At 36.1% G+C, this 144,179-nt stretch overlaps 1 protein-coding gene across 1 annotated transcript; it reads right to left on the bottom strand.

The window, feature by feature from the left end:
* Positions 1-24,546: 24,546 nt before the first annotated feature.
* On the bottom strand, positions 24,547-119,205 carry LOC309806013 (chromatin assembly factor 1 subunit B-like; the record flags this gene model as incomplete). The annotated part of the gene is made up of 5 exons (XM_082624368.1): positions 24,547-25,789; positions 110,009-110,080; positions 114,820-114,846; positions 116,167-116,291; positions 119,199-119,205. 5 exons carry the CDS (start codon positions 119,203-119,205, stop codon positions 24,746-24,748), a joined length of 1,275 nt encoding a protein of 424 aa, XP_082480494.1. The 3' UTR covers positions 24,547-24,745.
* Between the last annotated feature and the right edge of the window lie 24,974 nt (positions 119,206-144,179).

Here is a 144,179-nt window from a genome sequence, read left to right as displayed (position 1 = left end):
TCTATTTGCTAAGAAAAACAGAGGGGATTTCTATGAAGCAAAAGAAGCCGAAGCTTCAGTGTTTCTCACTTGCAAGGCCTCCTTTCAAGGCTTTGTATCTCAATTTACATTTGTACATATATTACTTTTATTCTTAAAGAGCCATTCCCTGATTATGTACACTTGAAGATATACAAATTCTGGATCCACTCCTCAAAGGGGAAATATAAGTGATTAATTTGATTACATATTATTGCTATTGTATCACTTTTCATGACATTCAGATTTCTAATCTTGTAGTTCTGTTTTGAATACTCATGTCTGATTTTACCTTTTTTCATCTTGTTTTAGGGGATACTATAGATCTTTAAGTAATCTCAAGCTTTCACATGTTTAAAAAGTAATAACAAAAATGTGGTTTGTATGCATCACTGTACTTTAATTTTTTTAATTTTATTGAAGTATAGCTGATTTACAGTGTTGTATTAATTTTTGCTGTACAGCAAAGTGATTCAGTTATACATACATATATATATATATATATATATATATATATATATATATATATATATATATATATTCTTTTTCATATTATTTTCCATTATGGTTTAATCACAGGATATTGGATATAGTTCCCTGTGCTATTCAGTAAGACCTTGCTGTTTATCCATTCTATATATTACTTTGCATCTGCTAACCCCAAACTCCCACCCCATCCCCTCCACCATCCTCCTCCCCCTTGACAACCACTAGTAAATCCTCTATATCTGTGAGTCTATGTCTGTTTCATAGATAAGTTCATTTGTGTCATATTTTAGATTACACATATAAGTTGCATCATTGTACTTTCAAAACCATTTAATAAAATTATGAGTAGAAAATGAAATGGTCAATAGTAGAAAAGAAATAGAACAGATCGAGTTATTTAAAAATAGTTAATTTATCCACTAACCATGTTATTTGGAGTGTATTCTATGTAATTCCGGTGGGAAACAGATTTCTGACTGGAAGAAGTTGTTGTATAATCTTAACAATAGATGTAATTAAATAAGTGCTTAATGCAGGTTTTTTTAGGATTCCTTTTCGATTTGAATGAATAGTTTCACCACATGTATGCCAATAATATTTGAAGGGTATGTCCCACAATACCTTAGGAGTTTAGTTAAATAAACAGTATTTTATAAATAATACACTAGAAACTTTTAGTAATCATTTAAACCCGATACTTCATGGTAACTCTGGAAGAATTTTGAAAGGTATAGTGAAAAGTTTTTGTACTCCTACTAATCACATTTATCACCATTTACCTTTTACGGAAATATCCAGTTCCTCCACTGAGGTGTATTCTCTTGAAGGTTTATATTTTAATTTTATATCCCAATATCACAGCACCTTAAATCTAATAGATTCTACTGTGTATTATTTTAGTTGATCTGACATAATACTTTTTTTAAATTGGAGTATAATTTCTTTACAATGTTGTGTTAGTTTCTGCTGTACAGTGAAGTGAATCAGCTATATGTATACCTATATGCCCTCCCTCTTGGACCTCCCTCCCACCACATCCTACCCATCTAGGTCATCACAGAGCACCAAGCTGAGCTCCCTGTGCTATACAGCAGGTTCCCACTAGCTATCTATTTTACACATAGTAGTGCATTTATGTCAAACCTAAGGGATGAATTGGGAGATCAAGTTTGACATAATACATTTTTCACGAACTTTACTCTTGGACTCTATATTTTATAGAGCTAATAATATGAATCCCACAGTAGACACTACTGGGAATTTTTATTTTTATAACAATATTTAAATATTTTAAAACATGATATATTCAAATAATTCAAAATTTTAAAGGTACAAAAGGAAATATGTACATTGAAAAAAACTCTCCCTCTCCACTCTCAGAGCTATTTTAGGCATATACAAACAAAAACATACACATTCTTTTTAACATAGTATGCAAACTGTATACACTTAATTATTTTTATTTAACACTTTTATAGTTGGCCCATATCTGCAGATAAACAAAAAACTGTGTTCTCATTCTGTTTTATGGCTACATTGCATCTAATATATATATATATATATATATATATATATATATATATATATATATATGTAGTATAATTTATGAAACTGGTATTTTGCTGATGGATGTTTAGATATTTTCCAGTCTTGCTTACTAAGAACACATTACAATAAATAACTTTGTATATGACACAATTTTGCATAAATGAGAAAATATGTATAGGCCATATTGCTATTTCTGAAATAAGGCTCAAAAGTTATGTGTTTTTATATTGACAGATATTACCAGATTACTTTTCATACAACATGAATTGATTTACAGTAATGATCAAAATACCCTTTTGTTTTTCATTCTTACTTATAGAATGTGCTATCAAACTTTTCAATCTTTGTCAATAAGGAAGGTAAAAAAACGCTGTCACTGTAGTTTTAGTTTATATTTATTTTCTTATTTTTGAGTTTAGACTTTTTTCGTATGTTTAAGAACCTTTGAGCTTCCTTTCACTTTATCATACGTTGTTTTTATCTCCTTCCTTGCATTCAATACAATGTGTCATTATTTTATTCATGTATTTGTGTCCTTGGTCACCATTTGTCTCTTCGATTATTTTATAGGGTCCTTGAAAGTCAGTATTTGGCTTTCTTGTTCATCACTGACTCATTAGCTCCCAGCACAACACCTTCTTTAGCAAACATTTAAATATTTGTTGAACAAGGGAGTTAATGAAGTAATGTGAGTCCACCAGGAGGTCTCAAGGATGTTGCCACAGAACTCTGTACTTGGTTCTGTGCCCAGTTACCTCTGAGTGTCCTAAAACAATTGGTATTCTTTACTATTTTTGAAAGTTTGATGAGCTATTTGAAATGGAATTGAAAAGCACAACACAAATTAAAGAGACTCATAAGTAATACTTTAGAATATGACTTCCCTATGGATTCTCCAAAATATCTAATTACAATCAGGGTTTAGTTTTCCATAAGGGAGAGAGTTCTCTAGTGAGAATTCTAGGTTAACTTAATTTTTCAATGCTATCATGGAAAGGGAAACAAAGGTGAATCTAGGAAACAGAGAAAGATTAAATATTTTTATTTACAGACCCCAATGTTATATATTGGGAGCTGCAAAACTTTTCAGTTAAATGGTCCACAAAATTTGCTACACTGAACTTTGTCATTGCATAAGAATGTAGAGTTTTCAGGAATGTTATTATTTTAAAAATTAACTGTGTATTAAAATGCTGGGTTCCAATCATAACATGGATCATGATTTAAAACTCTTTCTTTCCACAGGAAGTACCATACTCTGTGCTGTGTGAATTCTTTCAGCAATTACAGATACATAGCATTTGTTGAAATGTAAGGTGGATTTGTAGTGTATTTGAGTGACTGATACCAAAAAATGGATAAACAGTACTGCATTTTTAAGCAGAATTCAACAAATAGTATCTAGGTTTTTTCCTCATTTGAATATTAATGACTAGTGTAAAGAACAGGTAGTTTCAGGGTCTATCTAGTCTTGACAATCAAATTACTAGAAGCCTAGAAATAAGTCTTTGTTTTCCTCTGCAGTGCATGAGACTTACTAATCTTAACATGACCCGAAGCTTACTCTGTAACACATGTTTGAGATGAGAGGGTTTAAAAGGCCTTACCAATTATATAAAAATCTGGCTTTATTTAGCACAGGCCACACCACTGAGGTATTGTCATGTTAACTGATTTTGAGATTTGCAGTAAGGAAACCAGAGGAAGAAGGGTGGAGATCTAGGTAGTTGGATAGGTAATACCTCCAGGAGACGAGTTGCTTTGTAACCAATTTAAGTTTATTTATCTGCGTTGTAAATCCTTGATGCAGTCCTTAAGACTTCTGTTCAATTTGTTAAACCAACACAATCACAGGTAAACTGTTGTAGGGAAGCCAAAGTATGTATCCATGAGCATAACATCCATGTGTTTGGATGAAATTGAACAGACAGAACGAGCTCAACAAAGAGATCCAAAAACGGGATGGACATAAGCAATAGCTGAAGAATCCCAGCTGAGCAGTCCAAATTGAGAGGTGACAGGTGAGAGTCTAGGTATATAAGTGCAGTCCACATTGCGGGAACCTCAGAAACAGTTGAAATGGTCTGGGCTTCCTGTATTCATGAGGGTGGGGCTTGGATTATAGTCAAATGGTAACAAGCAAGCTCAGAAGACTGTAAAAGTTCGGGATATACCAATGACTTAGAGAAATTGCCTATGGATATTTGTTACAAGGCCTCAGACTAGTTCAAGAGTGGTTCTTGTCTCACATTTCAGTGCTTATATTATGCACTTTCAAAGATTCATGGCTACACAGTGGTGTACATTAGTGTCTTCTCCCTAACAAGATTGTAAACTCCTTGAAAGTATAGGGATTCATTCGTACACATCATGCTTATCTCTCATAATATCTAACATGGTACTGAGCCATTATTGTGGTGCTCAGCATATATTTATTAAATGAAAACTTTATTAGACAATTCTTTTGAGGATTATATAGCCTATAGTCTCAAATGATTGTAATCCCATAAGATATAATCTTAAATATGTTGTATATATCCTTTCTTTTTGGAATGTGGACTTTTTTACTTATGATGCATTTGCTTTTTTTCCCTTTCATTACCATCTTCACTTAACTTTGAATGTCTTATGCTCCCTCAGTCGCACCTTATTTTTAAGGTTCCTTGTAAAGAACAAGACAACTGAACCAGATTCTTCTCTTATGCTAAAATAAAATCAACAGTTAATTCACATCTCAAATCCCTACTCAAATTTTAGGCATAATTCATGAATGCTTACGTCCATATGTCATGTGGCTGTCCAGCTATTTATACAAACAAGAGGTACAAACAAGTTTAGAAGCTCTGAGCAGACCTGTGACCAGCTGATATTTCTAAAAAAAAAACACCCCTTTTTTCCATCAAAGGTTCTTGCTTCCAAAGTTGTATAAATTTAACTTATTCTCAGTTATATAAGTTGAACTTGTTTCTTATGACTGTGAAAGCTTATAGATTAACAAGTGTCAGGACAGCAGTGAATAAATAACACACATCTCACCCCTTTCTCGGGTGGGAAGGATTGAGGAGGGGAGGAGAGGAAAAGAAAGCAATTAGTGCCTCAATCCCATGTGCACACAGTCTTCTCACTGATGGCAGTGCCAGGTTTGATCAGCCATCCTACCTGCTCCAGACCATGAGTTAAGAATACACACCACCCCTAAGATGGATGTGTTACTTGCGTTTCCATTAATTTTCAGGAATAAGATAACTAGTACTTCCAGTCAGGTTGGGTATTTCAAGTGGCTACATCATGGTTTTGAATAGTGCGTTCCCAGGATCGGTAGCTGAGAAAAGTTCTTGTCAATAAAAAATTTGACATGGGGGGCGGGGTGGTGGATTCGTTGTTTCCTCTGTTGCTGCTACTGCTTATGCATGGCACGTTCCCAGAAACTGTGCAGCTGACACACAGAAGACTTAGTTTTTGTTCAGGTCTGGTTTTGATCTGCAGTGTTCAGGGATGAGCAATTCCTTTCAAGTTATTTGCAAACCTTGTCAAAGCTTGATTGCAGCATGACATTGATGACAGACTGATTATTACTTGTCTCAAAAAACAGTGTAAGAACATATTGGCTTTCATGCAAACATCCAGCTTGTCATTAGCGTACAGTGCAAATGGCAGCGGTTTTACATCGGAATCCTGGAAGCATAGGCAAAAAGAGGCATCTCTTTCTATTGGTCCTGGAAGGATTTCAATAAAATTTTAGGGACAATTTTTGTTAAGTGAAATTCCTACAGCAAGACAAATGGCCTAGCTTTGAAATTTCATTGGTTATCTTGAGAGTCATTTATTCCAGTAGGCTAGATAGAAAAAATAAATACGTATAAAATGGTATTGAAATATAAACAACTTAATTGTTTTCAGTAAAGCAAAGCTACTAAAGTTTAGACGTGAATCCAGTTGCAAAGTTCTGCTTACTTGGAAACCCTAGGTACTAAGTTTTGATGATTTCTCAATAACTTAAGCCAGATCCACTCAGATGAATAAATTAGCTACTTGGGATGTGAAGTAGACCTTGCAGTAGGTACTTTTCCATTTAAATCACAAGAACTCAATTGCATTAAAAAAGCATATGTATTCTGAAATCCTTTTCAGGTATTAAAACCTCTATGATTTCATTTTTATTCAAGAGTCATGAAACTTACCTACATGTCTACTTGATACTTAAGAAAAGTTACTGGTTAGAAACAAATGGTATGAACAATCAGGGTCTTGTATTTCCTACTATATGTTCCTTTTGCTATTTCTTGCTTCTCTGGGTAGAAAGTTTAGGGGCTTATCTCATTTGGCCACAGCTATATTCACAGAAGGAATAACCACCTTAATTTATTTAAAAAAATATTAACTCTATAAGAAGATGACTGGTTTAATTGGAACTTTTAATTAAAAATATATGTACATGGCAAAATTTAAATCAAATGTGTAAAAGGGAATTTAATAAAAGATAAACCTTTCTCCCATTGTAGGTTCCCAATATTTTATCCCAAGGGACAGTCACTGATATATGTTTATTGCCTCCCACTTTTCACATAAGTTGAAGCAAAATTTAACATAGTATTATTATCTGTGTTTTATTCTCTTATCCATATTGGAAGCTGTGAAGATAGGACTTTAGGCAGTCCTGAATTTCTATCTTACTTGGGATGGTCAGATCCCAGAGATGACTGGAACTGACATTTGATTCATGTAAGTCTGATGTATTTGCAGATGAATGTCCATGTTAGATCACAGATTGCTAAAAGAGATAGAATTATTCAAGAAAAAGAAACACTAAAACTCTGACACATTTGAATTTTAGTTTGTGGCAGTCAATTCTGGGCCACAAGGAATAAAGAATATTTCCCTCTCACCCTGAGCAGGACCTCAGTTGGCCTTTCTATGATCCAAAATGATCGTCACCATTCTCATCTATCTCAGTCACCATCATCCACAGAAGAGAAACTTATGGGCAGGGGAGCTTGTATTTCCAATATGAAGAATGTAGCCAAACCTCTAGCTATATGTGCAACTGCTTTAATATAATTAAAATCTCACTTCCGTTACCTAAATAAAAAGACACAATTACTCTGTCCCCTGGAGTCTATCAGTCACCCTCAAATTATAATAATAATTCAGATGCTATACTTCTAAACCATTTTCTTCCCTAACCAAGATTATAAAATAGAAGCTTCCAATTCAGGATGGTATACTCAGTATACATATCTAACTCCCCTATATTTCTAAATCCCATTAAAATAAGAAATAAATATTCAAAACCCCTAAATATATTTTATAGCCTGGAAATCAGGAACTAGAATCCAGAACCAGATTCTTTCTGAAATCAGAATTGCATGGTTTTATGTTGATAGATGTGATGGTTAATTTTAGGTGTCAAACTGGCTGGGCCATGGGGTGCCCAGATATTTGGTCAAACATTATTCTAGGTATTTTTATGTTTTTGGATGAGTTTAACATTTAAATTGGTGTACTTTGAATAAAGTAAATTATTCTCTCTAATGTGGGTGAGCCTCATCCATCCTTTGGGGGCTTAAATAAAACAAAAAGACCTTCCTCCCCCAAGCAAGAGAAAATCCTGCAGCAAGAGGCTTTGGACTTGAACTGAGACATCACCTTTCCTTGACTTCTACCTGCTGTGCCTCCAGTAGATTTTGGACTGGCCAGGATTCATAATTTTAGGAGTCAGTTCCTTATAATAAATATATTTATACACACACACACACACACACACACACACACCCTATTGGTTCTTTCTCTGAAGAACCTTGGCTAAAACAATGGACAGATCAAAGCAAAGTTAGTAGCCATCTTAAACATGCACAGTGTAAGTTACATTTAAAGTGAGAGTTCTTTTTTCCACTAAACTTAAGAAAAGGTTTTAAATATTGCGTTGGCAGATAATAAAAATAGTTCATGATACCAAAGTTCAGATTTGGTAATCAAAATTACAGATTAAACGTATACTTACAGTCCAACTGACACAGTCAGCTGTATGTGTGTGTGTATGTGCATGTGTTACCTCTTATCTATCTGTCTATCTATCTACTATCTATTTATCATCTATATAAAAGCTAACATTTGAGGGTTTACTGTGCCAGGTGCTGTATTGAATACAATACATAGATCATTCCATTTAATTCTCACAACTACCCTATAAAGTAAGTATTATTATTATGTTTATTTAACATATGAAGGTAAATTTTAATACAGTCAATTAAAAATTTAATATAGTCAATAATTTTTTTTACACAGCCAGTAAATAAGGGAGCTGAAATTAGAACCCAGGCCATCAGAGACCGTGCTGTTAAATCACCATGTTCCATGAAGAATGCTTCAAAAATTACATGGAGCCAGCATATCTTTAATAACAAACCCTGATTAGGACATTATAATAAAAGAAAATTGTCAGTAAAAGCCTGTACAATTTTGCAAAAGGTCCTAGGCAAAATATTAGCAAACTGAATCTGTCTATCTATCTATCTATCTATCTATCTGGTAAATAGTAACATAGTGTGATTTATCAGAGGATTGCAAAGTTCATTTTTAATATTAAAAAAATCAGTCAGTATAATTCACCACACTAACACAATAAAGGAGAAAAACAATATGATCATCTAAATACATTTAGAAAAAACATTCAATAAAATTCAATATACATTCATGACAAAAACTCCTGAGCAAATTAGAAGTGGAATGGAATTTCATTAATCTAATAAAATATATCCAAAAAAGAACTTACAGTGAACATATTACTTAATAGTGAGTACTGTTACCTTTTCTCTAGAGGTGGAAAACAATTATCACCATTTTAAATTTTATTCAGCATTGTACTGGAAGGCCTACCAAATGCAATAAGGCAAGAAAATAAGGAGATAGAGATTGGAAAGAAAGCTTTAAACTGTCATTATTTGAAGAAAGCATGACTATGTACTTAGAAAACCCAAAAGAATCTGCAAAAAGTATTAGAATTAATGTCTTAAATCACAATGCTCCTGATTTGGGAGTTTTTGTAATTTTTCATTAATTTTACCTTTATATATGGGAGTGCTAAGAGGCACACCAAGGAAACCTCAGCTTCTCACCAAAGTCTTTCTTACCCTAATTAGATAACAAAAAATCAATCCCTCCTTGGTAAACAAAGTCAATCATTCCCAGCCAGTACTTGATCTACTGGTTTGGTGACATCTGGAGTTTAAAATGGTCAGGGGACAGTCTCAGCTTCCAACCTAGTCCCTTGTTGGAAGCATTTTCTGAAGAGTTCAAAGCTGTAAGAAGAGGTATCAAAAAATATAGCAAACAGTGAAAGTGGCCACTTCCCCTTCTCCCATTTCATTCCTAGGTCCATGTTTCTGGCTCTTGGAGAAGTAGAGCCATATACTGATGGCTGATTCAAACTATATCCTGCATCCTCTGGAACCATGTCTCACGATTACCACTGGAACGGGGCCTTTAGGGCCCATGCCATGTGTGTCAAGCCAGGTGATTTTGCAGTGATAGGATATATGGAAAGGGCAGAGAATTTTATAAGTGTGAGCCCATTTCTAGATCTTTCTTTCTTTTTTTGAGGGGTGAATTTTTTTTTGATTGACTTATCTTTGAGAACAGTTTCAGGTGCACAGCAAAACTGAGTGGAAGGTACAGAGTGTTAGTTCCCCTATACCTTCTGCATCCCCAGCCTCTCACACCTCAGCCTTCCCCACTATAAATGTTCATTTCTTTAGCCCATCTATAGTAATGTAATTATTGATTGGATTTAAATCTACTGTCATATATTCTATTTGTCTCATCTGTTCTTTGTTCTTTTTTCCTACTTTCTTTTGGATCAGATTAGTTTTTATAATGATTCTCTTTTATCTCTACTATTGGCTTCTTGTTATATCTTATTTTTTTACCAGTCTTCTAAGGTATATAATATGCATTTTTTTAGTTGTTGCTTTAATTTTTTTATTATTTTTTGCAGTATAGTTGATTTACAATGTCATGTTTGTTTCAGATATCTAGCACGGTTATTCAGTTGTATACATATATATTATATATGTTCTTTTTCAGAATCTTTTCCCTTATAGATTATCACGAAATACTGAGCATAGTTCCCTATGCTATACAGTAGGCCCTTGCTGTTTATCTACTTTATTTCCAATAGTAGTGTGTATATGTTAATTCTGACCTCCTAATTTATCCCACCCTCCCCTCTGTTTGCCAAAAGTTTGTTTTCTATGTCTGTGGGTCTGTTGAGGACCAAATGATTTAAGGTCCTTCAGGTAACCAGGTGAAGAGTGAGGTGAGGACAAAGGGTACATGGAATTGAGAGTGAAATAAAGAAATTACATATAGCAACTAAGATTTCATGACCAGTTATGATAAAGAGAACTCTAGCAGCTTTGCCTGCTAGAGTCAATCAATCACTTTTCTATCTCTTCCTTTTCTTTTATTGTATGTTATTAAGATTTTTGATGATGGTTTACTTCACAATTTAGTGTTTAGATTACAGGATGTTCCAGTTGGACTGTGAGGAGTAGACAACATTTCCCAGATGTGGATATTCTGACTGTTGCTCAGATTGGAAATCAATGGTTATTAGTATTTTCTGTCTCCCCTTTATGGGAAGAGGGTGAGAGTGTATTTGTTCCTTTGAAGCATAGTTTTATATGAAAAAATATAAAATTTTTATAGATATTACACGGAAATTCAAGTATGTATTTAAAGGTATATATGGAAAGAAAGAATGTCAATTTAGTAATTCACTGGACATAGAATCAATATACAAAAAGTAATTTCCTTTCTATAAATTAGCAGCAAATATTAAGAAAGAAATGAATAAATACCATTTACAATTGGACAAATAAACCCCCAGATATTCATAAATAATTCCTATGAAATATATCCACGTTTTCTACATTGTAAACAGCCGAACAGTACTGAGAAAAAAATATTTAATCCAATAAATGGAGAGATAGAACATATTCTTGCATTGGAGGACTGAGTATTAAGGTGTAAGTTCTTCTGATATTGATCTATATATTCAATATTATCTCAAACAAAATAACAGAGGGATATTTTCTTTATTTTAATGGGGGAGGGGTGATTGGCCTACTAATTCTAAAATGTATGGAAATGCAGAGGACCTAGAATAGCAAAGCAATCTGTAAAACAGAACAAACTGGCTGAATTATACTAACAGAGATCAAGTCTTATTATAAAGTTGCAATAATTAAAACAGTGTGGTGTTGATATAAAAACAAACAAATAGATCAATAGACCAAAATAGGGTATCCAGAAACTGACCCACACATATGGTCACTTGATTTATCACAAAAATGACAAAGCAATTCAGTGCGTTCAAGATGTTTTGATAAAGAACTGAATCAACTGTATATCTATATGAACAAAATAATTACTCTGTACCCTCCCTCATACCATTCACAAAATTGAATTTGCAGTAGATTTTATACATAAATGTGAAAAGCCAAATAAAATCACTTCTAGAAGAAATCATAGGAGACCACCTTTATGATGTTGTGGTAGAAGGATTTCTTAAATTGGACAAAATTATTAGCAATATGAGAAAAGATTAATAAGTTGGACTTCCTTTAAATTAGTTAATTCTTTTCATTAAAATATAATATTAATAGTGTCAAAAGTCAAACTAACAAATAGGAGAAAATAATTTATATATATATATATATATATATATATATATATACACACACACAAAATCAAAGGACTCATATGCAAGACATATAAAGAATGCCAACAAATCATTGAGAAAAACAACTTTTAATGAACAAAATACTTGAACAGTTACTTAAACAGGAGAGGATAAGAGAGGATATCCAAATGACCAGTAAGCATATGAAAAAGTAGTCAGAATCATTAGTCATCAGCTAAACACAAATTTTAGTGACAATGAAATAACATTATCTCAAACAGACTGACTAAATTTTAAAAGATTGAAAATATTGTGTTAGTGAGGATATGAATCAAATAGAACTCTAAAAATTAATTAAGAATATTATTAAGACTTAATTAAGAATTAATTAATAACTAATATTCCAACTGGTAATCACTTTGTCAGAAAATTGTTCGGTAGTATTTACCAGAGCTAAATATACACATAACCAATTCTACCAAGTGACATATACAATAGAAATAAATGCTTATGGTAACACAAAGCAGGTACAGTAATATTTTTTAACTTTATTCATAGTAGCCCCAAACAGGAAACAACCCAATTATCCATAAGAAGGAAAATAAATAAATACATTATGGTTTATTTATGTAATGGAATATTTAGCATCCATGAATGACACATAGTAACACTGATAATATAGAAGGAAAGAAATTGCTTGATAGAAGTGAGAGGGTCAGCAGGAAGAATTAGAAGGAATTCTGGAACTCTAATTTTTCATTTACATAGTAGAGAGCAAATAGATATTTTCTAATATTGATGGATCAATTTTAAAATGTTTAGATGTAAGAATATTATTTAAAGTAATTACTAGCAAAGATTAAAAGCAATGGATTAAGTGGGAATTTTATTCCTTTATTTCTTATTTTTAAACAATATGTATGTATTGTTTCATGATGAACATTGTAAATTTGTAAAACATATTTCATATTTGAGCTTACTGAATATGAATTAAAAGTTGCAGGACTTCCATTGAGTTAATGTTGATGTAGATACAACAGGACAGCCATTAAAAATATAGCAGAAGCCAAAACCCGTCCAAGTCAAGACTTCAAATAGGCTGCAGCTGAAATTCTTCTCACCTACCAGCCTCAATAAAGACCATTTCCTGGAACCTTACACAAACAAGCATATGCATTAGTCAGGGCGTGAGATTCAGTGGGGAGGACTTGGCAGAAAGACAAAAGAGTCTCCAAACTTCTTTGGAAAGTGTTTTGCCACTTATCCTACAGCTATAACTCTGCCAACTGGAGTTAGTGGGCTATTATAAATTTATATATGCATTTAATCTGCCTGGAGGATTTTTTTACTTATATGGTACATCAACATTTCAAAACAACCTTTTAAGATACAGAATCTTCCAAGAGGAAGGCTCTTTATATGTGAGACGCAGCTTTCCTTCTGAGGGACAGCAATGACTAGTTTGTTTGAGTACAAAACTGACAGTTGGGAAAGTCTGAAATATAATTCTGGCTTTTCTACTCCCTTAGGTTGGCCATACAGAATAAACACGAACCTGTTAAGCAAGCAGAATTTTGGAGGAAGTACATATACATATTAACAAAGAGCTAGAAACTCTACTGTAATAAGGGTTAGAGAAATACCTTGACCATTATCTGAGTGACCTTGTCTGATTGGGTCTGGATGGAAACCATTGACAAAATTAGCACACAGACTTCATGAGGCTTTGCAAAATGAAATGGGGTAAAAGGATTCTGTAGAAAAATCACACAGTTCTGTGAAACTGTTTTGCCTTTACAATCTGAAAAGAAAGGAGTTTAAAATCTTGCAAATGAGTGATTTGTTGAAATTAATGAAAATTAAAGAAAAAAATCAATGAGATGTTGAAATAATGCTGTAGCCTAAAAGAAAAGTTCTTATAAAAATTCATTTTGTTGCATTCTGGAGGAGGAATCTTATTCTTTGGTAAGTCTCCTATATGGAAACTGTCCTCTATCAAGATATAACCTTTAGCCTTAGGCATCTGAGAGAGATCGTGATTACTAACTGCTGGTTGAGGTACACTCTGCAAATAGTATGACTAGTTATTTATAGGGAATATTTGCAGTCTTTTTAGGTTGATTTGCTGGAAGAGAACAAAATTCACCATAGAGTCTGAGAAAAGTTACCTCAATCTATATGATGGAAAATGGAAATAAAAGACCCAATATCTCAATAGAAAGCAACTGGGGAATTGCAGGGTTAAATAAAGGATATAGTAAGTGGATAGAGGTGTCGGTAGAACAATTCCAATATTAAGAAGACCTCTTTTCAAATGGGTCGTCTAAATCCTGGCTTGGGAATTGGTGGAATTATGAAATTGATTAATCAGTTAATTAGATTAGTTGTCAGGGATTCGGACTTCCCCAAAACGGAAGCTTAGTCTCTTAAGGGATGATTAGCAAATTCAATCCTGAGCCAAATTTTTGAAGTGGGCTGAGATACTGGAACAGGAAATGAAAAAAATTGATATAATCATATATAATTTTAGTGGTTCTGAGTCCATAACTTAAACGAGTATACTTATTGCCATTTCACAAATTCTGAAGTTAAATATCATAACTTTATTGAGGAAATGTAACAACTCAGAGAATCTTTATAACTTGTAGGAAAGTTAATTATGATGATTAATCATGTTGTAGACTTGTTCATATAAGCATGATTCCAAGCTTTTTATTGTTGCCCCTTTACTGTGTCCATTGCAAGAGGATTTAGTAGAACACTGTTACCAGGTTTGAAATCTTATATATATCTGTGGAGTGTTACATGATCTAAAATTTCTTGGGCTATGTAGGGCTATGTTTATGTTTGTTTATTTTTGGCTGCATTGGGTCTTCGTTGCTGCACATGGGCTTTCTCTAGTTGCGGCGAGCGGGACTACTCTTTGTTGCAGTGTGCAGGCTTCCCATTGTGGTGGCTTATCTTGTTGTGGAGAATGGGCTCTAGGCATGCAGGCTTCAGAAGTTGTGGCACACGGGCTCAGTAGTTGTGGCTCAGGGGCTCTAGAGCACAGGCTTAGTAGTTGTGGCTCACGGGCTTAGTTGCTCCACGACATGTGGGATCTTCCTGGACCAGTGCTCCAGCCGGTGTCCCCTGCATTGGCAGGCAGATTCTTAACCACTGTGCCACCAGGGAATCACTGATTCATTTTTTAAAACTAATCTGCATAGTAGGATTACCCTAGCCCAAGATTTTCAATTTCCATCTTTTTGATGATTTCCGATCTTTGGGATCTGACTAATGAGGCTCAGACCATACATCAAACTATTAACCTCTGCATTTAGATATCTCAGAGGAGTGGCTCCAGATGCATGATGTCCAAATTGAACTCACATTTTATCTAAACCTTGTCCTACTCCTAAAATCCGTATCTTAGGGACTTCGATGGCCATCTTCCCATTACTTGCAGAACGTCTTTCTCTCCTTTGCCATATTCCCACCTTATCCTGCCTGAACCCACATTCCTTTCTGTGACATGGAGGGATTATCCTTCCTTGTAATGATTAAACAGAAAATTAAGGTTAAACACTTCATTCACTTTAAAGCATTGTGACAAACTCTTTTATATAAATACACACACATGAATATACCAATATACAGACACACATAGTATATTTAGCAGAAGAAAAGTAACCAGAATACTGTTCATTAGTACAGGCAGATTTAAAAATTGTTGGGCATGAGGAGGCTTTCAAGGAAAAATTAGCTTGAGAAGGAGGATGGAAGGCTTTATAAGGTTTACCAAGAGAGGATTAGGTGAAGTTCAGCTAACTTCAGAAGAAAGTTACTCAAGTATGATTCTCAGAAAAGGCAAGGATTTTTCTTGGGGAGGAAGAGTTAGAGATCAACATTGTGTGTGAAAGGGAGTGGGCAAGGACATCTGCAGGGATGAGGGCATACAAACGCCACCATGGAGAAGTCCCTGAGTCCTTCAGGGTTTCTCAGTTTCAAAAAAAAAAAAAAAAGAATAATAAAAATAAAGGATGGCTTCCCTGCTGGCGCAGTGGTTGAGAGTCCACCTGCCGATGCAGGGGACACGGGTTCGCGCCCTGGTCCGGGAAGATCCCACATGCCGCAAAGCGGCTGGGCCCGTGAGCCATGGCCGCTGAGCCTGCCCGTCCGGAGCCTGTGCTCCGCAGCGGGAGAGGCCACAACAGTGAGAGGCCTGCATACCGCAAAAAAAAAAAAAAAAAAAAAAAAAAAAAAAAGGAATCCTGAATAACCTCTATATTAGAATACAATTAACAAGCTCAAGATGTCTGCTTCTGTTACTGTATTTCCAATTTTTTTGATTTGAAATCTTCCTTGATTGTAGTCTTTACTAAACAAGTGTATGCTTGTATTTATGTAAATATATTTAACTTACTTAAATATATCTATTTTACATCAAAGAATCATGTTTAAAAAACATCTCATAACCTCACTTTAAGCATAAGCATCAAGTAGTATTTCAAAAACTGTATGTACCATTATATTTTTATAAATGTTTCAGTATTTGTTACGAAAGCCCTCTAATATATGACTGTACCTCTTATTCTAAGTCCAAAGGTGGAAATAAAGCAATGTCTTATATGATTTCATTATTTTTTAAAAAGACATCTGAATGATCCTACTCCCTCTAGTTTTATTTAAAATGTATTTCTGGTTTGTGTGGGATTAAGTTAAAGAATTCCAGAATTTGTAGTAGCCAAGTTGGTGTCCATACTCAAAAATAGACATTCAAACTAAAGGAATAATATACAACACGTTCAAACTATTGCAGTGAGAAAATAATGCAGAAACCTCTTGACAATATCAATACTGATGTAATAAGGAATTTCACCAAAAACTAGGATTTAGAACTGAATGAGACATTACCGTTCAACTAATAATAAAGAAATCAAGAGTAAGTTAAAAATGTGGATACATTGAATATCTGATAGAATAAATGGGGTCCTGGAATGTACCTGACAGATAGAGGGGTTAAAAGAAGAAAAATAGGAAAAAAAAATGCTTAGTGGACTTGCCATAGATTTTAAATGAAATCAAATATTATATCTAAGCATAAGATCTCGAACATTAATAGTGAAAGCAAGTAGAAAAAAGATTTGAGTAGAACTCTGGTCTTCTGTCAGTCCACCCTGCCTTCTACTTCTGTTCTCTTTCTTAACTGTCATATCTCAAGCCCTCTCTTCTACTTACATTCTTCTTGAAGTCTTAAGTGTTGTGGCTGTGACCTCAGGCACAGCCTCTTGGACTTCCAACAGTCTTTGAAGAGTCCTCTCTCACTGCTTCATCTCATAACATTTCAGCAGATATGTATTTTCTAAAACATGAGATTGAAATTCCTATGAGATGAGCAATATAAAAGTGAGGATGATTTCTTTACATGAAGGTCACTGAGTTAATAGAGGAATCATTCATTCAGCCTTGGCAAGAATATCACAAAAATGATGTTATATTCTTCTTAACACATCATATCAGGAGGCACGTGATGGTGTTCTGTCCTATATTGAAGATGTTAACTTTGATCCTTTGACTAAGGTAGTATTTGCTAGGTTTTTCCAATGTGAAATTGCTTTTTTTTCCCCTTAGCAATCAAGAAGTAATTTATGGTGAGTTTCTTTGAGCCTCTGAAATGTCCTCTTTTTAAATCCATTTTCACACACTATTTTAGCATCCATAATTAATAAAGATTGATTATTAACTTCATTATTATATGTTTATTAATTGGTATTCTACTAAAAGGAAGAGTTGTCTTCTTTCCTTCCTTCTTTCTTTCTTTATTTCCTTCCTTCCCCACCTCTGACCCCTTTATTATTTCAATATTGTATTCAATGAGTTAATTATCATTATGTATTTTGAGCTCAAAATGGCCAGATTTGGCCAGTGGGAGCTCCTCTAAGTCCTTTATCACTCTGATATGTTCAGATCATTTTTGAGCACTTCCTTATTTTCTGGGCACAAAGATGTCCTTGGAAAATTTACTTTCTCTTTTGCTAAGATGCTCTGCAGTCCAGTTTGTCATTGCCATTTTGAGTTACAGAGGGTTACGTTCTGTTGGGTCTTCTCTATCCTCTTCCTCCTTGAGTTGATGCTGTGTCCCAGCCAGGAGATTCACAAATCAGCCCCTTATGCATCCACTGATATGAAATAATTTCTACTCAATCTACCAGTTTCCTTAGAGAACCTGGGAAGATTTTGACAGCTCTTTTATTTCCTTAGAGGATGCAGACTTCAGTCACTTCATGTTTTCCCAGTCTTTGCTGGATGTTAAAGGTGAAGGCAGTTGGAAAACCTTGCTCACAAATACCCTCCTACTGGAAGCCCATTAATCACTCCATGGCTATCCAGTGGGTTATTTCATTCAAGTGACCACTAACTTAAAAAATGTAGCTGTCTTTATTATTTAGGATCCTAGCAAGACATTGGATTTGTCTTAGTCGGTTCACATGAAAAGTTTTTTTTTTAATTGAAGTATAGTTGATTTACAATATTTTGTTAGTTTCAGGTATACAGCAAAGTGATTCATATATATATATATATATATATATATATATATGTTTTTTTAGATTTTTCAGATTCTTTTCCATTATAGGTTATTACAAGATATTTAATGTAGTTCCCTCTGCTATATAGTAAATCACTGTTGTTTATCTATTTTATATATAGTGGTGTGTATATGTTAATCCCATACTCTTAATTTATCACCCCCTCCCTTTCCCTTTTGGTAACCATAAATTTGTTTTCTATGTCTGTGAGTCTGTTTCTGTTTTGTAAATAAGTTCATTTGTATTATTTTTTTAGATTCCACATGTAAGTAATATCATATGATATTTGTCTTTTTCTGTCTGACTTACTTCACTTAGTATGATAATCTCTAGGTCCATCCATGTTGCTGCAAATGACAATATTTAATTCTTTTTTATGGTTGGGTAATAATTCCATTGTATGTATATACCACATCTTCTTTATCCATTCATCTGTTGATGGACATTCAGGTTGCTTCCATGTCTTGGCTGTTGTAAATATTGGTGAAATGAACTTTGGGGTGCATATATCTTTTCAAATTAGAGTTTTCTTTGGATATATGCCCAGGAGTGGGATTGCTGGATCATATGGTAACTATATGTTCAGTTTTTTAAGGAACTGCTATATTGTTCTCCATAGTGGCTGTACCAATTTACATCCCCACCAACAGTCTAGGAGGGTTCCCTTTTCTCCACACCCTCTCCAGCAATTGTTACTTGTAGACTTTTTGATGATGGCCATTCTGACTGGTATGAGGTGATACCTCATTGTAGTTTTGATTTGCATTTCTCTGATAATTAGTGATTTTGAGGATTTTTTCATGTGCCTGTTGGCCATATGCATGTCTTCTTTGGAGAAATGTCTATTTAGGTCTTCTGCCCATTTTTTGATTAGTTTGTTTGTGTTTTTTTTTGATATTGAGTTATATGAGCTGTTTGTATGTTTTGGAAATTAATCCCTTGTCAGTCGCATCGTTCGTGAGTATTTTCTCCCAGTCCATGGATTGTTTTTTCATTTTGTTTGTGGTTTCCTTTTCTATGCAAAAGCTTATAAGTTTGATTAGGTTCCATTTGTTTACTTTTGCTTTCATTTCTTTTGCCTTGAGAGACTGATCTAAGAAAATATCACTACTATTTTTGTCAGAGAATATTTTGCTTCTGTTCTCTTCTAGGAGTTTTATGGTTTCATGTCTTATATTCAAGTCTTTAAGCCATTTTGAGTTTATTTTTGTGTATGATGTGAGGGAGTGTTCTAACTTCATTGATTTACATGTTGCTGTCCAGACACAGAAGAGTTTTTAATAAAAGTACAATATATAGAGTTGTGAGCAGGGATAAGAGAGCAAACACAAGTTGGTGAGGCACCCAAATTCTAGTAATATTAGGGAGGCTTAGTCACTCCAAGTACCAATGAATACAAGAAGGACACAGAATTATGGTGGACCACTGGAGTGAGGACCATGGAGGAAGACTCTCTGATGAAAAAATTAGTTGTAGAGGGGAACAGCCACAGCCACACTTGTGACACCAAAGCAGGAAGGAAAAAAGAAAGTATATACAGATTTTCTCTCTTCCCACCTTCTTCTCCTCTGATGCTCTTTTTGGCCAAACCTAACTAAAGATATGCCTGTAGGAAAGCCAAGGACACACAGAGGCTGCCATGTCCTTGCAGCCGAGGAGAGCTGCAAGGACATGGCAGTCATAGCAATCACCTATAGGGGCACTGTTTTAGGGGTCTCCAGTCAAACAGGGCCAATAAAATATATAGCTATATAAAGAGAATTATTATAGAAATTGGCTGACATGGTTATGGAGGACCAAAAGTCTCATAGTCTGCCATCTGCAAGCTGGAGACCCAGGAAAGCTGGTGGTATAATTCCATTGGAGTCTAAAGAGGCCTGAAATTGGAAGGAGCTGGAAGGCCTGATGGTATACGTCCCAGTCTAAGTCTGAAAGCCCTCAAAACCAGGAGTGCCAGTGTCTCAGGGCAGGAGGAGACACATGTCTCAGCTCAAGCAGAGGAGTGAAATCACCCTTCCTCCACCTTTTTGTTTTCTTTGGGTTCTCAGTGGAGTAGATAATGTCCACCTGCATTGGGGAGGGCCGTCTATCTGCTTTACTCAGTCTACTGATTCAGATGCTAATCTCTTCCTAAAATACCCTCACAGACACACCTAGAAATAATGTAACCAGCTACCTAGACATCCCTTCACCCTTTCAAGTGGACACATAAAATTAACTATTACAAGCACAGAGAGGTCTGAGGGGAGAGGTAAATGGGTTCTATGGGAAAAGAAAAAAGAACCAGGGCACATGCTCAGACATAGTTTTCTTTACCATTACTGGGGAGCTTTGTGCAGTTTATTTTTTAGCAAGGTTGTAGATGCTGAATTTCCTATGCTTAATGCCTCAAAAATGTACTTTTAATTTAGTTCAAAAGATTCTTCTATACACAAGTGGTATCATATTTACTTTATTAGAAGAAGCTTGTGCCTTCTCCTGCTCTTGAAAAATCCAATTTGTTGATCCACTGAGAGAAAATATGTCAGGTGCATGTGTGGATAAGGCAGTCATAAACAAGTCTACATTCAGCTCACACAATCTAACCCTGTTAGAAGCTATCAGTTAGGGTATTTTCAGGGGGATTGAAGTTTGTTATGGGAGAACAAAGAAGCAAAAGTCATACTACATAATAAAAATGGAAATCAGTTTAAATTCTCAGCTACATTTCCTGAGCCAATGAACATAAAGTTCATGTTCTGCACATCTGTTTGCTGAGATGGATCTATAGTTATGTTAGGGTAAACTAAAATAAATCCCAAGTAGGTTTCTAAGGTCATCCTCAAAGAAGAAAACATATATCTCGGTCTCTCTGTGGGCAGATTTAGGGACATACTACTTGGGGTTTTTGTGCAGGCTGTGATTTCCTCATTTTTACAAGAACTATAAAATTACAGTATTTTCCCATTATATTTTCCCTTTTAAGCTTGGCAAGCAAGCTGTACTGATCTGGTGCCAATATTACATCCATGAGATACTTAAGGCCAAATGTCTGCATTTTAGAAAATTTAATTATAAGGAAAAGAGTTTATAAAAAGCCTACTACTGATAGAAATGTTTTCATTAAATATACTTTCATCCAATTGTGAACCAAAGCAGCTTTTTTTTTTTCTTTTTCTTTTCCTGAACCATTTTGCTGCTGTGTTTACAGCCTGGTACTGTGGCGCTGGGCTAGCAAGGGAGACTAGGAAGCAGACGTGACCAGACACAAAGGTGATAAAGGCTTGTCTCGTTTCAATGTTCAACCAGAGTGGAATGCAAATAGCAAGCAGTGCATGACAAAAAGTAAATTAGATCTTTAAAATCCTTCTTTTAATAATCTTAGATGATATTGGCAGCTCAGGTAAGGCTTTTCTACAGAAAATAGGATTTTTAACTCAGCTAAATCGCCTTAAAAGCCAGATACAGGGTAATATAATTCTGTCTCTTCAATATAAATGGCATTTCTTCTTTTTCCATGCTGATCTACACCTATATTTTTCTGATGGTTTTTCATTTTTATATTGTTTAATTATACACTCTCATAGCCAATGATTTTAATATCTGCTGCTGTAACACACTGACCTGAGTACTGGAAGCTCAAAGGTCAACATGATAAAAAAAGAAAAAAAAAGTCTTTTCTGAAAGATCACAGGTTGCCTGGAGGAGCCCTACACAGAGACAAACAATTCAGTACAACACAGCAAAATACTATAATACAGGTTCGATACAGTGTTTGTTGGAGCACCTGCAAGGGAGCAACTAGTTCTGCCTTTCTGAATTAAAGAGTGTGTTCAAAAAAAACATACATCAGAACTAAACTGTGAAGGAATTTGTCAGATATAATAGAGATAAGTACTTTCCTGGCAGAGCACACAAAATATTCAAAACCACAACGTCCTATGATGATAACATCCATTCAAATTTGCATCCATTTTGTTAATTTCAAAATGGCATAATACCTTCAAGAAGAGTGGAACTAGCTCTTTAAACTCACTTGAGTTCAGGTCAACAGAACTTTCCAGCTAGGAATGAAATATACATTGAGTTTGACCCATGTTTGAATTTGACCTGGCCTTGGGTCACCGGAAAGTGTGACCTTGGGTCACTAGAGCTGAGAGTTTTAGCGTTCTAATGTCAGAAATAGAACAATACTACGTTAGAGCCCTCATTTTGTGTTGATTAAATGATACAACTTGTAGAAGTATAGGGCACCTGAGAGACCCTTGCAAACTGACTTATTTGTGAATGAAGGTGATTTGCATGGTTTTGAAGTCATATAACCTTGGTTTCTAAATCTCTCTCACACTGATTAGCTGAGTGAGCCTAGGCAAGTTAACCAACTTCTCTGAATGTCAGTGTTTTTATCTGTAAGATGAACACAGTGGGGCTTAGTGACACTGTTGGGAAGACTAGAAATACTGAAGGTCAGTGTTCTGGCACACTGTCTATCCCATAGCAGCTGCTCAATAAATGAGCGAAGGGAAAATGATGCAGAAGAGAAAACATTTTATTTATCCTAAAGCATAATGCAGGGAATAAGGGCAATACTGTATTTATATGATAAATTATTCATTCTACTTTGTAGGGAACTCATTCCATCCTACTTCCTTTCCAAAATAATATTTTGGAACACTCCTGAGATGGCATGTAGCACCTGCCCCCTGTATTCTGAACTTTGTGGGGAAGATGGTGGTGAGAAGTAAATGCCAACGCAAATGCCAAATAAAGGGTAGAGATAAAGAGGAAAGAGATAAACAGGAAGTTCTTATTTTTGCCATTCTAGAACTTTTTTCCCCCATCCTCACCTTCAACAGAAAAGGTTTGTGATATAAGAATACAGTGGCTAGGCACACACTGAGCAAAGACCACATGAGGACACAGCGAGAAGGTGGCTGTCTGCAAGCCAGGAAGAGAGCCCTCACCAGAAACTGAAGGGACCTCCACCCTGATCTCAGGCTTCCAGTGTCCAGAACTGTGAGAAATAAATGTTGTTGTTTGAAAAAAAAAATACAGTGGATATAATATAAGAGGCTCCTAAAACATGCATCTGGGGTAGATTAAAATCGGTGTGAGGATCTCCGTTCCTGTTTTCTTCTTGGAGCAGGTTTCTTTGTCTCCTGCAGCCATGCTCAAGCTGAGCTTGTCAGCAGCAGAGGAAGATTTGTGATCTGAATCTCAGGCTTGGAGTTGTTTACTGTTGAGTATAGTCAGGCATCATTGCATTTTCTTCTCTCTTTAATATATTACCAGCAGTTGGGTGGCTTAAAGCATCTCTGTCCAATAAGCTTTTTTTGCTTTGTTCTCCCTTCCCTCTGCCTCAGACACATGGCCACCTGGCATATGCTGTGTATTCTCTGTGCAGAGACTGTCAGCTTACAAACAAAGCCTGGGTGGACATGCACGACCAGAGCAGCCATGATGGCTGTCAGCTCAGTCAAACCGCTGCCCATTTGGTCAAACATTCAGATCAAATGGTTTCTTTGATTGAATTAACTGTAGAAACAATAGATCCTGTCACATATAGACACTGTGAACAGTAGTTCACAAGTTTCTTTTCAATGACCCACATAGCTGAAAGACAATTCCCTAAAAACTACTATGATATTTAAAAAATTTTAGGGACTTCCCTGGTGGCCTGGGAAGAATCCGCCTCCCAATGCAGGGGACACGGGTTCAATCCCTGGTCCGGGAAGATCCCACATGCCGTGGAGCAAATAAGCCCGTACGCCACAACTACTGAGCCCGTTCACAACAACTGCTGAAGCTGGTGCACCTAGATACCCTGCACCGCAACAAGAGAAGCCACCTCAGTGAAAAGCCTGCACACTGCAATGAAGAGTAGCCCCTGCTCGCCACAGCTAGAGAAAGCCCGCACGCAGCAATGAAGAACCAATGCAGCCAAAAATAAAAATAAATTAATTGACTAAAAAAAAATTCAAATGGCCAAATGTACTCCAACTACTTTAGAATTTGCCAAGGAAAGAAAGGAAGAAAAGCCAAAATCATCAGCTTTAAAAGACAGTCCCCATATCTCCCTAGAAGTTATAAGGATTTTTAGAAAGCTTTGGGAGTCCACCCATAAAGTGTCTGTACTTTCACACAAGTATTCCAAGGGGGGGATTTACTGATTTTCACACTAGGTAACATTGAACTGTTCCAGTCTCAGAAACTCATCAAAAAGAGAATTTAGTCTATTAAAATGTTCACATCTCTGAGGTAAAAATGTGTGCTAAATACAACAGCCAACATATTTCTGGAGAAAATCGGTCCACGTATATCTTCTGTTACAAAAATCCATTTTCTAGTGTCCGTCAGGCTCCGTCTGATTCCACTGGTCTCAGGTGTGTTTGGTGTCGCCCCTCTCTGGGCACACGGGGGTCCCCAGACCTAGCAGCCTTCAGGCACATGACAGGTCTCATCAGGGGTCCAGACCTTGGGGACCTTCTTTGTGCTCACTGAGTCTGGGCCGCTTAAGCTCCGGGGGACTGACCTGAGGGTCTCCAGGCATCTCTGATTGAATTTCTTCTGTGGAAGGGCTGGAAATTACGCTGGTTGGTATAGAATTCAGTGGAGTATCTGTCTTTAAGTGTATCAAGTTTATTCTCCGGAGTGTTGACTTGCTCCAGGACTGCAGTGTGTTCAGAGTGACCCTCCGGGATGGGTGGGCTTTCGCATTCTGACTGCCGAGCTGCAGGGTCTTCTCCTCTGAGGGCCCTGCCAGGAAGCCTCTGGCACCAGGAGCGGTCACAGGGATGTCCTTGGCCGCCGTGGGGGCCAGAGACTGTTTCGCCTGAGGGGGCGTTGCAGAGGGGCTGCTGGGGTCCCGGACTCTGCTGCTGGGGGCTCCCTCTCCCAGCCTGGGTCCTGGCGAAGACCCTGTCTGACTCTTGGTTTTCTTCGCTGTATCGGGAGTTCTCACGCACAGAACTGGCTTCTCTTTCAAGCGAATTCCAAGCTCATCCTTCTCAAACGTCACGAAGGAACAGTAACCATCCGTGGAACAGATGGCCAGGAAGGCCCCGTCGCTGGACCAGGAAATATCACTCAGGGTGTGGTAATGTATGTTAGACACGTAACCAAACGGGAACAGCTGCTGGGTGTCGTACAAAAGCACAGAGTCTTCAGAAGCCACAGCAAACACCAAGCGGTAGGGCAGGCTCACCAGCTCCACACCTGGCTCTGCTTCCACCACTGGCCTCAGCTCAAAGTAGACGGGGCAGCAGCGAACAGCGAGCATCGCCTTCCCCGGACACGGAAGATGGGCGATAGGCCTTTTAAGATTTTTCCTGGAGAAAACATAAGTTGTATTTGTTACGTTTTCACCGGATTCCACACATCCAGCTGGTGTGAGAAGCAAAGATCCATCAGGAGTGAAACTAAGTCTATAGAAAGCTTTAATAGCTATTCTAAACAACAGGCAGTATTCAAGATTGGTATATATCAGGAGGTAATTTATTAGTGTCTAAATTGTAATAAAAACCATTTATAAAGAAAAGGGAACACGCTTATAAATAAAAATAGCTAATAGAAGTTTTTAAAGTGGTAGCCACACATATTTTTGGAATTCCTTTTTTCTCGAGGTGATACTTTACACAGCACAGCTTGCTTTTCACAAAGAAAACTTAATAAAGAGTGCATAAAAGATTGTGTCTTAATTCCCTTGGTTTTCTAAATTTGCATTTCACTATTGAAAGATAAATACAGTATATTTTTGAGCTTTAGATGGATACACAATTGTTGCTATATTTCCTAAGAGTAATTTGTTGGCAAACATGGTATATCTCACTAAGTTTAGCATAAAACAGTGTATTTACTGTTATAATAAAACAGTGCTTCCTCAAGCTAGCAGGTTTTTTTTCCCATGTGTAGTAAGATTAAACAGCAAGGGTCATTGAACTATATAAGAACAGGTCTTCGAAAGACAGTATATGGATTTGATATGTGACCAGAATTTGTAGGATAAACCACTGAAAGGTAAATCTAATATAGATATGCCCTTGCCATGGCCCAGGGAATCCGAATTTCAAAAAAAAAAAAAATAGTCAAATGCCATAGATGACAGCAGCTGTAAACAGGAGGTTGCATTAATTATTCAGCTGTGGTAAGATCAATTCAATTTTGTTGAGTACCCCAAATTGACCACACCCTAGGTTGAGCGGTAGGGTTTCAAAAAAGATAATGAAGGGCCCTACCTTCAGTAAACTTGTCTGGCTTTATGCAAATAAAACAAATTAATAGTACAATTTAATAGATAAAAGATGCCAAATCACTGGGTTCTTTGATTCATTTCTCTCTGCCCTCTCTCCTCCCTTTCCCCCACTACCATTTCAGCCAACAGATACTGAATTATGTAGATTGTCTCTCCTAGAATCTTATATACTTTGAATTGCAATTATCCAAGTTCTATATGATGTCAAACCCTACTATTTCATGTCTTGAATTTGCTGGAATATCTAGGTCAATGTCTATGTCAGGATCTATATCTATATCTTTCTATATTTGTATCTGTATCTATGGCTATGGCTTTAGCAGTATCATCTATTCATCTTGAAATACATCCATATTTTCTAGAGAAAAACACTGTATGTGAACTTCTATAATATCTTTCCTAAGCTAACTTTACTACTTAAGTTATCATTCCTTTTCCTGACAGAATATATGTGTTTGTTTTTTGTGCATAAAACAGCACTCCTTCAATATATCCATATTTTATTTCCTAGAGAAAAAAATATGAACTAATATTTTTAGCCAGATATTCATAATCTCTAACAATCTATTCTCCAAGCAGACTTTCCCACCTTATTTATAATAGTTCTTTATCCTGCACCCATTCTCTGTAGAGTCCAGTTCCTTGTTGACAGGAAATATTTTTCCATTTTCTGCTTATTGATCATGCAATTCCCCAAGCTAAGCATGTTCACCCTTCCATTTCCATGTGTATAAATTCTATTCATTCTTTTGTTTGACTCAAGTATAACATACCAGGAAGCCTTTCCTGATTTTCTCAGCTTGATGTACTCTCTCAAGTTAGATGTAACTATTATAGCATTTTTTGCATGCAGTTTTAGGTTATTACTTCTTTTAAAAATTTATTATTTATTTGTTTATTTATTTATTTTTGGCTTCATTGTGTCTTTGTTGCTGCACGCAGGCTTTCTCTAGTTGCAGCGAGCAGTGGCTACTCTTCCTTGTGGTGCACAGGCTTCCCATTGCCGGGGCTTCTCTTGCTGTGGAGAATGGGCTCTAGGCATGCAGGCTTCAGTAGTTGCAGCTCACAGGCCCTACTGCACAGGCTCAGTAGTTGTGGCTCACAGGCTTAGTTGCTCCGTGGCATATGGGATCTTCCCAGACCAGGGATCGAACCCATGTCCCCTGCATTGACAGGTGGATTCCTAACCACTGCGCCACCAGGGAAGTCCCTGGGTTATTACTTTATAATCGTATTTTCAATTCAATATTTGTTGAGAATTTACTGTGTGTCCAGTATTGCAGTAAGAGCTGGGATATGAAAATGAAAAAAAAACTCATGCTGTCTCTACACTCAAGATGTTCACAATCTAGTGGTGAGGCGGACATGAGAAAAAATATAACATCCTGTTGAAAAGGCTCTGGACGTAGAGAACAACAGATGCTATTATATGAATAAATGTCTATATTATTATTTAGGGCACTAGGAAGTGTATTACAGGAGGAAAACTGCTTGGACTGAGAATAAAGGATGAAGGAGAGTTCACAGAAAATCACATCAGGTATACAATGGGGTGGTATAGGGCATTCCAGACAGATGAACATGTGCAAAGGCACATGTCCAGTAACTTATTTGAGGACAACTAAACAATTCCAAATGACTGGAACTTCAGTTGCACAGAGGAAACTGGTAAGAAGTAAGACAAGAGAGGCAGTGAGGAGTGAGATGGCCAAAACCTTATCTTTTACACACAAGAGTTTGGAGCTCAGCTTGTAGGTTGCTAAGAAGGAATATGATCAGATATGCATTTTGAAGAAAGCTATGGGATGAGGGGAACTTGTCAGATAGTTATTTGGGAGAGGGGAATGAAACTATTTTTCAACCTAAAACATGGGTATCAGGGATAGAGAGGGAAAGATGGAAGAAAGAGTTAGGTAGGTTGCCATGTATCTGCCTTGGAAGGTACCATTACTAAAACAAGAGATGTGAGAGAGAAGCCCAGGGTTTAGTCCAAGTAGAATGAGGATGGCTCTAAATTGGGTGAGTTTAGTTTTCACCATTTATCCAGATGTTTGTATAGGATTATTAACTTTTCTCTTAGACTATTAAGTCCTTCAGGGCAGGATCTGTAGCTTTTTGTCTACATATTTCCACTGCACATAATCCAGAGTCTTGCACTTAGCAGTTGAATTGGGAACAAGTAGGCTGGAAGAAGTTCCTGTAGGTCTCAGAAACTGTTCTGATCTGGCTACTTAGAGGCCCTCAGTCAACAACAACCACCTCTGCAACTTCAGAGGCAAGGAACGTTCAAGAACGTATTCCCTTTTGCCCTATGGGTTTCAAGTGAACTCGATGATTGGCAGAAGATATTCCAGACAAACTATGTTCTCTTTTAAACAATGTAGAGTCCCCTGAAGTCTTTTGCTAATTCATGTGTCCTGTGAAACAAAACCAGTGGATGGTGATCAGCTATGATTTAGCTAAGATAGCTCATCAATTTTTGGATCCAAGATCCTAGGAAGTACTGAGTGGTTTTAAGTTATAAAAACTATTAATGTCCATCTGTACCTGTTTCCAAGGCAGAAATAGAGACACGGACATAGAGAACAAACATATGGACACAAAGGGGGGAAATGGGGGGTAAGATGAATTAGGAGATTGGGATTGACATACACACTAACTAATATGCGTAAAATAGGTAACTAATGAGAACCTGCTGTATAGCACAGGGAACTCCACTTCCCTGTACAGTAGGAACTAACACAACATTGTAAAACAACTATACCCCAATTAAAAAAAAAAAGATTAATGTACCTATATCCCAAAGGTTATATCACCTCTGGAAACAACAGCTATGATTGAGTCTATTGAGGTTTAGATTTTAAAATGCCTGGAAATATATATCATAAAGATTTCCCACATAAATTTCATTTGAGCAACAAAACTATGACAATTTTCTATTGAGGTAGAAAATAAGGAAGCATTTTAGGGGCGTATCTACCACAATATATTTTTCAGCTTGTGTCCATCCTGTACTAATGTCATGATTCATTTATGGATCTAACATAATATTTAATATTTTTAAACTTAGTTCAATTTTTCTTGTTTGCTTTTTGTCTACTTTGGAAAATGACTGATTTTGTTTCTTATATCAATTCCTGCCCAGTTTTAGTATCACTGCAAAATAACATTTTAGTTTCAGCTTTTTCTGAAAAAACAATCGTTTTCTAATTGGTGGGATTTCAATTTCCTGAGAACAACTAATCCAAATTACAATTTTTAAGGCATTTTCCCTACAAAGCTACTTATTCAAATAAAGATTTTACTGGTTCAATTTTCTGATATGTCTGTATGCTGGGAGCAAGAAAAAGGAAATAATTAAACAAATTGAGGCACTTCTTTCATTTAGTTTTAGCGAAAATCTTATATAAATTTCCGAGAAAAATGAATATTTTGTGAAATCATTATTGCAGTATCATATTTTAAAAAATTGTTTGTACTAACATTATACAACATTATTCTAGTTTGGATATAGCCATAATAGGTTTTTACACAGCAATAGTTTGGTAATTTAATACAATAAAAAGAATAGAGAAGACAAATATAAAGAGAATACTTAGATACATTTTACATATTAATGATGTGCTACATGTAAACACACATCTATAATGGAAAATTAGTCAAGGAGTAACAGTAAGAAACTCAAACCAGGTGATATCCATGATAATTGAGGATAATTAGGACAGAACTCTTCTGAGTAGAGACTCCCAAACTTCCATTGGCGCACATGCTGAAACAGCTGTTTTGGACCTACAAACAAGTAAGATGCAGTTTTATTGCCCTGACTGAAACTTATTTTTATAACATGACCCCTCTCTGGCTTAAAAATGTTCACTGCTGTCAGTCTGATTTTAGGGAGTTATACAGTTTTATTAGGTGGTACTGATGAAAAAATCCTCAAAACATATATTTTCATGCATGGGGTCAAAAGATAGTGTATAAACTTGTAATCAAATATGTGGAACCATTTATTTAAGAGATGCTGATTCCAAGTTCAGTGCGAGATTTGAAATGGTTTTATTAATTCTTAGACAAGAAAGTTTCAAAAAGTCTCCACAGAAAACAAAGAGTACATTCAGATTAATGAAAAAAGAAATGTAGTAAGATACTCTACCAAAATGGCACACCAGACATATTTCATGTTTCCAGAGGATATATGGAGATTGTAGTGAATGTTGCAGTCTTGTTTTCAAGGAACTTCATTCAATCTACATTTTGAGACAGTCTATTTATAAAAACTGTAGTCATCCTTCCCTTGCTGTTAAGGGAAATATCTGAGTATCAAATCCCCCTTGGATCAGAGAGCAAAAAAGTGCCATTATTTTATTTTGTGACCATGCAAATATTTTCACTGTGTGAATGGTAAGATCTCATACTTGGAACATTTATTCTCTTTGGGAAGAGGTGTTGACCTAGTGGACAGGAGAGACTTTGCATACTTGGCCTAATTTTATCATGTGCTCATTTACATCAAGGTAGAAGAATTTAGAAGTCATCCTCTAAAATGTCTATTCATGACCTTCCACTTCATATCTTTCCTCATATCATGGATCTGTCAAGATAGAACCATATTTGAGCACATATTTGTACAGAGTTATGTAAAATATGCTGTGGAATTTACCAAGCAAGTAAGATCTTGCTCTAAGAAATTAATTCCATAAAATTCAGAGACAGGAGTCAGAATTTAGGTACATAACTATAAGTCTAACATAAATCATATAACATTATGAATTGCCAAATTACATAGAGAAAGGCATATTTCACCCACAGATCTAATTGAGCTTAATCTCATGATGAACAGAAAATTTCCTGGGACTTACCCAAAGGCTATGGCAATCTACAAAAGAATAAAAAGGTAATTTTTGTAGATTTATACTAAATATATATTAAAATATATTTGTGATTTTATGATGATGAGGCCTAAAAGGATGGTCTGGTATTATATTTTTAGGGATTTTTTTCTGTTGTCATTTAGTTTTGAATCCTTTTGAAAAGGTGCTGTTTCATGAATCTTCTAATATTTATTCTTTATGCAATTTGAATTATATAATTTTAGAATTGGAAAAACAATTATTCATTATTTGTCTGTCACAGGGATGCAGAGAACTGGGTGCTGATAAAAAGGATGAATAATGGCTAGACTCTAAAACTATTTTCCTAAGCCACAGTTTGGTGAACACTGTATTAAATCACAGACCCACAGAATATTAAAGGGGGAAGGAATTTGAAGATCGTCTAATCCAGGCCCACCATTTTTGCAGATCCAGAAACTAAGCCCAGGGGATTAAGTGGCTCATCCACAGTCACAAGCAAGTTAGTAACTGAACCTGAACCAAAACCCAATATTCTGTCTCATGTTCAGTTTGTTTCCCCAAATTGTCCTAGTTCTCTAAATAGTATATTTTAAATTTTTAATGTTTTTGAAAAGGTATTATAGACACATTGTTCAAAATGTATAGAAGATGTAGAGTGAAAAGTACACTTTTCACTCCCTGCCTCTTTTACCACTTCCTATCAACACCTCTCTCCACATTCCCTATCCAAACAAAATATTGCTCCTTCAAAACATTGTTCAAAATCACCATCTCATTGATGTTTTTCTTGCCCACACTACTCAAATTGAAACCCATGTCCCCAGTGGTCTAATTTCTGTGTATAATTGATCATGTTCTACCATGTTGCATATTTTACTTTTTTTCACATATTGTTCATCTCTCCACAGTAGGATACAAGATACGTAGAGGAAGGAGTCTTTGTCTATTTCTTTAGTTGCTAAATTCCCAGTGCTTAATGGGAGCTCAATAAATATTTGCTGGGTTGAGTTAAATTGAGTGACTGTGTATCTACCTGCTGGTGTGTTTAGAATATTTCTGCTTGAATATTCTATAGTTTCTGCTTTTTGAATAATGGTGTTATGTTATTTGATACATGGATATTCATAACTATTACATCTTCATGTGAACTATACCTTATATAATTGTAAAGTTCCCCCTCTTGTACCACTTTTTGTTTTCACCATGAGTTCCACCTTAGTTGATAATGAAATTATGTCTCTGATTCTTTTGATTTGCATTTGCTTAGTGTACGCTTATTTTTTTATTTTCACATTATCTTGTTATGTTTTTTTGGTTTTTTTTCCCCAGTGTTATTTGTACATTTTCACTATGGAGCTCTTTGATTTTGGTTTATGTATAGTGTGTGTGTGTGTGTGTGTGTGTGTGCACATGCATTTAATGTTTAAGAATACTTGTTTTTTTCCCATTGCTAAAATTATAACCTTAACACCCTTTTTTATTGATTTAAGCAGTGTTTATTAGTTTCATACAATAAGAAAATTGGTACATTTTTCTCTCACTTCCCTCCACTCTCTCTCTCTTCCAACATTTGATTATTTTTCTTACTACTTACCTTTGTACTGTTAAACATGCACAAACTTATATCACTTGACTTACCAAATTTAAATAGTATATTTAGCTTTCAGGTATTTTAGATGAGACAATCAGCAAAACTTGCTGGACAGCCATTTAATTTTCTCTATTCTTCAGTGAATGTTTGTGTCATATTTATTACAAGAGGTTGGAAAAATTTGTGAGAAAATAATTTTACAAATTTGGGAAATTGATAACCTATGTATATTGATTTCTTATTGCTGCTATAACAAGTTACCACACATTTAATGACTTAACCTAAATTTATTATCTTACAGTTCTGGAGTCCAAAATCAGTCTCACTAGTGTAAAGTCAAGATTTTGGTAGGGTTGGTTCCTAAGAGCAGTTCTTTGGGAAAATCTCTTTCCTCGCCTTTTCCAGTTTCTGGAGTCTGTCTTCATTCCTGGGACCAGGACTCCTTTCTCCATTTTCAAAGCCAACAGAATAGTATCTTCAAATCTCTCTCTGCTTCTTCTGTCATCATACCACCTTCTCTGACTCTGATCCTCCTGCCTTTATTTTATACGGACACTTGTGATTGTTTTGCTCACACCTAGATGGCCAGGATAATCTTCTCATCTCAAGATCCCTAATTTAATTACATGTGCAAAGACCCTTTTGTTATACAAGGTAAAATAGTCACAGGTTCTGGGATTAGGATGTGAACATCTTTGAGAGGGCATTTTCAGCCTAACATACTAAGTTACATGGTGACAAAACATTTAGTAAAACTGTCACTTACTATAAGTTGAAAAAATTTAAACATACCCAAGGATCTGTGATCTCAGGTAGAATGCAAGGTTGGGCAAGATATTTCCAGGCATAATGACAGAAGCATATTTTGGTTGCTTTTAGCTACATCTAAGGTACTACAGTAAAGAGATGAGCTCAGAAAAGTGAGGGCTTTTTAAAAATTATTTTACCTTTTTAAAAATTTGAGGTATATTAGCTTCAAATGTATAACATAATGATTCAATATTCACATATATTGTGAAATGATTGCCACAATAAGTCTAGTTAACATGTATCACCATACATAGTTTAAAAACATTTTTTTCTTGTGATGAGAATTTTTAAGATTTATTCTCTTAGCAATTTTCCAATATGCAATACAGTACTATTAACTGTAGTCACCATGCTGTACATTATATTACCATAACTTAGTAATTTTATGAATGGAAGTTTGTTCCTCTTGACTCCCTTCACCTTCACCTATGTTGGGAAGACATTTTTCAGTGTTAAGACTCAAGAGGTCTGTGTACTTCTTAAGCCTTTGCATTAATCATAAAATCATGCCTGGCTACCTAGTTCACTGTCCCTAAAATGATGATAACCATGTGTGGAGAAGACTTGGACTCACAGACATGTTTCTTGAAGCAGAGCTGCCCCAGCCAAGCAGCAGATTCTGGAGAATTTCAGAGAATTAAATGTTATTGTCTTAACCACTGATTTTTTTGTATTATTATGGTAATGGGTGAAAAAATGTATATAGTATTACAAGTATTATGTTTTACATATTTGTATTTTATTTGTCATCTGTAAATGATATTCTTTGGTTCCCAAAAATTTTAGAAGAGACAATCAGAAAATTCTTCTTCCAGTCCTTTCCCTGTCACTTTTTTCCTACTTTTTCTTTTATTATTTCTTTATTGTCAGGGAATATATCTTTGCCTGTTGAGTTAACCCTAAGCTTCACATTTGCTTTGCAGTTAAATACATTCAATGCTTTATGCCAGTTCTCTTATCATGTTTTCACCAATCTTTCCTTAATTAGCTGAAGTCTCTTCCTCTAGTAGTTTTCTTAAAAAGGTCTCTTGGGAATAAAATTCCATGTCTCTTGCACATTTAAACAATTATCTGTAAATTTTATACTTGAGTATGGCTGTCTGAATATAAAATCCGTGACTTATGCTTTCTCTCCTTAAGTATCTTTTAGATATTGCTCCACTGACTTCTGGTATTGACAGGTTCTGTGGAGAAATTTGAGACTAGTTTGATCTGTTTTTCCCTTTATAAGTATTGTGAGGCTGTTGCCTGTCTCTTTATCTTTAGTTTCCAAAGTTTTTATTTATTTATTTATTTTTACATCTTTATTGGAGTATAATTGCTTTACAATGGTGTGTGAGTTTCTCCTTTATAACAAAGTGAATCAGTTATACATATACATATGTTCCCATATCTCTTCCCTCTTGCATCTCCCTCCCTCCCACCCTCCCTATCCCACCCCTCTATGTGGTCACAAATCACAGAGCTGATCTCCCTGTGCTATGCGGCTGCTTCCCACTAGCTATCTATTTTACATTTGGTAGTGTATATATGTCCATGCAACTCTCTCGTTTTGTCACAGCTTACCTTTCCCCCTCCCCATATCCTCAAGTCCATTCTCTATTAGGTCTGTGTCTTTATTCCTGTCTTAACCCTAGGTTCTTCATGACATTTTTTTTCTTAAATTCCATATATAAGTGTTAGCATACGGTATTTGTCTTTCTCTTTCTGACTTACTTCACTCTGTATGACAGACTCTAGGTCCATCCACCTCATTACAAATAGCTCAATTTCGTTTCTTTTTATGGCTGAGTAATATTCCATTGTATATATGTGCCACATCTTCTTTATCCATTCATCCAATGATGGACACTTAGGTTGTTTCCATCTGCAGGCTATTGTAAATAGAGCTGCAATGAACATTTTGGTACATGACTCTTTTTGAATTATGGTTTTCTCAGGGTATATGCCCAGTAGTGGGATTGCTGGGTCATATGGTAGTTCTATTTTTAGTTTTTTAAGGAACCTCCATACTGTTCTCCATAGTGGCTGTACCAATTCACATTCCCACCAGCAGTGCAAGAGTATTCCCTTTTCTCCACACCCTCTCCAGCATTTATTGTTTCTAGATTTCTTGATGATGGCCATTCTGACTGGTGTGAGATGATATCTCATTGTAGTTTTGATTTGTATTTCTCTAATGATTAATGATGTTGAGCATTCTGTCATGTGTTTGTTGGCAGTCTGTATGTCTTCTTCGGTGAAATGTCTATTTAGGTCTTCTGCCCATTTTTGGATTGTGTTGTTTGTTTTTTTGTTATTCAGCTGCATGTGCTGCCTATAAATTTTGGAGATTAATACTTTGTCAGTTGTTTCGTTTGCAAATATCTTCTCCCATTCTGAGGGTTGTCTTTTGGTCTTCTTTATGGTTTTCTTTGCTGTGCAAAAGCTTTGCAGGGTCATTAGGTCCCATTTGTTTATTTTTGTTTTTATTTCCATTTCTCTAGGAGGTGGGTCCAAAAGGATCTTGCTGTGATTTATGGCATAGAGTGTTCTGCCTATGTTTTCCTCTAGGAGGTTGATAGTTTCTGGCCTTACATTTAGGTCTTTAATCCATTTTGAGCTTATTTTTGTGTATGGTGTTAGGGAATGATCTAATCCCATACTTTCACATGTCCCTGTCCAGTTTTCCCAGCACCACTTATTGAAGAGGCTGTCCTTTCTCCACTGTACATTCCTGACTCCTTTATCAACGATAAGGAGACCATATGTGCGTGGGTTTATCTCTGGGCTTTCTATCCTGTTCCATTGATCTATATTTCTATTTTTGTGCCAGTACCATGCTGTCTTGATTACTGTAGCTTTGTAGTATAGTCTGAAGTCAGGGAGCCTGATTCCTCCATCTCCGTTTTTCTTTCTCAAGATTGCTTTTGCTATTCGGGCTCTTTCGTGTTTCCACACAAATTTTGAAATTTTTTGTTCTAGTTCTGTGAATAATGACAATGGTAGTTTGATAGGGATTGCATTGAATCTGTAGATTGCTTGGGGTAGTAGAGTCATTTTCAAAATGTTGATTCTTCCAATCCAAGAACATGGTATATCTCTCCATATATTTGTATCATCTCTAATTTCTTTCATCACTGTCTTATAATTTTCTGCATACAGATCTTTTTTCTCCTTAGGTAGGTTTATTTCTAGATTTTTTTTCTTTATGTTTCAATGGTAAATGGGAGTGTTTTCTTGATTTCACTTTCAGATTTTTCATCATTAGTGTATAGGAATGCCAGAGATTTGTGTACATTAATTTGGTATCCTGCTACTTTACTAAATTCATTCCAAAGTTTTTAATGGACCATGTCTTGGCCTGTTCTAGGTCAGTTTTTTACAACACAAGATGTTCATTTTTGTTATGAAAAGATAATTCCTCTTTCATGATTTTTTCACTGTAGTAAATTATATATAACATAAACCACTTTAACCATTTTTAAATGTACAGTTCAGTAGCATTAAGTACATTCACATTGTTGTGCAATCATCACCACCCTCCATCTCCAGAATATTTTTATCCTCTTAAAATGAAATTTCTTACCCATTAAAAAAAACTCCCCATTCCCTCCTCTCCACAACCTCTGTCAACCACCATACACTATCTTACTTTCTGTCTCTATGAATTTGACTACCTTAGACACATCACATAAGTGAATTCATATGGTGTTTGTCCTTTTGTGATCTTTCATGAATTTTTAAAAATTAAACCTCTAAATATATTTTTCTATTTTTTGTTTTGTTTTGTTTTGCTTTCTTCATCAGGGACTCCAATTATGCATATAGTGAGGACACTTCCACCAAATCTAAATAGCTAATACTTTATTTTAAAGTCTTTGTCTTTCATTTTCCTGTTTTCTATTGTCTATCTTACTTAGTAATACTTTTTGTAAACATTCTTCTTTGCAGCCTTCATGTTTTCCTTTATTTCTGCAATTATTTTTTTCTACTTCTTTTCTAAGATAAAATAGTTCATGTTTCAGTCTACACAGTTTCTTGACACCTCTTACATGAGTTCATTATCTGTTTCTCGTCTAATGTTATAATGTTATAGAGACTCTTGTTTCATGAGTTTTTTTTTTTTTAATTCATGCTGAAATATAATATTTGTTCACATTTTTCTTAGGCACCATGGCAATGAGTTTATTCTGTGGTGTAAACTTTTTTGTTTTATGCTTCATTTTGTATATTATCTTTGTAGAGATGCTGTTCTAGTTCCTTTTGTATTACTCATCACTGAATGTGTTGGAGTTTTCCTGGACAAGCTATTTTCAGGAATTTTCTGTAGGGTTAGATATTTCAGAGTACTCTTAAAATTTTCAGAATCCAAATGATCTCTCCTCTGCTGACAATTATCTCAACAACTACATTTTGCTAAAACTTCTCTTCTGGGAATTTTTTTTTTTTTTTTTTTTTTAGCCCTCTCTCCTCTCCTTTCATCCAAACCATTCAGGTCAGGTTGGAGAACAGATTTGCCATCAGTACTGTTCATACTTGTTCCCATGATGATTACTGCAAAGAAGGGATACAGTTTCACAAATCACAATGAGCCACTCACCTTCAGGAAAGATAATTTTGCTGTGCTTTCTGAAATATGTTGCCACTGACCAAGTCTATAACTCACATATTATTCCCTGCAATTTCTTCTATATACCTTCTCCTCAGTACATACTTTTCAATTCTGCTTCCTAATTTCCTTGAAAATGCAGTTAGAGAGGTTTTTATTATCATTGGGGTTGTTGCATGATTTCTAGGAGGAGAAAGAGAAATTGTGTCCTTGACTCATGTAGGGAAATTCTGTTAGTAGTTTCTTAGCTCCAAAAAGCCATATAAGTTTCAAACTGGGAAATAAATAACCTTCATATTGTATTATACAGCACTTGAGGTTAGATTCCTGACATTATCTGAGATGTGTTTCTTGGATCACTTCTAATATTATCTGTTATTTATCTTTTTTAATCACTGTATGCCAGAGTGCTTATTACAATATCTGTTACATACTAAGTGCTTAACCAATGTTTGTTGGAATCTAATAGATGAGTGACTAGTGGATATTATATATCAAACTGATGCTCATCTTACACAAAATATGAGAAATTCTCTACTGACCGAAGAATCTTTTGGCTAGTCAGTTACCTCTACTTAACCAGTCAATACTTTATCTTCTCAAATATTTCTTAATTGATTTTTGTTTAAATTGTACTGCAATAATTTTAAATATGGCCATTGATAGACTACAAATTTAGACAACAGTAGTGCTGACATATAGGAATAACTTCTATGCATCTGTGAGAAGTGCATTTTACTTCACCGTATAAATTTATTTTGATGTGCTGATCCACATTCAAAACAATGGTACAGCAAATGTTTTATATTTGTATCTTAACCCAATAATTAAAACAATATTTATTTGCAATTTTCAAATGTAGCTGTTCTTTTTCACCTATTTCAATAGTATACAAGATTTCACACTATGGAAATGAGCTGATCAATAAAGTATTGAAAATCTTTGATATTTTCTTGATAGAGTAATACAATGCCCTTTACATGGACTTTCCCTAGCAGTTAAATGATTATTTATTTTGATTTTTTAGTCTTCTTGCTCTATATTTATGTAACATTTAAATTGACACGATATTAGAAAAGCAATTTGTGTAATTGCAAAGACTTTTCTAATCCCTGGATTTATACTGATATGTTATCTTCTCAAGATGAAATAAAAGCCCTTGGTTAGTATGCTCGGTAAGAAGATGTCACTTTTCAATTATAATACAGTGTAAAGTAACCCTACTGAGCATGAACACTGTATTTTGTGTTAATTATCATAATTTAATTGTTTTTTATTAATCTTAATACTTAACAAATGGGATAATATCTGCAATGAATTTTTTTTAATTTTATTTTATTTTTATTAGTTTCTGCTTTATAACAAAGTGAATCAGTCATACATATACATCTGTTCCCACATCCCTTCCCTCATGTATCTCCCTCCCTCCCACCCTCCCCATCCCACCCCTCCAGGAAGTCACAAAGCACCGAGCTGATCTCCCTGTGCTCTGCGGCTGCTTCCCACTATCTATCTACCTTACATTTGGTAGTGTATATATGTCCATGCCTCTCTTTCATTTTCTCACAGCTTACCCTTACCCCTCCCCATATCCTCAAGTCCATTCTCAAGTAGGTCTGTGTCTTTATTCCGGTTTTACCCCTAGGTTCTTCATGACATTTTTTTTTTTAATTCCATATATATGTGTTAGCATATGGTATTTGTCTTTCTCTTTCTGACTTACTTCACTCTGTATGACAGACTCTAGGTCTATCCACCTCATTACAAATAGCTCAGTTTCGTTTCTTTTTATGGCTGAGTAATATTCCATTGTATATATGTGCCACATCTTCTTTATCCATTCATCCGATGATGGACACTTAGGTTGTTTCCAGCTCTGGGCTGCTGTGAATAGAGCTGCAATGAACATTTTGGTACATGTCTCTTTTTGAATTATGGTTTTCTCAGGGTATATGCCTAGTAGTGGGATTGCTGGGTCATATGGTAGTTCTATTTTTAGTTTTTTAAGGAACCTCCATACTGTTCTCCATAGTGGCTGTACCAATTCACATTCCCACCAGCAGTGCAAGAGTGTTCCCTTTTCTCCACACCCTCTCCAGCATTTATTGTTTCTAGATTTCTTGATGATGGCCATTCTGACTGGTATGAGATGATATCTCATTGTAGTTTTGATTTGTATTTCTCTAATGATTAATGATGTTGAGCATTCTTTCATGTGTTTGTTGGCAGTCTGTATATCTTCTTTGGAGAAATGCCTATTTAAGACTTCTGCCCATTTTTGGATTGGGTTGTTTGTTTTTTTGCTATTGAGCTGCATGAGCTGTTTATAAATTTTGGAGATTAATCCTTTGTCAGTTGCTTCATTTGCAAATATTTTCTCCCATTCTGAGGGTTGTCTTTTGGTCTTGTTTATGGTTTCCTTTGCTGTGCAAAAGCCTTGAAGTTTCATTAGGTCCCATTTGTTTATCTTTGTTTTTATTTCCATTTCACTAGGAGGTGGGTCCAAAAGGATCTTGCTGTGATTTATGTCATAGAGTGTTCTGCCTATGTTTTCCTCTAAGAGTATGATAGTTTCTGGCCTTACATTTAGGTCTTTAATCCATTTTGAGCTTATTTTTGTGTATGGTGTTAGGGAATGATCTAATCTCATACTTTTTCATGTCCCTGTCCAGTTTTCCCAGCACCACTTATTGAAGAGGCTGTCCTTTCTCCACTGTACATTCCTGACTCCTTTATCAAAGATAAGGAGACCATATGTGCGTGGGTTTATCTCTGGGCTTTCTATCCTGTTCCATTGATCTATCTTTCTGTTTTTGTGTCAGTACCACACTGTCCTGATTACTGTAGCTTTGTAGTATAATCTGAAGTCAGGGAGCCTGATTCCTCCAGCTCCGTTTTTCGTTCTCAAGATTGCTTTGGTTATTCGGGGTCTTTTGTTTTTCCAAACAAATTTTGAAATTTTTTGTTCTAGTTCTGTGAAAAATGCCAGTGGTAGTTTGATAGGGATTGCATTGAATCTGTAGATTGCTTTGGGTAGTAGAGTCATTTTCACAATATTGATTCTTCCAATCCAGGAGCATGGTATGTCTCTCCATCTATTTGTATCATCTTTAATTTCTTTCATCAGCGTCTTATAATTTTCTGCATACAGGTCTTTTGTCTCCTTAGGTAGGTTTATTCCTAGATATTTTATTCATTTTTTGCAATGGTAAATGGGAGTGTTTTCTTGATTTCATTTTCAGATTTTTCATCATTAGTGTACAGGAATGCCAGAGATTTCTGTGCATTAATTTTGTATCCTGCTACTTTACCAAATTCATTGATTAGCTCTATTAGTTTTCTGGTAGCATCTTTAGGATTCTCTATGTATAGTATCATGTCATCTGCAAACAGTGACAGCTTTACTTCTTCTTTTCCAATTTGGATTCCTTTTATTTCCTTTTCTTCTCTGAATGCTGTGGCTAAAACATCCAAAACTAAGTTGAATAAGAGTGGTGAGAGTGGGCAGCCTTGTCTTGTTCCTGATCTTAGTGGAAATGGTTTCAGTTTTTCACCATTGAGGACGATGCTGGCTGTGGGTTTGTCATATATGGCCTTTATTATGTTGAGGAAAGTTCCCTCTATGCCTACTTTCTGTAGGGTTTTTATCATAAATGGGTGTTGAATTTTGTCAAAAGCTTTCTCTGCATCTATTGAGATGATCATATGATTATTCTCCTTCAACTTGTTAATATGGTGTATCACATTGATTGATTTGCATATATTGAAGAATCCTTGCATTCCTGGAATAAACCCCACTTGATCATGGTGTATGATCCTTTTAATGTGCTGTTGGATTCTGTTTGCTAGTATTTTGTTGAGGATTTTTGCATCTATGTTCATCAGTGATATTGGCCTGTAGTTTTCTTTCTTTGTGACATCCTTGCCTGGTTTTGGTATCAAGGTGATGGTGGCCTCATAGAATGAGTTTGGGAGTGTTCCTTCCTCTGAAATTGTTTGGAAGAGTTTGAGAAGGATGGGTGTTAGCTCTTCTCTAAATGTTTGATAGAATTTGCCTGTGAAGCCATCTTGTCCTGGGCTTTGTTTGTTGGGAGATTTTTAATCACAGTTTCAATTTCAGTGCTTGCGATTGGTCTATTCATATTTTCTATTTCTTCCTGAGTCAGTCTTGGCAGGTTGTGCATTTCTAAGAATTTGTCCATTTCTTCCAGGTTGTCCATTTTATTGGCATAGAGTTGCTTGTAGTAATCTCTCATGATCTTTTGTATTTCTGCAGTGTCAGTTGTTACTTCTCCTTTTTCATTTCTAATTCTATTGATTTGAGTCTTCTCCCTTTTTTTCTTGATGAGTCTGGCTAATGGTTTGTCTATTTTGTTTATCTTCTCAAAGAACCAGCTTTTAGTTTTATTGATCTTTGCTATTGTTTCCTTCATTTGTTTTTCATTTATTTCTGATCTGATCTTTATGATTTCTTTCCTTCTGCTAGCTTTGGGGGTTTTTTGTTCTTTTTTCTCTAATTGCTTTAGGTGCAGGGTCAGGTTGTTTGCTCCAGATGTTTCCTCTTTCTTAAGGTGGGATTGTATTGCTATAAACTTCCCCCTTAGAACTGCTTTTGCTGCGTCCCATAGGTTTTGGTTCATTGTGTCTCCATTGTCATTTGTTTCTAGGTATTTTTTAATTTCCTCTTTGATTTCTTCAGTGATCACTTCGCTATTGAGTAGTGTATTTTTTAGCCTCCATGTGTTTGTATTTTTTACAGATCTTTTCCTGTAATTGATGTCTAGTCTCATAGCATTGTGGTCGGAAAAGATACTTGATACAATTTCAATTTTCTTAAATTTACCAAGGCTTGATTTGTGACCCAAGATATGATCTATCCTGGAGAATGTTCCATGAGCACTTGAGAAAAATGTGTATTCTGTTGTTTTTGGATGGAATGTCCTATAAATATCAATTAAGTCCATCTTATTTAATGTATCATTTAAAGCTTGTGTTTCCTTATTTATTTTCATTTTGGATGATCTGTCCATTGGTGAAAGTGGGGTGTTAAAGTCTCCTACTATGACTGTGTTACTGTCGATTTCTCCTTTTATGGCTGTTAGTATTTGCCTTATGTATTGAGGTGCTCCTATGTTTGGTGCATAGATATTTACAATTGTTATATCTTCTTCTTGGATCGATCCCTTGATCATTATGTAGTGTCCTTCTTTGTCTCTTCTAATAGTCTTTATTTTAAAGTCTATTTTGTCTGATATGAGAATTGCTACTCCAGCTTTCTTTTGATTTCCATTTGCATGGAATATCTTTTTCCATCCCCTTACTTTCAATCTGTATGTGTCTCTAGGTCTGAAGTGGGTCTCTTGTAGACAGCATATATATGGGTCTTGTTTTTGTATCCATTCAGCCACTCTGTGTCTTTTGGTGGGAGCATTTAGTCCACTTACATTTAAGGTAATTATTGATATGTATGTTCCTATTCCCATTTCCTTAATTGCTTTGGGTTCGGTATTGTAGGTATATTCCTTCTGTTGTGTTTCTTGCCTAGAGAAGTTCCTTTAGCATTTGTTGTAAAGCTGGTTTGGTGGTGCTGAACTCTCTCAGCTTTTGCTTGTCTGTAAAGGTTTTAATTTCTCCATCAAATCTGAATGAGATCCTTGCTGGGTAGAGTAATCTTGGTTGCAGGTTTCTCTCCTTCATCACTTTAATTATGTCCTGCCACTCCCTTCTGGCTTGTAGAGTTTCTGCTGAGAGATCAGCTGTTAACCTGATGGGGATTCCCTTGTGTGTTATTTGTTTTTTTTTCCCTTGCTGCTTTTAATATGATTTCTTTGTGTTTAATTTTTGACAGTTTGATTAATATGTGTCTTGGTGTATTTCTCCTTGGATTTATTCTGTATGGGACTCTCTGTGCCTCCTGGACTTGATTAACTATTTCCTTTCCCATATTAGGGAAGTTTTCAACTATAATCTCTTCAAATATTTTCTCAGTCCCTTTCTTTTTCTCTTCTTCTTCTGGAACCCCTATAATTCGAATGTTGGTGCGTTTAATGTTGTCCCAGAGGTCTCTGAGACTGTCCTCTGTTCTTTTCATTCTTTTTTCTTTATTTTGCTCTGCAGCAGTTATTTCCACTATTTTATCTTCCACCTCACTTATCTGTTCTTCTGCCTCAGTTATTCTGCTATTGATCCCATCTAGAGTATTTTTCATTTCATTTATTGTGTTTTTAATGGATGCTTGATTCATCTTTAGTTCTTCTAGGTCCTTGTTAACTGTTTCTTGTATTTTGTCTATTCTATTTCCAAGATTTTGGATCTTGGGAATGGAATCTTGGATCATCTTTACTATCATTATTCTGAATTCTTTTTCAGGTAGACTGCCTATTACCTCTTCATTTGTTAGGTCTGGTAGGTTTTTATCTTGCTCCTTCACCTGCTGTGTGTTTTTCTGTCTTCTCATTTTGCTTATGTTACTGTGTTTGGGGTCTCCTTTTTGCAGGCTGCAGATTCGTAGTTCCCGTTGTTTTTGGTGTCTGTCCCCAGTGGCTAAGGTTGTTTCAGTAGGTTGTGTAGGCTTCCTGGTGGGGGGGACTAGTGCCTGTGTCCTGGTGGTTGAGGCTCGATGTTGTCTTTCTGGTGGACAAATCCACGTCTGGTGGTGTGTTTTGGGGTGCCTGTGGCCTTATTATGTTTTTAGGCAGCCTCTCTGTTAATGGGTGGGGTTGTGTTCCTGCCTTGCTAGTTGCTTGGCATAGAGTGACCAGCACTGTAGTTTGCTGGTCGTTGACTGAAGCTGGGTGCTAGTGTTGAGATGGAGATCTCTGGTAGATTTTCGCTGCTTGATATTATGTGGAGCTGGGAGGTCTCTTGTGGACCCGTGTCCTGAAGTTGGCTCTCCCACTTCAGATGCACAGCACTGACTCCTGGCTGCAGCACCAAGAGCCTTTCATCTATCCGGCTCAGAATAAAAGGGAGAAAATGTAGAAAGAAACAATTAGTAGAAGAAAGAAAGAGAGAGAGAAAGAAAGGAAGAAGGAAAGAAAGGAAGAAAGGAAGGAAGAAAGAAAGAAAGGAGGGAGGGACGGAGGAAGGATGGAAAGAAAGAAAGAAAGGAGGGAGAGAGGGAGGAATGAAAGAAAAAGGAAGAGTGAATGGAAGAAGGGAGGGAGGGAGGTAGGAAGGGAAGAAATAAAGAAAGGAGCGAGGGAGGGAGGAAGGAAAGAAAAGAAAGTGAAAGGAAGAGCCGTGGGAGGGAGGGAGGAAGGAAAGAAAGACAGGAGGGAGGGAGGGAGGGAGGAAGGAAAGAAAAAGAAAGAGTGAAAGGAAGAAGGGAGGGAAGGAGGGAGGAAGGAAAGAAAGAGAGAAAGAAGGAAAGGAGGGGCGGAGGGAGGGAGGGAGGAAGGGAAGGTAGGAAAAAAAGAAAGAGCAGGTAAAGTAAAATAGAATAAAGTATGAAATATAGTAGCATTATTAAAATTAAAAAGTAATTATTGAAAAAAAAACGGACAGATAGAACCCTGCGACATATGGTGGAGGCAAAGCTATACAGAGAGAATCTTACACAGAAGAATACACATCCACATTCACAAAAAGAGAGCAGGGGGAAAAATCAAAAATCTTGCTCTCCAAGTCCACCTCCTCAATTTGGGATACTTCGTTGTAAAAAGAGGAAAAGGGCGAGGAGTCTGAAATCTTGCTAAGTCCACCTCCTTAATTTGGGATAATTCGTTGTAAAAAGAGGAAACGGGGAAAGTCTTAAATCTTGTCCTCAAAGTCCACTTCCTCAATTTGGGATGATTCGCTGTCCATTCATGCACTCCACAGACACAGGGCACATCAAGTGGACCGTGGAGCTTTAATCCGCTGCCTGCTAGGCTGCACAGAGAGATTTCCCTGTCTCTTCTCTGCTCTCACAGCTCCCGGGTCTCAGCCTTGGACCTGGCCCGGCCTCTGCACGTAGGTCCCCGGAGGGTGTCCGTTCTTCGCTCAGACAGGACGGGTTTAAAGGAGCCGCTGATTCGGGGGCTCTGGCTCACTCAGGCAGAGGGGAGGGAGGGGCGCACAGTGTGGGGCGGGCCTGCGGCGGCAGAGGCCGGTGTGACGTTGCAGCAGCCCGTGGCGCTCCGTGCGCTTTCCCGGGAAAGCCGTCCCCGGGTTCCGGGACCCCGGCAGTGGCGGGGTGCACAGGCCCCCCGGAAGGCGGGGCGGACAGTGACCCGCGCTCGCACACAGGCCCCGCGGCGGCGGCAGCAGCAGCCCCAGCGTCCCACGCCCGTCTCCGAGGTCCGCGCCTTTAGCCGCGGCTCGCGCCCGTCTCCGGTGATTCCCAAAGCAGCCCTCTTAATGCCCTCTCCTCGCGCACCAGGAAACAAAAGGGAAGAAAAAGCCTCTTGCCTCTTCGGCAGCTCCAGACCCTTTCCCCGGACTCCCTCCGGGATAGCCGTGGTGCACTAACCCCTTCAGGCTCTCTTCCTGCCGCCAGCCCCAGTCCTCTCCAGGCGCTCCGACTGAAAGCCGATACCCGAGCCTCAGCTCCCAGCCCCGCCCGCCCCGGCGGCCGAGCAGACAAGCCTCTCGGGCTGGTGTGTGCCTGAGGGCACCGGTCCTCTGTGCCGGAATCTCTCCGCTTTGCCCTTCACACCCCTGTTGCTGTGCTCTCCTCCGCTACTCCAAAGCTTTCCCCCTCCGCTACCTGCAGTCTCTGCCCGCGATGGGGCTTGTAGTGTGTGGAAACCTTTCCTCCTTCACGGCTCCCTCCCACTGGTGCAGGTCCGGTCCCTATCCTTTTGTCTCTGTTTATTCTTTTTTCTTTTGCCCTACCCAGGTATGTGGGGAGTTTCTTGCCTTTTGGGGGGTCTGAGGTCTTCTGTCAGTGTTCAGTAGGTGTTCTGTAGGAGTTGTTCCACATGTAGATGAATTTCTGATGTATCTGTGGGGAGGAAGGTGATCTCCGCATCTTACTCTTCTGCCATCTTCCCAGGGTCCCCCCTGCAATGAATTTTTCAAGAAGCTTTGTAGAGGTTTATCATCACTACCCCTTTTTGAATTTTATTATAACAAATATGAGATGTAAAAACATTTTACATTCTTCACTGATGTATATTTTAAAAAAAATATTTCAATTCCCATTTCTTAAGAATAAAAGTGTTTTGTTGGTGAAAGCTAAGACATCAATTCTTAAATATGATATTATAAATATTTATTATTCTTAGAATATTTACAGTGTCAAATACAAAGACATTATTTGACTTACTTCCATGTAAGAAAAAATATAGTATTTTCTCATACCCCATTTTGTCATATGGAGATTGTATGCATGCATATATATTTAACTGAACTCCCAAAGTAATATGTTTCCAATTAAGGAGTAAATAACCCACATGTTATATTAGAAACTATATTCTAAATATAATATAAAGAATATATAATATTCTTTATATATTCTCATAAATTTTACATTAATATTTTTAAGGACTCTTAAAAAATATTTATTTTATATTGGAGTATAGTTGATTAACAATGTTGTGTTAGTTTCAGGTGTACAGCAAAGTGATTCAGTTATACATATACATGTATCTATTCTTTTTCATATTCTTTTCCCATTTAGGTTGTTATAGAATACTGAGCAGAGTTCCCTATGCTATACAGTAGGTTCCTGTTGGTTATCTGTTTTAAATAGAGTAGTGCGTATATGTCAATCCCAAACTCCCAATTTTTTTTTATTGAAGTGTAGCTGATTTACAATATTATGTTAGTTTCAGGTACACAACGTGGTGATTCAGTCTTTTGCAGATTACGTTCCATTATAGGTCATTACAAGATAATGGGTATAATTCCCTGTGCTACACAGTATATACTTGTTTCTTATCTATTTATATATATTACTTTGTATCTGTTAATCACATACCCCTAATTTGTCCCTCCACCCTTTCCTCTCCCTTTTGGTAACCAAAAGTTTGTTTTCTATATCTTGATTACTGTGGCAGACAGCCTCTAAATTGGCCCCCAATAGTCCCTGCCTCCTAGTATTCATAGATTTGTATAATCCCTTCCCCTTGAGTAGGCTAGGTTTACTGATTCACGTTTAAAAATTCTTATCTCTTTTTTTATCTTTATTAAAGTATAACTGACAAATGAAAATTGTATACATTTAAGGTATACAACTTGATGTTTTGATATATGTATGTATTGTGAAATAATTGCCACAATCAAGCTAATTAATATGTCATTTCACATAGTTGCCTTTTGGGTGGTGAGAACACTTAAGATCTACTGTTGACAAATTTCAAATATATAATATGGTATTTTTTAACTGTAGTCACATTGCTGTACATTAAATCTCCAGAGCTTATTCATCTTCCATAAATGAAACTTTGTATTCACTGGTCAATGTCTTCTCATTTCCCTCTCCTCCCACCCACTGGTAACCACCATTCTACTCTCTGCTTTTATGAATCTGTCTATTTTAGAAGTGATAGGATGGCACTTTCAAGATCAGGTTTTAAAAGACTGTGTCTTCCACCTGTAATATTCTCTCTCTTCTCTCTCATATTACTTGAGCTGGGGAGAACAAGCTACCATGTTTTTGGCAGCCCTTTAGAGAGGCCCGTGTAGAATGCTGGAGAAATGAAGCCCTCAATTCAACAGGCTGCAAAGTGTTGAAGTTCTCCTGTAACCACTTGAGAGACCTTAGAAGCAGACGTTTGCGCCCCAGTTGAATTCTGAGATGTAGCTCTGACATACAGCTTGACAGCAGCCTCATGAGAGACCTTGAGCTAGAGGCACCCAGCTAAACTATGCCCAGACTCTTGACCCCAGAAAGTGTGAGATAACAAATGTTTGTTGTTATAAGCTGCTAGTTTTGGGGATAATTTGTTATGAAGAAATAGACAACTGCTACAATTACCAGTAATCTAACCTCCCTAAACCTGGTAATTTTTCTGACACAAGGTTACTAAACTAACTTTTCAGAGGCTATAGACAAGTGTTTCTTCATAAATATAAGACTGAATGGATCATTTATTCTAAACATTCATAATTTTAAATGTATTTCATACATTTTAATTTTATACAGATAAATTCAGAAATTAATAAAATGAGAGGAAAAAAGCCTACCTTTTAGCCCTTGTAGTTATTATGAGCTATTACAAATATATATATACATATATATTTTTTCATTCAATGCCCAGCTGGTTTCAGAATTGTATCAATGAAATAGCTTATCTCCAGCTCTTTTCTAAGCTCCAGATCCATACCTACAGCTACCTACTCAACGTTTCTACTTGAATGCTTTAAAGTTATCTCAAATTTAACACGTTTGTAACTAACATAACTATAATATGATTGTTTCCTCTTCCAAACCCTCTCTTCTTCTGTGTTTCCTCTTAGTGTATAGCCTCATCGTGTCTCCATTTCTACACTTCAGAAAGTGAGGAGTTATCTACAGCAGTCTTTATAGTAAGTAGGGAACAGGTTAATTTGCTCCAACAAAGAATATGTAAAAAAAAAAAAAGAATATGTAATTTATCATAGGTTAACTAACATAGAAGCACATTTCTCTTTTACATGGTTTCTAAATAAGTGGTCTGAATAAATAAGTTGTTGGGGAAGCCTTGCTATCATCAGTATATGGCTTCCATTTTTGGGTTCAAAGCAATTTTTCAAATGCTGACCATCTCTTGGTGGGAAAATGGGAAAGGCAGGGGAGTAAAACACGTGATCAAACAGTAGCATGTATAGCCCTTGCTCACATGCCACTGACCAGAGCTTAATCACAAGAACACATCAAACTGCAAGGGAGTTGTAATCTGAGAAATGATTGACCATTAGTCTAGCTAAAATCCAAATGGGCTAACATGGTTTGGGATGAAGATTACAGACTCTTAATGGCAGAGAGCCTGGCTTCAAATCCCTGGTCTACAACTGACCAAACTGTGTGCTCTTCGGCAAGGAATTTTGTTTCTCTCTGTACCAGATTCCTCATATGGAAAATGTACATAATCTTATCTACTTCACAGAAAAATATTTATAAAGTATTTAGAATTGTGCCTGGTGCACTTAAGTATTTTTCAGTTAAAATGAGTATTATTAAGCAGGAGATAATAGATATTGGTGGACAGCAAGCACTGAAATTTCAGTTCCTTTCATTTATTCTCCATATTTAATCTGTCACCAAATTTTGTTGATTTTGTTGATTTTTCTTCTTAAACTGTCTCCATGTCTACTGTAACCTCCTTGAATCTACTCTTCCTTCACTTCACCCTAAAATCTGCTCTCTACACTGTGAGAAGTTTCTTTTAAAACTGAAAGCATGATCATTTCATTCTCCATCCATCATTTTCCATGGTTTCTCAAAGCTTCTCATGGTTTTTAGAAGGAAGGAAGGAAAGAAGGAAGGGAGAGATGGAGGGAGGAAGTGTTACAAGGCTCCATACACCTCCAACCTGCTTATGCTTTTGGTTTCTTCTTCCCCAGTCTCTCAACACTCTATGTGAATATGCTTTATTTCAGTTTACTTTGTAGATATACCAGGATTCCTCTGGTCCCAATGTTCTTGCACACATTCTTCCCTTTTCATGGAATATACCAACTCCTTTTTCAGTTGACTGCTATTCTTTTTTGGAGATTTAAGTTAATAATCACTTCCTTGTCAAGTCTTAGTAACCACCCATGTAGGGCCATGTCCCATGTTATTTACTCTCAAAGTAATATAATCTTTTCTACAAAACATACATCATAGTTTCTGATAATACAATTTTATTGTTGGGTTTTTTCCTTAAATATTGGCCTTTTCCACTATATTATAAACTTTTTAAAGGTAGTGATTAGGTCTGTTTTATTATTGTTATTATTCAAAATTATTTTATGTTAAAAACTAATACAAATAAGCTGCTGAGAACAGACTCAGGGGTGTCTGTTAGTAGACAAAATCCAGAACTATACACTAAGACAAAACATGCATAATAAATTAAGACTTACTCAACAAGAACTTTATCTTCAAAAACGTGCTGTGGCTTTTAAAACATTTTTCCATTAAGCAATGAATCAGTGCTAATTATGCTTATTTAATAAGAGTAAAACATACTCTTGTTAAAATAACAAAACATTTCTTTTTACTTTTTATTGTTAGAAAATTTATAAACATACACAAGAATAGAGTACAATGAGCCTTCATATACTCATTAGCAGCATCAACAATCATCAATATTTTGTCATATTAATTTCATCTACCTCTGTACCTTTGTTAATGACATATTTTTACAAATCCTCAAAAGAATTTCATGTAATTCCTAAATAATTTAGTATATTTCTTTAAAATAACAATAAGGACATTTTCTTACACAACCCCAATGACATTATCACATCTAAAGAAACTATTTAAACTCAGTCCATATCCAATACCCAGTTAATATTCAAATTTCCTCTTTTGTCTAAATTTCTTTTTACAGTTGATTTTCTCAACTCAGGATCCAGAAAAGATCTACTCACTGTATTTAGTTATTATAGATTTAGGAACATTTAAAAATGAAGAATAAAAAGTATATTTTCAATAATATACGTCACTATTTGGGATTCCATATCAGATTTCTAAGAATATGTAGATTTTGAAAAGGCCTATTTACTTGATTTTAGTAACCACAGCATTGCAAAATTAAGATGGCTATGAATTTTTGAAATGCCTCCCACTAAAAAGTGGTACCTATGTCCTCTCCCCTTGAATCTTTTATTTATTTATGTTTTTGCAGTACGCAGGCCTCTGACTGTTGTGGCCTCTCCCGTTGCAGAGCACAGGCACCAGACACGCAGGCCCAGCGGCCATGGCTCACGGGCCTAGCCGCTCCGTGGCATGTGGGATCCTCCCGGACCGGGGCACGAACCCGTGTCCCCTGCATCGGCAGGCAGACTCTCAACCACTGTACCACCAGGGAAGCCCTCCCCTTGAATCTTTGACAGATATGACAGAAATGATTTTGTGCCAGTTAGGGGGCCCAAGTCTTAAGGAACTAGAAGCTTCCTGCTTTTTTCTCTCAGAGCACTCTCTTTGCAAACTTTGAGCTACCATGGACGGAATCTGATTCCCCTGAAACTACCATTTTGGAGAGGTCATAACAGGTGGTGGAGTTCCAGCTGAATGCAGCATTCCACTCATCTCAATCAAGATGCCAGATGTCTTAGACCAGTAGAACTACTATAACAGAATACCATAGACTGGGTGGCTTAGAAACAACAGAAATTTATTTCTCACAGTTCTGGAAGCTGGAAGTCCAAGTCCAATCACCAGAAAATTTGGTCTCTGGTGAGGGTCCACTTCCTGGTTTATAGATGACCACCTCCTCACTGTGTCCCCACACAGCAGAAGGGTCTCTCTGAGGTCTCTTTTATAAGAGCACAAATCCCATTTATGAGGGATCCATCCTCATAACCTAATCATTTCCCAAATGCCTCACTTCCAAAGGCCATTATACTGGGGTTAGGATTTCAACATGTGAATTTTGGGAGGACATAAAAATTCAATCTATAGCACCAGACATGCGTATGAAGCTGCCTTGTACCCTGCAGACAAGCCCATCTGCCAGATGAATAGCACTGGGTGACCTTCGTCACTACCATATGTATCTGAAGAATCAACCAGCTGAGCTCTGACTAAATCCTTGACTTACAAATTATGAGGTGTTATAAAATGATTGTTGTTTTAAGCTGCAAAATTTCAAGGTTATTTGTTGAGTAATAGTAGCTGACAGGAGCCTAACCAGAAATCCGCTTTTCTCAGAACTGTGCTGAAATTTCTAATCCTTGTATAATAAGAGTAGGTCATAATTCACCTAAAATTTACTAAAAGTTTTAGTAGAACCCACTAATATAATAAAAGCATATAATAATTCAGCTCTGCCATTTTTTCCCCCTCTACAAAAAAGATCTCTCCCAAACTTTTATTCTGGAGTATGTTGATAGCTAGTTTAGTTATAACTACATTTTTGCCAATAATGCTCCAGGTTTTTCTCTTTGTTTCCGAATTCAATATATTTGTACAGTTTACCCTTGAACAATGTAAGGGTTATGGGCACTGAGCCCCCCTGAAGTAAAAAATTCATGTATAAATTTACAGTTGGCCCTCATATCCATGGTTTCCTATCCATGGAACTACATGCGGGCATCATGTAGTACTGTACTTTGCATCTATTGAAAAAACCCTCATATAGGTGGACCCATGCAGTTTAAACTTGTGTTATTCAAGGATCAACTGTATTTTGAATACACATCTGAGTGAACAGCTAGTAAAAATATCCATCCAGATGAAGGTCAGAGAAAGATCGAGGAAAAGAAATAAAAACTAGAGAGACATTAAACAATTAACAGTTTACTTCTAGAGTGCTTTATGCTATTTTAGGCCCTTATACTGGCTTCTATTTGCTCCAACTTCCAAAGTTTAACTAATTTCATTATATGAATACTTTTTTTTTTAATTTGTGAGGAAAAATGAATTATTTTAAAACTTGAATTTTTTAAACATTTTTCCCATGAAGAGCTGAGTTCTACCTGGAGGATACCAAAGTGTTAAAGGTTGAAAAACTAGTCAAGTCAAACATTCCTCATGGAGTTTTATCCAGGAAGTGAGATTTCAAATCAAAGAGATCCTTCACAATATCTAAGTCTTTGTATTTCACTTTGCTGACAAGATGCTCCGGTGCCCTTAAAAATTCTCTGATGCTCATCCAAACAGATTGATCATTTCAGAATCTCTGAAAACATAAGCATATATAGAACTTTCCTTCTTAATTTTTCCTTGAAAATTTAATTTTTTTTTTCTCATAATCACCAAAGTTATCCCCTGAACAGCTGTGGTCAATTTCTTCCTCAGTGGCATGAAAGAATCTAACATTTAATATTTCTAAGGACAAACTAATTTCTCTGAGTCACAAGTATATTGTTAACCCTTGTCTTACAGTACCCATAAAAAAATGTGCTATGAAAAGGTATTCTTTTTATGTCTACCTCAGGTACGAGTTCCTGAATTTCCAACAGCTTTTTTTTTTTCATCATTTCTTTGCATTTTAAACAACTTCACTTACGAATCTGATGACCAAGCATAGCATCTCTAACCAAAGTACAGGGTATCTGGTTCTCTTTCAACTAGACAAGAACATATTTCTCTTTGTAGTGATCAAAGGGACAGGGCAGTTGGCAAATTTCAAAGCATGATTTTGGGTTAAACATTATCCTGTTCCCTCTAAAGAAAATTGCTGAAAGAATTCATTGGCTAAGAAAGAGTTTCCGATTTTTGGGTAAAGTTTTTGTTTCAATTTTATGTATCTGGACAGTTATAAAATGCAATTCTTTCTTGTGGTTCCCAAATAATAAATTTCATATATATATATATATATATATATATATATATATATATATATATATATATATACATAGCAGAATGAAAACATTAAACTTATAGTACATTTTCCAGGAACCAAATAACTGGTATCCTGCTGAGGTATCCCACAGTTAGAATCCACACTGAAAGGTCTGTGATGATTCCCAACCAACAGCAAGTGCTAGCAGGTTTTCTCTCCAAATGTCCCTCATAAAAGACTAATATGGGTCACCCCATAATTGTAGATCCCTGTTTGCCTTCTAACAAAATATCTGGAAAGCACCAGGACAGCACCTATAGCAAAAATAGTCACCCACCTAATTTATGTGATTAAAAAAATCCAAAAAACAAAACAAAAAATCCTCCTAGTAAGCTTCCAAATGAGTCAGCTACATCCCATTTTCAATAGGCAGGCAGCTGACTTCCTTGTTTTAGGTTTCTGGTGATATTTTATCTCCTTTCACAAGTGAGGAGCACATTCATGAACTAGGATAAAGAAAAAAATCATACCTAGTTTAATTCTAATTCAGCTGTTTTTGCTAAAAACAACAAAAACAATAGAGTGTAAATGTAGGTAAGCCTGGGAATGTTGTTCTATTGAAATTCATTTACAATTCCTAGATACATTTAACCCCCTCTGTGTCTGCTTAAGAAAAATTAGTATTAGCTGCTTAAGGCATTTTGGTCAAGTAGCAAAACAAACCTCATTCCCACTGTGCAAAGCCTAGGCTTTGAAACTGTGGGAGCAAGAAAAAAAAAAAAAAACCTAAGAATAATCTCTGCCCTTGATATATTTTAGAAGAGAGAAATCTCTGTAGATGACAGTACATAGGAGAGGTTTTGCATGGTTGACCAGTTCTCTCAAAAACAGAAATGAGTAGAGGAAAGCAGAGACATCAATTGCATTTAACCTGGACTAATGTCTTTGGAGTCAGAATAGCCTGAAATCAAATCCTGGGTAAACCCCATAGCAGCTGGCGTTGCCTTGGGGCCTGTTACTTAACTTCTCTAAGCCTCATACCTCTTTAGTGGGGATCAAAGAACACATTTCTCAGGGTGACTGTGAATATTATATTACAGCAATAAAACAAATTCTGAGCAACATGTCTTATATTACTAAATTTGAGTTTAAGTTATATAAACTTGAAGTTATTTTACTGAACTGGAACTGACAACACCTTAGTAAAAATTTAATAGCTAACATCAGAATGGGAGTTTCCTTAGATGGTAACACTTCCCCAAACAGAACTTCTGCTAAGCTTAAATTGTCAAGTTATTAAAAAAGATATTGTTGGCTAACTTACACTAAAATTTAAAATCAAAACTTGAAAAATGTTTCAAGATGATCGAGTTTTATCTGATTGCTTAGTGGAGCAATTTATAGCTACCACAGTGTGCTAAATTGGGGACATAGGTAAACAGTACCCTAGTACATGCCAATGACAGATATTTGTAATCAAACTAAGCTAACTGCAACTTTCTGTATTTCCTGGATTTACTTTATTTGAAAAAAAAAATCTGAGACCTTGTTAAATGTGTGAGGATTATTTGGAGTGATATGAAAGGGCTAAAAAATGTAATGGAACTATGACACTGTGATTTGAATAAGTTATAGCTCAATTGTACCCGGATCTTCTCTCTATATGTACTTAAAATTGTAAGCAATATTGTAAACTTTTTATAGAATGTATAAAACATTGTTGTACGTGATCTTCAGGGGAGATGTTTCCAATTGTCTGTTATGTTTCTTCTTGATTATTCTTCTTATTAAACTTGTTGCACGTCAGCTCTAGTTATAAGATTATTCAAAACAGAGGTATTAAATATCTGTGTGCATAATATTGAAGCTCCTCTAAAGGATTAAAATTTAATACTGAAACTTGCTGTGATAAAACAATAGTAACAACTATAATGGGAAAAGCAAAATGTAAAAGAAATACAGGACTTGATTTACAGCAGTAAGTTTCTTTATATTCACTGTGCTATTTTGTGATGGGAAGTGGATGAAAGTGTTTTCTCAGGGAGCTTGTTTCTACTAAAATAAAGATAACTAGCAGATTCATCTGGTTCTTTACTAGGAATCACTCTATGCTGCTTTAGCTACCAGTCAAAAAGAAATAATATGTAAGCATCATTTGGTAATAGCATACTCTACCCATGTATTCTTGTCTAATTATAATCCTTATTAGCATACCATTTTTCCCTAAAGCTAGAGTGGAATAAGAAACAGAGAAAGGGGAAGAGGATGACTAATGAACCATAAAAGTTCCTTTAGTGTTTATTTAAATAAAATCTAATTTTACAACAAAAAATTAAAGTTTCTCTATCTTTGGGGAACACTGTCATTTAAACACATGGCTTAGAGTGACAATATGTAACATGGGGGATAGTGAGAGAAAAATCACTGAGATCAAAAAGAAGATGAGAATGAATTTTTAAATCTCATTAGGAAAAAGAAAGCAAATGACATAGAGAAACAACAGTCTATGACTTTAAAAACTGTCACCAAATAAAGCACACTGCTTCTAGAATTACGCACCTACCAATTTAGCATCAGGATGGTGATCTGTTGCACACCGCTCCCCTGAAAGGGACAATTTTTCTTTAAACAATTATCTTCTGAAAACAGAAAAGAGATCAGTCTAAACTAGATTTCCAAACATAGTAGAGAGCTAACTGTGACAAGTTAAATATCAAAAGTTTGATTTTGGTCAAAAGGAAATAAATGTTTAAAAACTTTGCTTTGATAGTTAAATTCAAATAGTGCTCCAGTTAACATTAAACATATAAAATATTTTTGTAATATAAGGGAAAAATGACTATAGTAAGATGTGTACATATTCTATTAATTTCAAAATAATTGGGGGTGTTGAACTATAAAGGAGTTCTCATAAAATTGTATTCATATCTGTCTCTGAAATATAGATATAATTTTATCTGCATCTGTGTAAGTAAGGATAGATATTGGGAAAAGTAAACAAGCAAACTAGTTCCAGAAAACATAGAAAATCAAGTCAGGAAAGAATGATCACCACTGGTACCCACATACAATAATCAGGCATTAAAAGGTCCAACCATTTGTAGCAAGATGATGAATTAGCTGTTGTAGGAAGAAGGTGGCTGTGTAGATGGTAAGTAATCCACTGTCCTCAAAGATGAAACTCCTGAATTAATATGGCTGTTACAGGAAGATGTTAAGGGGGTCAAATAAATAATAAACTGAAGAGGGTATCTTTTAAGCAGCTGTTAATAGATATGGCAGTGACAAAAGGAGACATCAGGAAAGAGCCAGGAGCAGAGATAGGGAAAAAAGAGGCTATGTAAGTGGAATTCTTATTAGCTCAGGGGCCTCAGAAAGGTTTTAGGCTCCCAAGTGACTCATGGAGAGAAGTAAATGTGATTGCAGCTTCCATGCTTTTTCTGGTTACTAGGGAAGATGGCTGACTCTGAGGTATGGATGGGAAATGGTCTTTGTGGTAGACATGATTTGGTAAAAGTGGCTTGAAATTTTGTAAGGTTTAGTGCTTGGTAAAAGATAACAGGAGGAGAGTCAATGAGGTATCATTTATGAAACATTTACCTACTTAACTTAATTCCTAGAACAAAATAGAAAATTACTCTTTGGTTCTCTTTCCTTTTATACATGTATATATTTTAGTTATGTGTATATATATATATATATATATATATATATATATATATATATATATAGTTATGTGTATATATATTTAGTTGTAGTATATATTTAGTTTTATATATATATTTAGCTATATATAGGTATAAAGTGTATGTATATATATAATAAATATATATTTTGTTATATATATTTATTTAGTTCTAGGCAAGTCATCTAATCTTATGATTCCTAAATTTCCTTATCTATAACATGATACTTCTTTATGGTGCCTTTTTGAGGAATCAAATGTTTGGCAATTTTTGAGTCATCTATACTGTAATTAGAAATCATGACTGAAAATGCTTTGTGTTCTTCCCAGGAAAGATTCACTTTAGAGTTAGCATTGCTTCTATTGTATCTTTAAAGTGCCTCTGCAGGGTTTCATATAATCCAAGGTGCTGACAAAAAAGGAAAAATAATGACCTAAACAGCAAAATAGCATTTAAGCTTAGCTCCATTGCATTACTTAAGGATTCTCTAAGAATAATAGACACCAAAATAGTACAGAACTACCTCGACATTAAGGGATCATACAATATTCATTACCCCAGCTAAAATAATGCATAATAGAAGCATTCAGCACTTTCTAAACTAGTTCACTTTCTGCTTGGCTGATGGCTTTTGAGCCATTGTTTACCGAGGGGAACCAATGTCGAGGGAGAGAATACATATAATTAAACCATTATCTGTGTATTTGCTTAAGCCATCCACTTTTGAAAGGTTTAGTAGTGTTAGGCTTAGACATTTCAATTAAATTAACCATTTTGAGTCTTATTTTACATAGTAATTATTTGAAATATCAAAAACTTAAAGTTTTATTTTAAATCACCCTTTTACTTTAAAAATAAAGAAAGCAAAGGGGGACATTTCTATGCTATCAACATCCTTTGGATCATTAGTTAAATAACAACCAGGGTTCAGCTCTATTCAGATATAATGTCATCTGATATTAGACATAAGAAAAAAAAAACACCTCCAAATGATTTCATCCTTACTTCTCACTTTAATATACCAACAGAAAGTCATAATAGAAGATACAAGCAGAGTCAAATGCATAAAAGCATGTTGCTGTCTTGCACTAAATTGTGTCATTATAGCCAGTAAATAATGATGACTTTTTCCTCCTTAGAATTGTAAAACTATAGAATGAATGGCCATAGCTTCTGTATTTATCACTTACAGAGTAAACTTTTTCAGTGACAACAGACATTCTGGAGCTTACATTGTGTTTTGAATAGGTTCCAAAATATCAAATACATTTGGGTGTAAGTTCTATTTCTCAGCTGGAGGGAGTGGAGAGGGCAGTGATATGAGTTTGTTTTTGAACTTGATGTAGCCACACTTTCTCTGGGCATTGCATGATGAAATGGAAGCAGGGAAGGGAGTTAAGGTAAAGAGACAAGTAAGAATATAAATAGAGATGTTGGTGATATTGACAACCAATAGCATTTTCAGAAAAAGAACTAGGAGTGGGGTGTAAAACAGTTGAGATCACACATTTCAGGCTTGAAGTCTATGACACTGGTCCTTCTCCCTACACTTGATACCATGCGTCTACCCAGGGTTAGGGTAGCTCCTCATTTAAGTGTAATTAAATCTGACCTGAGCTAGCAAAATCAAGATTTTTACAAATATATAGAAAATAAGTTTATGCTCAGTTTATGAAAAAATAGGTAAAATCTGGAAGACATAGCATAGTGGGAAAAAAAGATATTTAAGTAGAAATTAACATTACATATTAAGTTTAGTCAGCATTCTAGTGTCAGGATATTGGACTCTAGTAAACATTAGAAGTACTGGCAAGATTTTGTCATCCATTCAAATTTACGTATAAATAGAGTCATATAAATAACTTTTCAAGGAAAGGAGAATGAAAAACGTGATATGTATGTTTATATAAAACACCGAAACTCTGACGAGATTATATTCTTTGATTCTAAATTCTTTCTTCTTTTATTACAAAATTAATATCAGGTCCTGGACTTCCACAGGGACTGTTTGTATTTGTTCAAGAAACCTCAAATTCATGACTGCTAATACAGCATAAAATTGTCCACATAAAATGGAACAAAGCATGACAGAAATGTTTAAGTGACACTTCAGACACTTAATGAGAAATACTGCTTAGTTGATAATGTCAAAGAATAGAAGTTCGAAAATTCTTGGCTGAATTCAATTTAATCATAGCAAAAGTGTTAGTTGAGCAATCTCATTTATCTGCTTAAGTGACTCTTTTTTGCATGCTGACCTTTATGTTCATTACTTAGCAAAATGCACATCACAAAATGGCAGCAGCCTCTAGAGTTTGTTTTGAAGATTCCAAACTGCAAATATTAAATGGATGAATGCTGTGGTCCACCACAAAGCATTACATTTTATAAATTCCATTTTGTGTCTCATAAATCAGTTTCCAGTCAAATTCAACATTCTTTGGAAGACTTTATACTACGTAGTAAAAAAATATGGGTTAAGAAATCACTTCCTGAAAGACAGATGGGGGAGCACCGTATTAGTACAATGCTTCTTTAGATATTTTATTAAAATGATCTGGGTAAAATTACATATATGCAATGTATACATACATATGTGTGTGTGTATATATATATATATATATATATATATATATATATATATATATATATATATGTTGAAGTAATTTTTGTTGAATGTATCCTAATATTTTTTTTGTAATCATGGGTGTTGTTTCTGACTGTGTATACTCTTAGTATTGGTAGGAGTCTTAAGAGGGTTATCTAGTATATTAACACCTACCAGGATTATACCCTTTATCCCAGGTACAATAGCTGCAGTATCATAGACTATTAGAATTGAAAATAATCCTTGACCCATTTTTACCTGTCTAAACATTGAATCATCACTGCAACCTTCCAAACAGATTTTAATCCAGTCTCTCTTTGAACATATCCAGTTTGTTTTTGAGGAGAATTGTCTGTTCTGTGAATCTGAAGTCCAAGAGTCTGAGTGAGGTTCGTTCTTCAAGCTCCCAGGCTTCTGACCTTTTCTTCCTTTGTATAAATAGTGTACTGGAGAGACAGCTACTAAGATCTCGTCTGACTCTCAGATTTTATGAATATCTTGGTCTCTGAGAGCCAAGGAATCTAATCAAATCCTGAACTGCTCTTGAGGTTAGAGGGTATTCCTTGGGTCCAGCTGACACTTATTCCTTTGCACTTTCAGTATCTATTTTCAGAATCCTCTCTCTTCGTCTTCAGAGTCACAATTAGAAACTGAATCCTTACACTGCTCAGGAACAAGTTCTAAATTCTAACACTCTTTAAGAGCCAGGGCATTCTTACTTATGTATAACAATATTCTTTTGATGAAAGTGAAGTCAGTCTTTGGCTCTCTTCTTAAAGAAGCTAAAACAAAAGGGGCCATCAAATACACTCTCTGCTGGATTACACACACTATTATGTATGATAGAGTGGACCCCCATCAGTAGGCATGGAGATCACCTGGAATGTCCAGATGGTTCCTTAGAATGAAGGTTTTCAAAAGACCATTGCTAGACATATGTGTCTGGTTAGAAGGTTTAACCTTCATGGTCTTTAATCATGTAGCATTATGTGAAATGCCACCAGCTGAATGGCTTGATGGAGTGTTTTGAAGCTGTAGAGTTTCCAATCTCCTGGCCACCACCAGAGGCCCTGCAGACACTGGGAATGTGGTCCCTACAGTCTGAATGCCTCATTACTGGGCTATGAGAAAAGAGGGCAGATGGGAGTTGGCCTTCACAATGTATAGCATGGGCATAAGGAGTTCTGTGATCAAATGAATGAATGAGAAACAGAGAGAGAGACAGAGACAAGGAGAGACAGTGACATAGACAGAGAGACAGAGACAGAGAAAGAGAGATCCATCACTTGGATAAGCAAGGAAAGATCTGTTCCTGTTGTTCCAATTCTTCCTTAGCTGTTGATAATCTCAAAGATATTTTTCCCTCAAAATTAAGTTCATGTAAAAAAGATCCTTTTAGGGATTTTTAAATCTCTAAGGGTAAAAATATCATGTGTCATGGAAGTTTATTACTCTACACACCATAAGTACTGATGAAGCCATTGAGAATGAAAAACCCATCATTGTTCATTTTAAGAGCAGCTAAAGTATATGGGAAGTGGTTTCACAATAGGAAGCATTCGCATCAGCCTATCCTGACACTGAGTATTGACTGCCGCTGTTAGCTGGAGCAAGTATATGAACGTCTCTGAACTTTAGCATTCTCATCTGTAAAGTTGGAATAATTTCAGGGTTGTGGTGAAAATGAGATAAAATAAACTATGCAAAGAGCTTGTCACGGTGCCTGAAACTAAGTCAACTCATAAAGCAGGGCTATTATTAACTCTTTATTAGGATTATAATGATCATAGCATGCTTGTTAGGAATGTTGACAATCCTTTAGAAGCTGAACTTGACCCAGGACACTTCTGTGTGTGTAAATGCCTTGTCCTGTACGTGGCGATGATTTAGGTCATTTCAGTGTTCATCTCTCTGACATGAAGTTTTTCTGCTTCAGATTTGATTTTTAAGAAACATTGGTTACCAGACCTCGCTCCGATACTTCTGAAGAGCATTGAGGCTTGACGGCAACATCTCTTGCTTGCTTTTCAGAGTCCTGATTCTATCCAAACAGAAGCATCTGAGCTCTCTCTTTCATGTATGGGGAGGAGGGGGGTCCAGCATCTTTGTTGTTGTTGCTGAAACTCTGGAAAGAGAGCAGGGCATGGAGCTGTGTTAGCCAATTTGGCAGCGTGCTTTTTTCAGCCCACTTGGCTGTGCACAATATTCTGTCTGAGTTTGGGAAGATCTGTCTGCTTTTTTCCTTTGTATAGAGGCTATGAGAAATGAGGCAATGGATTTGTCTTATACAACAGCCTGGAAAAATAGGCCATGGCCTAACAAGTAAGAAGAGTTGCATGGCCTCATTCCAGGGAGTTCCTGGCTGGAGACTGGAGGACAGGTTGAGACGCCTTCTGATAGATTTTTGTACTAACTGCGCTCTTTCCTGAAACAAGTCTTGCCTAAAATAAAAGATGGAGGGGTGGGCAGCAGGAGGTATGGATCCTTACACAGTATGATATCCCTTTATCAAGAATCAATATCATGCAGATTTAGAAGTCACAGATCAAATCATGTATCCCAAAGCACAGCAGGAAACCTTACAGTCCTTGTAAATGGCAGTGAGCTATGATAAGGTGCAGTTATGACCCAGTCCCCGATGCTCCTCTTCTGAGACCGGCTTAAACCATTTCCTTGTCATAGAACCCCAAATGAACCTACACTGTCCCTTTTTGCTATGTTTGTTTTGCTTTGTTTCTGCAAAGCGCTTTGTCCTTGTCTGCCTTTTCCAGATGACTGTTATATTTTTCTCCTTGTTGTTTTCTCTTCCAATCAGTGAAGAGCCCCAGACATGAACTGTAACTGGAGTTTCTCACTCTGTACTCCCCCCCTCCCATAGACACATGCATGTACATACACACACACTCACACACACACACACACACACACACTACCATTTTAATTGCCTTTTCCAATGATGACAGTGATGTCTTTCCTATTGGGCACTCTTTGTTATTATGGTTTGGAATTCAAGGAAGGGGAGAGGCTGGAATATCATGAATCTCCAGAGGTGGCTGATCTGGCTCAGTGTCTGCATCAAAACTATTGCTCTAAAAAAGATGCAATCCCCTCCTCACTGCAAACACCTAGAGTTTCTACCTTCCCCGGGCATCATTCACTTAACTCCTTGACTGCCTGCCTGGGTTATGATGGCCACAGACTGAATCTCTATTTCTTCATCTCGAAATAATGCTCCTCAGAACTGCTTTATGGAGCTATTCACAGAGAAGAGCAATAATGAGCTCAACAACACGGTTTCCTTTTCTGTATTCTGTAACATTCTCATCTCAGCCACCGTGTCTGGCAGCCACACAATGAGTCCCTGCGTGTGTCAGAGAGATGGATGGTATCTGCAGTGTCTGCATCTCGGTGCTGACTGTGTGAGCTCCCCCTGAACCTTCCCTCGGGGATGCTCAATTCTGTGCCATTGAATCCTAAAGGCAAACTGCCCCTTTCCAAGAAATGTCTTATTTTCTCCCAACACAAAATACTTTAATGGAAATAATGACACACATTAGGTACGTTGATGGATAGCACGTTGTCCTTTCATCCTCAATATTCCTGATTATAGGACTCTGTTTTTGTCTCGTTGCTCTGCTATGATTTTCTCAAAGCTCAAACAAAGAGGCTGCTAGTCTAGGTGGTAGTTCTTTATAAGCATTTCACACATCTTTGCTTTCTTCAACTGCATGGAATCAGAAAAAATAAGTGACAAAGGATATGAATGAGTCCCTATTTCCTTATCAGGGAAGTAACAAGTTAATTCTGGTTACTTTGGGTCCTGATCTAAATTGACTGGCTTTTGTTTCAGCATGAAATCAGCTCTGAACCGTGCACAAATGTGCCTCAGTGAGGTCTTTGGTGATGGATTATCAGTAAAATTTCAGTGCTGCTAGGACCATGCAGGCACATCTGAGCAAAGTGGGATTATGTGGGATTGGAGCCAAAGGACTAATGACAATGACTATTTCTACCATCTGTTTTCTAGGGCCAACTTCATGGGCAGGTATCCTGCGCTGTCACACAGGACCGCCCACTTGGATGGGCAGTTTAACGCCCTACTAGTGTGATCTTGAAACTTAATAATTTGTGAGCAAGAGGACCTGAAGATTCATTTTGTACTGGCTCAGCAGATTATACAGCCACTCCTGGTGCCAGGTGCTGCTCTGTGCTTTGTTACTATTAACAGGATTCCTCCTCGGTTTTCCTTCCTTCTCAGTTTTGGCTGAGGTACAACAAGACAGATAGCAGCATAGATGTTAGGACACCAAAGTGAGCATGAGACAGCCTGCCCACTCCATATAAAACGTTATGCTGGAAGTGGCCATAAGAACCTGTTGCATCTGTCTTGGACCCTTCATCCAGATCAAGGGTCTAAAAAAGAGTTTGAGAGAAAAGATGTGTGCAGGTATCTCTTCAGAGAGATCAATTTCCTTGCTGTGAGTCCCCCCTCCTTTTTGTGGTTGGGAAGACAGGGACTTAAGGGGAACACAAAGGACTGATATCTTATTCATGCCTAAGAAAGTTACAATGGACTATGGCTTAGATACAATACATACTTGGAAATCTATAAGCTGAGAGGCTAAATAGGTGATCAAAGGGACATGATCTAGTTTGCTAGAACAAGGGATGATGCATGAGAGTTGGCTGTGGGCCATCTGGAAGAGAGCCTTGGTGTAGAATTATCTTAGGTCTTCCAAGGTCTGTCTTGGGGCTTCTGGAGGCATAAGAAGACCCCAGGGGAAGGATGTTGAGTAGTATCTGAAACAGGAGTCAAGGGCCTAGAGTAGAAATGCATCTGCTGGGACTAAGAGAACCATGAGAAAGACTGGCTAAAGAAAACATTCAGAAAGCCCCCTAAAGTAACCATAAGGACAAGAGTCAGCTGTAATCATTTACGTGACCTTTCTCTAAGAGCTGCCAGCTTTAACTATCTGATGACCAGAAAGCACAAAGCCACCCAGGTATTACTTCTCCCTCTCTCCCTCTTTGATCCCGAAATGAAGCTAGGACTGGGAGAGATGATGAGCTGGAAGGGAGAAGCACCAGAGCCCTTACACCACTGTTAAGTCCCAGCCTGTAACAGGTGCCAGCTGGTTGAGGGGTTAAGTTGCATGTTAAATCAGGTTTGGAATTTTCACTGCTCTATCAGACTAAACATTCTGGTGACTGAATTGAGCCTGTGTTTCAGTTGAAAGTAATAGTCGGATCTCTTTTTACCTAATAATGAGAGGAAAGGCAGAGAAAGCTGTCTGAGTGTTCCCTCCAGGGACACGAGGAGGTTATATTTTCTCCCACTATCTCATTAAACTTTATTCAGTGATCACCGTGCACACACATCATGCTTGCTGACATATGGGTCATATCTTTATTACCCGTGCAATCACCTCAGTGTTTTACAGAAAGTACTATCCAAATGTTGGAAAGGAGAAAAATAAGAAACACAGAGGTTAAGAGACCTTAGCAAATTAATAAATGATAGAGCTAGAATTTAAAGCCTGATTTGTGTTTCTTAAGGCTTATTATTTTAATCATTAGACTCTCTCTCCTAAATTAGAAAAAAAAACACCATCTATTAAGTACCTACTATATGCTGGGAATAGTGCTAATGGCCTCGCATATATGATTATATTATTTTCTCCTTACATAAAGCATAAGTCAGATGCTCTTCTTGTTATCTATCAGAGGAAACTAAGACATAGCGGGCTTTAGTAACTAGTTAGTAATTAGTTTGAAATTACATGGGGAGCTCTTGTCTGCCTGACCCCAAATTTGTGTAGTTCGTTAAGAAACAGAAAGAGATTGAGAGAGAGATATTAATTTCTCCCTACTTTTCTTCTCAAATAAGTCATATCTTTGCTAAAATAAAATACATATGGAGGTCCTCCTAAGTATATAGCCAATAGTAGTCACCAAAAAACCAAGATAATTATTAGTTATGGTCCCATGAAGAGGTACCATAAATACAGAAAGAGAAAACTAACAGTCATGGCAATCTTAGCCCATAATGAAGTGACCGACTGTGCATGACTCACTCTAAGTGAAACTTGTTGTAACAGAGAGAGGGATGCTCTGTCCTGTTTCCAGGAATATCCAGAGAAGTCTTCATGGAAAAGGTGAGTCATTAATAATAGTTTTATTTAAACAATTCAAGAGCAACAGCAACCAAACACATCCAGGTTGGGGAGTGACAGCAATAGCAAAATCACAGGACTGGGAATAAATATAACCAAGAAAAGGAGAAAGCAGGGAAAACTTTTTTTTTTTTCCCGAAAGACTGCTATTTGTTCTAGAAGAGTGGGCCATATGTTGTGGCTCCGTTATTTATGCAGAGAGCTGCAGTCAGGCTGATGGATGTGAACATGATATGGTGGGAAATGAGAGGCTATGGTAGGTTCTTCATCAAGGGATTAAGCAATGAAAGTTATGTTTTCAAAATATTTGTCTGGGAGTGGTATTTGTCTGAGATTGAAAAAGAGAATAGAGTCAGTGGGAGTGACTAGAAATTGGTTAGAGTTGCCCAGGTACAATATGGCACCTCATTTTAGCCTTTACAGAGTTGGCTTTCTTTCTTGAATGAGAGTGGAAAGGAATGGGGGTGGGAGTAGAAATATTGGAATATAGATATGTAGATTCCAGATATGTATATCTGGAATATGTATATATTCATACTCTAAGAGCTGTAGTCCTGAAAGAGTGTGGGAAATTTTTATCACTGTATATTAAATCGTGCATTTAAAGCTCATAGTTCAATGAACCAAAAGAGCAAAGAATATGGCAAATTTCCAGTATTTATAATAGTGTAGAGAAAAATCATCACGGTGGTACTGGGAAGCATGATGTGGTAGAAATAGCAGTGACTTAACAGTCAAAATGATGTATTTTCTTTTGAGGCACATTATTGCTATATGGAGAAAAATTGTCTTTCCTTTTCTCTTAACATTTTAAAAGCAGCACACAATTCTAGTTTGTTACCTGCAGCACCTGTCAACGCTAGAATATTCAAAGAAAATCCTGAAACTACTGAAAACTTAAGAGTAAATAGCTTCTGTTTAAAATTCCCTAACATACTTTCTGGAGTTGGAATGCTCCATCAGAACTTATCATCAAAGGCTTTGTTGTCAAATGCCAGGATGCCACTTGAATCAGGTAACAATGAGGCAGGAGGGGACTCTTTGTTTTTTAACATCTTTATTGGAGTATAATTGGTTTACAGTGTTGTGTTTCTGCTGTATAACAAAGTGAATCAGCTATACGTATACATATATCCCCATACCCCCTCCCTCTTGAGGCAGGGAGGGGACTCTTAATTTGCCTAAAAATTCTCTTACAGTCTCTTGATAAGCTCTGACGTACTCTTGGTGGTGGTGGGGGGGAGTGGTCGGTGAGAGGGGGTAAATCATTGCTGTGGTACATTTTCCAAATCTCTTACTGGCAATATACATATTATAGTTTCTATTTGAAGTGTTGACAATGGAGGAAACATTACTAAGAATGGCTGTCATGGATCAGCCAATAAGGCTCGAATCACCCTTTCCTTTCACATCCACTTGTCTGGTGTGTCTCTGACATGAAACAGAATCAACTCAGAAGGGGCGAAGGAAGGTTACCTAGGATCCCAGACAAATTTCTTTTAAGTTTGGTTTATTCCTTTGAATGATTTCTTAAAAATTGACCTTTCTGTTGAGGCATTTTCTAGAACAGTAGGATATCTTATTGAAGCATGCCTGTTGAGAGTCTTTGAACGCCTTTTTTTTTTTTTTTTTCCACAGCTGCACAAGTCTACTTCGGCTTTGGACCAGGAAAAAAAACAATGTGATATTATTTTTCCTCTTCTCTGAAATATTCAATTTCCGTTCTCATGAATTATAATTTATATGATGTAAAGAAATGTAAGTGTATCTTTGAAATCAGATGTTAATTTGTATTCTCACTCTCAAAAACACTTTTTTGTTTCTTTCTGTACAAATTATCAGTCAATTACATCCCTGTGGATATAATGCACATATGGCTGATTTATTCAGGGATTTATATCTGGAATAAATGCATGCTGCCCTCACAGACCTGCTTCTGAATTGGTAATAGATACAGTCAATGACTTGGTTAAAATAAAAAATTTCTTGGGAACATCATATACACTACCTAGCTGGCAGTTCTACTTAGGTTGAAGTGATGAATCTACGAAAATCATCTAACTGGCTCAAATGCTTTGTTCAAAATGTAGGGCCTTAGAGGTCTTATTATTTTCATAAATTTTTCTTTTTTAAAACATTGAAACAAGGTTTCAAGTCAAGATTATTAAAATAAATATTGTGTGAGATATCTAACAGTGCAAATAAATTCATAAGTCACTAGTAGAAGAGTACAGAATAGCAGTGAAGGAAGTGATAAAAGCATGAAGAGCTATTCTAATGAAAAGCCATATGAGAAAAAAATCCCAGGCCTGACAGTCTTTTGACTCTAAGCTTTGTTACTGTCACCAACTCAATTCATTTTTAGTAACTTAAAATAGTTATGTCACTGTCAGTAACCTGTTATGCCACAGAAATGTTTCATCGCATTTTCTGTAGTAATTATTCTTGAGCCAAACAGAAATGATGTAAAAACTAAACAGGATCAATGCTAATAGCATTCTATAATATAATTCTCTTCCTAGCATTCATTTCCTTCATTTTTTTACATACTACTACTGTTCTCCTTCCAAGATTATTACTGAGACAATATTTGATACTAAGAATATGCATTATACATGGCTAATTATATGACTCTACACAATAGGAAAAAAAATCCTGAGTCACCCAAAATTACAATGGTGGACATAAAACTTTAGAAATTATGTTTGGTTGAGATGAGTCATTCTAATGTTATGAAATAATATTTTATATTTGTCAAGTGCTTGATAATTATTCAGTTATGTATGTGTATTATGAATATAAATATGCTGTTTTATTGAAATGTTCAATAAATATTTATTGTACTGTTTGGTGATAGACATATAATGATGGCTATGGACAGTCCTAACTCCCTGGATCTTGTGGTCTCCTTAGCCCTCCTCATGACACAGGCAGGAGTATTATTAACTGAAGTCCAGAAATCAAATAGCTTGCCCAGGCTTCAGGGCTAATAAGGATCTAAGGTATTCTTACTCCTAGCTCAGAGTTATATTAAATATACTTATATTTCTCAAATCACATTCCTTCAAAATAAAGTCCACAAAGATAGTTCAGTAGAGATGCATTATTTAATTCACTGAGCCCCAACTATTAACAGCTCACTGTACATAGTTTTTGGACACAATACATCACACTTATGTTTTCAAGGGTTAGGCTTGTGATTGCATTTTCTTAGCCCATTAAGTAAGAGAATTGTCAAACCCATCGGCCTCCTTGCCTGGAAATCCCTTTGCCAGAGGAGCACGGATTGCGATCACGTGGCACCTCAGTATTGAATAAATCTCAGAATAGTGAAGTATATAAACTATTATGCATATATATCTTTGGAAAGGAAGAAAAAGACTACAAATTAGATTTAATATTTTCAATATTTAATAGTTTATAAGGAGTTCAGTCCTTCAAATACTGCATGATGATACAATATTTTACAACCACACAATGAATACTCAACCTTCTAGCAAGAAATGCCTCAAACTAATTACATTTTGTTTTCTTCACCATTTGGGTCGATGGGTGGGTAAGAGGAACCCATGTCTTATGCAGTAGTGCTATAGTAAGGCATTACCATACAAAACCTTTTCCCATAAATTCATCTCAATGTTGCTGTCAGGCAATCTTTATAAAAGAACACAGTCTTGATAGTTTATGTCACAGTTTTGCCTGGAGATGATAAAGTGTCATACCCAATGAGCTTTGCTGTAGCAAAGTTTATCTGTAATATAATATTTACTAGAATTATTAAACTGTGTAATTTATTTTTTAAGCCGCTTTATTGAGGTATGATCAACATGTAAAAAACTGTACATATTTAAGGAATACAACTTGGTGGATTTGGAGATAATTATACACCTGCGAAGCCATCACCACTATCAAGGCCATAAACATACCCATCATCTCCCAAACTTTCCTCCCACCTCCTTTATTATTATTATTTTGTGTGTGTGTGTATGTGTGTGTGTGTGTGATAAGAACACAACATAGGACCTACTCTCCTAGCAAATTTTAAGTATACAACACAGTACTGTTAGCTATCGGCACTAGGCTATTTAGTATGTCTCCAGAAAGTATTTATCTTGCATGACTGAAACTTTGTACCCCTTGACCATCACTTCCTCATTGTAGATGGGATTGTCTTCTTAATTTGTTTTCCAGATAGTTCGTTGTTTGTGTGTGTGGAAACACAACTGTTTTTTGCATGTTGATTTTGTATCCTGTAAATTTACTGAATTTGTTTATTAGTTTTAACAGTTTTGGGGTGCTGTCGTTAGGGTTTTCTATATATAAGATTATGTCATCTGCAAACAGAGACAATTTTATTTCTCACTTTACAATTTGAATGCCTTTTATTTCTTGGAAACACAGCATACCACCAAAACTTGTGGGATGCAGCAAGAGCAGTTCTATGAGGGAATTTTATAGTGATAAATACCTACATTAAGATAAAAGAAAGATCTCAAATAAACAACCTAAGATTACACCTCAAGAAACTGGAAAAGAACAAATAAAGCCCCAAGCAAGCAGAAGGAAGAAAATAATAAATGTTAGAGCAAAAATAAATGAAATAGAGACTAGAAAACAATAGAAAAAATCAATGAAACTAAGAGTTGGTTTTTTGAAAGATCAATAAAATTGACAAACCTTTATCAAAATGACTAAGAAGAAAAGAGAGAAAACTCAAATAAATAAAATTAGAAATGAAAAAGGAAATCTTACAACTGAAAATCACAAAAATACAAAGGACTATATGAGGCTGTTATGGACAATTATATGACAACAAATTGGATAAGAAAAGGATGGACTAATGTCTAAAAACATACGACCTACCAAGACTGAATCATGAAGAAATAGAAAATCCGAACAGACCAATAATAAGGAGATTGAATGAGTAATCATACACCTCCTAACAACAACAACAAAGTGCCCAGGACCAGATTGCTTCACTGGTGAATTCTTTGAAACATTTAAAGAGGAATTAACCCAATCCTCAAATTCTTCCAAAAAACAAAAGAGGAGGGAACACTTCCAAACTCATTTTACATGACCATCATTACCCTGATACCAAAGCCAGATAAGAACACTACAAGAAATAAAATTACAAAAAATAAAATTTCTATAAAGCTACCTTGAATGGCCCATGATCACACTTGATTCTATAATGTTTTATGTATACATAACCTTTGAAGAAAAGCTTGAGGAAAAATCTAATCATTATCTGTTAGACTGATATTGTTATTGAATGTATTATTTATTTGAAATATGCTAAATCATCAAACAGCATAAAATATTCATTTTATCCAGAAACATAGACAATTATGAGTAAACAATAGAAAGAGAGGCCCTAGAAGTCTTGAAAGCTCAGGATTGCAAAAAGTGTACTGACCAGAAGGAAATAGACAAATCTGCTGCTGGCTAGGCATGCAATGTTAAGTGATTAATTTCCTTAACCATTTTAAACCCTGGTATCCTTATCTTTAAAGTGTGAATATTAATACAACTCCACTTAACTCAGGAACACTATGAAGAAAAATTATGCTAACTCATGTAAGACATTTTGTAATCTAAAAATTATACTCTTAAGGTCATTCTGTTAAATAAGCAGAGGCAAGCAGTTTCACAAAATTACTCCATGAAAATTATTTTACCTCTTAAGAGTTGAAGAGCTAATGGAAAATTATTAATAGAAGGACCTATGTTAGGATAGGCTATGACATTCTGTGGTAGCCAAAACAAACAAAACAAAAGCTATGGTTTACCATGATAGAAGTGTATTCATTGTTCATGCTATACATCTAACATAGATCAGCAGAGGCCTCTACGCCACATAATCACTCAGGGACTGATCTGATGGCCAGTATGACATCTCAAAAATATCTTCTGAAGTCTCAGCAGCAGGAAAGAGAGACAGAAGAATCATAGGTGGGATTTTCACTGCTGAGCTGCTCAAAGATCCATTAACCCTTTATTGCACTGGGGCTAGGAAGCATAAGAGAGCAAATTGATTTTGTTAAGCATTACTGTTTCTAACATGGTAATTAATTTACGTTAGTGAGAAAGAGAGAGAGAGAGAAAGGAGGAAGATTTCTAATAACAGTCAAAACAGCATTGCAATTCTGTGAATCTTTGATTTGCCAACATCAGCTGAGTAGCCAACAATTCAATTTAATTCTGACACTTACTATCTGGAATTAGCACAGTCCCCACTACTTAAGAGCTTAAGCCTACAAGACTGCCCCCACTTCAGACACCAGACACAAATTCCAGGGCCCACTTGTCCGTCTCACCAACCAGCAATAAATAAATAAATAGATAGATAAATAAATAAATTTAAGCCCCGTCCTTAAGTTTGATAATTTGTTAGAACAACTCACATAACTCAGGAAAACACTTTGCTTATGTTCACTGGTATGTTATAAAGGATGCAACTCAGAAATAGTTAAATGGAAGAGATGCATAAGGCAACGTACAGGTGAGTAAGGTGGGTGCATGGAACTTCCATGTTCTCTGAAGGCACATGACCTTCCAAAACACATCAAGGTGTCACCAACCCCAAAATTCTCTGAACCCCATGAGGTTTCATAATGTAGGCATGATTGAATAAATCATCAATCATTAGTGATTGAACTCAATCTCTAACCCATTCCCTTTCCTGAAAGTTGTGAAGTGAGGCTGAAAGTTCCAAGTCTCTAATCATGCTTTGGTCTTTCTGGAGACCAGCCCAATCCTGAAGATATCCAGGAGCCCCTAGTCATCAGTGATATTATTAGCATACAAAAGACACTCCTATCACTCAGGAGATTTCAAGAATTTTAGGAGCTATGTGTCAGAAACTAGGAACAAAGACCAAATACATTTTTTAAATCATTCTGCGAATTTTAAAACAAATAGAACTCACTCCATATATAAAACATTAATTCAAAATGTATCAAAGACCTAACTATCAAAACTAACACTATAAAACTCTTAGAAGAAAATCTAGGCATAGAAATTTTTAACTTTGGATTAGAAAATGGTTTCTTAAATATGATACCAAAAGCACAAGCATCAAAAGAAAAATATTGATAAATTTGATATCATCAAAAGTAAAAACTTTTGTGCTTTGAAGGACATAATCAAAGAAGTAAGATGACAATCCATAGAATAGAAGAAATTTTGCAAATCATATATATGTTAAGGTACTCAACTATGATACACAAAGAATGCTTACAACTCAATAATAAAAACATAATCAAAATTAAAAGTGAGCAAAGTATCTAAATAGAGATTTTTCTAAAGAAGATACACTAATGGGCAATTAGCATATGAAAAAATACTCAACATCATTAGCCATCAAGAAAACACAAATCAAAACAAGATGAGCTATCACTTCACACTCACTAGGATGACTATAATCAAAAAGAAAATGATAACAATTGTTGGTGAGGATCTGAAGAAATTATAACTTTTATACATTGCTGGTGGGAAAAAAATTTTTTTTTTAAAAAATGGTAGTTTGGGCTTCCCTGGTGGTGCAGTGGTTGAGAGTCCGCCTGCCGATGCAGGAGACACAGGTTCGTGCCCCAGTCAGGGAAGATCCCACATGCCGTGGAGCGGCTGGGCCCGTGAGCCATGGCCGCTGATCCTGCGCGTCCGGAGCCTGTGCTCTGCAACGGGAGAGGCCACAACAGTGAGAGGCCCAAGTACCGCAAAAAAAAAAAAAAAAAAAAAAAATGGTAGTTTGACATTTCCTCCAAAGGTTAAACATAGTTACCATATAACCCAGTAATACCACTCAGGTATATACCCAAAAGAAATGAAAACATATGTCCATACAAACACTTGTACATGAATATTCATAAAAGCATTATTTATAATTGTTAAAAAGTTTAAGGGACCCAAATGTCTATCAACTGATGCATAAATAACATGGGATATATCCATACAATGGAATACTCTTAGGCTATAAAAAGGAATGGAGTACAGATACATGTTACAATATGGATGAACCTTGAAAACATGTTAACTGAAAGAAGCTCACTAAAGACCACATGGTTTATGATTCCATTTATATGGAATACCCAGAACAGGCAACTAGAAAGAGACTATAGATTAGTGGTTGCCTAGGCCTGGGACAGGGGAGAGGAGGAGTTGAGGGAAAATGGGGGGTGGATGCTAACAGGTACAGGATATTTGTGGAATGAAGATAATGTTCTGAAATTGATTGTGATGATGGTCTAACAACTGTGAATATACTAAAAACCATCAAATTGTACACTTTGATGAGTTGTATGGTAGATGAATATCTCAAATAAAGCTGTTTAAAAAATAGTAACCACAGGAGAGTAAAAAAAAAAAAAATCAGTGGGAAAATTTGTGTTTGCTCTGAATTCTCTTCCATAATTTAGTATAGGGTGTTTTCAACACAAGCCCTATACAATTCTTTGTAGAGCATAATATAGATATTAAAAGAGAAAGTTTTTCAACTAATGGTCTTAAATGTAATATAACAAATAAAATAAAACTTTCATTTATATTTATTTTATATTAAAATTAAAAAGAAGGAAGTCAAGTTTTACAGAAATTTAATGTACAAATTGACATGTGTACTCTGACTTGTCTTTGGGGGGTCTGAGGGTCTCAGGCATCAATTGATGGCATTCAGGATATTTTAGAGGAAGAGAGTGGAAGTTCAGCAGCTCCATGGCACCTCTAGATTGATGCACCTTCTGTCCCCTAGAATAAATATTGCAAAATATTTGTCTCTGTGTGGTCAAGATGATATCATCTTAAAGAATAAGTTTATCACTTGTCTTTTTTAACTGTCTTATCTGCAACCTCAAAAAGTAAACTAGATAACAGAATTTTGTAACTGACTTTCAAAAAAGTCTTTCAAGTGAATATCTTAACATGAGTTGGTGAACTAAAAGTCACATCCTGTGGTGGCATGGATGAAGGTGTGGATGGAAATCTAGAGAAGGAGAGAGGAGACTGGGAGACACAGACCAAGAAATACATGATGGAGAGACAGAATGTGTATAGAGGCACAGCAATGAGTCAACAAATGTGATTCAATTACCTATTACATAGAAATATAGTGCGAAAGTTTTGAGGATATAGAAAAGAACACAAACTCTCTGCAGTTACAGAATACATGGTTTGACATTGAGCTTTGGGGTTTCCAATAATTAAACTCATATCTATAAGTAAATAATTGTAAATAGTTGACTAATGGAAGTATGAATTTACTTTGCCTAATAATTCAAGGCAGGCTTCAAACAATGGTGATTTTGGAGTTGGCTGTTGCTGGATGAGAAGGAGTTTTCTATACTGAAAAAAAGAATGAGGAAAAGGCCCTAAAGAATTTACTGTATGCAAGTCTCAGAGGGAGAGAAGCCGGTATTTGGTGGACATTTTCAGTGTAGCAAGTACTCATGATGTTTGATGGAATGGATAAAGATTCTAGGATGTAACATACATTCTGGATCATGAAGCAGTTTACATTTCTCATACATTAAAATCCACAACAGGGGGACTTCCCTGGTGACACAATGGTTGAGAGTCCGCCTGCCGATGCAGGGGACACGGGTTCGTGCCCCGGTCCGGGAAGATCCCACATGCCACGGAGCGGCTGGGCCCGTGAGCCATGGCTGCTGAGCCTGTGCGTCCGGAGCCTGTGCTCCACAATGGGAGAGGCCAAAACAGTGAGGGGCCTGCGTACCGCAAAAAAAAAAAAAAAAAAAAAAAAAAAAGTACCGCAAAAAATCCACAACAGGAATAATCTACCACAGTTGAGTAAATTGCCATATGCCACAAACTCCTTTAAATAAAACCGCTCTTTAGCCCTAGAAACATATTGTTTCAAGTTTTCGCACTCTACATTGCCTACCCTTTACTTCTGAGTTCAGGAAAACATTCTGATTTTAGCTGTTTTCTTCTACATTTGCAATTTTTAAAATATCAACTTGCATTCCAAATATTTCACAGCCATTTAATTCTATCACTTGATGTTAAAAGCTGTCTGACCTTAGTAGGAGAAGTTCAGCTCTCAAAAAAAAAAAAAAATCTAAAACTACAACCTGTTTGTATGCAGTGTTTTCCCCATGGATAAAGAGATTACTTTAGATAATTCCAATAATAGCTATTTTAGGTAAATATTAATCTTAGAGGTTAAGCTGTTTTATAACCTAAAAATAAATGAGATATATAAAGAAGCAGCCTCAGCAACAACAATACACCCCCCCACACACACACACACAACTTTCACTGCTCTAATAGTTTCCAAAGAAATGATTTAATTTACTTTGAAAAGTTCTTATTCGAGGCCAAATATCCTGATTATTTGTAGCTTGGGGAGGGAAGTGAGTGCCACAAATCATCATGATTATGAGCTTTAATATGTCTTGAAACAGGAAATTTGTCTAGGTCTCTGGCAACAAACATGATTTCGTAAGAAATATGTTGTCTGGATGTCATGACTTGGTAATCAATTTCAAATAATTGTAATAGCAAATACAAGTTATAGAACTAACTCAGCCAGAAGGGTGAGAGATTCCCTGCCTTCACCAGTGTGCTTTGTCCTCCCAGCGGTCCTGCTTATGTCATTTGACTCAGGTCAAGTTCATAAGAACATCTTCTGGGACCATGGAGCTGCTTGGCATTGAGAAATCTGTCCTGCCTAGACAACTGATTCCCTCCCATATCAGCATTTAACACTGAGAATACATCTGTGCCCCACAAAAAGCAGAGCAGATTTTTAATAAATATTTAATTATGATGCCAATACTTTGTCTCATTTGTACGAATACTTGAGAGTGAATATTTGGATTACTATTAAAGTACTGTGACCTATGAGTGGCTTTGCTATCTCATGGAAATGGAGCTAACTATACTAAATTTCTGGTAGAAAACCTCAGAGACTATATTAAAACCTGTAATCTATGTTTCTGAATTTAACTTAGAGCATGTTACAAGAAATTGATAGCCTGTAAGTGAAGATAGAGTTTTTGAATAATCAATTGTTTTGCAAGAACCAAGACAAAATGGGGAGGTTTAGTTTTATTTTTACATATAAAAGATGAAAAACAAAAAGATGTTTACCATATTGAAATACAAGACTTCTACATTTACATCATGGGAGGTTTCTATGAGACATTCAAGAGATGAAAATATAACTGTTGAGAAAAAGAAAAACACATTTAAGTTACTTTTTGGTTTAACATGGGCTTATAACTGTAAGAGTGCTGTCTCAAGATGGTTGTATAGCAGCTATATCTTCTCCTTTGGCCTTTACAGGGAGATGAAGAATGAAATATTTTATAATTTTCCAATTTTTATTGAGCACAACATGCCAAAATTGTAATTATGGAGGAGACAAACATAAAAACAGCAGCTAAGTAACAAATCAACAGTGTGGCTTTGGAAAGTACTGCCCAGAGCCTATGACTTCAACAGGGAAAAGCAAAGATGGGGTAGCATTTGAGGTAAAAATTGTATAATATTTTATTACCTCTGTCTCCTCAGAAGCCCCTTATTGGAAATCCATTCAAAAGAGAATATATAAAAAGCAGTAAAACTACAATCCTTTAAGAATGTTTTTAGCACTACCCAATAAAATTTCTACAAGTCCACAAAGCATTTTATCTTATACAGAAATAAGATAATAAGCAAATGCTCTATGAAATTTATAGTATAAGGCAATTTACCTGAGTTATTCACTCAGTTAGGGAAGAGGAAAAACAGGGTTTCTCTAGCAGGAGGAATTAAGAAGACAAATAAAATTCTGTGTGGAGTCTAGGAGATGGCTGATATTTGAATAGGGCTTTTCTCAATAGCTAAAAGCTTTATGGTGTACTGTACTATGAGTTGGAATATTTAGTCCTTGTCATCTATAATTGTTTTCATATTTGCATATGGATGGTTAAACATTATCTAGTTAAACACACTACCAATAGTTTAACAGGGCTAAAATTATGTCTTCGGTTTGTCAATTTAGTAACCACTGTTTAACTGGAATGAATTGCTCAATTGGCCCAATCCCTGAAACAATACAGAGGCCGTGTAGTGAAGGAATAGAGTGGAGTCATGTACTTTACCTGATTGGAGTGGAGTGGAGTATGGTAGAGCAGAGTATAGGCATTTATTATAAACATGGGCAAAACCACCCCTACTATTTGTGAAGTCTGGGGCATGAGTGCAAATTAGGGCACACATACACTATATCTAAATATTTGAAAGTTATATTTGGTTTTTGTGTGATTGAGTCTGTTGATTGACTAAGGATATCTGGGTAAGTATAAAGTAAACATATATAATTCATAATTTATTATAATTGTATCCCATAAATGTATTTGTGCCTTTCAGCAAAATCATGAATTATGCCATTATTACCAAGATTTTTACATGATTTGTGTTCTAATGACATCTAATGATGTAAAGAATGAAAATAATAACATTTAATTATATTCAGAGTTCATAATACTTGAGTTATTTTCATCAAGAAATATACATGGAAACAAATGTAAAAATTAAATTAAATTAATTAAATTGTCTTTCATACATGCCTCAGAAAGTTATAGTTTCCTCTAAAACATTCAATATTATCTACTAAAGTTATAGGCAAAACAAATTATACTGGACAAATATAATTTAAAATCTAGATTTTATATACAACTGAATTTTTAAACTTTTATACAGTCTATATTTTTAGTAACTTTGGAGTATAATGTATAAAAATATTGAATTACTATGTCATACACCTGAAACTAATGTAATATTGTAAGTCAAATATACTTCAATTAAAAAATGAATTGAGTCCTACTAAATTATTTTATAAAAATAAAACCATTCATTATTCTAACATTCAGTAGTAATCCAGATGGCCACATAGAGAATAACTTTACATGTCACATACAACTATTGCAAATATCATGCTCCTTCTTGAAAACCCCCATACTACAAATTGGAACACTGAAAAATGATATTTTTTTTAGGTAAGAATTTGTTACAATCATGTTATCTGAGAGAAGCGTTTGGCAATTTTTTTTTCTCCTTACCTACGTGTTTCATCTGATCACATCCTTCCCGTAATTTAAGTCAGTGTCTGTCTTCTATGTCAGCAGCCCAGTGACTGACAATAATGGGTTTGGATATAGGATGCAGAGAAAAAAATGTGCAGAAGCATTTTCCTGCAGCCTAAGCAGTATACAGTCAAGAGAGCAGGTGTTTGGATTGTGGTAGTGCTGTTTCAGAAACAGAGGCATCCACATTTTCTTTAATAATTTTATTTTGTGTGTGTCTCTGTGACATATGTCTTGCCAAAGCGCTGGACAAGGGCCACTTTTGCCCAAGCTGAAGGGTAACACTGACAATAGGATCTAGATTCAGACTGCCAGTACTTGAATTAGGGCTTCACCATTTACCATAGAGACATATCAGACTTTTCTTACATACCTTTGCAGATCCTTCCAGCCATACCTTCTACAGAGCCTTTGGCTGCCATTCCATCCTAGCCATTGCTGCTGTAACAGTCTACACATGGGCTTCAAATGGCTTCAGAGGGAAGCAAATCAACTCTACTTAGAGTCTCTCCCCTGCAGTGCCCTCCTCTGGTGCGTTCCTGTTTATGAAAAGACCTACAGTGCCAGGGGATCCTGTGCTTGCCCCATCCAGAAATAAATGTGGGGAAAACATTTGACCAATGGGACACATGAACCCGTGAATAATTCTCCCCCTCCCTCTTCTTCAATGTATAGACAGTCCTGAGATGCATTCAATATAAAGCCTCTCAGAAAATGTCCTGAGAAACCCAGATTTGCACTTGATGGTAAGTGCCGATCCGCTCAGTAATGCTACTTATATTAATTCTCTCTTTCCCAGTCTCAGTCCCTTTTTCCTAATTCTTGTGTCCTTGGTTTTGCATTATCTAATAAAATTTTAGCACATAACTCTTTGCCTCAGACTGTGTTTTCAGAGGAACCCAGGCTAAGAAAATGTATGACCTTAGGTAAATAAACTCCTCTGTGCCTCAATGTCCTGATATGAAAATGGGTAATAATAGTATTCATCTCTTGGGATCATTGCACTGCCCAAATGCGGCCACAATGAAAAACACTTAGAACATTTCCTGAAACACAGTAAGTAGAACCTGAGGCAAAATGTTATGTATTAATCACTTTTACATCTCCTTTTCCCAGTTGCAGAATTTTTTTTCAAATAGAAGCCAAAGTTCTTGGTTCCATAACTATTTTTTTTCATTCATATACAATGCTGAGCATAAATTTTAGGCTAGACACTATGCTATATACCAGAGATTTATATAAAAACATAATCCTTCTCTTAAACAAGCTCATAGCCTTGTGGAAGAGGCAGAAAAAAAAAGCAATAAATATACAGTAATAAATACTGACAGAGATAGTCACAACACTGTGGAAATAGGAAGCAGTTACCTGAAATTAGAGGATTGAAAACGCATTTTCAATCTATAGATGAAACTATAGTTCAGCCAAATTTTGAAGGGCACACAGTAGTTAACTGGGATAAGTAAAGAACTGAGATTATTTCAGAGAGAAAGTGACAAATGCACAAATATTCCAGAGACACGGAAAAGAAGAGTACTTTCACGTATTACAAGCAGTTCTACATTTTTCTTTTTTTTTTTTTTTTGCTTTATAACAAATTTAATCAGTTATACATATACATATGTTTCCATTTCCCCTCCCTTTTGCGTCTCCCTCCCACCCTCCCTATCCCACCCCTCCAGGCGGTCACAAAGCACCGAGCTGATCTCCCTGTGCTATGAGGCTGCTTCCCACTAGCTATCTACCTTACGTTTGGTAGTGTATATATGTCCATGCCGCTCTTTCACTTTGTCACAGCTTACCCTTCCCCCTCCCCATATCCTCAAGTCCATTCTCTAGTAGGTCTGTGTCTTTATTCCTGTCTTACCCCTATGTTCTTCATGACATTTTTTTTTCTTAAATTCCATATATATGTGTCAGCATACAGTATTTGTCTTTCTCTTTCTGACTTACTTCACTCTGTATGACAGACTCTAGGTCTATCCACCTCATTACAAATAGCTCAGTTTCGTTTCTTTTTATGGCTGAGTAATATTCCATTGTATATATGTGCCACATCTTCTTTATCCATTCATCCGATGATGGACACTTAGGTTGTTTCCATCTCTGGGCTATTGTAAATAGGGCTGCTATGAACATTTTGGTACATGTCTCTTTTTGAATTATGGTTTTCTCAGGGTATATGCCCAGTAGTGGGATTGCTGGGTCATATGGTAGTTCTATTTGTAGTTTTTTAAGGAACCTCCATACCGTTCTCCATAGCGGCTGTATCAATTCACATTCCCACCAGCAGTGCAAGAGTGTTCCCTTTTTCCACACCCTCTCCAGCATTTATTGTTTCTAGATTTTTTGATGGTGGCCATTCTGACTGGTGTGAGATGATATCTCATTGTAGTTTTGATTTGCATTTCTCTAATGAGTAAAGATGTTGAGCATCCTTTCATGTGTTTGTTGGCAGTCTGTATATCTTCTGTGGAGAAATGTCTATTTAGGTCTTCTGCCCATTTTTGGAGTGGGCTGTTTGTTTTTTTGTTATTGAGCTGCATGAGCTGCTTATAAATTTTGGAGATTAATCCTTTGTCAGTTGCTTCATTTGCAAATATTTTCTCCCATTCTGAGGGTTGTCTTTTCGTCTTCTTTATGGTTTCCTTTGCTGTGCAAAAGCTTTTAAGTTTCATTAGGTCCCATGTGTTTATTTTTGTCTTTATTGCCATTTCTCTAGGAGGTGGGTCAAAAAGGATCTTGCTGTGATTTATGTCATAGAGTGTTCTGCCTATGTTTTCCTCTAAGAGTTTGATAGTGTCTGGCCTTACATTTAGGTCTTTAATCCATTTTGAGCTTATTTTTGTGTATGGTTTTAGGGAGTGATCTAATCTCATACTTTTACATGTCCCTATCCAGTTTTCCCAGCACCACTTATTGAAGAGACTGTCCTTTCTCTACTGTACATTCCTGCCTCCTTTATCAAAGATAAGGTGACCATATGTCCGTGCGTTTAACTCTGGGCTTTCTATCCTGTTCCATTGATCTATCTTTCTGTTTTTGTGCCAGTACCATACTGTCTTGATTACTGTAGCTTTGTAGTATAGTCTGAAGTCAGGGAGCCTGATTCCTCCAGCTCCATTTTTCGTTCTCAAGATTGCTTTGGCTATTGGGGTCTTTTGTGTTTCCATACAGATTGTGAAATTTTTTGCTCTAGTTCTGTGAAAAATGCCAGTGGTAGTTTGATAGGGATTGCATTGAATCTGTAGATTGCTTTGGGTAGTAGAGTCATTTTCACAATGTTGATTCTTCCAATCCAAGAACATGGTACATCTCTCCATCTATTTGTATCATCTTTAATTTCTTTCATCAGTGTCTTATAATTTTCTGCATACAGGTCTTTTGTCTCCTTAGGTAGGTTTATTTCTAGATATTTTATTCTTTTTGTTGCAATGGTAAATGGGAGTGTTTCCTTGATTTCACTTTCAGATTTTTCATCATTAGTATATAGGAATGCCAGAGATTTCTGTGCTTTAATTTTGTATCCTGCAACTTTACCAAATTCATTGATTAGCTCTAGTAGTTTTCTGGTAGCATCTTTAGGATTCTCTATGTATAGTATCATGTCATCTGCAAACAGTGACAGCTTTACTTCTTCTTTTCCAATTTGGATTCCTTTTATTTCCTTTTCTTCTCTGATTGCTGTGGCTAAAACTTCCAAAACTAGGTTGAATAAGAGTGGTGAGAGTGGGCAACCTTGTCTTGTTCCTGATCTTAGTGGAAATGGTTTCAGTTTTTCACCATTGAGGACGATGCTGGCTGTGGGTTTGTCATATATGGCCTTTATTATGTTGAGGAAAGTTCCCTCTATGCCTACTTTCTGCAGGGTTTTTATCATAAATGGGTGTTGAATTTTGTCAAAAGCTTTCTCTGCATCTATTGAGATGATCATATGGTTTTTCTCCTTCAATTTGTTAATATGGTGTATCACGTTGATTGATTTGCATATATTGAAGAATCCTTGCATTCCTGGAATAAACCCCACTTGATCATGGTGTATGATCCTTTTAATGTGCTGTTGGATTCTGTTTGCTAGTATTTTGTTGAGGATTTTTGCATCTATGTTCATCAGTGATATTGGCCTGTAGTTTTCTTTCTTTGTGACATCCTTGTCTGGTTTTGGTATCAAGGTGATGGTGGCCTCGTAGAATGAGTTTGGGAGTGTTCCTCCCTCTGCTATATTTTGGAAGAGTTTCAGAAGGATAGGTGTTAGCTCTTCTCTAAATGCTTGATAGAATTCGCCTGTGAAGCCATCTGGTCCTGGGCTTTTGTTTGTTGGAAGATTTTTTATCACAGTTTCAATTTCAGTGCTTGTGATTGGTCTGTTCATATTTTCTATTTCTTCCTGGTTCAGTCTCGGCAGGTTGTGCATTTCTAAGAATTTGTCCATTTCTTCCAGGTTGTCCATTTTATTGGCATAGAGTTGCTTGTAGTAATCTCTCATGATCTTTTGTATTTCTGCAGTGTCAGTTGTTACTTCTCCTTTTTCATTTCTAATTCTATTGATTTGAGTCTTCTCCCTTTTTTTCTTGATGAGTCTGGCTAATGGTTTATCAATTTTGTTTATCTTCTCAAAGAACCAGCTTTTAGTTTTATTGATCTTTGCTATCGTTTCCTTCATTTCTTTTTCATTTATTTCTGATCTGATTTTTATGATTTCTTTCCTTCTGCTAACTTTGGGATGTTTTTGTTCTTCTTTCTCTAATTGCTTTAGGTGTAAGGTTAGGTTGTTTATTCGAGATGTTTCCTGTTTCTTAAGGTGGGATTGTATTGCTATAAACTTCCCTCTTAGAACTGCTTTTGCTTCATCCCATAGGTTTTGGGTCGTTGTGTCTCCATTGTCATTTGTTTCTAGGTATTTTTTAATTTCCTCTTTGATTTCTTCAGTTATCACTTCGTTGTTAAGTAGTGTATTGTTTAGCCTCTATGTGTTTGTATTTTTTACAGCTCTTTTCCTGTAATCGATATCTAGTCTCATAGCATTGTGGTCGGAAAAGATACTTGATACAATTTCAATTTTCTTAAATTTACCAAGGCTTGATTTGTGACCCAAGATATGATCTATCCTGGAGAATGTTCCATGAGCACTTGAGAAAAATGTGTATTCTGTTGTTTTTGGATGGAATGTCCTATAAATATCAATTAAGTCCATCTTGTTTAATGTATCATTTAAAGCTTGTGTTTCCTTATTTATTTTCATTTTGGATGATCTGTCCATTGGTGAAAGTGGGGTGTTAAAGTCCCCTACTATGATTGTGTTACTGTCGATTTCTCCTTTTATGGCTGTTAGTATTTGCCTTATGTATTGAGGTGCTCCTATGTTGGGTGCATAAATATTTACAATTGTTATATCTTCTTCTTGGATCGATCCCTTGATCATTATGTAGTGTCCTTCTTTGTCTCTTCTAGTAGTCTTTATTTTAAAGTCTATTTTGTCTGATATGAGAATTGCTACACCAGCTTTCTTTTGGTTTCCATTTGCATGGAATATCTTTTTCCATCCCCTTACTTTCAGTCTGTATGTGTCTCTAGGTCTGAAGTGGGTCTCTTGTAGACAGCATATATATGGGTCTTGTTTTTGTATCCATTCAGCCAATCTGTATCTTTTGGTGGGAGCATTTAGTCCATTTACATTTAAGGTAATTATCGATATGTATGTTCCTATTCCCATTTTCTTAATTGTTTTGGGTTCACTATTGTAGGTCTTTTACTTCTGTTGTGTTTCTTGCCTAGAGAAGTTCCTTTAGCATTTGTTGTAAAGCTGGTTTGGTGGTGCTGAACTCTCTCAGCTTTTGCTTGTCTGTAAACGTTTTAATTTCTCCATCAAATCTGAATGAGATCCTTGCTGGGTAGAGTAATCTTGGTTGCAGGTTTTTCTCCTTCATCACTTTAATTATGTCCTGCCACTCCCTTCTGGCTTGTAGAGTTTCTGCTGAGAGATCAGCTGTTATCCTGATGGGGATTCCCTTGTGTGTTATTTGTTGTTTTTGCCTTGCTGCTTTTAATATGATTTCTTTGTGTTTAATTTTTGACAGTTTGATTAATATGTGCCTTGGCGTATTTCTCCTTGGATTTATTCTGTATGGGACTCTCTGTGCCTCCTGGACTTGATGAACTATTTCCTTTCCCATATTAGGGAAGTTTTCAACTATAATCTCTTCAAATATTTTCTCAGTCCCTTTCTTTTTCTCTTCTTCTTCTGGAACCCCTATAATTCGAATGTTGGTGCGTTTAATGTTGTCCCAGAGGTCTCTGAGACTGTCCTCTATTCTTTTCATTCTTTTTTCTTTATTTTGCTCTGCAGCAGTTATTTCCACTATTTTATCTTCCACCTCACTTATCCGTTCTTCTGCCTCAGTTATTCTGCTATTGATCCCATCTAGAGTATTTTTTATTTCATGTATTGTGTTTTTAATCGATGCTTGATTCATCTTTAGTTCTTCTAGGTCCTTGTTAACTGTTTCTTGCATTTTGTCTATTCTATTTCCAAGATTTTGGATCTGGGAAATAGAATCTTGGATCATCTTTACCATCATTATTCTGAATTCTTTTTCAGGTAGACTGCCTATTACCTCTTCATTTGTTAGATCTGGTGGGTTTTTATCTTGCTCCTTCTCCTGCTGTGTGTTTTTCTGTCTTCTCATTTTGCTTATGTTACTGTGTGTGGGGTCTCCTTTTTGCAGGCTGCCGGTTCGTAGTTCCCGTTGTTTTTGGTGTCTGTCCCCAGTGGCTAAGGTTGGTTTAGTGGGTTGTGTAGGCTTCCTGGTGGAGGGGACTAGTGCCTGTGTTCTGGTGGATGAGGCTGGATCTTGTCTTTCTGGTGGGCAGGTCCACGTCTGGTGGTGTGTTTTGGGGTGTCTGTGGACTTTTTATGATTTTAGGCCACCTCTCTGCTAATGGGTGGCGTTGTGTTCCTGTCTTGCTAGTTGTTTGGTATAGGGTGTCCAGCACTGTAGCTTGCTGGTCGTTGAGTGAAGCTGGGTGCTGGTGTTGAGATGGAGATCTCTGGAAGATTTTTGCCGTTTGATATTATGTGGAGCTGGGAGGTCTCTTGTGGACCAGTGTCCTGAAGTTGGCTCTCCCACCTCAGAGGCACAGCACTGACCCCGGGCTCCTCAATTTGGGATGATGTGTTGTCTATTCATGTATTCCACAGATGCAGGGTACATCAAGTTGATTGTGGAGCTTTAATCCGCTGCTTCTGAGGCTGCTGGGAGAGGTTTCCCTTTCTCTTCTTTGTTCTCACAGCTCCTGGGTCTCAGCTTTGGATTTGGCCCCGCCTCTGCGTGTAGGTCGCCGGAGGGCGTCTGCTCCCTGCTCAGACAGGACAGGGTTAAAGGAACAGCCGCTTCGGGGACTCTTGCTCACTCAGGCCGGGCGGGAGGGAGGGGCACGGAGTGCGGGGCGAGCCTGCAGCGGCAGAGGTCGGCGTGACGTTGGACCAGCCCGAGGCGCGCCGTGCGTTCTCCCAGGGAAGCCGCCCCTGGATCCCGGGACCCCGGCAGTGGCGGGCTGCACAGGCTCCCGGAAGGGCGGTGTGGGCAGTGACCTGCGCTCGCACACAGGCTTCCTGGCGGCGGCAGCAGCAGCCCCAGCGTCCCACGCCCGTCACTGGGCTCCGCGCTTTCAGTCGCGACTCGCGCCCGTCTGTGGAGCCCCTTCAAGCAGCGCTCTTAATCCCCTCTCCTCGCGCACCAGGAAACCAAGAGGGAAGAAAAAGTCTCTTGCCTCTTCGGCAGCTCTAGAGTTTTCCCGGACTCCCTCCCGGCTAGCTGTGGCACATTAGCCCCCTTCACGCTGAGTTCTCGCCGCCAGCCCAAGTCCTCTCTCTGCGCTCTGACCGAAGCCCGAGCCTCAGCTTCCAGCGCTGCGCGCCCCGGCGGGCGAGCAGACAAGCCTCTCGGGCTGGTGAGTGCCGCTCGGCACCGATCCTCTGTGCGGGAATCTCTCCGCTTTGCCCTACCCAGGTATGTGGGTAGTTTCTTGCCTTTTGGGAGTTCTGGGGTCTTCTGCCAGCGTTCAGTAGGTGTTCTGTAGGAGTTGTTCCACATGTAGCTGTATTTCTGGTGTATCCGTGGGGAGGAAGGTGATCTCCGCGTCTTACTCTTCCGCCATCTTACCCGGAAGTCTACATTTTTCTTTTTATATTTAAGCGCAGAGTGGGGAGAAGGAAAAGGTAAAACTGAAAAGTAGCAATGGCAACATCATGAAGAATTGTGTATACATGGACCTAAGATGTTAGTTTTTATCTTAAAGACATTCAGGAACCATAGAGGGAATTTAGGCAGAAGAGATACACTTTTAGAAAAAAATCCCTCTGTAATGGTAGAATGAATTGGAGGGGGCAACACAGGAGGTTGAATTCAGTATCTCAGACCAAAAAATTGACCTGAATCCAAGGAGTGGCAAAGGTGGTAAAGATGGAAAGGAAGGAACTAATTAGAATTTTATTTTATTTTGTTTAAAAATTTTAGTTTATATTGGAACAGAGTTGATTAACAATGTTGTGTTAGTTTCAGGTATACAGCAAAGTGATTCAGTTATACATATACATATATCCATTCTTTTTTCAGATTATTTTCCCATATAGATTATTACAGAATATTGAGCAGAATATACCCTGTGCTATACAGTAGGTCCTTGTTGGTTATCTATTTTAAATATAAAGGAAAATGGACACATAGGTAGACAGATAAATATATGATAGATAGATAATTACAAATAAATAGGTATAAATAAGTACTTATTACAGGTATCACAGATATAATAGATATTTATGTACACATAAATACATACAGATATGTATGGTGACTTACAGAGTGGTGGATTGAGAGAGAAAGAATTCCACACCATGCTCAGAAGTGGTAGAAGGTGGTATCAATAATCAATTTAAGGTGTATCAGGGGAGGAGTCATTAAGGAAGAGAGTAGTACTTAAAAAAATACTATCAGGGACTTCGAAGAAGATTTATTATGTTAAAAATCTTCTTATATACTTCAATATATAACTAAGTGTAAATAAATGGCTAGCTGTTTAAGTTCTTTGACCTTATATATTCAGGCAAGAATATCCGAACAAATTTGCTTTGTTTTCATTACTCTTTTCTAATTTTCCACAAAGTCAGGACAAAGAAACAACTTCAAAATGTCAATAAACAATTATCTGAATTACACAGGAAAAACAATAATAGGAGTTGACGGTTTCCATATATTTGGGGCCTTTAAAATATGTTAATGATAGACATCATAGATGGTAAGTATGTTACAATGGTTTAAAAAAATTTGAGGTAGAGAATGTTCTGGTGGAAGCTACATAGATCCCTCAGGAAAGAACTCTTAGGAAGTGATATTTAAGCTGAACTCTGGAAGATGAAGAAGAACCAGCCCTGCAAAGGCAAGGGAATGTTGTACAGAGAGAATCGTATTATATAGACTATTGAACTGAAATATCTCTAAAAACATACTGTTTTATGGAAATTATACCCTCCACAAGGAAATGCTTAGAAACAAAATGATTTCAGTAGGATGGCTTCTAGGAACTGAAGCCAAGTTCTCAAAAATAAAATTCAGCTTCTTAATCACATTCACAAATTGCATGCTTGGGCAAAAGACCAACTTAGAACTGGATCCCAGACTTTGGTTAATTATGAAAATGTCAGAGTTTCATAGACTATGGCATGAAGTCACCCACGGAGTTCATTAGACTAGCTTGTGGTATCTATTAGGCTACTGAAATGCCTCAACAGTATGGAAAAACATGTTAAATATATATATATAAAGACATATAATTTCATAGCCCAGAGTATATGCCATGGATTTCATTTAATCTGTATCGAAACCAGAGGACTATTATCAAACGAAAATAAAACTCTGTTCCCTGTATAAATTCTGACTCTTACATATGCAGTATAAAAAATTAAGTAAATTTATTACCGCCACAAGTTCATGAGAGCCAATTGAACTGACTATTTGAAAATGTGAAGTTTCAGCACTGCCATTTTCTTTGGCAGGGATGGGATCGGTTCTAAAATAAATACCAGTAAACAGTCTTCCCCATTAATTACGTGTGTAACCACCAGCCGTTGGTCGAAATTAAGGTCTATTCTCTTTTAGTTTTCTATTCCCCATGCCACAGTCAATGAAATAACTGGAAATAATTGAACAAAGATAACAGTAGTAAAACACATATAAGGAACTTATCAACATATCTCCAAAGAGCAGTACAGTATAACCTATACTCTTCTTTCTAACACCTATTCCACGTCTGGCTCCAGTTTCACCCAGCAACTATTGTCTTAACATGCACATAATACAATACCTAGCATATTGTGTTTGTGGAGTGGACTATTAAGATGAAAAACACACAATAGTAGCCCTCAAAGGACTTTCAATGTAATAATCGTCATTTGATGTTCTTGGGGCCAATTCTTATCAATTTACTATCAATAGGCTACTCTTTTGAGGACTTATTAGTGTCACAGACATATTTAGAAGCAAAGTGAGTATATTTACTTAGATACTGGTCAAGTGTCTGAAACATCGAAAATATCTGATTAAATTAATTAAGAAAGTTGAAGTTTGGAGGCAGGATAGAAATTCATTATAAAGATAGGGGTAGTGAAAATCAATTAACCTGTGTCTTAGATTTTCACAGTATGAGAGTCGACTGTAATATACACTACTGTGTATGCTGTAAAAAATAATTGATATTCACTCTAATATCCCCCCACCCACCAAAGCTAATTTAAAATTTTTATGCATTTTAGTATTTTTTTTCATTGTTACTTAAAACTGACTTTTATGGCCTAGAATAATTTATTTTTAATTTTATTGAAGTACAGTTGACTTATGATGTTGTGTTTAATTTCTGCTGTACAGCAAAGTGACTCAGTTATACATATATATTCTTTTTCCTATTCTTTTCCATTATGGTTTATCACAAGATATTGAATATAGTTCCCTCTGCTATACAGCAGAACCTTGTTGTATATCCATCTTATATATAATAGTTGGCATCTGCTAATCCCAGATTCCCAATCCTTCCCTCCCTCACCTCATCCTTGGCAACCACAAGTCTGTTATCTCTATTTGTGAGTCTGTTTTTGTCTTGTAGATATGTTCATTTGTGTCATATTTTAGATTCCACATATAACTGATATCATATGGTATTTGTCTTTCACTTTCTGACTTACTTGGATTAGTATGACAATCTCTAGGTCCATCCATGTTGCTGCAAATGGCATTATTTCATTATTTTCAATGGCTAAGCAATATCCCATGGTATGTATATATCTATATATATATACCACATCTTCTTTATACATTCATCTGTCGATGGACATTTAGGTTGTTTCCATGTCTTAGCTATTGTAAATAGTGTTGCTATGAGAACAGGGGGTGCATGTATCTTTTTGGATTATAGATTTGTCTGGATATATGCCCAGGAGTGGGATTGTTGAATCATATGGCAACTTTATTTTTAGTTTTTTTAAGAACCTCCATATTGTTTCCCATAGTGGTTACACCAATTTACATTCCTATCAACAGTGTAAGAGTGTTCCCTTTACTTCACACACTCTCTAGCATTTATCATTTATTATACTGTAAAAAAATCTTGATCTCCACACAAACATCCACCCCACACACTAAAACTACTTTAAAATTTGTATGCATTTAGTATTGTTTCTTCTTGTTGTTTAAAAATGACTTCTATGACATATAATAATTTTAGATCAGATTCTCATTCTTAAACATTCCCAGTCATCTTTATTTTTTATTAATTTTTTAACATCTTTATTAGAGTATAATTGCTTTACAGTGGTGTGTGAGTTTCTCCTTTATAACAAAGTGAATCCGTTATACATATACATATGTTCCCATATCTCTTCCCTCTTCCGTCTCCCTCCTCCCCCCTCCCTATCCCACCCCTCTATGTGGTCACAAAGCACCAAGCTGATCTCCCTGTGCTATGCGGCTGCTTCCCACTAGCTATCTATCTTATGTTTGGTAGTGTATATATGTCCATGCCACTCTCTCACTTTGTCACAGCTTACACTTCCTCTACCCCATATCCTCAAGCCCATTCTCTACTAGGTCTGCATCTTTATTCCCGTCTTGACCCTAGGTTCTTCTGACCATTTTATTTTTTTTTTCTTTCGATTTCATATATATGTGTTAGCATACGGTATTTGTTTTTCCCTTTCTGACTTACTTCACTCTGTATAACAGACTCTAGGTCTACCCAACTCACTACAAATAACTCAATTTCATTTCTTTTTATGGCTGAGTAATATTCCACTGTATATATGTGCTACATCTTCTTTATGCATTCATCTGTTGATGAGTATTTAGACTGCTTCCATGTCATAGCTATTGTAAATAGAGCTGCAATGAATATTTTGGTACATGAATTTTTGAATTATGGTTTTCTCAGGGTATATGCCCAGTAGTGGGATTGCTGGGTCGTATGATAGTTCTATTTTTAGTTTTTTAAGGAACCTCCATATTGTTCTCCATACAGGCTGTTTCAATTGATATTCCCACCAACAGTGCAAGAGGGTTCCCTTCTCTCCACACCCTCTCCAGCATTTATTGTTTGTAGATTTTTTGATGATGGCCATTCTGACCAGTGTGAGACAATATCTCATTGTAGTTTTGATTTGCATTTCTCTAATGATTAATGATGTTGAGCATTCTTTCATGTGTTTGTTGGCAATCTGTATATCTTCTTTGGAGAAATGTTTATTTAGGTTTTCTGCCCATTTTTCAATTCGGTTTTTTGATTTTTTGATATTGAACTGCATGAGCTGCTTGAAAATTTTGGAGATTAATCCTTTGTCAGTTGCTTCATTTGCAAATATTTTCTCCCATTCTGGAGGTTGTCTTTTCATCTTGTTTATGGTTTCCTTTGCTGTGCAAAAGCTTTGAAGTTTCATTAGGTCCCATGTGTTTATTTTTGTTTTTATTTCCATTTCTCTAGGAGGTGTGTCAAAAATGATCTTGCTGTGATTTATGTCATAGAGTGTTCTGCCTATGTTTTCCTCTAACAGTTTGAAAGTGTCTGACCTTACATTTAGGTCTTTAATCCATTTTGAGTTTATTTTTGTGTATGGTGTTATGGAGTGTTCTAATTTCATACTTTTACAGGTAGCTGTCCAGTTTTCCCAGCACCGCTTATTGAAGATGTTGTCTTTTATCCAATGTATATTCTTTCATTCTTTATCAAAGATAAGGTGACATATGTGCATGAGTTTATCTCTGGGCTTTCTATCCTGTTCCACTGATGTATATTTCTGTTTTTGTGTCAGTACCATACTGTCTTGATTACTTTAGCTTTGTAGTATAGTCAGAAGTAAGGGAGCCTGATTCCTCAAGCTCCATCTTTCTTTCTCAAAATTGCTTTGGCTATTCAGGGTCTTTTGTGTTTTCCATACAAATTGTGAAATTTTTGTTCTAGTTCTGTGAAAAATGCCAATGGTAGTTTGATAGGGATTGCATTGAATCTGTAGATTGCTTGGGGTAGTAGAGTCATTTTCACAATGTTGATTCTTCCTATCCAAGAACATAGTATATCTCTCCATTTACTTGTATCATCTTTACTTTCTTTCATCAGTGTCTTATAATTTTCTGCATACAGTTCTTTTGTCTCCTTAGGTAGGTTTATTCTTAGATATTTTATTCTTTGTTTTGCAGTGGTAAATGGCAGTGTTTTCTTATTTTCACTTTCAGATTTTTCATCATTAATGTATAGGAATGCTAGAGATTTCTGTGCATTAATTTTGTATCCTGCTACTTTACCAAATACATTGATTAGCTCTAGTAGTTTTCTGGTAGCATCTTTAGGATTCTCTATGTATAGTATCATGTCATCTGCAAACAGTGACAGCTTTACTTCTTCTTTTCTGATTTGGATTCATTTTATTTCTTTTTCTTCTCTCATTGCTGTGGCTAAAACTTCCAAAACTATGTTGAATAATAGTGGTGAGAGTTGACAACCTTGTCTTGTTCCTGATCTTAGTGGAAATGGTTTCAGTTTTTCACCATTGAGGACAATGTTGGCTGTGGATTGTCATATATGGCCTTTATTATGTTGAGGAAAGTTCCCTCTATGCCTACTATCTGCAGGGTTTTCATCATAAATCCGTGTTGAATTTTGTCGAAAGCTTTCTCTGCATCTATTGAGATGATCATATGGTTTTTCTCCTTCAATTTGTTAATATGGTGTATCACATTGATTGATTTGTGTATATTGAAGAATCCTTGCATTCCTGGAATAAACCCCACTTGATCATGGTGTATGATCCTTTTAATGTGCTGTTGGATTCTGTTTGCTAGTATTTTGTTGAGGATTTTTGCATCTATGTTCATCAGTGATACTGGCCTGTAGTTTTCTTTCTTCGTGACATGTTTGTCTAGTTTTGGTATCAGGGTGATGGTGGCCTCGTAAAATGAGTTTGAGAGTGTTCCTACCTCTGCTATATTTTGGAAGAGTTTGAGGATAAGTGTTCGCACTTCTCTAAATGTTTGCTAGAATTCATCTGTGAAGCCATCTGGTCCTGGGTTTTTGTTTGTTGGAAGATTTTTAATCACAGTTTCAATTTCAGTGCTTGTGATTGACCTGTTTATATTTTCTATTTCTTCCTGGTTCAGTCTCAGAAGGTTGTGCTTTTCTAAGAATGTGTCCATTTCTTCCATGTTTTCCATCTTATTGTCATAAAGCTGCTTGTAGTAATCTCTCATGATCCTTTGTATTTCTCAGTGTCAGTTGTTACTTCTCCTTTTTCATTTCTAATTCTATTGATTTGAGTCTTCTCCCTTTTTTTCTTGATGAGTCTGTCTAATAGTTTATCAATCTTGTTTATCTTCTCAAAGAACCAGCTTTTAGTTTTATTGATCTTTGCTATCATTTCCTTCATTTCTTTTTCATTTATTTCTGATCTGATCTTTATGATTTCTTCCCTTATGCTAACTTTGGGTGTTTTTTTTTTTGGTCTTGTTTCTCTAATTGCTTTAGGTGTAAGGTTAGGTTGTTTATTCGAGATGTTTCTTGTTTCTTAAGGTAGGATTGTATTGCTATAAACTTCCCTCTTAGAACTGCTTTTGCTGCATCCCATAGGTTTTGGGTCAGCATGTTTTCATTGTCACTTGTTTCTAGGTATTTTTGATTTCTTCAGTGATCTCTTTGTTATTAAGTAGTGTATTGTTTAACCTCCTTGTGTTTGTAGTTTTTACAGATTTTTTTGTGTAATTGATATCTCATCTCATAGCACTGTGGTTGGAAAAGATGCTTGATAAGATTTCAATTTTCTTAAATTTACCAAGGTTTGATTTGTCACCCAAGATATGATCTATCATGGAGAATGTTCCATGAGCACTAGAGAAGAATGTGTATTCTGTTGTTTTTCGATGGAATGTCCTATAAATATCAATTAAGTCCATCTTGTTTAATGTATCATTTAAAGCTTGTGTTTACTTATTTATTTCATTTTGGATGATGTGTCCATTGGTGAAAGTGAGGTGTTAATGTCCCCTACTATGATTGTGTTACTGTCAATTTCCCCTATTATGGCTGTTACTCTTTGCCTTATGTATTGAGGTGCTCTTATGTTGGGTGCATAAATATTTACAATTGTTATATCTTCTTCTTGAATAAATCCTTTGATCATTATGTAGTGTCTTTCTTTGTCCCTTGTAATATTGTTTATTTTAAAGTCTATTTTTTTCTGATATGAGAATTGCTACTCCAGCTTTCTTTTGATTTCCATTTGCATGGAATATCTTTTTCCATCCCCTCACTTTCACTCTGTATGTGTCCCTAGGTCTGAATTGGGTCTCTTATGGACAGCATATATACGGGTCTTATTTTTGTATCCATTCAACCAGTCTATGTCTTTTAGTTGGAGCATTTAATCCATTTACATTTAAGGTAATTGTAGATATGTATGTTCCTATTTCCATTTTCTTAATTGTTTTGGGTTTATTTTTGTAGGTCTTTTCCTTCTCTTGTGTTTCCTGCCTAGAGAAGTTCCTTTAGCATTTGTTGTAAACTGGTTTGGTGGTGCTGAATTCTCTTAGCTTTTGCTTTTCTGTATACCTTTTAATTTCTCTGCCATATCTGAATGAGATCCTTGCTGGGTAGAGTAATCTCGGTTGTAGGTTTTTCTCCTTCATCACTTTAAATATGTCCTGCCACTCCCTTCTGGCTTGCAAAGTTTCTGCTGAAAGATCAGCTGTTAACCTTCTGGGGATTCCCTTATGTGTTATTTGTTGTTTTTCCCTTGTTGCTTTTAATATTTTTGCTTTGTATTTAATTTTTGATAGTTTGATTAATATGTGTCTTGGCGTGTTTCTCCTTGGATTTATCCTGTATGGGACTCTCTGTGCTTCCTAGACTTGCTTAACTATTTCCTTTCTCATATTAGGGAAGTTTTCAACTATAATCTCTTCAAATATTTTCTCAGTCCCTTTCTTTGTCTCTTCTTCTTCTAGGACCCCTTTAATTCGAATGTTGATGTGTTTAATGTTGTCCCAGAGGTCTCTGAGACTGTCCTCAGTTCTTTTCATTCTTTTTTCTTTCTTCTGCCTCGCAGTAATTATTGCCACTATTTTATCTCCCAGATCACTTATCTGTTCTTCTGCCTCAGTTATTCTGCTATTGTTCCCTTCTAGAGAATTTTAAATTTCATTTATTGTGTTGTTCATCACTGTTTGTTTGCTCTTTAGTTCTTCTACGTCCTTGTTATATGTACCTTGTATTTTCTCTATGCTATTTCCAACATTTTGGATCATCTTTAGTATCATTATTCTGAATTCTTTTTCAGGTAGACTGCCTATTTCCTCTTCATTTGTTAGGGCTGGTGGGGGTTTTTTTGCCTTGCTCCTTCATCTGTTGTGTGTTTTTCTGTCTTCTCATTTTGCTTAACTTACTGTGTTTGGGGTCTCCTTTTCGCAGGCTGCAGGTTCATAGTTCCCATTGCTTTTGGTGTCTGTCCCCAGTGGCTAAGGTTCAGTATGTTGTGTTGGCTTCCTGGTGGAGGGGACTAGTGCCTGTGTTCTGGTGGATGAGCCTGGATCTCGTCTTTCTGGTGGGCAGATCCATGTCTGGTGGTGTGTTTTTGGGTGTCTGTGACCTTATTATTATTTTAAGCAGCCTCTGTGCTAATGGATGGTGTTGTGTTCCTGTCTTGGTAGTTGTTTGGCATAGGGTGTCCAGCACCGTAGCTTACTGGCCGTTGAGTGAAGCTGGGTCTTGGCGTTGAGATGGAGATCTCTGGGAGATTTTTGCCTGTTGATATTATGTGGAGTTTGGAGGTCTCTTGTGGACCAGTGTCCTGAACTTGGCTCTCACACATCAGAGACACAGCCATGATGCTTGGCTGCAGCATCAAGAGTTTTTCATCCACATGGCTCCAAATAAAAGGGAGAAAAAAAAAGAAAGAAAGGAAGAAAGAAAGAAAGAAAGAAGAAAGAGAAAGAAAGAAAGAAAGAAAAGAAAGAAAGAAAGAAAAGATAAAATAAAATAAAGTTATTAAAATAAAAATAATTACTAAGAAAAAATTTTTTAAAGTAATAATAATAATAAAAAAAGGACAGAGAGAACCCTAGGACAAATGGTAAAATAAAAGCTATACAGAGAAAATCACTCACAGAAGCATACACATACACACTCACAGAAAGAGAAAAAGGGAAAGAATATATATGTATACCTTTGCTCCCAAAGTCCACCTCCTCAGTTTGGGATGCTTCATTGTCTATTCATGTATTCAACAGATGCAGGGTACATCAAGTTGATTGTGGAGATTTAATCCACTGCTCCTGAGGCTGTTGGGAGAGATTTCCCTTTGTCTTCTTTGTTCTCACAGCTCCTGGGGTTCAGTTTTGGATTTGGCCCTGCCTCTGCATGTAGGTCACCTAATGGCATCTGTTCTTCACTCAGAGAGGACAGGGTTAATGTAGCCACTGATTAGGGGTCTCTGGCTCACTCAGGCCATGGGGGAGCAATGGGTATGGAATGTGGGGCGAGCCTGCAGCAGCAGAGGCCAGCATGATTTTGCACCCACCTGATGTGCTCCGTGTGTTCTTCCAGGGAATTTGTCCCTGGATCACGGGACCCTGGCAGTGGCAGGCTGCACAGGCCCCTGGGAGGGGAGGTGTGGACAGTGACCTGTGCTTACACATAGGCTTCTTGGTGGTTGCAGCAGCAGCCTTAACATCCCATGCCTGTCTCTTGTGTCTGAACTGATAGCCGCGGCTTGCGCCCATCTCTGGAACTCATTTAAGTGGTGCTCTGAATCTCCTCTCCTCGTGCACCCTGAAACAATGTTCTCTTGCCTCCTAGGCAGTTCCAGACTTTTCCCCAGACTCCCTTCCAGCTAGTCGTGGTGCACTAGTCCCCTTTAGGCTGTGTTCACGCAGCCAGCCCCAGTTCTCTCCCTGGGATCTGATCTCCAAGTCCTGAACCTCAGCTCCCAACCCCGGCCCTCCCCGGTGTGTGAGCAGACAAGCCTCTTAGGCGTGAGTGCTGGTCGGCACCTATCCTCTGTGCAGAAATCTGTCTGCTTTGCCCTCTGCACCCCTGTGGCTGTGCTTTCTTCCATGGCTCTGAAGCTCCCCCCCTCCACCACCCACAGTCTCTGCCCACTAAGGGCCTTCTTAGTGTGTGGAAACCCTTCCCCCTTCACAGCTCCCTCCCACTGGTGCAGGTCTCATCCCTATTCTTTTGTCTCTATTTTTTCTTTTTTCTTTTGCCCTACCCAGGTACGTGGGGAGTTTCTTGCCTTTTGGGAGGTCTGAGGTCTTCTGCCACCATTCAGTGGGTGGTCTGTAGGAGTTGTTTCACATGTAGATATATTTCTGATGTATTTGTGGAGAGGAATGTGATCTCTGCATCTCACTCTTCTGCCATCTTGAAGCTCCTTCCCCCAATCATCTTTAGAGTCTTCCTGTGTTAATCTTTTCCTGACAAATTCTTCCCAAAAGCATTCTCTCCTTTCTTCATCCACCACTACTTTGTTCTTTTTTTTTTTTTTTGGTTTGTTTTGTTCTGTTTTATAGTATTAACTAATATACACATAATGCTTAATCCATATCAGACACTGTTCTTTACATATCTTGGTTTACATATATGTGAATCATATTTATTCATTTAAGCCTCATTTAGATTATAATAGGCTGATGCATTATTTTTATTCCTATTTTATCGGTGAGGAAACCAAAAGGTGGATTAAGTCCAGAGGTACCCAAATTGGAAGTGGGTGATAAAAAAAAAGGGTCTGACCTCAGGAGAATGGCTTCTGAATCAATGTGCTTAGCCACTACAATCCACCGCCTCTTTCTGACCCTTGTATTTGCATATGGTAACATAATATTATCTTGTGCTTCATGATCTCCTCTTCCACCCTGGGGTTCATAACAAAAACTTCCATTTTTTCATCTTTGTCTTCAGAACCAATTATGATATCCATTACCTTGTAAGTGTACAAAAATATTTGTTGAATAAATGAATTAATAACTGACTGGAAGGGGCATCCTTGTCAAGGGTACATAGTTTTTAAAGTTTCCATAAAGAAATAAAGTTTGAGAATATGATAATACTATCAAGATAAAGTATTGATTCTTGAAACTTTTCAAAATTTCTATCATATGCAATGGCGATTTACTGATGATTAACTTTCTGTAAAAGTAGTACAATGTGGCAGAAGAAAAAGTTCATTTGTGAAATAAGGACTATTTTCTATTTATCAATTATTGAAGATAATATTTTGAGTTATATTTTCAGTCTGGCATGTATACTAATTCTTTTCCTTAAGTTCACCATCAGTATAAATTCTGCTCAAGTAAAGCTACTCTATTTCTAACTAACACAGCCAGATTCTTTTTTTGTTTTGTTTTGCTTTTTTCTTTTCTGTCATTGTTATTTTCTCAGCAGGTTACAACTGGCATTTTGTTGCTTTCAGCTGTGATGTAAGTTGTCTGCTTCACAAACCTGTTGTTTTCACTCTCTTAACCATGGCTACCTGTTTGGTTTTCTACTATTTTACACACCTTAAATATAAATTTTTGAGGTAAACTGTGTATGTTCTCGATGCTCGGTTCTTTATTATGTGAGACCCTTTTGAAAAAAGAAGCAGAAATGGAAACAGAGAGGATAGCATATGCTTTGGACATATGACAGGTGACAACAGGTTCCAGATCTTGTTGAGTGATTACGGAGTATCTGTAATCACAAAGTTTCCTTTACAGTCTTCCAGTACAGTGCGCTGCTCCTTTCTCAGGAAATAAATCATTCTTCTTTTTTTTCCATATGAAATGTGCTGAATGATTGCTTAATTTTTCTCAACACTCTTTTTTTATTCCTGGCTCTTCTGTTTCTACTGGCTGTATCAAGGAGAAATAATTCAATTAAGTAAGTGAATATGCTCAATCTACACTGAAACTTCTGATGGTCTCCAAGCACGCAGTGTTGCTTTGTAGGGTCATCGATGAGAGATGGAGAGGGTTGAGCTGAGGCTATATCACCAAGTCAAAGAGAGTCAAATTTGTAATAGGCCTTTCAGGTATACATTGAATATTTGGTTGAGAAAAAGATTTTACAGTGAATCCATAGGATATTAAACCTGGAGAGACTTCAGACAGTGAGAAATAGAAGAAATTCTACTAAGAATTTTTTCTTTTTTTTTCATTGACTTTTTTGTTACTAAAATGCTACATGCACTTTGTAAAACATTTAGAAAATATGGTAAAGCACAAAAGAGTAAATGAAGATAACCCATAATCCTACTACCCACAAATAACACTGTTGATATGTTAGTATATATTTTCAAGTAATTTTGTGTGTATATACAAATGATTAAGACCTGTAAATATCTTTTATTACCTATTTTGTTCACTTAATATTATGAACAGTTTCCTAAAGCATTAAATATTCTCCTAAAATATATTTAAGTGGCTGCAAAATATTTTGCCATATAGGCTATCCACTGTAATAACCAAATTCCATTTTTGTGTATATTTGATTTATTTGGCATTTCACAATTTATGAACATTATTTTAAAATAACCACCATAATAATGGTCTCAAATGCCTCTGATGTCCCACCACTATGATCTGGATCTCATCATTGACTCCAGCAACAACTGTAATCTTCTCAGAAAGAATAAAATGCCACAATAAAAGCTTTCATCATTGCAGTTCTACTCTTTTAGAAAATCAGTAGAATTCACCTTTACTTAGATATATTTATAGGTAAAATTTTCCATTTGCCAATTCTCAATCACTTGCTATTTGGTTTATATTATAATCTCCCTGTGAAATGTATTCAAAAGCAAGATATTTATTTGAATAACTCTGTAAGTACTGTGTTTCCTTTGCCTGTGAAGGTCTAACCTAATCATCCCCTGGACGGCTAAGGTGCAACACCATAATTTTTAATCCACCTGCTCTGGCTCACATCCAGTGTTTCTGGATTACATCACAGGTCCATAGTGATAAGCTGTTCTATGTATTCTGGTTAGGAATGTTTTACAGCAGCTGCTACTGGATCTCAAGGTTAATGAGGGCCTTTCCCTAAGAAAATTGACTCCTTTTACTTGAGCGAGAATTCAACACTATATAGTCTCTTAGGCTTTCTCGAGCTTTATTTTTATTGTTGCCCTCATATCTCTAGTTTCTTATTTTGTAAGAATTATGTATATCTTTAAGTAGTGTGTACATAAACACAAATGTTCTTTATTTTACAGTGTTGACAGTTCATATCTTTTTAGATAACATTCTTAGACATGCAACTTTTACTTGACTATGTCCATGGTTATGAGTTCTTTTAATTCCTTTATGGTATCCTTTAACTATAAGATAGCCAATATTATTACTTACATATTTAATTTTTATTTTAATTATATACATTCCTTTTCCCACGAGGATTTAAGGTACTTCACAAACAAGGCTTAGATATAAACGGAAGTGGAAAAAGAAAATTAGAACCGTGGGAAACAGAAGCATATAAATCTACCATCCCATTGATTCAGATGGGTGTTACGATCAGTGTGATGTCAATAAAGCCAAGAAGAAAAAGTTTTTCAGGAAGAAAGGGATGACAAACCTTGTCAAATCCTGCTGGGGGAGTGTAGTGAGATGAGGACATAGACATGTTCCTTGGAGTAGGCATCCTGAAGATTGTAAGCGACCTTGGCAAAAGTAGGTTAAATGACATCTTAAGGGTCATGCTTGGGGATGAAGCCAGATTGGTATAGATTGAAGAGTGAATAGTTGCTGAGAAAGGAGAGACAGCAAGCATTGATAACACTTTTGAGAAGGTTTGCTTTGAACAGGGTTAGAGCGAGATGGGTATATAACTAAAAGAGACAAAATATGGAGTCTAGGAGCACCTATAATTCATTTTTTAATTGAGAAATACTAAAGGGTGTTCCTGTGAATATGGATATCATAAGATGGTTTCTCCTTGTGACCTTCCACAAAAGTCACACACATACTTTTAAAAAAATTACCAGAGCAAATAAGAGTTATCATAATTCTTCTTTAAGGAATTTAATATGCACTGTTAAAAACAAGTAGAACATTTCATTGAAGTTAACTTGAAGACACCCAATAGAACATTTAGGACATACTGGGATAGATGGGGAGGTATCCTGATGAGCATGATACACAGAGAAATTATCCCCAAAGGAAATTATCATTTGACTGTTTCCCACATGCTAAATCCATGCTATAATCTCTGTACCTTCAAGTTGGCAGAGGTATCAACCCAGTGGCTTTCTAACCCCAAATATCTCACCTTAAATCTACCTTTCACCCTCTCATAGTCTGAAGACCCAATAACATGCTAATTATCCTCCAATCCTATGCCCTAGTGATTTGCATGGGTATCCCTATATAAAGAACCAAAGGTTTCTGTGCTTCAGAGACTCAACTTCCAATGAAAATATTCACAGGGTAGCCTGTGGTTATCTCTCTAACCCTCTACTCTCACACTTTAAGCTTGAGATGTGCTATACAGCAATGGGGTACCCTGGCCTTTGTGCAGTCAGCATAATCTTACTCAAGGTGACTTATATGTACAAAAAGATATTCTTACCCCTGAATCATTTCCTCATATTCCTAAAGATAACCGACTCCTCTACCAAAATTTCTTTGCATTCTCATTGTACTCATTATGATTTTTATCATAGACGTGAAATAAAAGAGAGAAAACAAAGCCTTTTAATATAACTCTCTCTCATTCCAAGACTGTAATCTCCTTCTTGGCAAGGACTACAGGTTATTTATCTCTGTGTTCTCTGAACTTACACATAGTAACACTCAAAATATACTAGCTGAAAAAATATAAAGAATTAATGAAAAATCATTTGAGGTGCTTTTAAGTTTTTATAAAATGATTATTTTCTTATCTTGTTTAGTCATCTAATAGCTTCTTGTTTAAACCATTAAACAGATGTAGCCATTCATTTAACTCCTCCCTAGGCTTGCACCAAGTCTTTTATCACGTATTTTTTTCTTTCTAATACAAATAAATTGAAGATTTTGTATCATTATTTGTTCACTGTCTTTCGTGTATTTCTTTTTATGTAATGTTCACTGTGAACAGTGACATTTATGTGCTTCAATGACTATCACACAACATTTAAAATATCTCTTTATTATATTATCACATTCCATTGTGAGGAAATAATCATACAATTATGCAAAATTCTCCCTGATGTAACTTTTGAATGACAGAATTAATCAAGAGTATTTGGAGTTGAGATACTATTAAAATACCTAACAACTAGTAGGATAGTACTTGGAACTGGAGGACAGGCTTAGGAAAGAGAGAGAATTACATTATTATTTGTGAAATTAATGCCTTCATAAATACAGAATAAAAATATAGTAGTGAGATTATTTGGGATGAATAATTGGATTAAAGTTGATATGGTAAGAACACACGAAATAACTGTATTCTAAATCTAATATAAATCATGTAAATCACTAAACTAAGAATCAGCAGGTTAATAAGGTTTTTAGTCAACTTAAAGAAACTTTAAATAAAGATAAGTGTTTACAGGCACACATCAAAATAAGAATACTGATGACCGAGAAGTTTGGAAGCAATGAGATCTCATAGCATTGTCTTCGGTGACAAAGGTAACATTTCCCAAGGCAGACATCAGATCTGATACTTACTCACAGGGAAAAAATTAGATGGGCTTCTAATAGTAGAAGGGAACCTTGAGGAAACAATCACAAGTTGATGAAATTGAATTCCTTTCCCCAAGGGAAGGGAATGGAAATGTCAGCAAGATTAAGAAGATTAACTTTAGGAAGCTAATTGTATCAAGCTTGAAAACTAGTACAATGAATCCTTGGGCCTCTCTTAAGAAGTGTAGTTCAAGGAAGTTGGCTATCGAAAAGAATATGGTTCTACCCATTCAAAACAAACTGTACCAGGATATTTGAAAGCCAAGAAGAGAAAACAGCCAATATGACTAAACCTAGAACTTTGGATGAAGTTGAAAGGCAAATGAGAAGGTCACATATAGTTAAATTTAGAAAGAACATTGCAAAAGGGAATAACAGAATCAGAGCCAATTAAATACCAAATAATCAAATATAAAATATTTGGAGAGAATTTTCTTTTTTCAGAGAAAGATAAAAAATACAACTAAGGTGATATAAATATTTTCCCCATTTATTCATCCCACAGATATTTATTGAGAGCCTACTGTGTCAGGTATTGTTTTAGACACTGGACATTCACCAGTGAACACAACAAACCACATTCCTCCCTTGTGGACTTATATTCTTAAAATGTTATAAATACATCATAAAAATTCATTAAAATATTAAAATACATAGTAAAAATTCATTAAAATCCAATATATACCTGATGTTGTATTCAGTTCAATTCTCTACACTTTTTATATGTGTATTTTTTTGTAATGATAATTCTTGCCAATCCAAAATGATAACCCTGGGGACAAAAATCTTCTATAAAGTCTATTCACTTGAGTAAGAACTAATAAATTTTAGAATATTCAATAATAAGGGTTGAAATGCAAACTTGTTATTGTTGTTATTTATTCACTTAACCAGATAATCATGATATAATTAATACTACATTTGCCTTCCCAATATCCACTCTTCTTTTTTTTCCCCAAGAGCACCCTGATTTTTTTAGGTAAATATTATCCCACCCCCAACACACACACAGCTAGGTATCTTGATGAGGTGAACTCCACTCTTTCCCCAGGAAGAGAATGATGGTCCAAGGGGTGATCCTATTCCCCTTGCCTGTGATCGTTTCAGTAATGGACATGTGACAGTATTATGATTCATTAGCATTTATTCATGAAGGCTCCAAATTGTTCTTCAATATTTAAGTGAAACTATTGATAGTGATCCACTTTTCATTATTTAAAAAGAAAAAATGAATATATAAAAAAGAAAATAAGACCCTACTTTAAGCTTGTCCCCGAAATTAGAACAGAGCATATTTTTAAAACCTCACTCTAACAAGTCTGTTGATTTTTTTTTTCTCATCTCTCACTGAGTTAAATTAAAAAAATTACAGCTGGTATGAGAAGGCCATGATCGCTCAGTGGAACTGCTTTCCTAGGTGATTTAAAATTGATTGATGTCCTATTTGACAGTCCTTTCCTAACTGATTTTACTCACACTTCCCAAATAGTCCCCAGGAGACCTATGTCTCAAACCCTGGCTCCCTCTTAAGTTTCAGACTTACACCCTCATCTGCTTCTCTGAGTGTAAAAGACGTGTCTTGCTCATACAGCAAGCCTAAAATATCTCAAACTGCGCCTATCCTCTGCGCCTATCCTCAGTCAGCCCCACGGCCTTTGTTTTCCACCATGGTTTATGCAGCACCACTACTCTCAGTTTAATCAACCAGAAGCCACTTCCTCAATTTCCTCTCTCTTCATTTATTCCCGAAAACAATTTGGCTCTTATGACCTGGTATTTCTAAATCTCAATTATTTTCTCAAATAAATTCACCCATTTCTCTTTCTGTAGACAGTGCCTTAGCCAATGCCTTATTCAGGAACTTAATAAGTTCCTGGATTTCACAGTAGTGACCTAACTGGTTTCTCTCCCACCTCTCTTTTCCTCACACTACCATCAAGTTATTTTCCTCCCAGTAGTGTGTGTGTGTGTGTGTGTGTGTGTGTGTATAAGTACCAAAAGCTTGGCAGAACATCAAGGTCATCCATGATCTGACACTTACAACTTTTTCTAGACTTGACCTTCATTTTATTCTCCTTCATGAACCCTGTATTACTGTCAACCCAGGACATTCATCTTTTCCAGAACGTGCTTTTCTTTTTTCCTTGGTTCACAGTGATTTCTGGGATGCCATTTCCTTGTGTCCCTTTCTGTTGAAATACCATCCACTCCTCAAATCACAACCCAAGACCTCCACCTAGAAATTTTTTCTGATTTCCAAGCACAATTATCCTCTTCCTCCTTGTCATTACATCAGGTTTTGTTTGGGCTGCCTCTGGATTGGCAGAGTCATGAGATGAAAAGAGTGTGGCTCCTTGAACTATCACAAGAGGAGAGCTGCCAGCTGAAACGTAGCCCCTTACTTCAACTACTAAAGGTATAAGAAATAAATGTCTATTGTTTCTTATCCTTTATATATGTTGGCATATATTTCTTTAACACAGACTATCCTATCCAATATTTTCTTCAGTCTTCAACTCCTGTGTAATGAAACACTATGAACAAGAAGCAGGAAGTAACAAAGCTGTTCCAAAGAATTATATGAAATAAACAGAAGGGAAAAAAATGAAAATACTCAGGTAAATATCCTAGCTTTTCAAGGCTGTTTGATTTTGCCTGATTTATTACAATCCTATTTGTATAATAAGCTTTCTTACAATTAAGGACAGCTTCCATAATATCAGGTCTCTGAAAACTTTGCTTGTTAGAATGAAGAACTTTATTTTTGCTATAAGAGAGAAAAAGTATTTTTCTCCACTTCAGTTATGATTGAAACAGCTCTGCCACTTGGTGACATGTATTCAAATTTCAGTTTTAGTACTTTTTTCCTATATTAAAACTGCAGAAATAATGGGATAATGTCCATAATGTCAAATTGTATATCCTTTCATATCTTTCTCTTCTGCATCAGTAAGCCAGCTAAAGCATTTTTAGTTCTCATTTTGTATTGAATACTTTAAATTGGCCACAGTTTCTAAAAAAACAGATGTGATTCATTTTGGACAGGACTTAAACATATAAATTTCACATGAGTTTAGAGGCCACTAAAGTCATGGAAGAAGCATGTCATGACTTACAAACACAACCCATTCTGGGCGAAGGACTACTTAAGGTGATAAGGGCAAGAGAAATATCTGAGAACACTTACAGTGAACTTTCTTGACCAAACTGTAAACTAAATTCATGATTATTTCACATTGTTATAAAATTGCTTTTTAAATTTAAAACAGCAAAATTTGATTTGTTATTATACTCTCTCCTTCTGTAGCCTCCTCTGCAGGCATCACCCTACGTGTTTGCACAAAGTCCAAATGTCAATTACATTCCAGGCATTTCTTTTGGCTTTGTGTGTTGTTCTTCTCTTTCCACCCATCTGCCAAGCCTGATTTACCCTACAAGATTCAGACTTTTGCAATTTAAAAATTCTAAGTCTCTTTAGAAGCTAGACCCTTAATAATTTTATATCAAAACAGGTTTCATTGTGTGGAGGTATGTGGAACTATTTGAAAATGAATGCATGTATATGTGTGTGTGTGTGTAATGTTTTTTTAAAGGAACAATGTTATAACTGAGCAATCTGTTTTTTTAAAAAGAACTATTGTTATAAAATTCCCCAAATTGTATATTCCAATAAAAATTTGTCTCTGACTAAGACTATCAAATTATACCACTGTTCACTTTCTTCAAACATAGTGGAGATATATATTTTAGATTTTTGATTGGGAATTTTTTTTTTTAATTTCTTAGCCGCATTGGGATAAGTTCAATGTATTAATTAGAAAGTTCTGATTCTGAGAGAAACTTACAGTAAGTTTACTTATACTTGGATTATGTACTCAAACACATACTTTGATAGTAAAGTTCTATGTAGGAATACATTTTTTGGAGACATTAAATCTATCAATTTATTAATATTTCTAAATCCAGTAGTACACTCATTTGTGTGAGGGTGTGGCCCATAATAATGGGAATTTTATCATGACAATCATCCATATTGTGGAAAGCTATTTCCTCAGGATAAAAATGTGTATGTTCCAGTCAGATTAGCCTTATAATGTGGATGATATTTGCTTTGTGGAAGTTTTTCTTGATAAGTTTTTCCTGACACAGAACAAGGTACATATGAGACACAGTTGAAGAGGAGTTTAATTACCACAAGCATATTGTGACTCAGAAACTGATTCACATCTAATGGCCCTGTGGCATGGACCCCAGCAGTGAGGTGTCATTGTAATAGCTGTAATGGCCATTCTTTGCCTCATGAAAGCATGAATAAAGATCTGATGTGTCAATTAAATGAGAAATAGAACATAGTAGGGTTGTTTCTAAAATCTCATCTAATTAGCATGATGAAAAATTAAAACTGAAACACAAAGATTTTTTAGAGCTAAAATAATACTGTTAATGCCTCATTTAGAATTATTTGGCAATCTTACCTCTAGTTACATATTTTGAAAACCTTCTTTATAAAGAATCTGGTTAGTCCACAAATTCGCATGAATGCTGTGTACATTCTGAGAAAGAATGAAAAATTGTTCATTATAATTTGGAAATTTCTGAAGTAGAGTTTGGCCATGCCCACTCATGTCCTCCTTCCAATTCATTGCCAGAAACAATAGCAAACACTTCAACAAATGTAGAGTTCACTCCAGTCTGGCACCAAATGACATGATTTAAACGTGAATGAAGGGTAAGGACAATCTAAGGTATTGTACATATGTCTAGTCTACCATGTTAAAAAATATTGGTTCCAAAATAATTAAGCAATTTATATAAATAATATTAAATTTACCTCATTCTGCTGCTCAGTCTACTGGTTAGTTCTGTGATGTTGAGAAAATTACTAGATTTTTATCAAACTAAATTTCCTTATTTGAAAAATGAGTGATTTCCAACTTGGTGTTCTCTAATGTTCTGTATAAATCTAAATTAGAATTTAATATGTTTTGGCAGGGTGCTACGTTGCATTAAACCAATACTTTATCTGAGTGTTTAGGATTAATATTGCTGCTCTAGTTTAATATTTCTATGATTTGATGGCTTAAATTCTGACGGGCACAAAAATAAAGAATAGAGAAGATATTGTGGCATTTAATACATTTACATAATATGGATATATGATAAGTAGTCTAAAAGTTTATGAATATTATTGTTCCAAACAAATTTTTATTATCTAAAAATTTATCATGAAAGTCAATTGAAGAATATATTAAATGTCTATCATTGTACATATCTTAAAATACCAGGCTTTAACTAAAAATGGAGCAAAAATAAATCCTAGATATTTAATAAACCAAAAGCAAAAAATAATTGCATTGAAAATCCTTTACTATAGAGCTGAATTTGCAGTATTACTTCTTTTCCCTCAAAAATGGCAAAAGGCATTGTGCTCAATGACAATGAAAAAAGAAAGAAAGAAAGAAAGAAAGAAAGAAAGAAAGAAACTTCACTTACCAGAGAATCCTTGTTGATCTGCAGATAACGAGAAGTAAAATCACTCATCATCAGGATGAGTTCTAACAGCATCTGCAGAAACCAAAGGAGAGCTGTGATGTGACAGCTCGTTTGAAAACATCCATCAGAGTCATCTTCTTCCTCTTGTTATGTCTTTCCTTTTCAAATATTTCCTCAGCCTGTGCATCTGGAGAATCTCCTGTTCTGTAGTAAATTATCTTTGTTTCATGAAATTTGTGCAATTTGTACAACACTCTCAATCATCATTAAAATAGACAACACCCTGCCTGAGTCACACAGATATGGCCACTGAGTGAACACTTATACTATGCCTTTTTAGCCCTTTTGGTGATGGATAAAGCCACCACCACAAGGCGTTCTTTTTATTTAAAACAGGTACTGCATCATAGGGTTCACAAATCACAATGACATAAAAGCAAGCCTTGCTCCTACCCCACTCTACACCCACCTTGTTCCTCCTCTACCCTTCCAGCTCCCTATAGCAAACATTTCAGTTCTGTATTTTTATAATTAATTCTTCAATTATTACAATGCCATGGTGATTTTTTAAATAGATGATAATTTGTTAAAGATATATTTTTTTAAAAATCCAGTATTTGGCTTCTTCTAATCTTTAGAATCCTGAAAATGAATTTCTACTGTCATTTATTTGTAGGGTGAAATAAAACAAAAGAACTGGTCTTGACTCTCAAATGTAATAGATAAATATCAAACATATGGTTGGTTTTCATTATAATTCACTGTAAAAACAAGAATGTACCAATGGAAACTACAAAGTTCAGCATAAAACCTTTGTCATAACAGGCCAGGCCCTTTTAAAAGAAGATGGCAAATGTTTGGGTCCATTTATACTGATTTGCTTGTATTGGCTTCAGAGGAATAAAGATAAAAGAATATATATTGGTAAGAATAAATTTTAAGAAAATATAACTAGTTCAGAAGTCTTCACTATGTGGAAGTCAAGTCTCAGGGGCAGAAGTAGAGTGACCACAAGTATGTGAGCTTGTAAAAAACTAGTTAAAGGAGAAGGCACAGTATCACTAAATCAAGTCATAAGGTCTGACCACTAAGATGTACCATTTGCTATAACTTAGAATTACAGGAAGAAAATGGTTCAGGATGATCTATCCATTCTCCTTAGACTATTTGAAGCAATATAAAAGCAGAAATATCTCGAAGTGAAGTCATAAATCAGATAGTAGAAATGTTGTTCCACTTAAACTAAACAGAATCAATTACCACATGTGGTTTAAAATATTACTTAGTTGCTTAATTTGGGTCTTTGGAAGCAGGTAAATTGAGAGTGAACAGTTAAGTTCCTCAACTTAATCTTCAACTTTTCCCTTGTGTCTCTAATACAAATCTTCCTCTTAAACCAGAGCATAATTTTTCTTTGAGGGCTGTAATCACAGGTCTCCAAATATCAGGTACCAAATCAGCTCTGCTATGTTGACAGCCTTAATTGAATATGCTCAACATTAGATTAAAAAATTAAAAGTATAATTCCCTTCACCTTGCAGGGATGTTTTAAATTTAATTATATAAGCCAAAGGAGAGAAAACAATCAACCTCATCCTACATTAGGAAATGTTTCCATCATTGCCCATCATTCGTTAGGAATCATGCTGTATGATTTATTACTGAAGAATCTAGAATATTTTCTTTTTTGTCCAAGTTTATTACTAAATAGACTATGTAAAAAATAGTAAGATTTGTCTCCTCACTGTGAAACTTAGTTTATCATTTAAATAAAAAAACAACCAGGAGATTTATTTGATGCTACACTATTATGGAAGGAGAAAGAGCAGACATGAAGTGCAGGAGAAAATATCCCCTCCCTCTGTGCTGTCTTGTGTTTTGGGTTCAACACTTTACAGAGTACTTTCTCTTTCCTCTTAGGGTCAGGATACTAATTTCACTTGAGATGTGCTTGCTTTTCAAGACAGGAGATAAGATTTCCTTTTTCATTTTTTATTTCTAACTTTAAAAAAATTCTATAAAAGTAATCGACATATAGTTTAAAAAAATATTAAAATGTTTGTAATGAGATCCATCAATCTCCTGCCCTTCCTGTCCTTATTTTCTAGTCTTGATCCATAAAGGCAGTTGCCTTCAACAGTACATCTGGCAAAGAAAGGTGATGAATTCACTTGAGCACATATTAAATTTGTCTAAGTGGAAGTGTCCAGAAAATTGTTGGATATATGGAATTGAAATTTAGGAGAGAAATCTTGGATACACATATTGCTTTGGGAATTCTCAATATATGGGTGGTATTTGAAGCTATAAAAATAATATCTATTTTGCTTTTTCAAATATGTGTAGAAGAGCCATTTGCAAAAGTATAATATAAATATAGTGTATTCTTAGAGAATAAATAGGTTTAAGTGTGGTAATAGGAAGCTTAGTAGTAATATACCTTGGCAGGCTGTTGTACATCTTGACTGAAAGTAACTAGAGACAACAAGACAACAAAGAGATGATACAGCAAACTGGGTGAAAAACATAGCTCAGAAAAAAGCAACAGCAGTTGGGTTTCTCTGGTGGCACAGTGGGAGTCCGCCTGTCGATGCAGCGGACATGGGTTCGTACCCCGGTACGGGAAGATCCCACATACCACGGAGCGGCTGGCCCGTGAGCCATGGCCACTGAGCCTGCGCGTCTGAACCCTGTGCTACGCAACAGTGAGAGGCCTGCATACCGCAAAAAAAAAAAAAAAAAAAAAAAAAGCAACAGGAAAAGGGTGGAAGAAAAGAGTAGAACCCAATCTTAGGTTTTCTTACGATCAAACCTAGACTCCCTGCCCTGCAGAAGTTCAGAAATTGGAAAGAGGATAATGATTTCTTATAGAGCTTTACTGAATGCTTCGTAGGATTTTCCGTGGAGATGGACATAACTAAAATAGAATATTCTTATAAGAAAAACTGGGCAGTTAGTAAAATTTTTCTGTTTCTTTCATCCAGAAGTGCCTTTTATTGTTATACTATGGTTTCCCAGAATTCTCTTTTTCAATTCTCTACTCAGTTTAATCTCTTAGGATCAAGTTCCTTCATTGAGAATTTTTTCCTTCACTTTCATCAAGACTCACCTGAAATTCCACTATTATCCATGAAAGATTAACTCCTATGGGAATTACCTTTCTGCTAAATACATTTATAAAATTGGACAAAAGACAAACAATTTCACACACTGAACAAGAGGTAGTGCACAACTCTGATCTCTGAGGTTAGAAAATAAATGAGGTGAACCCTAACATTTCCCCAATTTACACTGTGGGGGTGGGGGGCAGTTAGGAGATTACAGTGCATCCAGGGGGAATTCAAGCAGGGTTTAGCATCTAGCTGCATTGATGACTGAGATTAGAGCTGAGAGGGGAAATTGGCTAAAATCCATAGGGCAGAATATAAAAAAAAAAGTGGTCCCACATATACACACACAGAGTTTTGGAGGTCTGCAAAAGTGTCTTCTTGAGTCTTTGATTGAATAGAAATTTATAAAGCATGAAGTAAAATTTCATGAAGCCAAGGAAAACACCAACTGAAAGTAGTAAGCTGGAAATTCTCTGGAGCTATGGCTTGGAAGAATGTGTGTTCCCACCAGCCAGGCGTAATAAACTTCATGATATGTGCAGCACTGGGTAGAGTCTTCAGAAGCATAAAGGCTTTTTTTTAACTTCAATAGAAAAGTTGAAAAGCATACCTTGAAAGTATCAAATTTATTCTAGGCCAGAAAATAGTTCAAAACTATTCAAAGAAAAGAATCACCACTCAAAACTTCACAATTCACAATTTCTTGCATCTAATAAAAAATAACCAGTGTGTAAAAGAGCAGGACTATATGTCTCATTGCCAGTAGGAAAGAAATCAATAGAAGCAGAACCAGATCTGACAAAAATGATGGTGTGATCAGACAGAAATGCCTTAAGCATCTAATATTAACCTTAAAAACAGATTTAAAGATGTTAAGAAACATAAGAAATGGAAGATATAAAAGTGAAATCTTTAGAACTTCTAAAGATTAAAAATATAATATCTGAATGAAAAATACATTAGATGCAATTAATTTCAGATTAGAAATTGCAGAAGAAAACATAGTGGACTTGAAGGCATACAAATAGAAAATATCCAAAATAAAGAACAAAGCAAGAAAAGAATGAAAACAGGGATTGGTTTATCAGGGAGCTGTGAGATAATATCAAACTGTCTTATACAAAGGAAGTTGTAGTCTGAGGGGGAAGGGATATCTGAAGAAAGAATAATAAAAATATTTCAAATTTGAAAAATTGTCACATTCAAAAACAGCACTGAAGCTGAATAAATACAAGTGAAACCACACCATGACACATTATAATCAATTTACTGAAAACCAGTGATAAAAAGAAATAAAGAGAAGCCAGGGAAATGGCTCCCATGCAAAGAATCACATACAAAGACACAGTTCAGGGAAAAGTTCTATAAGTGATTATTACACAGTTATGCATTTTAAAAATCTCATCAAATTATATAGTAAAGTGAATGAAATAATTTTATGCAAATTTGTCTTCAATAAACTGATTATTCAAAAAAGTTTGCTTGTTATATTCTATTCTATATTTATTTGACAAGTTATAATTGTATTAAGGACAAATAAAAGATAAATAAACTTCTTTTTTAGGGTACTTACATCTCAAAACAAATTTTGGAGTGAAGGTTTTAACCTCAAAGACAGAACTTTTCATGATAGTTATTTTGAGTGCTGTGATGAAAGTATTTGGAAGCAGGATAGATTTTCTAGCACTTATCAAATCTCACCATAGGACTAGCCAAATAGATGCAGTCCTGAAAAAAAAAAAAAAAAAAAAAAGGTTCATATTTAAAATGTCAGTTCAGGAAATCATAGAGAGAAGAAACTCAAGTTATGGCAATTCAGCCACTTCTCAATAATTTGTTCTAATGAAGAAATACAGTGGCACTAACATTTCACAATGACCTCAAGTCCTGAGAAAATTTCTATTTGGTTTTATAACATATTATATGATTTTCAGCAGATTTTTTCCAAAAATTCAATTTTCCATAATAATATTGTGATATAAAGCATAGAGCAACTAAACTTCACAGAAGACAAGGAGACCATATTAACAAGAAACACTTTAAACCTCCTCCATGATAGGGCTCTGTGAAGGACATTGGGAGTAAAAAGACTTATCACCTTAAGTTTAGTGATTAGCACAGTATCTGACACATGTCAATTACTCAATATCACCTGTGGAATAAATAAATATGATAAAACCAATATATGTCTCATTTTTCACAGAACCATACAGTTATGTTGGCTGGGGAATATTGCAAAGATGAGATATTGATAATTTCTTGGACAATCCATCACAGCTTTACATGCCCAATTGTTTTTCACTTAAACATACATTCCACTACTTGAAAAGTTCTGCTTCCCTGTATGCTCATCCAAATCAACATTTAGTTTACAAAATCTACAAAGTGGAAATTTTTCATATGAATTCTCAAGAATTGCCCAAATGGTAAAATAAATTCTGTTTAAAAAATGTCAGGATAGGGCTTCCCTGGTGATGCAGTGGTTGAGAGTCCGCCTGCCAATGCAGGAGACAGGGGTTCGTGCCCCTGTCTGGGAAGATCCCACATGCCGTGGAGAGGCTGGGCCCATGAGCCACGGCCCCGGAGCCTGTGCTCCACAAAGGGAGAGGCCACAACAGTGAGAGGCCCGCGTACCGCAAAAAAAAAAAAAAAAAAAAAAAATGTCAGGATACATCTATCATCACAATTGATCTACACATCTATTGAAGAGAAAATTGATTCTGTTTAAGGTCCTGTCAACGTCTACTTGTATTTTATAGGTGTAGGATTAATTTGAAAATAGTATCAAACTTACTGGAAGGACATGGTTTACTAAAGTGAAATATAAAACCCATAACAGTCTTCAAAGTGATGGATGCTTTATAGATTTTATGTGAAATAAGTTTAAGTTAAAAGTTGGCACTTGTTTCTTTCAACAGGCTGCATTTCCAAGAAAATACATGAAAGAGAAAGTGCATTGACGTTCTTGGGGAGCTACATTCAAGAATAATTTCTCTAGGTAGAACTAAGCCAAAGGAACGCTACAGAGAAAGAATGCGGGCAGCTTACCAGAGTAACTGGGTTGTAACGTATTTCTACTGAATCAGCAGTCCAAGTGTAGCAGCGAGATTCTAAATCTCCACAATATTCATTAATAACTCTGACCACCAAATTAGAATTTCTGTCACAAAAGCCTTTATCAGAAACTTGATAATGGCTTTTGAGTTTATCATTCTGTGTTTCATAATATACCTTGGGACTTAAACCAATGACTTTTGATCCAAGTAATTTTTTTCTAAGATGAAAGTGAATTGGATGGGGCAGACTAGACAGATATCATTAAAGAATTTCAATTGCATTCTCTGGCCTAAAAAATATTATAAATCTAGCTTTTTTCTACTTACAACATAAGCAACGGTTAAATTATTTAAATAGGTTTTCAGAGTAAATATTGCTGATACAATGGAAAAGCTGCAGTTTTTGTCTATTTTTATCACTTATCTATTCAAATGGCTTGGCCCTGACTTTCGACAGTTTTAGCTGGATTTCATTTAAACAAAGTAAGCAAGTTGTAATTTAACCCATTGATGCCATAAACCTTACTGCAATGCATATCCAAAATATATACTCTTGAGCATAACACATTTTCATTATACAATAGTTCTACACACTCATTAATATAGAACACATTCACTGGAATTAAACTTATTGACCCAATGGAGATATATATATATATATATATATATATATATATATATATATATATAGTGTATTGGTTTTGTAAAATGCACACTCAAGTTCTGAATCAGTCTCAGACCAAACGGTGGCTTAAGTTCTCCTGATACCCACTTTCCTAAAATTTTGCCATCATTTTTCCTCTCTACCATGGTGAATAAGAAAAATTCAAGCAATAAGAAGGCTGATGTATGACCCTACGTTTCATATTTGTAAAGAAAGAAATTCATGCCCTAGTTTAATATGACCCTACCTATTATTTGTTCTTCTTCATTCTTTTTAATCCATACCCCTTCCTTTTCTCTCTCCCCCCAACCCCCTACCCAGGTCTCCTTTTATTAACTCTTCACATTCTTTTCTGTATTCTTGTCCCATCTACAATGAGTGCATTTTTAATTTTAGCATATAAATTGAATCTTCTTATGTTAATATTCTTGTCAAGCATCCCTTTTTCTGTATCTCTAAGTAAAATCTAACTATAAAGTTTGTGTTGAGACTTTTTAGGGAACAGGTCACCTGGAAGGTAAAGGGATTAATAACATGTGAGCTGAGGTCTGGGGGTACCCGAGATACCAATGTTTGCTGTTGAAGATTCTTCACCTTCTCTTTGGCATAGATATTCTTGTTCCCTGGCTTCACATATGTGAATCTGAACCCTTTGGACACAACTTATCTTTCCTGCAGCTGAGCTACTGAACTGCTGGGACTGCCAACCAGACCATACAATGTGTCTCACTCCTGTACAGCCTGTGTTTCAATGGCAACCCCCTCTTTTGGATGTGTAGGTAGTTTCCTAACTCACTGGGTTTGGTTTATATTCTTCTAAATAAGCTGACCCTGAGTATGATCACCTCTCCATTAGACATCATCAGGAATGTTGAGTTCCCATTGCTCTAAGAAGTAGTTTCAACATCTTATAGTGAATGGCTATATGGTGACAAATTCTTTATAATTAAAAAAAGTTGTTTCTAAACAATATATCTGATGCTCTGCTCATACATCAGTGATTATCCAGGAGATAATGATGAGAGTACACTGGATATGTTATAAATGTTAGGGGTAAGGAAACGTCAGTTGTAGTCTAGCTATTTTTGTATCTTTCTTCTGGCATTAATTAGATTTTAGAAATCCAGTCACTGCTTCAAACCTACATTGTGGTAGACTGTATTCATGGCCCCAATACTCCCCCCCACCCTACACCCTCCTATGTCTGTGCCCTTTACCTTGTGACCATGCAGTCCCTTTGAAAAAGGGAAACGGTATATTTCCCCACCTCTTTATTCTGAATTTGGCAATGTGTCTTGCTTTTGTCCATGGAATGATTCAGAAGTGAAGGTGTTCCTGTTTTGAACCTAGACATTAAGAGGTCTTACATGTTCCAGTACACTCTTTCTCAAGTCTTTGCCTTTGACGGAAGATAGTCTGAGTCAGCCTACTAGACTTAAATAGCACATGACAAATGCGAAGTTTCCCTGGTCACCCCAGCCGAAGCCAGGCTACGTCAGCCAAACAGGCAGCTGAGCTCCAGGTATCTGAACAAGCACAGCCAAGGTTAGCAGAGCCCCTTAGCTGACCCCCACTTAATTACAGATATGTGCACAATGAACAATTATTGTTGATTACCCCTGAAGTTTTGTGGTTGTTTGTGGTGTTACCACTATAGTATTGCGACATCGATAATTGGTACATAGAATTTTTCAAAAGACAGTGATCAGATCACAGAGTCATCAACAATTCCAGAGGGGATCTCTGACTTCCTTCCCTCTCACTGATAGTAAAACATTTCTGTGTCCTAGTCGGTTCACTACAGGAAAATCACTTGAACCTCTATTTTTATCTCTAAGTTCTATAGGCCAGAATATCATTCTGTCTTCCATTATTTGGGGCTTATCCTTAGGGAAACCTTTGTACCCCTTTCATTGTCTTTCCATATGGAGTGACATTCATTAGCATAAAACCCATAGCCTTTATCCATTCCTTCATTCACTTTTCCTTTGAAGAAGAGAACTGAATTCCAACTGGGAAATCTTTTGGCAAAAACTGGTTATAGAGTCAGTTGCCTGCAGGGAGCATATGATATGCTACTTTGCCTAAGTTCTGTCAGGATAGAGCTGCAATTTGAGATTCTGTATTTATTTACTCTGAGTGTGAGTGGAAAGACTAGGTAATTCTGAGTTTGACTAGTTGAAAACTCGTTGCTATTCATATAAGCAAACTGGTTTAATAAAAATAACTTTAGAGTTCCATTTGCCCATCTTCATTACTCTCTCATTTGGCTTAAACTCATATGGGGAAAAGAAGGTTTCTCTCTCTTTCTGTCACATCCCACTAACTTCCATTCTACCCTTAGTATCAAAGACTCTTACCCGTCATGCATGCTCTTCTCTTCTGTGCCACCATTTCTCCAGACACTAACAATAGCAACATAAAATGTAGAATTATATCTAGTCAATTGTTTAAGCCTAAGATCAGTCAATTAATTTGAGCTTTTGCTTGCTTTCTTTCAATTATCAAAATTCACTGAACACCTACTGAGAACCAGACCATGAATAAGACGATAGCTATGCCAATATGAAATAACCTTGACCCCAGCCTTTAAGAATTGAGTCAACCATCTAAACTACCAATGTTGTAAAATCACCAGACAAATTTGTTTGCATGAAGGAAACCTCCAGTCGTCATTTGATGGATCACAAACTAGCACTTTTTTATTCTTAAGTCTGCTTAACATCAGAATTTAACCATTTATTCAGCAAATATTTATCATCATCATCATCTACTAGGTGTTAGGCACTGTCCTTAGAAATGAGGAAAAGTTATGAGCCACATAAGTTTCGTATCCTTATGCAGCTTTCATTCTCTTAGAGGAGATTGTAGTAAATTCATACATGAGCAAATATGCACTATAATTTCCGGTAATCACCGGAACTATGGAGGGAAATAAAACAGCTTAGAGGAAGAGATAATGAGGAATGTAGGTGCTGTATTGTAGATACAATGGTCAGGGGAGGCTTCTCTGTGAAGGAGATTTTGGAGCAAATGCCTGAGTGATGTGAAAGAGGAAACTGTATGATAGTCTGCTGGAAAATGTTCCAAGCAGAGAAAAGGCAGATTAACATCCCCGAGGGAACAATGAGACGGACTCCAGTGGCAGGACAGAGTCAGAGAAGGATATAGAATCTGATTTTACGGAGAGTAGGAAAAACTAGAACATTTAAATCTAAGTTTGATAAGAATTAACTGAAGGGTTTTGAACAAGGGAATGATAACCCATATTCTCTAAAGAGATTCTTCTACCACTGTCTGCTGTGTGAAGAATTAAGGGTGGTGGAGTCTGAGGATAGTAGGAAAATTTGCCAGGAGACTACACTATAGCAATTGGCTAAGAAATGAAGGTTGGAGGCTTGAAAAGTGTTGGTGATAGAGGGGATGGGAAGACCAGCTATAGGGTATATTCTTGAAGATAGTACTAATGGGGCTTGATGATATATTAGATATGAGAGTGGTGGAAAAAGAAAAGTCTAAGATGATATCCAGGTTTTTACTTGAACAGTTGGTGAATGGTGGTACAGTTGTGCCATTTGCTTGGTAGGTTTGGAGGCAGAGATGCAGAGGGTTGGTGTTGAACGTGTTAAATATGAGAGATTATTTGGCATCAAGGTGGGGCTATCCAGTAGGCTGATGTGAGTCTAGGGGTCAAAAGAAGGACTACAGATGAGAGCTGAGACATAAATTTGGGAGTCATCTGCACTTAGTTGAGGTTGTACTGGACTAAGTCATTAGGTCATGAATGAAGATGCAGAAGGGAAGATGGCAAGGACCAAACTCTGAAGCACTTCAACACTTGAAGTTGGAAAGGAAAAAAAAGAGTGTGCAAAGAGCTGGAAGGGAGCAGCAAGTGTGTAAGGAGGAAGCCAGATGTGTATAATATCCTGAAAGCCAAGTGAAAAACATGTTTCAAATATTGCTAAGAGGTTAAGAGAAGGACTGAGAATTTAACATTGGATTTTGAAGATAGATATTATACCTAAATTTTATATAAGTGACTTCAGAAGTAGGGTGAAGATAAAAACCTGATTTCAGTGTGTAGAAGATTAAAAGGAAGGTAAGGTAAGGAAGTAGAGAAAGTAAAAATAAACACATTTTTCTAAATATTTTGGCATGAAGAGAAACACACAAATTGAGTAGCTGGACAGAAATCTAATGTTAAATAATTTAAGATAAAAGAGGGTTTATTGAATAAGTAGGGGCAGTTGAGGGGATTAAAAGAACAGCTGAAAGGACAAGGGCATATGTGGGAAAAATCTGCAATGTTTAGAACCTGGGTCTTGCATGCTCTCACCCCTGCTTTTGTCGCTCCTTCCTTCATCTTTTTTCATCTACAGGGAAGTCTCATTTTCTCATAACCAGCAGAAGCCCTAGGACTCCCTCCTTCCAAGTCCAAGAAGAGAAAGTAAAAAAAACTTCACTTTCAACTCCAATTCAGAACATCCAGGGACTCCAACTGACCCTCTAGCTTCTGCTTGAAAGGACTTTGTTGGCAGGGAATACAGAACAAGTATTGACTCAGATGAGACATATTGGATGCAAGAGATGTAGAGGCTAAGATGAGACTTCCTCATGAGCTGATTAGCTTTGTAAAAGACTCCAGTTGAGCTGGGACTGAAAGGGTGAGAAGGATTCAAATAGGTGATGTGGGTGAGAAGGGAACATGTTGGGAGCAAAATCATGGAAGCACAAATGCAAGGGATACAAGGAAGGTGACTTGATTAAAGAGGAGAACAAGGGAAGGAGTGTCATTTGCTGAGCATCTAGGATCTACTAGGTAACGACTAGTACTTCACATATTACTTTCTCATTTAATCCTCATGGATAAGTTTTGGTACTTTTGCTACATATAGTAGAAATGCCATTTAAATCTGGGCTACATAGAAAATGAGTTGGCTCAAATCAGAAGTACAGATGTGAGCCAGGGTTTAGCATTGGTTGACCCAGTAACTCAAAGATCTACTTACTATTCCACATATGTAGTAGTTTTCACTTAACTATATTGCATCTTTGCACTGAAAAGACTTTTGTGTTCAGTTCATATGCTAACCTGCACTAACTAATTTAAATTGAGTAAAATAAAACATTTAGTTCTTCAATCACACTAGCCATGTTTTAAGTGCTTGGAAGCCACCTATGTTTTGTGGCTACGTATTATTATTGTGGCTACACCCAGAATTATTTCCATTATCCCAGAAAGTTCTATTGAACAGTGCTGCTCTACATCCCTAAAGTATTTTCTAAGAATTCTCACTTTTTAGCACATTTACCTCTCAATGCTAAGATTTTTTTTTCTTATTTCCTCATTTTATCCCTTAATTGTACATTGCCCTTGGGTTGTTCTTTTAAATATTTCTTACGTATGCATATTATCTACACAAGAGAGTAAATTTCAAGGGCAAGGAAATTTTCCATGCTGAATGATGAATAACCACTTGTTGTTTTGAATCTGAACACTATTTTCAGATTAGTTTCTGATCTAGTTTCCTCTATTACTAACATATTATACTAGTATAGTATATTTGTTATAATCAAATGATGTTGATACATTATTATCAACTAAAATCCATACCTTTATTCCATTTTTTATGTAATCTTCTTTTTTCTGTTCCAGGTTCCCATCCAGGATACCGCATTATATTAAGTACACATGTTATCTTGACTGTGACAGTTTCTCAGAATTTCCTTTCTTTAACGACCTTCATCATTTTGAGGAGTACTGGTTCAGTATTTCATAGGATGTCCCTCAGCTGGGATTCATCTGATCTTTTTCCCATGATTAGAATGAAGCATTTTAATATGACCATTTGAAGGCTGATATTCAATACTTTTCAAAATAAAATTAAAGTCAAAGAAAAGAGCAGAAATCTAAGGAGTGAGACCAAAAAGCATTACAGTTATAATTGGTACATAGAATAGTTTTGTGGTGTCACAAAAGTATTTATACAGGTAATAGAGCTGAACAGTTACATACACAGTTCTAACGGAAGTCCTCAAAGTCTAGAGATGAAGAGTGGTCAGAAGTCTTTATACAGGGAACATTATAAACATGAGATGGGGAAAATAGATACTCAAATATGCTATTTCAACAAACTTTCTTATTTTTTATTTTTGGTTTGCAAATATTTTCTCTAATTCTTTGAGGTTGTCCTTTAATTCTATTGAATATGTTTCCTTTGCCATACAAAAGCTTTTAGGTTATTATTATTTTTAACATGTTTATTAGAGTATAATTGTTTTACAATGGTGTGTGTTTCTGTTGTATAACAAAGTGAATTAGCTATACATACATATATGCCCCATATCTCCTCCCTCTTGCATCTCCCTCCCTCCCACCCTGCCTATATCACCCCTCTAGGTGGTTACAAAGCACCAAGCTGATCTCCCTGTACTATGGGGCTGCTTCCCACTAGCTATCTATTTTACATTTGGCAGTGTATATATGTCCATGTCACTCTCTCACTTCGTCCCAGCTTAACCTTCCCCCTCCTCATGTCCTTAAGTCCACTCTCTACATCTGCATCATTATTCCTGTCCTGCCTCTAGGTTCTTTAAAACTACTTTTTTTTTTAGATTCCATATATATGCATTAGCATATGATATTTGTTTTTCTCTTTCTGACTTACTTCACTCTGTATGACAGACTCAAGGACCATCCACCTCACTACAAATAAGTCAATTTTGTTTTTTTAATGGCTGAGTAATATTCCATTGTATATATGTGCCACATCTTCTTTATCCATTCATCTGTCAATGGGCACTTAGGTTGCTTCCATGTCCTGGCTATTGTAAAAAGAGCTGCAATGGACATTGTGGTACATGACTCTTTTTGAATTATGGTTTTCTCAGGGTATATACCCAGTAGTGGGATTGCTTACTTATGGTAGTTCTATTTTAGTTTTTTAAGGAACCTCCATACTCTTCTCCATAGTGACTGTATCAATTTACATTCCCACCAACAGTGCAAGAGGGTTGCCTTTTCTCCACACCCTCTCCAGCAATTATTTTTTGTAGATTTTTTGATGAAGACCATTCCGACTGGAGTGAGGTGATACCTCATTGTAGTTTTGATTTGCATTTCTCTAATGATTAATGATGTTGAATATCATTTCATGTGTTTGTTGGCAATCTGTATATCTTTTTTGGAGAAATGTCTATTTAGGTCTTCTTCCCATTTTTGGATTGGGTTGTTTGTTTTTCTGATACTGAACTGTATGAGATGTTTGTAAATTTTGGAGATTAATCCTTTGTCTGTTGCTTCATTTGAAAATAATATTTCCCATTCTGAGGGTTGCCTTTTCATCTTGTTTATGTTTTCTTTTGCTGTGTAAAAGCTTTTAAGTTTCATTAGGTCTCATTTGTTTATATTTGTTTTGATTTCCATTTCTCTAGGAGGTGGGTCAAAAAGGATCTTGCTGTGATTTATGTCATAGAGTGTTTCTTCTAAGAATTTTATAGTATATGACCTTAGATTTATGTCTTTAATCCATTTTGAGTTTATTTTTGTGTATGGTGTTAGGGAGTGTGCTAATTTTATTCTTTAACATATAGCTGTCCAGTTTTCCCAGCACCACTTAATGAAGAGGCTATCTTTTCTCCATTTTATACTCTTGCCTCCTTTATCAAAGATAAGGTGACCATATGTGTGTAAGTTTATCTCTGGGCTTTCTATCCTGTTCCATTGATGTATATTTCTGTTTTTGTGCCAGTACCATACTGTCTTGATTACTGTAGCTTTGTAGTATAGTCTGAAGTCCAGGAGCCTGATTTTTCTAGCTCCATTTTTCTTTCTCACCATTCTTTTGTCTATTTGGGGTCTTTTGTGTTTCCATATAAGTTGTGAATTTTTTTGGTCCAGTTCTGTGAATAATGCCATTGGTAGTTTGATAATGATTGCACTGAATCTGTAGATTGCTTTGGGTAGTAAAGTCATTTTCACAATGTTGATTCTTCCTATCCAAGAACATGGTATATCTCTCTATCTGTTTGTATCATCTTTAATCTCTTTCATCCATGTGTTATAGTTTTCTGCATACAGATCTTTTGTCTCCTTAGGTAGGTTTATTCCAAGGAATTTTATTCTTTTGGTTGCAGTGGTAAATGGGAGTGTTACTTTCATTTGTCTTTCAGATTTTTCATCATTAGTGTTTAGGAATGCAAGTGATTTCTGTGCATTAATTTTGTATCCTGCTATGTTACCAATTTCAATGATTAGCTCTAGTAGTTTTCTGGTAAGATTCTGTATGCATAGTATCATGTCATCTGCAAACAGTGACAGATTTACTTCTTCATTTCTGATTTGGATTCCTTTTATTTCTTTTTCTTCTCTGATTGTTGTGGCTAAGACTTCCAAAACTATGTTGAATAATAGTGGTGAAATAGAACAACCTTGTCTTGTTCCTGATCTTAGAGGAAATGGTTTCAGTTTTTCACCATTGAGAATGATGTTGGCTGTGTGTTTGTCATATATGGCTTGTATTATGTTGAGTTAAATTCTCTCTATGCCTACTTACTGGAGGGTGTTTATCAAAAATTGGTGTTGAATTCTGTCGAAAGCTTCATCTGCATCTATTGAGATTATCATATGTTTTTTCTCCCTCAATTTGTTAATATGTTTTATCACATTGATTTGCATATATTAAATAATCATTGCATTCCTATGATAAACCCCACTTGATCATGGTGTATGGTCCTTTTAATGTGCTGTTAGATTTTATTTACTAGTATTTGGTTAAGGATTTTTGCATCTATGTTCATCAGTGATATTAGCCTGTAGTTTTCTTTCTTTGTGATATCTTTTTCTGGTTTTGGTATCAGGGTGATGGTGGTCTCAAAGAATGAGTTTGGGAGTGTTCCTGTCTCTCCTATATTTCAGAAGAGTTTGAGAAAGATAGGTGTTAGCTCTTCTCTAAATATTTGAAAGAATTCACCTGTGAAGCTATCTGGTACTGCTCTTTTCTTTGTTGGAAAATATTTAATTACAGTTTCAATTTCAGTGCTTATTGATCTATTTATATTTTCTATTTCTTCCTGGTTCAGTCTCAGAAGGTTGTGCTTTTCAAATAATTTGTCCATTTCTTCCAGGTTGTCCACTTTATTGGCATCAGTTGCTTGTAGTAATCTCTCATGATCCTTTGAATTTCTGCAGTGTCAGTTGTTACTTCTACTTTTTCGTTTCTATTTCTATTGATTTGAGTCTTCTCCTTTTCATGATGAGTCTAGCTAATGGTTTATCAATTTTTTTTTATTTTCTCAAAGAACCAGCTTTTAGTTTTATTGATCCTTGCTATTGTTATTTGTTTTTTTTCCCTTGCTGCTTTTAATATGTTTTCTTTGTATTTAATTTTTGATAGCTTGATTACTATGTGTCTTGTCGTGTTTCTCCTTGGATTTATCCTGTATGGGACTCTCTGTGCTTCCTGGACTTGATTGACTATTTCTTTACCCATATTAGAGAAGTTTTCAACTATAATCTCTTCAAATATTTTCTCAGTCCCTTTATTTTTTCTCTTATTTTTCTGGGACCCCTATAATTAGAATGTTCATGTGTTTAATATTGTCCCAGAAGTCTCTAAGACTGTCCTCAATTCTTTTCATTCTTTATTTCTTTATTCTTGTCTGCAGTAGTTATTTTCACGATTTTATCTTCCAGGTCACTTATCTGTTCTTCTACCTCAGTTATTCTGCTATTGATTCCTTCTAGAGAATTTTTAATTTCAGTTATTGTGTAGTTCATCATTATTTGTTTGTTCTTTAGTTTTTCTAGGTCCTTGTTAAACGTTTCTTGTATTTTCTGCATTATATTTCCAAGATTTTGGATCATCTTTATTACCATTACTCTGAATTATTTTTCAGGTAGATTGCCTATTTCTTCTTCATTTGTTGGGTCTGGTGTGTTTTTACTTTGCTCCTTCATCTGCTGTGTGTTTCTTTGTTTATCTTACTGTGTTTGGGGTCTCCTTTTCACAGCCTGCAGGTTCATAGTTCCCATTGTTTTTGGTGTCTGTCCCCAGTGGCTAAGGTTGGTTCAGTGGGTTGTGTAGGCTTCCTGATGGAGGGTACTGTTGTCTGTGTTCTTGTGGGTGAGGCTGGATCTTGTCTTTCTGGTGGGCAGGACCACATGTGGTGGTGTGTTTTGGGGAGTCTGTGACGTTGTTATGATTTTAGGCATCCTCTCAGCTAATGGGTGGGGTTGTGTTCCTGTCTTGCTAGTTGTTTGGCATAGGGTGTCCAGCACTGTAGCTTGCTGGTAGACGAGTGGAGCTGGGTCATAGCTTTGTGATGGAGATCTCTGGGAGAGCTTTCGCCTTTTGATGTTACATGGAGCTGGGAGGTCTCTGGTGGACCAGTGTCCTGAACTCAGCTCTCCCAATTCAGAAGCACAGGCCTGAAACCTGGCTGGAGCATGAAAACCCAGTGAGCCTTATGGTTCAGAATAAAAGGGAGAAAAAAAGAAAGAAAGAAAGAAAGAAAAAACAAAATAAAATATAGTTATTAAAATAAAAATTAAAAAATTGAAAAGTAATTTAAAAAATGAAAGAAAGAAGAGAGCAACCAAACCAAAAAACAAATCCACCAATAATAACACGTGCAAAAAACTATACGCATAAAAAAGCCTTACGAACAGAACCATAGGACAAATGGTAAAAGCAAAGCTGTACAGACAAAGTGACACAAAGAAGCAAACACGTACACACTTACAAAAAGGGAAAAAATATATATGTATATATATATAAAAAAGGAAGAGAGCAACAGAATCAATAAAGAAATCTACCAATGATAATAAACTCTAAATACTAAACTAAGATAAACAGAAGACCAGAAACAAGTTAGATTCAGAAAGCCAACCCCAAGTCAACATTTGCTCCCAAACTCCACTGCCTCAATTTTGGGATGATTCGTTGTCTGTTCAGGTATTCCACAGATGCAGGGTACATCAAGTTGATTGTGGAGATTTAATCCACTGCTTCTGAGGCTGCTGGGAGAGATTTCCCTTTCTCTCCTTTGTTCGCACAGCTCTTGGGGTTCAGCTTTGGATTTGGCCCCGCCTCTGCATTTAGGTCTCCTGAGGGCGACTGTTCTTTTCTCAGACAGGACAGGGTTAAAGTAGCAGCTGATTATGGGTCTCTGGCTCACTCAGACCGTTGGGGAGTGAGGGGTATGGAATGCGGGGTGAGCCTGCGGCAGCAGAGCACGGCATGACATTGCACCAGCCTGAAGTGCACCGTGTGTTCTCCCGTGGAACTTGTCCCTGGATCACAGGATCCTGGCAGTGGCAGGCTGCACAGGTTCCTGGAATGGGAGGTGTGGATAGTGACCTGTGCTCGCACACAGGCTTCTTGGTGGTTGCAGCAGCAGTGTTAGCATTTCATGCCCATCTCTGGGGTCTGCAGTGATAGCCGTGGCTTGCACCCATCTCTGGAGCTCATTTAGGTGGTGCTCTGAATCCCCTCTCCTCGTGCACCCCAAACAATGGTCTCTTGCCTCCTAAGCAGTTCCAGACTTTTTCCCGGACTCCCTCCCGGCTAGCTGTGGTGCACTAGCCCCCTTCAGGCTGTGTTCACGCTGCCAACCCCAGTCTTCTCCCTGGGATCTGACCGAAGCCCGAGCCTCAGCTCTCAGCTCCCGCCCACCCCGGTGGGTGAGCAGACAAGCCTCTTGGGCTGGTGAGTGCTGGTCAGTACCGATCCTCTGTGCAGGAATCTCTCCGCTTTGCCCTCTGCACCCCTGTTGCTGCGCTCTCCTCCGTGGCTCCGAAGCTTCTCCCCTCTGCCACCCACAGTCTCCGCCCACAAAGGGGCTTCTAGTGTGTGGAAACTTTTCCTCCTTCACGGCTCTCTTCCAGAGGTGCAGGTCCCATCCCTATTCTTTTGTCTCTGTTTTTTCTTTTTTGTTTTGCCTTACCCAGGTACGTGGAGAGTTTCTTGCCTTTTGGGAGGTCTGAGGTCTTCTGCCAGCGTTCGGGAGGTGTTCTGTAGGAGTTGTTCCACATGTAGATATATTTCTGATGTATTTGTGTGGCAGAAGGTGACCTCCATGTCTTACTCCTCCGCCATCTTGAAGGTGTCAACAAACTTTCTTTTAATACAGTGATTTTCACCTTATTCTGAGCAAAAATTTCCAAGAAGGTGAATGGTGCATGCCAATGTCTATAATAAAAGCTAGATAAATCTAACAATATTCTTGAGTCAAATTTTTCCAAGAAAAAATGAATATTAGTTTTTATTTATCAATAAGTAAAATAGGGACTTCCCTGATGGTCCAATTTTTAAGACCCCATGCTCCCAGGGGGCCTGTGGTCCATCCCTGGTCAGGGAACTATGTCATTCATGTTGCAGCAAAGATCCTACATGCTGCAACTAAGACCCAGAGCAACTAAATAAGTAAATAAATATTTCCAAAATAATAAGTAAAATAGTAGCTATATTGAAATGACCCTAATAGGGTTTCTTAACAAGTGCACTGATAATCATTTAAGTTTTTCACTAAGACTGCCATACCACACACCTTCGTCTTTGAAACATTGTGGTGATGTGTTTATGTCAGCACATCAGAAGCATGAGTGTATGTGCTTTTTGATAAGTCAGGAATGTGATGGTGGTTCCTAATTTTCTTGATTTATCACATTTTTGCCATTGCTACTTAGTGTAAAGGTACATTGTTCAGAGATATTCTTATAGATATTTGAGAATATATATTTCTCAAAATATCTATAAACAATTATGTATATATTTTGATCTAAACTGCATATATTTGTTTTAAAATATTTTTAGGCATGAAAGCCAGAGTATGCATCTGTGTCTGTGGGTTGGTTAAGCTGAATAGACATGCATACAATCCTCCAGAGGAGTGAGACAAACAAGTAGAAAGTGGGTCAAAGAAGGAAAGGGAATGCAATTACATAGAACAGTTGAAAAATATATTAGTTTTTATTTTTACCTCTCTGATATTGTTTATTTTATCACTTCAAATCAGCCTACTCTCAGATCCAGACTTCTCTTTCCTTACACTTATAAAGCAGGAAAGCTGATATTAATTTTGTGCCTAATGTGTGCAATTTGCTACATTAGGTAATTACAAACTTTGTCCTATTTAACTGCATCTCACAAACTCCTAGGTAGTTTTATTATTTCCATTTTGTAATGAAGAAACTAAAGCTTTAAGAAATTACATGATTTACCCATTGTCAGAGAGCCGGTGAGTGATGAAGCTCATACTTATGCCTGGCTAATGTCAAAACTCATGTTCTATCTACTGATAACAACATTTCCAAAATGACTGGATTGAGTCAGGCTAATTCCTAAAGTATATATTCAAGGACAATATAAATAGTTTAATCTCTGATAGTTATTATTTTTTCGAAAATCAGGAAGCAGAGACATTAAATTTAAGGTTGGTTCAGCCAGTAGCTCAAAGATCTACACACTGTTCCACAAGCATGGCATTTCAATAATTTTTATTCAGTATGCCTCATGGCTGAGACAAGGATTCAGCTAGGGCTCCACAGCAGATCAAACAGAAGGTTTAAGGTCATAGCAAGAGTTTCCATTGACATGAAAGCATAGGTTTTCTAACGTAGAGAACTCCTCCCAATTCACTGAGTCATGTGCTCAACAGGGCTTTAGGAAGTCATCAGACACTTAAGTGTCTGTACATAAGGTACAGACACTTATCTCCAAAAAACTAATCCAATTTAAACCTAGGAGTGTGTGAGTAAAATCAGCAAAAAGAGTGAAGGACACAAGTTGTTTTTGGCTGATCGTGTAGAATCTTGGTTAAATGCCTTGCCACAGTTATTCTAGATTTTTGAATGATTTTCAATCTGAGTTCATATGTTTGACCTTGATGCAAATGATAGCTCCAGCAGGGAGAATGATGTTGATTAAAGCATGGATGTGTTTCAATCCTGTTTCTACAATGTTTGATCATTGAAATATGGTCAAAATCAGGGAGTAGAAATATAATTACTCCCATAATTTCAATAAGACAGTAGAGAAATGATTGTTAGGAAAACTTTATGTAGGGTGTGTGTGAGTGTTTTTGTGTGTTTGTGTGAGTGTGTGTGTGTGTGTGTGTGGTGTAGGAGCCTTGCAGAGAGTATCTTTACTTCAGTAAAATATGACACCCCTTGAGGGCTAGATGGTGATTTTGATGACACATGTAGAAACAGGAGTTTAAGAACATGAAGGGGCTATTTAGTAAAATTCTTACTTTTGTTCCAAATTTCAATATATATTTTTCACAGCCCTTCTCACCAAGGAATAAGAAAATTTATTCAAAATTTAATTTGTTCCATATTTTAGAATTTATATATCTTTTAAATTGTATTGAATTGGCAGTTTACTTGCTACAGAAGGAATTGCACAAAGAAAATATTGAACATGTCTACAGTTGACTATGAACTACATAAAATATTATTTGGACATATGTATGAATAAACATAATGATTATGGGGGGAAAGTTCATGATTATTTTGGCTTTTTTTTCTAGCACATTTTAAGAAATTGACCTGACTGTAACTTTTCTTTGGAATACTTATTGAAAAAGCATAACTGAAAGCTTAAAGCTTGGATTGAAACTTAATCTATATGGTAATAGAACTTGGAAGAATCCAAGCTCAATTCAGACTAAAATGTCAGGACAGTTTTTGAAAATGGTACATCTCATACAACCTAAGGATATAAAAAAAATAAACCATCTATCACTTAGTTTTTCAACAAAGAGCACAATGTATAGGAAAGAAAATAAAAGTTCTAGAACTGTTGCTTTATTTAGCATATGTCTGTCCCCTTTATTATGTATTTCATCTGTGAAAAATATAAAGGGCGATTTACATAGTGTTTTACATGCTCCTCTCCTAAACTTTTCAGATCTTCATTAAACACTTCTACTTTGTTTTCATGCAAATGTCTCTGTTATATGTGTTTCACCTTCAGTACAAGTTAAGTTTTAATTAAATTGCTCTTAAATAGACAGAATCTACAAAAGTGCATTTCTTAAAATTGCAGTGATCATTCTTTCCCTTCCTGCCATCTTTCCCACCACCTCCCTATCTGATAAAACCACAACACATAATATAAAAGACAAAAATATCTACACTGATTTTCAATCCAAAGCACTAGTTCTCAAACTTGGCTACACATTGGAATTATCTGGAACACTTAAAAACTGCTGATCCTCGTGTCCACTCTACCTGATTTGATTGGTATGGAGTATGGTTTGGATTTTTTAAAAGAAGTTTTGAAAGCTCCATAGATAATTTTAATGTGCAAAAAAGTGAGAACCATCAGATTAGAGTAGTGGTTCCCCATCCTGCTTGCACATTGGAAACCTCTAGAAATTCTTAAAAATATTGGTGCCAAGTTCCCACACTTCAACATGATGCAATTGTCCTGAGATTCAGCTAGAATATAAGGAGTCTCCTGCAACCCCGCTGCCCAGGTATTTCTAGTAAATGGTAAAGACTAAGAACTAGCATTAGCATTTCACTTTTTGTTGGGTCAAAAGAAGATCAATATAAATTTCACAGTTCTAAAATTTCTCACATGGAATTTTTAAAATTTGAGTTTTAAAATAGACTTTATTTGAATGCAATTTAACAAATCAAGGCAAGGAATAACTGATAATTACATGTGAAGATATCCTGGAAGAAAAATCTTGTCCTTGTTGTAATAGTCTAAGATTCAAAGGTAACGTTAGTACTATTTGAAGAAAGAAAATTATAAAAAGTATAATTCAAAGGAGTTATTTTTAAAGCAAGTATGACAATTAAGATAATCTTTGGGAGAACTTTAATACTCATAAGTAAAAATTAGATACAGAAGAGAAAAGAAATTTTTTGTCAGATTCACCACTTTTAAAAGGCATGATCAATTCTCAAATAAATATTTTCAGATGTGTGGAAGTCACCTATAAATGTTTATTTTACTTAGAATTTTCCTAAGAACACAAGCTTTTGATAACTAATGTAAACTGTCAATTGCTTAATAGTGGAATGTAGAAAGGAATGGCTATTTAAAGCATGCTTCTGAATGAAAAAGTAGTGTTGACTTTTTTCATTTAATGAAAGACTTGATAACACATTCAGAGAGAAGCCAGGTGTAAACTGTTTTTCCACATTTGTGCAATGGGTTTATATGATTCTGTTACTATAGCTTGCTGAAGTGTTGTGTAAACACCAGATGAGTTACTTCTTATTACTTAATTTATACATGCTAATACTTAAAACATCCCCCCCCCAAAAATACAATTGTTTATACTTGAAATGATTCAGCAGAAAGGGGCATGTTCTCACTCTTCAGTATCAACAGGAAAATTTGCCCTAAAAATATACATATATTTTTAATTTGGGTGATGTGTGTGTGTGTGTGTGTGTGTGTGTGTGTGTGTGTTGTATTTTATGATGGACACTTCATTTCTCTCAACAGATTACTTTTCTTAAGAATTGTTTCTATAATTCTACTATCTGCATTGTAGGATAGATATTTTGTTAACAAAACTAATGCTAACTCCTCAATGTCTACACGTGCATGATAAAATGCCTATAAAATGGTACAATCAGTGCATAACATGAAGAAATTAAGAGCTTATTTATTTGCCATTCATTAAAAAGAAAAAGAAAAGGTTAGTATTTAATCAGTGTTGATAAAAGAAACTATACAAATGTTTTTGTGTGCCTGGCAGACCTAGGAGAATCAATTCTTAAAGGAATTATTTCACCCTGGAAACTTTCTTAAAGTAATGGATTAAAATAAAAAGAAAATACAACCTAGGATATAAAGTGCAGCCAAGATAAATCCAATATTTTAAAACAAAGATAACATCTATTTGAGTTTTTAAACTTTATTAAAAGTTTATCTTTTTGCCTCATTAATTATGCATTTGTGGTGTCCTTTTGGTTGAACTTATGGGGTCCTTTTTGATCCATGTTCCAACATTATCTATTCTACTAACTAACTGGGCAAAATAAAGGTGCAATTAATATCCTGTTCCCAGTTGTACAAATATAATAAACATTTACTTAGCCAACTATTGAATTAGCTCTGTGGAAGTGATCTTATCTAATGCATAAGGCAACTGAAATAACCAGAATACAGAATAGTCCATTTATTTGTGTTTTATACACATGATGTAAACAATTGGAAAGTGTCAAAATTTAATGAATTCGACAAATTTTGGTCACAGGCACTATGTCTGACACCAGGAATACAACAATTGAGATATGGGAGAATGTTCAGAAAGGTTCTTCCTCGAGAGTGTTACAGTCCAGTGAGGTAGAGAGAATAACAGGCAACTAAAGTGCAGAATGATGTTAGGAGATTCACACAAGTCCTATGGGATCACAGAGACAAGACATCTGTCCCAGACCAAAGGATGGTGGCAAGGTGATAGGAAAGTTTCTTGGGTATGATGGCCAAGCTGGAATCTTAATGAACCTAAAATTATAATACACTTGTATAGTGGAGAGGTAGCTAGTATGTTTGGAGAAATAAGCATCCAAAGCACGAGGGAGCCTGGAAATAAGAAAGGTCTAAAAAGTTACTAAAATTAGGTAAATGAAACTTGAGGACTAAGTATGAAGATATGATAGGCAGAAAATATTTGAAGAAACAATAGCTAAGTGTGTTATTATAAAGATAAACAAATGAAGGTCAGCAAAATATTTTAAGCATTTACATGTGGAATGATGTTGGTGATGGTGTTGATCAACATAATTATATTTGGATTTAGAAAAAAAAATGAGCTATCTGGCAGCAGATTAGAGCTTGAAGGAAATGGAGAGTTCAGTTAGGAGAGATGTGGTAGGCAGAACTCTTATCACAAAGGGATTTTGCAGATGTAGTTAAGTTTCCAAATAATTTGACCTTAAAATAGGGAATTTATCCTGAGTGGGCTTGACCAATCAAGGTAGCCCTTAAAAGGATCGAACTCTTGCAAAAGAGATTCAAAGTGTGAGAGTGATTTAATGAGAGGGAAACATCCTGTTGTTGGCTTTGAAGATGGAAGGAACCTCATGGCAAGGAATGTGGGTGGCTTCTAGAAGCTGAGTGGCCTCTGGGTGACAGCCAGCAAAGAAACAGAGACCTCAGTCCTACAACTGCAAGGAACTGAATCCTGCCCAAACTATGTGTGCTTAGGGGAGGATCCCAACCTCTAGAATGAGACTGCAGCCAAAATGACACTCTGACTTTAGCCTTGTGAGATTCTCAGCAGAAAACCCAGGCATGTTGTGTCCATACCTCTGACCTACAGCTAATAAATGGGTATTGTTTTACAATACTAAATTTGCTCAATTTTCTATTCAGCAACAGAAAACTAAGACAAAGGAGATACATCATTCAAAGAAGAAAATCAATTTATATTATAACTTATAATACTCCACAGTGCCATTTAAAATTATCTTCAGCAACAGTTTATCATGCAAAAATTAGTCACAGCACCCATAAAAATGAAATAAAGCAAGACAAAAATGTACTCAGTTAGGTGGCTCAATGATTTACTATATTTGGAGGTTTTTCTATAATTGAATCACCTTTAATACTAAGGATTATCAAAGTTTTTAATAGTCATCTCTTGTGCATCTGCCATTCTCCCCCCTAAAACTCCCCTCCTTGCAAGAATGTTTCTAACTGTCAAAATTTTGATCACATCTTGCCCAAGAACGTGGACTACTTATCACCATTATCATTTTTTAGTTAAAAAAGATAATCTTTGTTTTTCCCTTATATGAAAAGATTTTTCCAGAAAGTCTTCTCATCATCACAAATTTACTTTGAAAGGTAATACTCATTTTAAATGTTGCTATGTAATGATAAACTTGAGTCTTTAATCTTAGCTGGGTGCCAAATCTTCACTTTTCCACCATCATCAAACTCATTTCCACTGGAAATATAAGCAAAACAGGGTCAATAAACACAAACACCACAGAATTTGACCTCTAGAGAAAGATTACTTTTCTTAATCTCTACTTATGTTTATTTTATTGTTTTATAAATATTTAATAATATTTATTATTATATGGAAGTTATATATGAGACACCATCACAGTTTATATAGATGAAAACCAGTATTATTTCTGTTTTGTAATATAAGTGACGCTATTTACTAAAACTTTACAAAAATTCTATTAAATAATAGCCTCTAAGAATATATTCTAATATTTATATTGCAGTGACGGTCTATGGAATAATATTTATCTTTTTATTGACATAATTTTCTTGACTACCTCTAAATTAATATACCATACTATTATAAGATAGCAGAAGATTTTTAAAATATGCTATTTCTTGGGTTTCCTTATAATAAAACCTTTCTTCCTCACTTTTTTTGTTATGATAAGATAATTTCTCTTCTGCACCAAATACTTTGTTGCTTTTGGTCATTACCAGCAAATGAAAGAAAATTTTAATGTATAGCATATACTTTAATTTCATGCCAAATAAGGTTTATTCTCTGAAAATATCAAACAGACATTTTTATACATGGGAAGTAATATCACTGGGAATTTATTGTCTAAAGGAGATATACTAGGCAAGATATTTGGAACTAAGTAATAAAAATATTTAAAAACTAATCTGGAAGGATGATATCTTAAATATCACATTTATTATTCCTTTTACTTTTCAGAAGAATGTGTTTTTCATTTGTTACTTTGGTCACTATAATTCATTTTATCAATGAGCTGTCACTGTATTTAAACATCTGGAACCCATCACAATGGCCAACACTCATAACCAATCAATGAAAGTTTACTGTGAAGGATAAACATTAAGAGTATGATCTTAGCTTTCTTGCAGTAATTAGGTGATGGAAAATACTGAGTCTCAGATCCTTATATCCTGCTGCTTGAAGAACTGTTATTGCCACTCTCTTTAAAATTTAAACATCATCAATTATTTTATTCAAAACTCAATTTGTATAGATTTTTAAAATTTCTAAATGATTGTCTAAATGATATCTAATGATGCCCTCCCCACCCCGCAAAATAAGAATATTATAGTAAGGATTTATAACTTTAACCAAAAGTCTTGAGTGACAGACCTCATGTAATTAACTTCTAAAATTTTGGCCTCAACACTCCAAGAAACCACTTAAAAGGAGAAAGCGTTTTACTGGCTTTCAACAGAATTCCATTCTACTTTTATCTCTGGAGAGGATTTCCCTATAATTCTAACACTTCAGCCAGATTGTTTGCACACAGCTGAACAGAAATAACATATATTTTTACATCAGCATGTTTAATATCACAGGTTCTTCTATGTACTGACACAGTGTTGGCAGTATTAACAATACAGACATCATTAGCTTTCCAAAAGATCCATAATTGAAGTCAGACTGCTGAAAAATGCACCTTGTATGTACTATGCTAAGGGAATAAAGCTTTGCCTAAGTCCTTAAAAGGGCAAATAAAACTCAATTATGGCCTGCGCTGAATCCATAGGCACTAAGCTCTATTAGCTCTAGCATGCTGTTTGGAATTTTCATCTCTGATGAACCATTTTTTCTAAATTTGCAAGAACATTTCAATTTCCATCCCACCTGATCCTTATGTTCTAGCCAAGTTAGAAAGAATCAAAGACTTAAAGTAGGTTTGAAAATTGTATGTTTCAACATATTAAGATAACCAATTGTAAAATTTTTGTGAGTCTAGGGAAAAAAGGGACATTCTGTATATTTGTTTATTTGTTTACTAGAAGTAGAGTTCCTGGCAGGATATATCTAATTACTTTGCCAACTCAAGTTACAGATGACATTTAAAATTTAATTTTCAAGAATTATAAATTTTAATATTTAAAATTATAAATTAAAAAAATGTTCTAAAGGGGGAAAATTGCTTTCAAGTAAAACATTCAGTTCCCGTTTCCTTTTTCTCACAAACTTTCCCTTTCCACATTCCCTTTTTGTCCATATTTCATTCCCCTCTTTTACCTACACTCTGCTTTGGAGGGGAAAAAAAAACCCAAAGCCTTTGAAATTTAGAAAAATTGACTGAAACACCACATATTCAAAGTTCTCATATAAGCACTGCATGTGCTCCAGTTTAGAGAGATTTAAGCCAAAACCCGACTTGCTATTTTGGTTTCACAAGGCAATCGTGGTCTTACATGTGAAGTGTGTCTGTACTGGGGTGGGACTGAGTCTGTTCATAGCTCAGCTCTATAATGCATTTAAAGGAGGGGGTGTTGAAATTGTCTATGTGCTATTAATTTCACTTTAGAAGATACTAATGCTGACTTTTAAAAGTCATATCTCTACATTTTTTTCCCCACCGAGCCTTTTTTTAAGTGTATCTAAAATACAGGAATGATGACTTAAGTGTAAGCTTAGGTATTGTGAACCTTTCCCTGGCACTGAATACCTAAGTGGGTTTATGCAAACGAAACATCAGAAGACATTAGGAGACTGTATTTTTAAAATGAATTATATATTCTAATGTATTCAGTAAACCCTTGAATTCAACTAACCCTTGAGCCCAACCATTTTGGTTACAACTGACAAATAATGTGAACAAAAATTCTGGAGTTGGATTGCCTATGTTTGAATCCCAGCTCTCCTGATATTAGCTGTTTGTTTGTTTGACTGCAGCTATAAACATTGGTGCCTCCTTTTCTTCATCTGTAAAAAAGATGTAATGATAATTCCTATTTCATCAGTTTGTTCTGAGGATTAAGTGAGTGATTCATTTAAGCAATCATTCTCAAACAGTGGTGATTCCCCTGCCCCCTACCCAGGTGACATTGACCATGTCTAGAAACACTTTTTTTTTTTCCGTAAATGAGGTTGAGGGTGTGTAACTGGTATAGTGGATAGAGGCCAAGGACGCTGCTGCACATCCTACATTCACAGGATGGGCTCTCCCAACAAAGGATTGTCCCACCCACTATGTCAACAAGGCTGAAGTTAAGAAACCCTGATCTGAATCACTTGAAACAGTGCCTGATGCAGAGTAAGATCTTACTTGAAAACTGTTATAGTTTTCTTACTTCCCCTTATTGTATACAACTTTTCCCATCGTTTTTTCATTTTGTCATTGTTTCTGTACTTTATATTTTCCTTTGGGAGTTAAATCTAACAGAGCCTGCAATTTCTTAAGGAGCTGATTTCAGCGTCAAACAATTCAAATATTTTCTTTTTTAGTTTGCCCCCAAGAAACACATTCCCAGGACACTTGATAATAGATGAACGCCTCACAACTGCTATCCTCTGGCTTCTGCCCTGGTACCTTGTACTATATATGTTTCACAACAGTAAAAAAAAAAAAAAAAAGAAAAGTTAAGCATATATTAGAAAAATTTAATCTTGTACTCTATTGGTATACAAATTCAGAAATGAGAAAGCAGGGAGAGATCAGGATACAGTGGAATTGTATGAACAAACAGCAAATTCACACGCATTACATGGATAAAATTACTAAAAAAAATATATGCACCCTCATGACAGATACTTTACTTTTTAGGTGAGATATTACATCAGTCAGGCTTATTTCCTATAAGTGATAGAAATGGACTCGAGTCTGAGCAGAAAGGAATATAGTGGAAGGCTGATAACTTACACAGTGGATGGGGATGCCAAATAAAGAGGCAGAAACAAAGAAAGAGAGGCAGCAGGAAAAGAGCAAGGCTGTCATTGGGGAGCCACTGGGTTGGGATGTCCCCCTGTCACTGCTGCCCTCCACATGGCTTTCTCAGGACATGTGAAGCCACAGGTTCTATATTTTCAATGGCACAAGTAACCTTTGGTCATGTTGTCAAGACTATAAATCTCATACTGTTCAAATGCTCAAGCTGTAACTGCCAGAGACAAGAAGACAGAATACCTGGCCATCAGGCCTCCAGCAGAGGAGATGAGAGAAAATCGTTAAAGTGCAGACTTTTAACAGGTAAATTAAGCATTTCAAGAAAAGTCAATCTAAACACTTGGGGCTTCAAGGTGTAGTAACAGTGCCACATTCAATATCCTGCTATGGCCAATTCATTACACAACTTCCTGGAGAATGGAGGTGTTTCTTGAAGGCTGTATGAAGGAGCTGTGGTTTGCATTGATTGTATCTTCAAATTAAAGTTTTTCCATTTGAGCAGTATTTTGTCACTTGTTAAGACTGTAAACATGGGCCAACACTTTTTTTTAAAAGGCCCTAGATTCTTTGTCAAATAGGAAGTTAACATTGGGCAAAAGGTTGGCAGAGTTTGGCTACCCTCTCAACGACATGAGCCTGTAAATGGTGTTGCCTCAGAGAAATAAAAAGAAAGAGACCCAAAAGGCAACACTAAAATGTTATTTTCCTTTTCCATGTAATCTCAGTTTACAAAAAGCTTATTAAAGTTTCTCACCAACTGTAAAGTTTATATAGTACATTGTGAGGAGATGTAATTGTTGGACAGATAACACACTCATAAGCCATTTTTTAAACTTGGAAATGGGTCTCCAGGCCATAGTAGCTGTGACGATAGCCAAGAGTGTACACCTCTACCATTATTAGTCTCATAAGTAATGTCAAAATTACCTGTACAGGATTTTGAATTGAATTTGGCAAGAGAAAGCAAAGGCTAGAATTTAGATCGTAGTTTCAAAGGGTGATTTTCCTGGATAAGAGATTATCAGTGCCTCTTAGAAGAAAAGCCATAGAATTGCAATTCGGTCCGTCAGGAATGGAGGGGGAAGATTTGTTTTGCCATATAAAGTTTAGCTTATGGAGTCCTTTAGTTGGTTTTCTTCATCATTCTGTGCTTTGAAAATTTCCTAATGGTGGGGAGGATCCTATACTTATTATTAGTGTAATGTTTATATCTGTGGCAAGCTATTGCTGGTTCTGCATAACTGGACATTTTAGCAATTATAGTCTCTTGATACTTGACCATTTTCCCAATAAGTTATATTGCCTTAAATGTTCTATACATATTTATTTTATTTTTTTTTCTTGTCTAGTTATCCCAGCATGTGATAAACCAAATTATTTTCCTGTTGCTTCTGTTGTTTCCTGATCATAACTTGTTTCATTGTGTATTTGTCATTTGTTAAGAATTAAATCTATTTGCTGGCTTTAATCTTTGAAATTCCTGTGCTACTAGATTAAGGATCTCCAGAGAAGAATTGAGGTTGCCTCTGCTAGTACCTGGATACCAATAAACTGGAACTTTAAATTCATTTCTCAACTTGAGGGGCCCCTGACCAGTTCAGGTGGTGTAAATTAATGAGGCAGGCCTATGCTTATCAGGTTTAGCAAATATAATTTTTACTCTATCCAGAGCCATAGCAGAGACAGACATATCTCCTTTTGGTTCCATTTGTTACTGTTGCTGCTGTTTTAACCAAGATTCTCACTGAGCTTATAGTATCTTAGATGTCCCCAATCTTGTGCAGACCTCACAGATATAACTGTCTATCTTGTGAAGACCCAAGAGGTCATTAATTTCCTGCAAATTCGAGGTTCCTGATAATAGCCTTTGGCCTCAGGACAATCATAGTTCCCCATTTACTTACCACTCTGGTTTCAGCAATTAGTGTGTGTGTGTGTGTGTGTGTGCATGTGTATGTGTGCCCATGCTGATGTGAATATTCCATGGGTACTAGAAAATTTAGGCTTGTTCTCATACTCAGGGAACAAAGTTAACTTTATATCAATTAGCACATCTCAATTTTAATACATAAGTCTAGATTTTGGAACTTATTGTATGACTCCTTGAGCATGTAAGGTGAATAAAAGTTACTGACCACTAATGCATACATACCACTTTCTTCAGGTATTTTCTTTAGGTTTTTTTCTGGTTGATTATTGATGCTATATCTTTTTTGTGCATAGAAAGTTATCTGTTAGATGTTCACTGTGGATTTCACTCTTACTCATTATATAGTAGTATACTTTTGTTGTCTACTGCTTTTTCCTTTGGATTTTGCCTGGTCTGATGTTAAAATTGTGACTGATTTATTTTTGATTTTCATTTGTCTGCTACACATTACCCATCTTTCACTATCAATCTCTCTGGGTCATTTGGTTTTAGGAGATTCTCTGGTACACACTATAAAGATTAATATTTATAATGATTCAAAAATCTTAAAATTTTTATAAAGACACAGAAGACCCTGAATAGCTAAAGCAATCTTGAGAAAGAAAAACGGAGCTGAAGGAATCAGCTACAGTCTTCAAACCAGTATGGTACCGGCACAGAAACAGAAATATAGATCAATGGAACAGGATAGAAAGCCCAGGAATAAACCGAAGCAACTATGGCCAATTAATCCACGACAAAGGAGACAAGACTATGAAATGGAGGAACGACAGTCTCTTCAACAAATGGTGCTAGGAAAACTAGACAGCTAAATGTAAAAAAATGAAATTAGAACACTAACACCGTACACAAAAATAAACTCAAATGGATTAAAGACCTAAATGTAAGACCAGATACTAAAAAACTCTTAGAGGAAAACATAGGCAGAACACTCTTTGACATAAATCGCAGCAATACCTTTTTCTAACCATCTCCCAGAGTAATGGAAATTAAGACAAAAGTAAACAAATTTGACCTAATTAAACTCAAAAGCTTTTGCACAGCAAAGGAAACCATAAACAAAATGAAAAGACAACCCACAGAATGGGAGAAAATATTTGCAAACGATATGACCAACAAGGGATTGGTCTCCAAAATTTACAAGCAGCTCATTGTAGCTCAATGTCCAAAAAAAAAAAAACCAATCAGAAAATGGGCAGAAGACCTAAACAGATATTTCTCCAAAGAAGACATACAGATGGCCAAGAGGCACATGAAAATATGCTCAACATCACAAATTATTAGAGAAATGAACATCAAAACTACAATGAGATATCACCTCACACCACTCAGAATGGCCATCACCAAAAAATCTGCAAATGATACATGCTGGAGAGGGTGTGGATAAAAGGGAACCCTCCTACACTGTTGGTGGGAATGTAAATTGGTTGCAGCCACTGTTGAGAACAGTATGGAGGTTCCTTAATAAAGTAAAAATAGAGCTACCGTATGATCCAGCAATCCCACTCTTGGGCATATATTCGGAGAAAAACATGGTTCAGAGAGATACATGCATCCCAATGTTCATTGAAGCACTGTTTACAATAGCCAAGACATGGAAGCAACCTAAATGTCCATCAACAGAGGAATGGATAAAGAAGACGTGGTACATATATACAATGGAATATTACTCATTCATTAAAAACAATGAAATAATGCCATTTGCAGCAACATGGATGGATGTGGAGATTATCATACTAAGTGAAGTAAGTCTGACAGAGAGAGACTAATATCATATGATATTGTTTATATGCAGGATCTAAAAAAAATGATACAAATGAACTTATTTACAAAACAGAAACAGACTCACAGACTTAGAGAATGAACTTATGGTTACCAGGGGGTAAGGGTGGGGAGAAGGGATGGAATGGGAGTGTGGGATTGACATGTACACACTGCTATATTTAAAATAAATTGCCTTTCCATGAAAAAAAAAAAGTGAGTTTGGTCCACTTACAGTTTTTAAAATCAAGATGTGTTTCATCCTAGTTCTTCATATATATATGTGTGTGTGTGTGTTATATATATAATTATTCTATTTGTTATAGTTTTTCAAACAGTCCCATTATGTATTTAATGACTTTTTGCTGTGTGTGTTTGTGCACACACATGACTTGTGTATTTTTTTTTCTGATATTTACCTTTAAAACCAGGAGTAGATCCAGGTTTTGTGGAACCTAAAGCTTATAAAATTTGAAGGAACTTCTTCAAGAAAATAAAGTAATAAAACAAAATAACCAGGCAAGTGAAAAATATTTTAGAATTAGGAAATGAATCGCAACAAAATGTAGAAAGTGGGCAGAAGAGGGACCTTGAAGCATGTTTCATTAACTTCATGGTAAATACTCCAGAGCTGTTTACTACTTATATTTTTTAAATTATTTTTCAAATTGTGGTAAAATATATAAAATTTAAATTTTACATTTTAACCATTTTTAGGTGTATACTCAATGGCATTAACTATAATCATATTGTTGTGCAACCACCACCACCATCCATCTCCAGAATCTTTTTCATCTTCACAAACTAAAACTCTGTGCCTGTCAGACAATAACTCCCCATTTCCCCCTCACCTTAGCCCCAGGCAAACCACATTCCACTTTCTGTCTCTGAATTCCACTACTCTAAGTACCTCATATAAGTGGAAAGATACAATATTTATCTTTTTGTGACTGGCTTATTTCACTTAGCATATTGTCTTCAAAGTTCATTCATGTTGTAGCATGTGTCAGAATTCCCTTCCTTTTCAAATCT

Source organism: Mesoplodon mirus (assembly GCF_964341445.2).
Source record: "Mesoplodon mirus genome assembly, chromosome: 6".
NCBI lineage: Eukaryota > Metazoa > Chordata > Mammalia > Artiodactyla > Ziphiidae > Mesoplodon > Mesoplodon mirus.
Note: the sequence above shows the minus strand (reverse complement) of the source record. Positions and strands in the feature narration are given on the sequence as shown.